Source organism: Chlamydotis macqueenii, chromosome 1 (genome assembly GCF_036417535.1).
Source record: "Chlamydotis macqueenii isolate bChlMac1 chromosome 1, bChlMac1.mat, whole genome shotgun sequence".
In the NCBI taxonomy this organism is placed as follows: domain Eukaryota; kingdom Metazoa; phylum Chordata; class Aves; order Otidiformes; family Otididae; genus Chlamydotis; species Chlamydotis macqueenii.
This window is the reverse complement of record NC_141556.1, coordinates 94,485,945-94,630,123: the sequence shown is the minus strand read 5'-3', so window position 1 is coordinate 94,630,123 and position 144,179 is coordinate 94,485,945. Positions and strand designations below refer to the sequence as shown.

Genomic DNA, 144,179 nt, shown 5'->3' with positions numbered 1-144,179 from the left:
GGGTTGAGGGGGGCGGGAATCCCCCCGGTAGCGAGGTTAACCGGTCCTCTGGGGTCTGGCTGGCAGGAGTGGAGGCTGCAGCCCCAGGGGGAAAAGGTGATGAGCAAGGCACAGTTTAAACCTGATTCGGCTGGGTGGTAGTCTTTAAAAACACCGAGGTTTTCTGGGTTCCTTCCACAAATTTTAGTGTTTCTCCCGTTTGTATCTTATTGCATTCACAGAAGTGCGAATCTCGTTACTACTCATCGCTTTATCAGCTGCAGGGGATTGTGTGTCACAGCACACCTGTGACACTGCCGTTTGCTCCATGTCACTTACTACTTCCTCCCCCCCGCCCCCCCCCTCCAGCGGTTCACTACCAGGCGAAACCCAAGAAAGTTAAAAACAGCGGAGACCCCCCTGTAAGGACGAGGCAAGCGGCCGGGGCCGGTTTATAGCGTGGGCGCTGGGCCAGACGGTACGCGGCCCGGGGTACAGCGGAGAGGCCGAAGGAGCCACAAGCAGCTGCGGGGCGGCCGTTACTGCCGTTACGGGGCGGGGCACGGGCGGAGGCGGTGCCCAGTCCGGAAGTACCGGGGGAAGCTGCGCAGGCGGCCGGGCCCGGATCAACAACTATAGTGGTGGGGGTGAGTGCAGCGGGGTGTTGCCTGATTCATGCCGCTGAAGGAGGGGAGTACAGCGGGGCTAAAGCTGGTTGGCAGCGCGCCGGGGGGTCCTGCACGGTGGGTGTCTCCGTTGGCGGGGGCTGGGCCGCACCGGGAGTCTGTGCCGAGTGAGGCTGGGTGAGCGGCCGGGCACCGGCGGGGAGGTGAGGGGGTGGCGGTGGCGTCGCTGCTCCTTTGTGGAAGGATTCGGGAGAGAGTGTGGAACTGCGGCGTTGCTGACCCCCGGCGCTTGTCCGTTTGCTGGTGAGGAGCCCGTTCCCTTCCCAGCGGGAGGAACCGGCGGCCGAGTTAGGAGCTGGGGGTGCGGGGCGACCGACCGCTGTGGCGGGGGCGGGCTCATGCGGTGACAGCCCGGATGGTGCCACCCCTGGGTGGTGTCTTCGTGCCCCCCCCCCCCCCCCTCCGAGTTGTCAGAAGGCCCCCTTTTGTCTGCTTTTCCCCTTTGCAGGCGTCGGAATAGGCAGCGGTTTGCCTTTTCTGTAGTGGTCTGCAGATGTTGCTGTTCCCCACGCCAGGGGACCGGGGCTGTAAGTTGAAAAGCTGCCCAGCTAAATGGAAGTACACGAACGTAAAGGTTTCCTTGAGAAACTTCAAACTAGCTGTGAGGTTTGAAGATCTGATGCTGGAGTCTTGCAGAGTATTCATAAAGTGAATAAACAGCTATGAATGCTGGAAGTTCTGAAACTGAGAAAGAAGTTTGTCTGTTAACAACAAACCTTGAATTTTATTTATTTTTGGAGCTTCTGTAGTATTACAGATGTCTTCTGTGACTCATTTTCACTTGACAATTGTCGTAGTTCAGCCCCAACGGGGACCAGACTACGCAGTCTCTCTCTCACTCCCCCGCCACTCTCCGAGAGAATAGGAGGAGATTTGACAAACAAAAGAAAACCAGGAGAAAAAAAAAACCAAACACGCGGGTTGAGATTGAACAAAAAGTAAATTTAACAGTAATGACAGAAGAAAACAATAGAGTGATGAAACACAAATACAGTATAATAGCTCACAACAGATCTCCACATCCAGTCTCTTCCAACTAGGAGGGCCTCCCTTCAGCACCCTCCTCACTTATATACTGAGCATGATGTCAGATGGGATGGAATAGCCCTTTGGCTAATTTGGGTAAATTAACCCCAGCTGTTAGCTAATTAGTTAACTATCCCAGCCATAGGGGCTACCAGCTTCAGTTCTCCACCCAGCTCAGGTAAATATTAACTCTATCCTGGCCAGAACCAGGACAACAATCAAAGCCTGAATTGCTAATTAGTTGTGTGTGTGCCAAGAGGTGGAGTTAAGCAGTAAATGCCTTCACTAAGGATACATTGTAGTGAAAAGTTTATTAACAGTTCTGCTCATGCTGACAGTCCAGAGCCTTGCCCAAGCACATGTCTTGTATTGTGGCTGTCAATAACTTTTTCACCAAGGCTTGTAGTGATAGGACAAGTGGCAATGGTTTTAAACTGAAAGAGGGAAGATCTAGGTTGGACATAAGGAAGTCTTTTACTGTGAGAGTGGTGAGACACTGGAAAAGGTTGTTTGGAGAAGTTGTGGCTGCCCCATTCCTGTAAGTGTTCAAAGCCAGATTGGATGGGGCTTTGAGCAACCTGGTCTAGTGAAAGGTGTCCCTGCCCATGGCAGGGGATTTACACTAGATAATCTTTCAAAGGTGCCTTCCAACCTAAACCATTCAGTGAATTGGTTTTCATTGTGCTAGCTTGCTTGAAACCTATTTTTCTTGTTCTCGCTTAGTACCTACTACTGTGGTCCTGCTTCCCTCTGAATAAATAAACCGTGAGTTGCTAAGCTTATTTTGTATCTTTTTTTTTTTCACTAGACACAATCATGGAAGGAAGAACATCATCTTCAAGTCATGTCAATGTAAGTGTTCCTACAGTTTGCAACGATTTACTTTGGGGTTTTGGGTATCCTAGGGTGTTCTGATGTATTTGCGCAACCAAATTCATTCTCCAGTGGTCCAGCTTTTGCTTTGTTGGAGCACTCTTCCCTGAGAAAGTTTATTCTGGTAGCAGTCAATAGTAATGTCAGGTCTTGAACACATATTAATACATAATAGGCTTAACATTTGATTTCATATAAACAGCATGTTTTCAAGGATAAACTAAGACCTAAGCTAACATCTGAAATATTAAGAGTAATGCTCAAGTCAGTAGAGCAACTGTATAACTGCATGACATTTAGTTATCTGCAGAGATGTGTTTGGGAACTGCTTGTGCTAGTGTTTATTTTTTCTAAAATATGCCCATTAGTCGTATTTTTTAGCAATGGAAGCACTGGTGAAAACAAACTGTAGGCACAGCAGCTGGTTTGATTGGGTAAGGTCTGGATTGTCTAGTGTCTTAGAAATAAACTGCTTTCAGCACCTTATCTGTGTACTTCCTCTGGCCCTTACTCCACCAGGTGGGAACCTTCAGAAAAGTATTGCTGGTTTAGATGAGGAGTCTGCTAAGTGCGTATGCACATGCACGTGTTGAGTTAGTCACTTTCTATTAGGGAAAAGTTGAGGCAACTGCGTATGTTGCATTTACCAATTCTGTTGGTTACTTCTCGACTTTGCAGTTGTTCTGTAAATTAGTTGTGGGCACTGCCAACCAACAGCTTAATGAGTGCAAGTATTGGGAAGGTATTGTACGGTGAGGTGGAAATTTTACTGATGAACATATCTTGTGCTTCTTGTCCTTTTCTGTCCATCCATCTGTCTTTTTTTGTTTTCTGAGTCTGACCTTACCTGTTCTGAATGTTATCTGTTAAGTTATTACAGAGGTTATCTGAACCTGTCTGACTTAAAATTCATTTTAAAATTTTAGATAAATGTGTGTTCTTACAAAGCTCATAACAGAAACCACTAGTCGGGCAGCAGGTGGAGTTCTGAAGTAAGAAATTTGTACCTGGCCGTTAAGATGCAGGTCAGAAGAATGTATTCAGACTGATAAAGTGTGTTTATAGGCCACTTCTCAAAAAAACCAAAAAACACTAATCAAAAAAATCTAATTGCATCTGTTATTGAATAAGAAAATGTCTATTTCAATCCTTAAATGTTGATTGAAAGGGAAGGGAGGTACTTGTTTTAGAAGTTGTTGCCTATGCATAACATTTACTTCCTTTGTAATTTGAGGAGTCTTTTGTTGAAGGCATATTTGTTATTACAGTGTTTGACCAGCAAAAGCACTTTGAGGTATTATGTAGAAATTCAGGTCTAATTATTAAAAAAATAAATCTTTGTTTCAAAGAAGCATAGAGGGAGGGATAAGGGCACTCACAATTCAAACTGAAGAATTGAAGGATTATCTCTTTAGGATACAGTATGCTTCAGTTATGGTCTGTCTGAAGGATTACCTACAGAACTAATGAATGTAGTTTCTGTGTTAATTATTAAGTTGTTAGCGTCACTATTCTAGAGTCTTTCCTTGTAATTCCATGTTACAAGGGAGAGCATCTGGTGGCTTGCACATTAAGTTGCTAATACACTTGACAAGAGCCATCCTATAGAGTAGCTTCAGCTTTTTCCTGCACTAGACAGACTCAGCTGTCTGAAAGATGTAAGTGGTGCATTGCCTTTCTGATACATTCTGATCTGCTTGTATCTGCAGTGTAAGGTTTTGCTCCTCAGGATACCTGTAGAATTGGCAAAGCTTGCACTTTTATTCTTTCAGTTGATATTATTTTAATTGGTTTAATTAACTGATAGGACATGTCACCCTCTTTCCTTGTCTTGATGAACTGGTAGGAGTTTAGTTTGGCCGTTTTTGTGTTGAGTTTCAATGAGTGAATATTATTTCCTACATATTTTTTTCTGAATTGCCAGATTTCTAGAAATTACTAACAGCTTTATGCTTCAGTAATTACTTTCAAAACACTGGTTCCATTATGCTGAGGTTGGCAATAACAATAGCTGATGCCATTTTGAGTACATTATAGTGTATTGGTGCTAAATTATCATACCAAAATAGTCATACTATTCTAAGATACAATTGCTCTTCATCCCGATTTTTTTTTTTTTTTTTTTTTCTTTTGAGAGTGCAAACCTGGTATGACATTCATCATGACACTCAGCTATTTTGTTTTCTCTTTATCACTTTCTAAGGTGAGATGATTAAACTAGAGTGTAAACAAATCAGAGGGAATTAAGAAAACTGTAAGTGCCAGTAGATTGCTTCTCACCTTTTGGGCACACGTTTGAAGTTATTGTAAAATTAATGAAATGGGAAGAGCTTTTTCTTGCTTTTTAAGATAGTTCATATGTTAAAACTAGCTCTTTGTGTGGTATGACACGTGACCAAGCATCAGTGCTTGATTCACTAAGCATCAGTGAGGAATGCATTTAAATTAAACTCGCAGGTCAGTGGTTCCCTTGCAACTTTGTTATTTTGTCTGACAGTTAAAAAAACTTTGTGCATAGCAGTTTGTACACAGCTCATAGCACTAGTGGATAACTTAGTTTTATTATGTGAAACATCATCTATTTTCAGTTTCATATACCAAAGAAGAAAACAAACACCAAGTCGGAGGATGTCCAAGTTGAGTCCCCTTTGGCAAGGCTCCCACGCTCTCACCATTGGGACTACCCTTTAAAAGAGGTAAAGAGAAGTTCTTTGAAGTGTTAAGTGCACATGAGAATGTTATATGGGTTTTTTGTTCTGTTTTGGAGGCTGGATTTTTTTCAGTACTGCGTGCTGCCTTGTGACCAATATCTGACCCAGACAGTCTTGGAAAGAGACAAATGTGTAGGTCTGAAATCTGCCTGCAAGCATGCAGTTACAGAAATGGAAGTCTTAGTGCTGTATTGCCAGCTTAGATCATTAAAAAGCAGAGTTTGTCTTCAGGTCTAGTTTGACATTACCTTGAAAAGAATGAATTTAAAGAGAAATATAATATTTTTTTTTTTTTTTTTTTAGTTAATTGTCTTCTGATTCCTGAACTTTTAAGTTATATTCAGGTCACTTGCCAAATCTTTTGTTATGATATGGAAATAACTTTTGCACTGAGTTTTCAATTAGTCGTTATTTGTATCCAAGAGCTTAAACTATAAGAGAATATATTAAGTACTGTATGATTTTAACAGAATTTTAGGTGCTAATACAGAAATAACTGATTTCAGTATTAAGACCAAAAGACTGTAAGAGTACTTATACGGTTTTTATCATAAATGACGATCTCTATCATCTCAGTCACATATAGAAGCTAAGATTTGCTTCTATAAATCCATTCCAAATTCAGTAAGCATTTTTAGAATGCCAAGTTTCAGAAACATGTTTTGCTACTCTTGACACCTTCGGCTCAGCATTGAGAGTTTGTTGCTGGTTTTAGTGCTTTCAGAATAATGTGGCTGGACAAACAGGCTCCCCCACAGAGGATTTTTAAAAACCTAGTGAGGGAAGGTAGGGATTTTTTTGACTTACAGTAGTGGTGATAATGTGACCCAGATCTTAGTAGGCCTTGTTATGTGAGCACACTGCAACACAAACTTGCTGTGTGGTTGTGTTCCATACTGTTAATAATTTAAGTGAGCAGAGCATCCAATTACAGTCAGGTTTTGAAGTTGGAAGTAATGTGGCTTACAAGCAGCAGCCTCTTAGGCAGAGCCAGACAACACTTGCATGGAATTCTTCCTGTCTTTCTCTGTGCCTCTACAAAAACAGTGATTAGACTGGATGAACTGAATTTTTTTCCTTGTTATTTCTTGTATGTTGTCTAATTTTCCATTTCTTATTTTTCTTATGTGTGTCTACATATTTCAGACTTTCTGTGTGTTAGAGGGTTCTCTATGCTTTAGACACTGACTAGTGTTTATATTCTATTTTTAAAAGAAAAGATTGCTTATGAGGTATCATAATCAAAATAAATACTTCTGTTTTAACTGTATAACGGCCTATCCAGGTTTTATTTAGTGTTACCAGAGTTCGCTTCCTGTTGTTTGGGAAATTTTGTGCAGCTTTCAGTGATTTGGACATATAGGTCTCTAACATGCTTGAAGGCTAGTGCTATGAGGTGAACTAGATGATGTTTGAAGTCAGGAGGAGGGGAGAGCACTTTCAGGGCAATTTCTTGCTGCCAGCTGTTTTAATAACAAGGGTATTTCGCATTAGTGAGTTGGCCCCTATGGTAGGGATAAGATTCATTTGGGATGCACCTTTCGAACTTTACTAAAGCATGCAAAATATACTTGGGCGTGAATTTGTCAGATGCACTTTCACCCCACAGTTAAATAGAAATGAAGATAAGTTTATCTGCTCTCATCTTGACTGGCATAATTTTCAGACATCTGTTTGGGTTATTATCTCTTGTATTAAAAAAAGGTGAGGAGAGATTATGAAGAGGTAATGGCAGAGAGAGATAGGGTTCTGGAATTGAAGAAATAACTATATGTTTTGGTGGGGCTTCACTTATTTAATTTGAAAATACAAATACATTGTGGTAAGGTAAGAGAATTTGGAAAAAGTGGAGTCTTGCTGTTACGGGTTTTGCCACCCAAGTACCAAACCTTCAAATTCCTTTTCCTTCTCAGAATTTTATGTCTTTGAGTGGAATATAATTTGGTTAAATCCATGGAGTTGAAGTAGACTTTATCTTGTGTATTTGTGATTATGTAAAACAGGCCTAATATTTAAGTCCCTGTTTGAGATAGTCCTCCTTTAAGTAGAGAATAATTGAATTGCTCTGTATTGTCAAATTTCTTTAGGAGAAAAAAGTTCCATTCAAGATCAAGTGATACATGAGCCCTTTAAATCAAGCAAATTTATTATTTGCAAAATTGTTCTATATACTCTTTGTGTCTTTACTTTATTTGATCAGTTGCATTGTTTCAACATCTGGCATTACTCCCTTTTTCTACTGTAATATCCATTATGATGTATTTATGTCTGTTGGAGCTCGGTAATTTTATTTGTTTTATTTCAGTGGAAATTAAGTGCCAACAACAGAGAGCCTTGCAAAAAAGGAGAGAGACAAAAGGACTGTGACAAACACAGATCTAATGATGAAGAATCAGTTGGGTAAGATGTCATCTCTCAATTAGTTCTTCTGTGTTTGTATATTCAGAGTTTCCTAATGTTTCTTGAAGATGGATATCACTGGGTCTCTAGCTAATTATTTGTGTCATGCAGAGAGAGTTTTCAAGCTGTTAGGTAGCAGACCTTCAGAGAATCATGTTTCAGTGATTTAATGGCATTGTGAATTATGAAGCAACCATAACTTTTTCCTTGTTTTAACACAACACAAGACTGCAACATCAGAATGGGAATGAAATGCTTACTAGAGGAGTTACTGCTGCTTGTCCTGCTTGAAATCCTGAGAGGTGTTCATTACTCTCTAAATATAAAGTATAATTCTAGTTCTAGATGTTCTAGATATTTAAGAAGTTTCCCAGATTATCTGTTGCATGTCACTTTTTGCTCTGTAGTCCACAGTCATTAACCTGGCTTTATCAACTCTTAAAAACACACCCCTGACCCCACCCCCTGAGTAATATGATGATTAGTAGGGGAAGGCGGTAAAAAACTAGAGGTTTTTCACCTCTATGTTAAGTCAGGAGACTTAAGTTAGTAAATGAGACTGCCAATGTGCCACTTCTTTATACTCTGTTGCCAAGAGCAAGTATCTTTGAGATTATGGCAAATTATTTGAAATAGTCTTCTGTGAACCTGTTGGCTAGATAATTGTTCATCCAAGAAAATTTTGAGGCTGTAAGTGCCATAGTTGACAAATGGAAATGAAAATCTAGAATTAGATTCATTGCCGCAGCTAGGAAGCATGATGACTTCATGATAAAATTAATTATATTTATCTTAATGAAGCAACTGTTATTCCACAAATCATTTAAATCTAAACAAATAAGAGGATTCATTGTCTGCCCCACTTTCTGACTGGAATTTAACTGAACCATAAGTGATGTCTTGTCAGGAGGGGCTGTTAAAAACAAAGTGCACAGGTAATGAAAATGCTTAATGACAGCTGGTGGTTCTGACAGTGCTGAATTCTGTGGTTTTGTGACCTATGAGTAGTCATTGTTCAGCCTGGCCTTTGTATTTTGAATGCTTCAAACTGTTGCGGGGAAAAGCTGAACTTTTATAAAAGATCCTGAATTTATTTTTCATATCTGCAAAGAGGCATAGCTGTCAGTTTATGTGTGGTTACATCAAAATGCTTCTCTCAGTAACTTTAACTGAGGGAGTGGCTCACAGGGTCAACCTACCAGAATTTAAAAGCTATGTTAGTTCCAGTTTCCTGACTTTTAATTATGCTGTTAAATGGTTGATATCTGATATCAGTCTCTAAAGTGCTCTCAGTAGATCTTGAACTAACCTGTCAGTGTTGAGGAGCTTTAAAAAAAAAATAAAAGCTACCTTTGGATCTGTTACATATGTTAATTTTCATGTGAGAGACGTTCAAGTAGCATTTGTAGATGTTCCGTCCATTTTACCAAAATTCTCAGCAGCACATAGTGGGAAATGATTTAGACTGTAAAGAGATGGTAAATATTCAGATATTAAAAATATGCATTTTTCGCTTCCTCCAAAAAAGCTGTGTGTCTAGAGACTAGCTGGAGGTTCTCTGTAAAATAAACTTAATCTACTGTCTGCAATAAAGCTAGTCCTGAGTATTCCATTTGGGTATCCAGTGTTTCTCAGGAAGTCAAAATCAACATGCTGACCTCAATGCATAATAAATAGAAAGAGCGCAGGTTTTAAACAGGCAGTGTTTGCTGAGCAAAAGTCTGAGAAGAGTTAAGTGTCAAGTGGCATGCTGAGAATCTTTCTAATGCAAAAGTTTCTCTATTCCTTCTTCCCAATGAAAATTTTTTAATTTGCACTGAAAAGCAGGAAATACGTTGTAATGACAAACTCCTGTTAGCTCCTAATGTTTTAAAAACATTCATCTTTATTGATTGGAGCTAATTTCAAATATTTAGGGAGGCATGTTTAATCTAAAGTGTTGCTTGAGCTTTGTTGTTGCCACTTAGTTTTAGTCAGAAAGGACAAAGTGAATGTATTAGCACAAACCCACCTTCGCTTATGTTTTTAACTGAAGTTCTGGGTTATAAAATTTAGTAGTTGATTGCTTCTGTCAGTCCTGCTGTGACGTGAGACCATGGGAGCTGGAAGCAGCAGCCGCAGCTGCTCTCACTTGAACACCTCTGCTCATGGCCTTGTGAAAGGTCACTGTCAGGTGATTTGTTTATTATCCCAGACACGGTGCTCAGGGCAGGTTAGTTGCCTAGTCCTTCTCATATGCTGAAGGTCTCTTACACATCCCTAGAATTGTGTCAGAAGAGAGATTAGGACTGTCATGAAATATGAATAGTTCAATTTATTAGTGTAATTGCAGAAAGTTAGATACGGTATTTATGTAATCGGTCAATTAATATTCTGTATTCCACTTACAAAACTTTTGTTGTTGAGGAAGAGGATAACCCTTTTTCAAGAGTAGCTATCACCACCTGGAAATAGAGACTTAGAGGATCTGCTTATCTTGACCGTATTACTCCTGCATTTGCCAAGAGGGAAATAGAGGGAAATAAAAATAAACAAACAAAAATTAAGCAAAATAGAAGACTGTTTTGAAATTCAAGTTTCTTGTCCTGGTCCATCACGTTTTCTTTAGGGGGACAGTGGGAAGAGTGCTTAAATAAGATGTGTGTTATTCTTTTCACCTCAGTATTTTAAATGTTACTTGAAATACGTGTCATGGCTGAATCAAGTATTGACCCTGTAGCAGTCAGATTTTTGTGGCAATCACTTACATACTGGTTCCCCTTGCCCTGACAAGCATGTTTTGGCAGTAATAACTTCCTGGTCCAGCAAAGGAACATCCCTATTAACCTCCTTCATGTTTGCTATTAAAACATTGACTTCTAATCAGTTGATCAGATTAGGTTAGAGCCTTGAAGTAGGAGGAGGACCAGCAGAGGCTTTCTTCTCAGTGGGGTGTAGTCAGTGAACGTGGCAATCAGTTTCCTGGTAATGATAGCGCATCACATTATTACTTCAGGCTCTGAAAGGCCAAGGACCTCCTGAGCTGTGCACATGCTGCAGAAGCTCAGAGAGCTGAATACACATCAAATCTATCAGTGGCTTTATTCTGTAAACCCAGGACAGATGTTCAGCTTTTTATGGGACCTAACGGAGTGACTCTCACATGGTATGTGGCATCCCACTGTTGAAACATTTATTTTGCCAGACTTCGGTTTAGTGGTAGAAGAACGTAGACATGAAGATGATGTAGGCAACTAATAATAATTTACTTCAAAAGGAGTCAGTAGCCTCCAGTTCTCATTTTGATCACTTTGTAATACAAATTTGAGCCAGTGATTACAATGCTGGTGTGTACACAAATACGATCATTGAGAAAGGAGCTGGATCTGGCTGGTCTGATTATTGGGTGAAATAGAGGTCAAACCTTTTCCCCAAAGGGGTACAAACAATTAATAGCTTTTGATCCTGCACTTTGTAAGGTAGGATAATAATTTTTTTTTTCCCCATGAGAAGTGAGATGAGACTTGCTAGGAGCAGCTAACAGCATTTTTCATAATACCTATTTTTTTTCTGTTCCATCCTTACATGTGTAAGTATGTTTTCATTACCTTTGCTTATGTATTTCTTTTTGTTTTGTGGAGGTAGATAAGAGGGGGTATAGTAGGTGCTTCCTTTAGAAACAGAAATAATAACCTTTGATTTTCCTTCACCAAGATACCTCCAGTCTTACTGTTGTGCAGATTACTTGCTGCGTCTGCTGGTGGGACTTGCTTTTAGTGGATACTTTGCTTGCTTTTTTTCTGCTTGACACTCTTTTTTTTTTTTTTTTTTTTTATCTTTTGAAATGTCTTTTGCATGGCTCGCTCACTTTATTCTGTGCACAATTTAACAGGTAATTTAGGGATCTGTGTTCCAACCATTGTTAAACATATAGCTATTTTTCCTGAATCTATTTTATGCCCAATCTTAATGACATGATTTTCAAGAAATGTCATCAGATGCTGTTCCTCCTTTAGAAAGGGAAGCTGTTGAAAGCTCTAAAGCTCTGCACAGCTCTGAAGATCAGATCATTACCAGCTGTCCTGTCAAGGTCTTTGGTCAAAAATTGATGCCACGTAAGAGGTGATGCCTTAGTCTGGCACTGACAAATTTAAAAATAGCTGCGTCTTCATACTGCTAGGGCCCACTTCTGCAACTGTTTTGTATTTGGAGGAAAAATGTCATTTAGATACTTTAAAGTTTGATTTGTAATTCCACATCCTGTTAGAGGAAGAGGGAAAGTTTCAGGCTTGGTCTTTCATTGCTTTATCTCTTCTGGCACCTCAAAAGATGAAATATCTTTCCACTACATTTCTTTAGTAACTTGGACCTCTAAAGTAGTTTGGAACTTCCTTATCTTTAAGGAGGGAATTAAAGCATGAGAATAAATGTCTCATTTCGTAAGATGAATTTGCGTGAGTTTCTTGATGACTTTTTACCTTGAAGTTGCCTTTAACTGTTTTAGTAATTGTAGGTTTTCTTAACAGTCTAATAGATTTGTGTAGCTGAACTTATTTTTTTGGTCATATTTCTTAAATGTGTATATTCTTTATCTCTTTAGATATTGCTTATATATTCCTTATTTCTAATATACCTTATAGTTGGACAAACAACAAATGATGCGTAAGTCTGATCACTGTAAGCTCTTTTGATGTATTAAACTATGGTTAATGTATCAATTCTGAACATTTGGGAAACCCAGAAAAAAAGCTAGAACTTCTGACTTGTGGGGATTTTGTAGAATCATAGAATAGTTTTGGGTTGGAAGTGACCTTCAAAGGTCATCTAGTCCAAGCCCCCTGCAAGGAGCACGGACACCTCCAACCAGATCAGGTTGCTCAGAGCCCATCCAACCTGGCCTTGAATGTTTCCAGGGATGGGGCATCCACCACCTCTCTGGGCAACCTGTTCCAGTGTTCTGCCACCCTCATTGTAAAAAATTTCTTCCTTATATGAAGTCGGAATCTGCCTCCCTCTATTTTAAAACCATTACCCCTTGTCCTGTCACAACAGACCCTGCTAAAGAGTTTCTGCCCATGTTTCTTATAAGCCCCCTTTAGGTGCTGGAAGACCACTGTAAGGTTTCCCGGCAGCCTCCTCTTCTCCAGGCTGAACAGCCACAACTCTCTCAGCCTGTTCTCATAGGAGAGGTGCTTCAGCCCTCTGATCTTTTTTATGGCCCTTCTCTGGACCCTCTCCAACTGGTCCCCGTCCTTCTTATGCTGGGGGCTCCAGAGCTGGATGCAGTACTTCAGATGGGGTCTCACGAGACCAGAGTAGAAGGGGAGAATCACCTCCCTCAACCTGCTGGCCATGCTTCTTTTGGTGCAGCTCAGGATGTGGTTGGCTTTCTGGGCCGCAAGTGCATGTTGCCAGCTCATGTTGAGCTTCCATAGGAAATAAGTCTCTTGCTTCCTATGGTGAATTGAGAACACTTTGCAGGCTTGGTATATGCTCACTAGGCTGCTACAGTTGGGCTCTGGCATGTAAGACATTAGTGTTACTAAATTGTCCCTCATGATGTGTATTTACTTTTGAAGCTTTATGGTAGTTAAAGCATATTTTTTAATGAAACTCCAATCTCTTTATCCTTGAAGTGTAGAACAAGCGCTTTTTTTTTTTTTTTTCTCTGTCTATAGTATTCAAAGCACATGCTCAGACTCTGCAATAGGTTCTTCAAAATAACAGTTCTTTGCATTAGTAGTCATAGGCTATATAGAGGTCTAGGTAAAAGAACAAATGTATAGCTGCCTTTTCCTGACTCTACCTAAAACATTCTGGAGCACTTCTGTGGTTTAGGTCAGTCTTCTGATGAGACCACCTTTGTACATATGACTTCTTGCCTTTGTAGAATCAATCTCTTGCTACAGAAACCTTGGAATAGTTTTCCAACAGGTAATTAGGACCCACCTCTTTTTTTTCCCCAGACAAAACTTTACCTCTTTGTCACTTAGTTTTTCTTTGGGAAACTTCTAAGAGAAGCCCAGAAAGTGGAGGAAACTGCCTTCACTTGAGCTCAAGTTCCTTAACTTTGGGAACCATTTGGGTCTATTGTCTAGATAGTGATCTCCAAGGTGTGGTGTGTGCAAGACAATCCATTGGAGTTCAGGAAGGAAATAATTTTTGTACAATTAATAAATAAAATAAAATACATTTTAATTTCATGTTTGTCACATCCTTTTTAAAATGTCTATTTGTGTTTTATAATGTACATAATATTAGTACATCCGTACATCTCTATAAATTATAATTAAATCAGCATGTTGAAGGTGCATGCTCAAAATACTTTTACTGATAGGGGTGCATGATCAAAAAAAGTTTGGAGACAACTGGTCTGGGAAATGCATAGGGGAGCTCTAAGAGAAAGCAGCTCATTGCATACACATGGCATTCAGTGATGCAGAGATCTGATAAGACTGACCAGTATTCATAGCTTATATGCAGGTTCTCCAAGCTGTGCATAGGAACCTTACTGTCTTCAAGTTCAGTGCGGGGTCATGAGTCTTGTTAACAGGGTAAGTAACCAGGGAAAAGAAATTTCAACATGCAGCAACTACTGAAAGAGCAAGTTCAACGTGTTTCACTAGCATGGCAGTTCCAAATCTTTTTTTAGGTTCAAGCATATCTGTTCTTAAGCAGTTTTCTTGGCATACCTGTTTGTTTATCACTTGGTACCATGTAACCATGCTATTGAGTTGAATGCAGCATGTCAGTGGGACAACTATAGTTTCCTAAAAATTGTTTGGACAGTTGTCAATCTACTGAGGAGCAGCAACCATTTGCTTACGAAATGTTGCTGTAGCATGCATGTAAAAGCTATGCGAGTAGTAAAAGGTTTTCTGTAGCTATAGAAGAAGGATTCTTGCTCTACAATGTGAACAATTTAGTTTGTTATGCAAGATATGCAATAGGAAAAGCAATTCTTGCCTCAGTAATCTTTTGAAACTAGCAAATGAGCCTGAGCTTCAGTGTCCTCTTAGGACTGGTCCTGGGAAAAGAAGTCCAATTCTCATTTGTTTCAAAATAAAGTCAATCCTGCCGAATCATCTATAATATATAATGCTTATTGGCTTATAAGGAAGCTGTCTGAATTACTGGCCATGCTGCAGAAATAATTAATTGTGTGAAGACTTCAGTACCAACCTAGCAGAATCAGCAAAGTCTAGATACTTTGTAATTCATAATTGTATGTCATTTATTTAGCAATATTGAGTAGAAATCAGTTGTAGCTTCAAAATTGAGAGATTGTACTAGCTTCTTGATTCCGCCCCCCCCCCCCCCCCCCCCAGCAAGATCATAATCTAATTTGTGATATGGTAACCAATAATATTCATTGTTCTGAAATAAGAGGCCACAATGTGAGTGCTTGTTGTCATATTCTGCAAATGCTCAAGCGTGCACTTTCAGAATATTTTGTAAGGCCATAGTGACTACTGCCAATATTTTGTGATAGAAAGATGTGCCAAAATTTTCATGCTTCTGCACTGAAGTTTACCTCTTCAGAACCACATATGGGTCATTGATCACAAAGAAGAAACTTGAAAGGCTATCCTGATCAAGAGATGTGTTTTGCGATTCCTCTTCTCCAAAGAGAACAGCTTTGTAAATTGTCAGGGAAGTGAACTTAGTTCTACTGAAGATATAAGGTATGATGCAGAGACAGTAAACTCACAGAAAAGCTTTGCTGATGTCATGTGACTTAAGAAGTTCTCAGCACCCTATTATTAATTTATTATTATGTATATGGCAGGCAACCCAAAGTTATCTTGACGAATGTCCTGAGGATGAAAATAGGAAGAAAATACACACAGGCGCAACCTAAAACTGGTGCTAATTTTTCTGATGCTGGCAAGCTGCAGTCAGATCAACCACCCTCATCATCTGCTGCCAGCCTAAAGATATGGCAAATTTTAAACCCCACTCTCCAAAGCCTTTTTCTTTCTAAAAGGTATGTTGTCTTTGCCTTGTATCGCTAAACAAAATTTTCCTTGCAGTTGTTTTTTCACAAAAAAGTATTCTTTGTTGTAGCACAGCTGTCTTGTTCGTGAACTATATTCTCATTCTCATGTAATCTGACTTGATTGAATTAACTTCTATGGGGTTTCTTTTGATAATCATTGAGAGAGATGGCGCCAGGCACACTGTAGTGGGTTTTCTGATCAGATGGCTTCTAGATGATCCTGTACTGTTAAGACCAATTAATTCTGATTCAGCTGTTGGACTCTTAAAATGTTTGAGTTTTTTTATTCTTATGAAAAGAAGAGTACGCTTGCATTTAACTGCCCTCTTTTCTCAGAAGAGGTATCAAGATGTATTTCCACTCTTAACCGTTTCAGGCTACTAATGAAAATATGAGAGCTGGCATAAAGAGTGAGAAGAAAAGCATGTCAAGTCCAGTATCTCCCTCCACCCTCTCCAAGCAGTGGTCAGTTGCAGATACCTAGGGAAAAGTGTGGCTGGAGTAAATGCTTTTTTTCACTGAGTCTTCTCTCTGAGCTGCTGCTGCTAAACAGTTTAGGGGCTTCCTTTATTGGAGGTTACATCCAGACTACAGTGGTGGTCTATTTTAGACTTTTCCTCTCAATGGTATCCTCATTGCTTATCAACTGTGTGCCCCTGCAACATCTTGGAAAGTAGTCTCCTGATTAAAAGCAAACTTACATTTCAGTGCACGAGGTCTGAGAGCTCCCCAGACATCACAGTCTGTGTTGGAGCATGCTTTGCGGATGAATACAGACAACAGGAGAATTACACAGTTGATACCCAAAAGACAGTGGTGTTCACAACATTCAAAAAAGGCCACAACATTACATCCTAATCCAAAATAAATTGCAATGGAAGTGGTAGAATTTAAATCCTAGTTTGAGAAGCTAAGTGGCTAAATCAAGGGCTACACAACAAGCTGGCTGCAGTGGCATTGTATGAATTGAGTTGCTCTTACGCATCTGTGCTCAAGTGGGCAGTTGCATCTTTGTATTTCTGTTTAGCTTATTTTTGATGCTTATCTCTTCAAACACTTGCAGATGTTTTTCTGAGCCTTGCTATTGCTATTTTGACAAATGCTACCTGGAAGTTGAGGAGGGGGACGAAATCTAGTGCTACTTTTTCTTGTTTGTGTGCTACTTTTCTACCTGTTGACTAAGTGCTTGAGAAAATTCAGTCTTATTTTACTGGAGGCTTCTTGTTCACAGGAAAATCAAGATTGTTTGCTCCATAATTCTGAGAAATGTGTACAGATATTGCATGAAAGCTATTTAGAGATAAACACTTGCCAGTTTTCAAATGATACTTAGATGATGTGTTAGAGACAATACAGTGTGAATTGTATCTGGCTAAGATGAAACTATATGGCTAGTATTTCTTACCCTGGTCTCTTGTTGCTTTTTTGTGTTTACCTGCTTACCTTGGATTTTTAAGTTCCTTAGCAGGATTTTGTTTTGTCTCTAAGGGACTGGAAATAATGATGTTTGATGATTTATCAAGCCTCGTAAGATACCTGAATTTAATAAGAAGTTTCTTTCTCTAGTTTTCAGTGCAGTATTTATGATTTACTGTTATATATATGGCAGGCAACCCACAGTTATCTTGACAAACGTCCTGAGGACAAAAATTGGAAGAAAATACATAGACAGCCATGTAATAATTGATGCAAATTTATCTGATGCTGACACATTACAATCGCGTCAACTACCCTCATCATCTGTTGCCAGCCTACAGACGTGTCAAATATTAAGTTCTCCTCATGAAAGTTCTTTTCTGTCTGAAAGGTATGTTACTCACTGCTGATTTTGCCAGTCTTCCTGAAATTACCTAACTTCACAATGGAAAAAAAAATTCCCTGAAACAATTTTTTGTTATACTCTTGTCTTGAAGCAGATCAGTTTAATGAGTGCAAACTAACATGCTGTTCCAACGAGCCGTTTTAACGTTGCAATTTTTCTGATTTGCTGATGTTAAAAGGCTACTTTTATTTCATAGAAGGAATTTCCACTTACAACAGATCAATGTTTTGATTTGTGAAGATGGCCATGTAATTTAAACACATTTAATTTAGATTTGTGTCCAGAACCAAAATCTTGCTTTCCTATTGCTGTTAATATGTTCTAGCATGATTTCAAGTAACTTCTTTTACAGAATTTCTCCAGATTCTTCTCTGTGATAGTTCATTTCTTTTCACATGAATCCACCAGTGGTCTAAGTCCCAACAGTGCCATTGTTTAAGGGCTCTGTGTGTGTCCTCTCATCACTTAACATCTACTTTTCCTCTTTTCTTCTTAGGTTTAGGTTGACTGAGCATCACAGTAATGCTTGACATATAAAAACAGCAGAAATCAGATATTGGAATTATGTAACGTTTGGTTTGGTCTAGGATGGAAGTTGAATTCAGAGTAACCTGTTTCCTCTTGTCTTTTATGGCCGTCAGTTTGCTTAAAAGCAAAGTATCCACCGGAAAAAATAGTAGGAAATTTAGGGGAAGAAAATAAAAAGAGGAAGGAAGAGAAGAATGATTTTTGAGGGCAGGAATAATCAACAGTTCCCAGGCTAAAGAAATCTTAAACATTATTGAGAAAAGTAAGTCATAGTCCTCATTCTGATACATTAACATCTTCAAGAATCTAAATTAGTAAGAATTCCTTTCTCTTTTTCTGTTGGGATCCCCATTGCTGCTTAAATGAGTCTGGTAAAGCTACAATTTAAATGAGGAATTTAGAACAATTTATTACACTGTCTCATTTTAGAAGTATTACATTTGTTACTCATAGTTTTCCACAACTTAAGGCTGACTAAAGTGTGGGGAGTTTATTTGGATTGTTGGGTTTTTTTTGGTTTTTTTTTGGTTTTACTGCAAAATCTTTTAAGATCTATAATTTTTAGTATCCAGTTTTTCCACTTGGTGATGTTTTGCATAATGGAAGGTAGTGGGTTCATAGAGGGGAAAATGTGAACTCTTTTATGTAACTATAAATCTGAGGGTTTCCTTGTGTATTTTTTCAAGCTGAAGGGTGGTTGTTTAGTTTTAAGTTAAGCACAAGAACGGTTCGAACTAGTCAGGATTTTTTAGTAGTTGCTTTAGAGTTGGAGCGGTTCATTGCTTGAAGGATTAATTTTCTGTTCCTGTGATATGCTTTTCTAATGTATTAAATAAAAGGCGTGTTATTAGCAGGAACCAATACCAGGAGGATTTTCCAGCCCTCCCTAGTGACCAGCGTCTTCGTGCAAATTGTAAATAGATACTGCATGCGAAATGAAGAATTTAGGAATTACTTCAGCATGGATGTGGTTTGATCCTGGTCACCTCTCTGTAAGGAAGGTCTATGCTTAAGATGCTCTTGGCCTTGATTCTTTTAGGGTCTGTTCTTTCAGAGGAGAGTAAAAGCTCCCCCCTTATAATGGTTGTCCATATATATGCCCATAGCCGTATAGAGATTCTTTTGTATCATCAGAGTAGCTAGGATGCACGCTGTGTTTTACTGGAAATTGTGCCAGTTCTGTACTATGCAAATTTCAGATTAAGTAAAAGAATTGTGTGTGGTCAGAACAGGGTGGTAGTACGTTAACCTTTCTCTATAGAACTTGCTGCGGGATCCCTGTTTCCTTTCTTGCTTTTGGTATTGCAGAATTGGTGGATTTTGCATTGCTTCTTCACCCTGACCGAGCTTGAAATGCATTTGCTTAAGTCACCACTGACCTATCAGTATAACTAGCGAATTTGGGGTAGGTCTTAAATGTAAAGAAACATAGTGTTTTAAAGTGTGTTTTGTACTTGTTTCTCATGGCTGTTGAGAACACTTCAGTATATACTGCCATAGCTTCTTAGCTTATGCATACGTCTGTTAAGAGGTGCATTTTAAACTGAGTTATCAGCAAAGATTGGAAGTGAAAATAAAATGGGCAGAATTTGTGTATAGAGTCAATATGTTCAGGGAAGTCTGTTAGCTGAAACATTCCTATTGAAATGTTTCGTATTGTTGAAATGCCTGAATTGTCATATTGGTGTAAAAGAAATGCTGAAAAACACCTAATGGTTTTGTATAGTCTTTTAAGGCAGGCAAATTTATATAGAGTTACACATACAAATATTTGAGAGGGAGATGTGTGTTCCAAAATGAAATTTTCTGTAGTGAGGTTATTCCAGGACTAGAGCTGCCTGATCTATGGCGGACTCTGCCTTGTTCAGTATACAGAATGAATAACAGCGCTTACTGAACACTTTTTCTGTATATGGTCCAATTCATGATTCTTTGTGAATGGAAAGGCAGTAAGTTATTTCTTCACAGTCCTTATAAAATGTTTGTCACTGTACTATCAGAGTACTCTGGAAATCTTTATTTGTCTTTACAGTGTTCCCAAAGAGCAATGTTACTCCAGTCTACAGATATGGAACTGAAGAATAGGCGTCTGTTCAGGAAGTGTCCAACGCTTTTGGCTATCTAGTTTCAGATGTCAAGAATGTTCTTTCCCATGGTTGGTGATGCTCTTCATGGGTCCAGGCTCAGCTGTCAGTGATTTCAGTCATTGTGATGGTTGCTTAGCTCTTTGCAAATTGGAGACTACAACATTCTGAGTTAGGCACATTATAAAACAATGAACACAAAATCCATTTGGATTAAGTGAGGTGACAAGAGGAGGAATGGAACAGATTTTCCACAGCAGCATTAAATTTCTTTATCTGTGAAATCTTCTTTATTTTCTTTTTTGTTTTCCAACTCTCACAGAAAATGAAGCAGAGGTCATGAAGGTTAGCTTATTTTATCTTGTAACCCTTACAAATTTTCAGAAGAGAAGTATTGTTTACTGAATGTTATTAAGTTCATGTGAGAAAATATGACATGAGCATATACCTAAATGTTATCCTAATGCATACACTAGAAGCCAAAATGTGGTTATTTAGCCTTTTGTTAGCTGTAACGAGCCTCTAGAGAAGTTGAGATTATGTTTACAAGATCAGATCATAGAATCATGGAATGGTTAGGGTTGGAAGAGAGCTTTAAAGGTCATCTAGTCCAGCCTCCCTGCAAGGAAGCAGGGACATTTTCAACTAGATCAGGTTGCTCAGATGTGAGGATGTCGTACTCTTCAGTCTATCAGTACCTCCTGAATATATTCCCTATTTATAAGAAAGCTAATAAAATTAAGAAAAACCTGATTACTTTCTTGCACGTTCTTCTTTTTAGGATGAAATTACAAAGTCAGATGAACACCTGTAGGTTGCCTAGTTTCTCATAGTGTAATCCTTTTCTGTTTCTTCCTTGTTCATGTCCTGTCCCTGCCACCTTCTCCAAAGTTACTGTTTCAGGCCCTTTTGAGCAGGAATTTCTATTTCAAATCTTTTCTCGTTGCAGGAACTTACTCAGTGGATTCTATTAGCAGTTCTAAATCTAAATTAAAAATATACTAGATTGCCTCATTTCCACCGCATTCATGACAAAGGCAAGGATACCCTCCACTGACTGTTGTTCTCTCTTTTTATTTTTTTTTCTTGTTATGTGTTCTTGTTGCAGTCATGCTTTACAGCAAAATAATAGTTCAGTGTCTGATGTCAAGCATGTCAGATTTTCATTCTTTGCACCTTTTAGAAGCATCTGTTTCATTAATAATGTCAGAACATCTGTGTTTTTCCATAATGGGAACTGAATTAGTTTGTGTTTCATTTGCCAAGTTCCACATGCTTACAAGAGAGGTAGAAGTTTGTGGTCTAACCAACTCTTATTTCTGTTGGGATTTTTGTTCAGTATTCTTTCACAATTAAAGATAAGTCATAGTTAATATACTTCACAGGTCTGCGCATTGCCTGAGAAAGACAGATGATGGTCTGTGTAAATTGACGACGGCTTCTAAGGAACCAGAAAAAAATGTCTTCACTTTTAGAAGACGGGAGCTGCAGAAGAAAGGTTTGTAGTAAGCAATAATCCAGCATTTAAATGTGAATTTTGGAGAATGTTGAGAAATTTTCTTTTTCTAGTCTAGTATTACGAGGAGAGCACAGAAATAAAATAAGTTTTGCATGCAGTGTGTGTGTTTCCTCAAAATGCATTTTTTTACAGATATGGTAAAATACATCAAAGAGCTGGTTTTAAATAGGAGTACATCCATAGTGAATCAGATCTGTGGAAGAAGGAGGAAACTGCAGAAAGCCTTACTGCACCGTTATAATCCTGATTTATAAAAAGTCTTTTATACTCAAGGATGTAATACATTGAGAATGCTCAAGTGGTTTGTGAACCCTGCTAAAATGTTTGTGCTGTATGACAATATTTGTATTTACTGCTGAAAAATTATGAGCTCTGTGCCGAGTCTCCAGCGAGAACGTACTGTCTTTAATACTTGTTAGTAATATTTGCATATTAAAACAAAAAATGGAGACTATTGCGTCCAACAGAAGACAAAAGAAAGAGTATGGAGTGCTAATTCTTACTTGGAAGGGAGCTATGAATTTGGTTATACCCTTATCTTAACTAGTCATGCAATAACAATCTTTCCTTAATTATTTTAGGGAATATATTTTGGCAGCCGCACACAAAAAAAAAAAAAAGAACTATCATGGAAGGTATCTACTTCCATGCATTCTATTTAAGACATAACAGATATGAAGAAATACAAAGATTTTTAAGGGTAGCCTGTTAAATCCCTCTTTTTTTTCCCTTACACAGAAAACAAGAACTATAATGAACTGGAAAAGAGGAGCAGAAACATGAGCAGCACCACTCTTAGTCAGAAGGAATCGGGCTTTTTTGATTCTGAGAAAAGGAAAAGAAGATGTAGTGACCATATTTCTGATGATTGTAATATACACATTCCAGAAAAATCACTTCTACTGTCTGTAAGTTGCACTTAACTTTAATGTATGTGTTTGTGTACACACATGCGCACACGCTTCAGTAGCAGCAATAGCAACACCCAAAATAAAATAATTGTAAGTGGAGTATCTAGGGATACTGTTAAACCTGTTGAGGGAAAGTAGTACTGTGGTGCATCAAGAAGAGTGATTGTATGTACTTCTGCCCACAACATCAGAATATGCTTGCAGTCATGGAAAGGTTAAAAGGTGAAAGATAGTATTCCCTTCAGAGAGGAGCACGCAGTAAAACAATTTTGGAAAAAAGGCACCTAGCTACTTAAGTGAAGCTTCTTCCACAGATGGTATAGAACTAATTAGGGACTTAAATACCAAAATTAGAAAGTATACCTGGGATTATTGAAATCTTGCAGATGTCATCTTTCTCCCTTCTCCTCAGTCTGTCATACCCTTCCTAAAGTTTTATTCTTATCTGTCATTAAGATTTGGGGGGGGGAAAGTAAAGGAAAAAGACTGAGGGAATCGGTCAGTCAAGTACAAACTGTGGTGTATATTCAAGCATTTGAATACAATAAAGGTACCTCTGTAACCTTCTGATTAAAACCCCGCCAAAGGAGGTACTTGCCGAGTCCTGTTCACCCAGTTAACCAAGCCACACATTTGCAGAGTAATAAATGTCAGTGGTTCTTGATGTTTCAGTGTCAGACAGTGAGAGAGCTGTTTAAAAAATCAGAAATAGTTTCTTGTTCAGTTTGAGTGGGGGTTGTAGAAGACTTTTAAAAGATTGCCTCGTACATAAAGTAATAACCTTTGGAATACGAGGATGGAGAAATTGCTTTGACCTGAGCTTTAAATGCAGCTGCATTAAGCTGTAATTATTTGTCTAGCATATAGCTATGTGCCACTGATCCCTGGTCTGAACTGTCATAGAAATATCAAGAAATAAACGTATATCCTGTCTCTGATTCCTCTTTTCTAGAAGGAGCAAAGATTGAGTTCAACTCAGTCTCCTGGCCGTAGAACAGCGTGTGAAGATCAACAGAGTCGCAAATCTAATACAATTCTCGTGCCAGATTGTATTCCACAGCCATTAGAGAGAGACTATAAAGACACTTCCATGCACAACCACTTAAGACCTGCTCACAGCTGCACAGAGGAACATAGCTCAGAGTCTCCTCTCAGAAATTTGTCAGAGAAACAAGTTTTGGCCACCAGTGAGGACGTGATTTCACCAAGAGTTAGTACCATCAGGAAATTGAAGATAGACACATCACAGTACCTGAGCAAGCTGCGGAAGAGAATCTGCAGGGGTAATCGACACCTTGTTTCAGTTGACCCAAGTATGTAATGTATCTGTGCTGCTGACGATTACTATTGGTATGTTTAGGAACTAGGAGAACTCATACATGACTGACTAGTTAAAACATATGGAACAAAAGACTGAAGACAGAGATTGTGTTGTTTGTAATGCATTGTGCAGGTTAGAGAACAGTGCCTAGTGCCCGTATTCTCTATTGGAGTGTAGAGGGTCTTATACTTGAGAAACAAGATCCACCGCAGGATTTTCATAGAATGGTTAGGGTTGGAAGGGACCTTCAAAGGTCATCTAGTCCAACCCCCCTGCAAGGAGCAGGGACATCCCTGACTAGGTCAGGTTGCTCAGAGCCTCATCCAGCCTGGCCTTAAACGCTTCCAGAGATGGGGCCTCCACCACCTTTCTGGGCAACCTGTTCCAGTGTTCTATAACCCGCATCGTAAAACATTTTTTCCTAATTTCTAATCTAAATCTACCCCCCTCTATTTTAAAACCATTACCTCTCGTCCTATTGCAACAGGCCCTACTAAACAGCCTCTCCCCATCTTTCTTGTAGGCCCCCTTGAGGTACTGGAAGACCGCTATCAGGTCTCCCCGGAGCCTCCTCTTCTCCAGGCTGAACAGCCCCAACTCTCTCAGCCTGTCCTCATAAGAGAGGTGCTCCAGCCCTTTTATCATCTTCGTGGCCCTCCTCTGGACCTTCTCCAACTGGTCCATGTCCTTCTTGTGTTGGGGGCTCCAGAAGTGGACACAGTAATCCAGGTGGGGTCTCACCAGGGCAGAGTAGAGGGGAAGAATCACCTCCCTCGACCTGCTGGCCACGCTTCTCTTGATGCGGCCCAGGATGCGGTTGGCCTTCTGGGCCGCAAGGGTGCATTGCCTGCTCATGTTAAGCTTCTCATCCACCAGCACTCCCAAGTCCTTCTCCTCAGGGCTGCTCTCCATCCATTCTTCGCCCAGCCTGTATTTGTGCCTGGGATTGCCATGACCCAGGTGCAGGACCTTGCACTTGGCCTGGTTGAACTTCATGAGGTTGGCACAGGTCCACCTCTCCAGCCTGTCAGGGTCCCTCTGGATGGCATCCCTCCCTTCCAGTGTGTCGACGGCACCACACAACTTGGTGTCGTCGGCAAACTTGCTGAGGGTGCACTCTATCCCACTGTCCATGTCGCCGACAAAGATGTTGAACAGGGCCGGGCCCAGCACGGACCCCTGAGGGACGCCACTCGTGACCGGTCTCCACATGGACATCGAGCCGTTGACCACCACTCTCTGAGTGCGGCCATCCAGCCAACTCCTTATCCACCGAGTGCTCCGTCCATCAAACCCATGTCTCTCTAGTTTAGAGAGAAGGATGTCACGTGGGACAGTGTCAAAAGCTTTGCACAAGTCCAGGTAGATGATGTCTGTTGCTCGTCCCTTGTCCACCGATGCCGTCACCCCGTCATAGAAGGCCACCAAATTGGTCAGGTACGATCTGCCCTTGGTGAAGCCATGTTGGGTGTCACCAACCGCCTCCTTGCTCTCCATGTGCCTTAGCATGGTTTCCAGGAGAATCTGCTCCATGACCTTGCCAGAGGTGAGGCTGACCAGCCTGGGTCTTCCTTATTCCCCTTTTTAAAAATGGGGGTTATGTTCCCCCTCTTCCAGTCATCGGGGACCTCACCAGACCGCCACGACTTCTCAAATACGATAGCCAGTGGCTTGGCAACTTCATCCGCCAGTTCCCTCAGGACCCGCGGATTAATCTCATCAGGACCCATGGACTTGTGCACCTTCAGGTTCCTCAGATGATCCCGAACCTGCTCTTCGAGTACAATGGGCAGTTCTTCATTCTCGCAGTCCCTGCTTGCACCTTCTACAGCTTGGGCGGTGGGACAGGAACTCTTGTTGGCCAAGACTGAGGCAAAAAAGTCATTGAGAACCTCAGCCTTCTCCATGTCCTGGGTAACCAGGACACCAGTTCCCTTCTGGAGGGAATTCAAATTCTAGTGCTTATTTTGCGGCTGATTTTGTGGCTACGGAAAATGAAGCTTGTACTTTTTAATGATGCTTAAACAGAGAAAAAAAGAATTCTCTTTTCTTTGAAGCAGCTATGTTGTGGCCTGTTTCTTTTAATAGTCAAATAATTTTGAGAATCCTGGATAAAAGGTAGAGATATGAATCAGTACTTCTTGCATACACTCTGATGCACGCAGACCTTGACTGGTTTGGGCCATGTACTTTGATATTACATACTGCAAGAGAGAATTCTTTGCTCACCTGAAATCCGCAGTGAATGAAATATTCTCAAGTCTGCATCTTGTAGTGTACATGTACTTCTTTTTTTCTCTTTAGTTGTCCTTTCCAGTGATGATGAGGATGGATCTTCAGAACCAAAATACACAGAGCTGCTGCAGGATAATGTCACTGACAGTAAAGAAACAGACCAACAGTCTGACTTCTGTTTCTCAGCAAAGCGATTGGAAGACAAGGTGGAACGTCAGACATTGCAGGTAGTCCAGTTTTTGGCCTATGTATTATTATGCCAACCCTTTAAATTATTTCTCCAATGTTTATTTTTTCTTGCATGTTAGAACAGAAGTGAAATGCTTCGAGCAGATATGATTAATCCCAGCAACAAGCAGTAGCTCCAGTAATTTATTTCACAGATAGAATTCTGGACAGTCTTCAGAGAAGATCTCTGGCTCTGAAGCTTGAGTGTTTTTGCAACATACAATGTATCTCATATTTTGAAAAGAAACATTGGAAATGCTTAATATTACAAAACAGAAATGATCAAATGGTAGTCTGAGTTAGAGGTGAACGTGATGAAGATATGTCTGTGAAAAGTTTTGGTTGTTTTTTTTTTTGGTTTTTTTTTTTTTTTTTTCCACAATGTTTTACATTGATCATAGTTCAGGTCAGGAGTTTCTTCTTGTTGTCCAGTTCTCTGTTGTAATTCACTGAATGGAGAAGTTGAAGGATCTTTGTTGATAGCAGACAGAGATGAAATTCCTTTTCCTATATGGCTAGCAGTGGAACTTGAATCTAAAACTAGCCATAAAGGGTTTTGCCACATTTTGGACTTGATTACCGTTGTGCTGCTTGCTTTGACCTGGATTTGGGTTATCTCTGTAATTCTGAAACAAGTCATAGAATCATAGAATGGTTTGGGTTGGAAGCGACCTTCAAAGATCATCTAGTCCAGTCCCCTTGCAAGGAGCAGGGGCATTTCCGACTAGATCAGGTTGCTCAGAGCCTCAGAAGAGACATTGCTGCCTCTTCTCACAGGTGCATCATTTTGATTCTGTACCTTTGATATCACAAGAGGGGTATTTTTTGTTCCTCTGTTGTTTGAGGTTTTTACTTGGCTCTAGATTAGTAAAGAGCAGAGGTTACATTTTGGCAATGGGAACTTTAGAGGTGGAGTAAGATGCTGTTAGGCCCTTAAGGACATTGTCAGTAATGATTGTTGTAACTTTTACAGCTTTGTGATATAGAATTCTTGTATGGAAGTTGGCTTTGCGAGTGAATTCTTGCAAACATAAAGAGAAAATTCCTAAGGTTACAGGAGAGAAGTATCTTATTTAAATACCTTTAGTAAATACACTTTTTTCCTCCCAGTTTTTAACAGAATCAATTGAAGATAAATCTCCTATCAGCTTACCTTCTGGAAGCACACCTAGAAAACAGATGAACCCAGCATTGGATGTTGAATTTGATAGTTTATACATTGGGAAATTTAAATGGTTATCAACAGGTCCTGCCAGGGTAAGTTTTTCTCTTATGACGATATTCTGAGAATATTTAAAAATTAAAATTCTGGTTAAGCAAAGCTAGTGGTACTTAGTGTGGAAGCACTGTGTTTTGATTATTATTGCATCAAGTTGCTCTGGCTAAATGATGGAGTATGTAGTCCATGACCTTGTATGTTTGGATTGCTGTTGGTAGAAGAGCTAACTGGGATTTTCTGTGGCTTCAGTTTTCAGTGTCAAAGGTTCTGTATAAATGCTGTACTGGAACAGAAATCATACTGAGGAAGCTTTTAATGAATTCTATCAGAAAATAATGGCCATGTTAGAGTTAATGTCAGCTGAAATAAACACCAGTTACTTTTTTCAGAAATAGTACAGATAATAGAATAAAGTAATCTATATAATGATCAGAGTTCAGATATATTCTATGTGCTAATCTTTCCTTTTAAACAGAAAATTGCTTGTTTTGTAGCTTTAAAGAGCATTAAAATAACACTAAAAGCATTACTGTAAAGGCAACAGGCTACTCACGTGGTGTAGAAATGTAAATGAAGGTGTGTTTCAAATGGAGTGTCAGCTGCGGGAGTTTAAACAGGTCTTTGACCAGGCTCGTTTTATGTATTGCAGTTGAAAAATAAGTGTGTGAACATGTATGTCTTTTTTTTGCTTACAGTAAGACATTTTGAAATCTTGGATTGTAATAATAATAATTTCAGCTTTTCAGAAAACTGTGGTTTTGTGCAGCAGTTCTCATGCAGTAATGAAAACGTTTTGTGGCAATTTCCTAAATTGATATGCCAAAGTCATTTGAGGAATGAATTGAAATATTTTTAGAATCAATGCTTTTAGGTGGAAAGTGAATCTTTTCCTTGGAAAAAGCAGCTTCGTGCTTACTGTAACATAAGAGAAACCTTTTCACTCAATGTATATAACAACCTTCTGTCAAGGTGACAAGAAAGCATTTTCTGTTTATTTGGCTATAAGCAAAGATAGATGCGCAGATAATTGAAAATTCTTACTTTGTTTTAATCCATTTGTAAAAGGGAAACTAATTTATTTTTTTTTTTAAATCTTATTTCAGTTTACAACCAAGTATATTACAATCCCATTACAGGGTAAGAGAATTTTTTTCTTTAGCTTTTTGTCTTTCTATCTAGCTACTATATCTTTAAAGTATTGTATTAAAATACTTAGTATATATTTATATTATGAATAATTTATGATCTTATTTGCTTTCACAGAGACATTAAATAACATAATAGAACATAAATTTTTTTCAATAAATAAAAGTATCGGTATCCATAGTATAAGCATTAATAACTTAGTAGCTTTTTACACTTGTAAGGTGAACTTGTAGTTTTAATGGCCTTGCTTCCTGCATTCCTGCATATATATTTAGTGTTCAACTATAATAAATATGACTGCATGTTTTTGAGGTGAAACATTAATCTTTTGAGATTAGGGTTTTAGACCCTTTGGTTTATTAAATACAAATGTATGAGTTGACTAAAGCTAAGAGGACTATAACTGTAGATTTGCATTCAGTCCATTTTCTGAAGATAATGTGTGGTTCCTCTATCTTGTAGGAGAAAGTTTGTGAGTGGTTCTGAACTGAATTGACTAAAAACAAACAGGAGTTCATGATTTGCAGTATTTTTTCTATATTTGTAGGTATTAACTGTGGTTATTTTGAGCAAAAATACAAATTTTTAATGAAGAATCTTGCATTTAGATGTTAAGCTTTTGGTGTTACAGTGTGATAACTTTGTTTTACATAGTTTGACATAACTGATTTGAGTATTAAATTCTCAACACATTTTATGTAATGTCAGGCATAAAATCTACAAGTGCTGTTTTAATACACTCTGATCATACTTATGTCTTAGTATGCGATTACTATAACATCTATGACTTTATCTTTCACAGCCATGGGTAATTCTAAGGTTATTTTAAATTATATTTTCTACAGTGGCTCTTAATAAGAATATTAAGCTGGCAGTGGATACTCTGGATCTAAGAAGGTTTGGCGTGTGGAGAAGTGATGGTAGCTGTTCTTCAACAACGATAATTTTCCTTTGGTTGTCTGTGGATTATGTAGAAAAGATTGAAACCCAATTAGGAAAGTTAGTTATCAGCAAGCCATGTGAGTGATCTCTTTCCTTAAATGCAATTAAAAGGTCTAATATATAGCATGTCAATAAAGCAGTTATTTAACAGTTGTTTCTGGAGTACGGAGGAAAGCCTATAGCTTTTTAAAGATAATTTGATTAGTTTTGCTTTTCTAAAGTGCCTCACTATACTTGTATTTGGAAGAAAAATCTAAGATAATGTGATGCAAGTCCACTGCTATTTAATAAAAAGACCTTGTAACACAATTGAATTGTTCCATTAGACCTTCTAAAACTAGGCTTGTGTATAAAGTATCTCTCCCTTTTAAAATAAATGGTAAGTTTTAAGTGTCCTTACTCTTGAGTAATGCATATGCTAGACAAAAAGCTTGGCAGAAAAAGATAGATTTGATCTTTGACAAGACTGCGTTGGGCCTTTGCATTGTTACTGGAGAAAATTTCCACTAAAGGCCAAATGGGCTATTTAGTCTTTAGGGTCTTATGGACTGTCTCCTGTTTATTTTTCTAGCATGAAGGTCTGTAAAATTGAATATAGCTTTTGCTTAAATATTCAGAGGCACAATCACACAAGATTTTTACATTAGCAAAATCATTGCAAAATGACATCTAACAGAATGATGATGTCAGAATTGCCTGTGTGAAATTTAACAGTACGTTTACCCTGTACAATTACCATGTGTATGAAAAAAGATTATAACTAATGTTCACTTTACATAAGGAGCACAAATAGTTTGAAATGAGATTCTGAGTGAAATTTTAGCAGTGAATTACCTTTACTTGATTTAAGTTTGTCAAAGTTACCGGTAGCTTCTGTAGATACAACTCCCAGAGATATTAGTGGAATCTGAGTATGAAGTTGAGGCACTTTTTAATCTTAGAATTATTTACCTTGATTAGATTCTTGTGTAGGAGAAGCCTTCAGGAGTTGTTATTAATTAGTTTTCTATGCTTGAATGTTTTATGTCTTTTAAATATGTAGTAATGTAAATATTTTGTAATATATGTTGAGACTTCTTGAAACAGATCGGTGGTTTTACAGATTGTGGAAATGATTGTTATGGTTCTGCTCTGCCTTCTTAGTGGGTTAATATTAGAGGAAAACATATCGTACCAGATCTGACAGCCTCAGAGGGGTGAGGCTGCTGCAGCTCCGTGTTCTCAGGTCCAACCAGTAGCAAGGCTGAAGATGTAGTCCCAATAGGTAAAGCACACGGAGTACACATATACACCACATGTATACATAGCTGGCCACATGGGTAACAGACACACAGCACTTGTACAACACAAACAGCACCAACAGCCTCGTCCTGCTCCCCTCTCTGGCTGAGCAGGATGGAGGCCCGCTAGTGAGAAAATAGATATCTGTAGATCTAGAGATATATATATACACACACATGCGCACACACACACACACAAGGTGAATCCCTCTGTCAGCTAGGCTCAGACACTCAGTCTGCCTAGTTGCTGGCCCTGGATCCCAGTCTCCCCAGTTGCTGGCACCTGGACATACCAGCCATCAAGGCTACTGCCAGGTGCTGGTACAGACCATCATGTGCATGCAGGCACACAGCTGTCCAGGACTCCCCTGGTCCCAATAGCTGACCCTGCTGTGTTCTCGTCCTTAGAGATACACAGGCAGTCTCCCAGCAAGAGCTGTGCCGTAGGGACCTGGTCACTCCCCTGGCTCCCAGGGCACTTCACCTGTTCACCTAGTTTGGCATGGTCTTTGCTAGCAATCACACGCTGACTTGCACATGCGCGCTTGCTCCAGTTGCTGCACTCAGACCCCCATACACACACATCAAATAGAGAGCCCCTCACCCAGGAGGGAGTTAGGGATTTAATAAGACAGGAGAGACTGCGCTAATCAATGCACAGGGCATGGCTAGACAAGCGTACTGACCAGTGAAGTATTTAGACACAACTAATCCTTTTGTATGCCCTTAGCCCTCTATTTTTCTCACACTTGTTCCTCCCCAAATCACCTAAATGCCTCCCTTTTGCCTGCCTTCGGTTTTTCCCTGAAACATCCTATAATTAATCCTTTGTGGTCCCAAAGTGCTTTTCCCCTGCATCCCATCATGTGTGCTGTATACCTCAGTAGTAACCCACTCCCACTCCAAAAGGTGCTCCAGCATTGACTCATCTTCATGGGTTTCAGATCTGGACCCTGAGGCTGAGGCTCCCCTGGGAGAGACCCAGACTGGCTGTCCCTTCCTCGCAGTCCTTTATTTGGGTTCCTACCTGCCTTTGTGCCCCTGTGTTCCTTTGGGCTTGTGGGGGTGGCTCTCTGGTGGGCTTGATGGCCCCTGTGATGGCCCTTCCTCCTGCTGTTGTCTCTCTGTTCTCCTTTTTGGGTATGCAGACAAGTTTTTATCACATAACCTAATAATTAATACTATCCTTTCTCTCATTTTTCCAGCCAAATCTAGTGAATTTGTATTTCTTGAACTGTCCCAACCACTCACAAAATGGGAAGAAGATAGACTGACTAAACTGATTGCAGATGTGAGCAAGAAGAACAGAGCACCAGATCTCCCTGACTTTTTGTCTTTGAAACAAGCGTTACCCTTGTTTAAGGACCTTTCTCCTGAAGAGAGTGCTTTTATGAGTTACAATAAGGATTTACTAAAGCAATATATGCTGAAAGAGAATACCTCGGATGCTCATGAGTCTGCAGTTCAGGTTAGTGAGTAGCTATTGCTTGATTCATCACCACCTGTTGGCATTCACATATTGTAGTAAATTTTAGATTAACCAGTTGCAGAAAATAAATTATTTCTTAATCCGTATCTCACAAAAAAAAATCAGTCATGTTTATTATGTCTCCCTCACAGTGAGACAAGATTTGTGGTAAACTAGATTGTGTCCACAGAGGGACAGCGTGCAGACCTCATCAGTAAGTGGCGAATACTGAAGCTTTAGGTTGACTCATTGTGTATGCCTAGAATCACAGGGATTTCCTGCCCTTGTGGTGTCCTCAGGGCAGCAAGTTGGGAGTTAATCAAGTAATGAGTGATGGAGCAGTTTTTGAGTTGAGCTGGAAATGAAGAGGTGCATCAGAGGAGGAGATGTATATCTTGTTGGTTCCAGACATCTATAGATGTTCTTGTGGGAACATCACAGCTTGAAAACCTAAATGATTTCTAAGGCCGATGGAAGGTGGGGCTGTGCAAGTTAGTGTGTTAATACACGTCCCTCTGAGGAGTAAATGTCTCATCCCAACCCCACATTGTTGTCACTTCAACAATTACATATGTTTGTTCCCATCACTGAAAAGCACAGAGACAACAGATCGATCTGGCTATGAAACTGGTAACTAAAAAAATGAGCCAGCCAGTTCAGATCTGTATAATTTTTAGGCATATTGTTAAGAACTAGATTTTCAAACCTTCCAAGCATACGCAGCTCCTAGTAAGATATTCTGATACTTGCCTTCATCCTTTCAGGTCCTGTTTCTGCTTCAAAACCAGTTCTGCATTGGTTGGCTGAATAATGCTTACCCAGTTTTAGAGACAGGCTATGAACAGGTGAAGACATAAAGGGACATAAATTTTTTATTGTCTGAGTGGTGGCACATTTGCTTAAATACTGATGTTTACACTTCTGCTCTCCAGCAAGATTCTTTTTCAGTGATGGAGGGTACTCCTGTGGGCTTTAGGCTTGAGTTTTGTGTGTTCTGTTTTACCTATCAAGCTGTGTAATGCATTTTACTATTATTATTGTTTGGATTTTTTTCTGGTAGGAATCAAAACCAAAAGTGACCAGGCTCAGTTATGCCCTTGCAAATAAGCAGAATAGTGGTTGCTATTCTATCTCTCTGTCCTCTGCACTGAACGAAGAATGGAAAGAAGTAAGAGAAACTGGAGCAGTTAAGAAGTAAGTCTATTTCGTATAAATGAGAAGGTGAAAATAGAACAAATTGAATAAACAAATGGCTGGAATAGAAGCCTTCTCTAGTTGATTTGAAAGTGTTGTGTGAAACATGCTCTAGAAATCTAAAATATCACCAAGTATGAATGTAGTTATTCCTGTTTCCACCCTAATAGTTAAGAGACAAAAAACATGTGTTACGTGGTGACAGAAAATCTCACAGAAATTAGAGAGTACCTGAATTGTGACTACAAGCTCGTATCATGCATATATCAATGGGAGTTTAGGGACCTCAAGGCCTATGTGAGCGTCCATCTAAGTCCATATCACACCAAAACTATTGCTAGCTTAAGTTCAGCCTTTTTTTTTCTTTTTTATCTAAACAGCGTTTTCGTTCACTGTTATGTCACATTCAATCTATTTATAACTAGTTTGTCATACAGCACAGGAGCTTAACAAAAGCCATTAGAAAGTGAAAACGTGCAAATGTATAATGAAGGGAGATACTATGAGAGTACTGATGTACCTCAGTTCTGTCTGTACTAGCCTGTTAGTCCTCCTACTTCTAGGACAGCAAACGTTAGTGAAGTAAATTGCTCTTAAGAACTCTTGCCTTTTGCTATCCCTGTTTTTACTGACAACATAGCAGTTGGTTTTGTTTTGGCAACAGCAAAAATGCTCAGTTCATGGTTCCAGTTAAGTAATATGGTTGTTAATTTAGAGCATTTAAATACATTTTAAATATGAGCATTAGAAGTAACTTGGGCAGTTTCAAACCACTTACAGTACACATGCTGCATGGTGCGTAAACCTAGCTTTCCTGCTTGGAAATATGATAGTCCTTACTGGAGTCTTAATGAGTAGAAAATCACTGTTCATTCATACCATTTGAGAATATGTCCCCTAGTATTTCTTCCCATTTTTGATAGTCATTTGTCAAGTACTTTTATCAAAAATAGAAAAAACAAATTGGAGGTAAAAAATAAACTTTTCAAAAGTGTTCTCAAAATTTCAGTAGGGTGCGTGTTTCTTTTGTAACACTTAACTATTGGAGGAAGAAATGGTAAAGGACTTTTGAGTTAGTCAACAGTTTCGAGAACCACCACTTTTCACAGGTTTTCTAGAAAATCTTCTGTATATGGAAGAGCCATACTAAGAAGAATGTCATGTAAAACATGGTTTGTCACTGTTATAATGTGATTTGTGTTTTCTAGTTTAATTGTTTATCCACCCCCACCTGCCAAAGGAGGACTAGGAGTTACAAGAGAAGACCTAGAGTGTTTAGAATATGGAGAGTTTCTCAATGATGTCATAATTGATTTCTATCTTAAGTAAGTAATCACAGCCTTAATTGTACCCTTCTTTCTGGGACCTGATGTGCACTTGAATGTTACTGTAAAAGTTAGTCACTAAATATGACATAACGATTTTAAAAGTAACAGTATGATGGATTTGTAAGTTGGGCTTTTTAAAAAGCTTTTATGTATTCTCAGCAGTTTAATCTGTTTCAGTTTCATTCTTCTTGTCCCTCTAAAGGGCTGTGATGTAATCCAGACAGAATAGCTGGGGGGAAAAAAGTCTCTTGGTGACCTCACAGAGCAGAAAGTGCTGAGGCAGCTGAACAAAGTAGAGGATCTATATTAGGTAGTTTATTCACTAAGTCTGCATGAAGTGGAGCATCTTCTGCTATTCTGTTCAAGCATTCAGGATTTCTTCTGGTGCACAGCTCCTGCAGAAAGGAATACAGCTAATACTTCTTGAGGAAGTTGTGCTTGGCTTACCTGCTTCATGCCATCCTGCTAAAGTTGCTTGTGAAAGCAAGTTTTCCATTAGTGCTGTGTGCCGCCATTCCCTAAAGCTGAGGTTTATTTTCCCTGTCCTGACTTAAACCTGAGCAGAATTCTAGCTCTTTTGAAAACTGTCTGCCAAAATTCCATTTTGTCTGACATCCAGCATGGCTGCAGTAACTGTGAGATAGGAAGCTAGTTAAAACTTCTTGTCTAGAGGAGTGGGAAAGAGAATGTGTACGAGAGTGTTTCATAGAATCATATAATAGTTTGATTTTACAGCAAAGCCATCTGTATTTTTCTCTAACCTAGAAATAAATAATGCGGTGTGGTCCTTTCATTAGCTGTAGCTTCATCTCCCCAGAAAAGGAAGATTTGAATAAGGGAAATTATGCAGTCATTGCAGAAACCCCTCCACTTTTTAAATTGATTAGACTTCCCACTTTCTCAGTTTTCATTGTGTTGTGAGTTGTGTCATGTATGTCTGTGCTGCCCAAGTCATTGAGTGAAGCTGGAGACACTTTGTGTAGGGTGACTACAATTTCAGGAGCTTTGGCCCTCTAGGATGACAGAATAAACACTCAAGCTGATGTTTATAGTAAAATGATCAACAGTAAAATCAAAGAATGAGTACCTGTAGAGTATTTGTCCTAACTTTCACATGCATAACCTGTGGAAGTAAAATGACAATTTATAGTACTGACCTGTTTTATGCTTTTTGTATATGCAGGAATATAACACTCCATAGACTTATACTGGGTTGAGTTGGTCAAGCCTGTCTTGGTTGGAAGGGCTAGAAACCTAACTCTAAAAATAAATTCAGCAGCATTAATACTGGAGCACAAATCCGGGTAAAAAATAACTGCATTCTTAGTAGTTGCTGATGATGTCGACCCCTGTGCATATTGAAAATAGCGTAGAGAGAAAAGTTTGGTATGATGAGCAGCTGTGAAGGCAACTGACAGTAAGCATAACCCAAGTATGATAAATCATTAAAATAATTGTCCTTCTTTTTAATCAGTAATGGTACTTTCTAGAAAGGGAATTTAATAATTTCCTTCTTTTTTCTTTGGTAGATACCTCTTGTTGGAGAAGGCAACAAAACATCTCGCTGATCGTACACACATTTTTAGCAGTTTCTTCTACAAGTGCCTGACCAGGACAGAAAAAACCTCAGAGGGTGATCTCAAAGTTTCGTAAGTTAATTTTAGATGCCATTATGACCAGAAATAAGCTATCTGTCAGTGCCACTTGGAAGTTCTGCAGATCATCTGCTAATTAGCACATGAAGTAGTAACCAGTGTTCTCCAAGGTATTAGTATTTAAATGTTGTCATTCATAACTTAAGGGTACTGGTGTTTTTTGTTAAAATTTTCATTCATACTCAGTATGAATCACATGTAAATGTTATAACATTTCTCCAATTCTATATGAATAAGGAACCTGAGGAACCTGAAGGTGCACAAGTCCATGGGACCTGATGAGATCCATCCGCGGGTCCTGAGGGAACTGGTGGATGAAGTTGCCAAGCCACTGGCTATCGTATTTGAGAAGTCGTGGCGGTCTGGTGAGGTCCCCGATGACTGGAAGAGGGGGAACATAACCCCAATTTTTAAAAAGGGGAATAAGGAAGACCCAGGTAACTACAGGCCGGTCAGCCTCACCTCTGTGCCTGGCAAGGTCATGGAGCAGATTCTCCTGGAAACCATGCTAAGGCCCATGGGGAGCAAGGAGGTGGTTGGTGACAGCCAACATGGCTTCACCAAGGGCAGATCGTGCCTGACCAATTTGGTGGCCTTCTATGACGGGGTGACGGCATCAGTGGACAAGGGACGAGCAACGGATATCATCTACCTGGACTTGTGCAAAGCGTTTGACACTGTCCCACGTGACATCCTTCTCTCTAAACTAGAGAGACATGGGCTTGATGGACGGAGCACTCGGTGGATAAGGAGTTGGCTGGATGGCCGCACTCAGAGAGTGGTGGTCAACGGCTCGATGTCCATGTGGAGACCGGTCACGAGTGGCGTCCCTCAGGGGTCCGTGCTGGGCCCGGCCCTGTTCAACATCTTTGTCGGCGACATGGACAGTGGGATAGAGTGCACCCTCAGCAAGTTTGCCGACGACACCAAGTTGTGTGGTGCCGTCGACACGCTGGAAGGGAGGGATGCCATCCAGAGGGACCTTGACAGGCTGGAGAGGTGGGCCCATGCCAACCTCATGAAGTTCAACCAGGCCAAGTGCAAGGTCCTGCACCTAGGTCATGGCAATCCCAGGCGCAAATACAGGCTGGGCGGGGAATGGATGGAGAGCAGCCCTGAGGAGAAGGACTTGGGAGTGCTGGTGGATGAGAAGCTCAACATGAGCAGGCAATGCGCCCTTGCGGCCCAGAAGGCCAACCGCATCCTGGGCTGCATCAAAAGAAGCGTGGCCAGCAGGTCGAGGGAGGTGATTCTTCCCCTTTACTCTGCCCTGGTGAGACCCCACCTGGAGTACTGTGTCCAGTTCTGGAGCCCCCAGCACAAGAAGGACATGGACCAGTTGGAGAAGGTCCAGAGGAGGGCCACGAAGATGATAAAAAAGGGCTGGAGCACCTCTCTTATGAGGACAGGCTGAGAGAGTTGGGGCTGTTCAGCCTGCAGAAGAGGAGGCTCCGGGGAGACCTGATAGTGGTCTTCCAGTACCTCAAGGGGGCCTACAAGAAAGATGGGGAAAGGCTGTTTAGTAGGGCCTGTTGCGATAGGACGAGAGGTAATGGTTTTAAAATAGAGGGGGGTAGATTTAGATTAGAAATTAGGAAAAAATTTTTTATGATGCGGGTTATAGAACACTGGAACAGGTTGCCCAGAAAGGTGGTGGAGGCCCCATCTCTGGAAACTTTCAAGGCCAGGCTGGATGAGGCTCTGAGCAACCTGATCTAGTCAGGGATGTCCCTGCTCCTTGCAGGGGGGTTGGACTAGATGACCTTTGAAGGTCCCTTCCAAACCTAACCATTCTATGATTCTATGAATCTTTACTTCAGACAATTACTTATGTATTTTGATCTTTTTATTATAAACTCAGAGTTTTGCAAGGTATGCATCATTATAAGAAATTGCACTTCTAACAATGTTTTTAGCTTTACTACATGTTTAATTTTACATATTGGTAATATGTTGTTGTCCAAATTTTTAGTAAGAAAATTTTCTTACACACTAAATTTACACAGTTGTTTTTTAACACTTAAGCACACTAGAATTGGAGAGTTTCACAAACAGGTGTCATTAAGAGCTCAAGAACCCTGTATCCCTTTGTGTTTCCAGCTCAGACTGTACAAAGGGTAGGACCATCTCTAGCACACTTTCTCTTCCTTCTCAGCACTGATGTTTGAGAGTGGAACTTACTTACCCTGCTGCTTTGCTTACAATGATGATCTCCCAGCAACTTTAATTCTATTTTCATCATTCAGCTTATCAAAGCTTTTTTTTTTTCTGTTTTTCTGAAGTGATTTTTCCATCTGTTATCCATGTTTTTCTATTATCCTCATGTTTTTCATTCTTCTTGCAAATGAGGCCACCTGCACAAACAAGTGTGCTGTCTTGCTTGTATTTACAGTCTCTGCTGAGTGAAAGCTGTGTTAAAGGGAAAAAGCGCTAATTCTGTAACATTTCCCAAAGATATCTCAAAAATTCAAGGAGCAGTGCTTGAGAGAATGTCTTCAATCATTTTACTGTCTTCTGACCCTGAATGTTCTGAGGTGGAGACAAAATTATCCATGTTAAGAATGCTGTTGTGTCATGGTCTGATTCCTTTACAAGGCTGGACTGTCCATAACCTTGAGGAACAAGAATGGCACTCTTAAATCTCTGTATTTCAATGACTGTAGCTACTCGGGATCAGGAGATCGCTTTGGAATCTCTAGTTTTGTGTTTGGGCTTGGATACTTACCTGGTGATTACAGGTTGTATGGGTTTTGTTTGTTTGCTTTGTTTGCTTGTGGGTTTTTTTTGGATAAATGGATAGTGGAAAATTGGGCTCTGTACTGTTGTGAATGAAATTAATCTCACCTGATGTAGCTACTTAACTTAAAGACCCTTTGCATCTCTTCCTTCACACTGCTTACGCAGTAGATTAAGAAAGCTTCTATAGGTGCTTTCGCAGCTGCAAACATGCCTTCCCCTTTTAAGTTCCCAGTGCTTCTACAGTCATGTAGCAGAGGAAGTTTGCAGCAAGTCTTCACTTAATGCTCGCCCATGCAGAGTCCCACAGCAGCTTGTTTTTCCATTCATCACTCCTTTTCTCCCATTTCTCCTACACTGAAGTTACATTTCTTGATCACAGATCAGCGTGGAATCAGAATGGTAATACAGATGTCTCCTGAGTAGAGTGAATTTTGGTTTTCAGATCCTATTGGAGCAAAGTTCTATGAACTGTGGGTTTCTATTTCAACTTGTGCAAAGGAAGAAAGTTGAAAATCAAAATTTAGATTTCTTCTCCACTTCTTCTTATTCTCCTAGGATTGTGAAGTTTAATTCATGGATGTTTGCAAATTGCTATATTTCTGTTTTTACACTGGCTGGTGTTTAGATAAGATTTTTATATTCAGTGTAGTAAATAATTATTGCTGGATAAATAACTGCAAGAAATCCTTTCAAATCTCTGGATTATTTTTCCCAGAAGAGTTTAAGATGGTTTGGAAATGGCTTGTTAGTCACCTGGGCTTAATGGTGTGCTATTTTTTCCTCTGTTGGGGAAATTTCAAGAGTAAATGAAAAATCCATTGAGGGATTGTGAAGATGTAGGAGTACTAGTCCTTTTACTTTGCTTTAACTGAAAAAAACAAACCCGAACAATTATAATTTGGTTTCTGCAGAGCGGCACAGAGAAGACACAGAAGAGTAAGAACATGGACTCGTCATATAAACATCTTCAGTAAAGATTATATCTTTGTGCCTGTGAACGAGGAGTAAGTCTATGTGTTTTAGACACCTTTTGTGATATTTAAAGATCTAAATATTTGAATGTTGTGGTGATAAAAAGATCTGTGCCTGTAAGCTTGGAGCATTGGAAATGAACACATTAGATTTCGAAAAAGTAACTGGTGTGGAATGAGTAATTTTGAAGTATCTTTGAAAGTTAAACTTTATATTTAGTTATCTTCAGTAACATTTATCTTTGTTTTTTGTTTTACTGAAAATTGCTTTTATATATTTTTCAAAATAATGTGTGTGTCGTCATGATGATTCCTGTGTGCTTAAGTAGTATTTCTAAAGAAATCACAGCAATTCATGTTGCTAGTGGATCAGGAGTAGTGGTTGAATAGCACATGGAAAATCCAGTAAAACTGAATAGTCATTGAGAGTTTAATATGCAAAACAGCTGCAGAAAGAGATAAAGCTAGAGGCATGCCATACCCTCAGCTATTCTGAAAACTAGGATCACTATCACAGATTATTTTATGACTTTTTTTTTTTTTTTTTTTTCTTACAGTGTGGGATGGGTGGTGAGACAGTGATAAATTGTTATGGTGGGTTTGTTGTTTTTTTTTTTTTAAAGGAATTTATACTTATTTTTGCTGTTATGCCACAATGCAAAATAAAAAACAAATGAGAATATTAGTGTCGTAGTTCAGCCCCAACGGGGACCAGACTACGCAGTCTCTCTCTCACTCCCCCCACTCTCCAAGAGAATAGGAGGAGATTTGACAAACAAAAGAAAACCAGGAAAAAAAAACCAAACACGCGGGTTGAGATTGAACAAAAAGTAAATTTAACAGTAATGACAGAAGAAAACAATAGAGTGATGGAACACAAATACAGTATAATAGCTCACAACAGATCTCCACATCCAGTCTCTTCCAACTAGGAGGGCCTCCCTTCAGCACCCTCCTCACTTATATACTGAGCATGATGTCAGATGGGATGGAATAGCCCTTTGGCTAATTTGGGTAAATTAACCCCAGCTGTTAGCTAATTAGTTAACTATCCCAGCCATAGGGGCTACCAGCTTCAGTTCTCCACCCAGCTCAGGTAAATATTAACTCTATCCTGGCCAGAACCAGGACAATTAGTATGAAATGCTGTGAAGGAACATGACAGCAATGCTTGTGTGTCACAGAACTCATGCACAGTTGCCCATGAGCCCTCAGTGTTGTAAAAACTTTTCATATCCTTTTCAGAACGAAATGTTATAAACTTTTGATGTTTTTTCCTCCTCTCTCCCCACTACTGGGCAGGTCTCATTGGTACATTGCAGTTATCTGTTTTCCTTGGTTAGAAGAAGCTATATATGAGGAGTGTCCCCATCAGAATTCATTCTATCATCAGCCTCAACAATCTCCATTTCAGTCAGAGAGTGGGAACACTAGAACTGGTTCAGTGTTGGCCTTTCCTGATAGCTGCAAGGATGAAGAAATGGATGCTAACAGAAGTTTATTCTCAAAAGGTCGGTAATCTAGAAGAAAATTATATCAAGCTATATACCGTTATAATAGTGTCTTAATCCTTGAAGGAGAGACATGATATCTTAAAAAGTATCTTTCATGTCAGGATTGATGTTATATATTGTTGTATTACCATGCATAATAAGGACTGCACTGCATTCTTGTCTGCAACTTGGGAAAATACTGGAACAGTCATGTAAAGTCAGTGGCTCAGATCCCATAGTGAGTGGAAAGTTCTTGGATTTCAGTAAGAATTTTATCAGGAAGGAAGATCCTCAGTAATTCTGCTGTTTGAACATTCAGAAGGGAAGCAGAGTTAGTTTCACTTCACTATCATATTTTGAATACTACTAATAATGAATTTGGTAATTAAAATATTTCAGGAAATATTTTCTCAAGACCTTTAAATTTGTTCTTTTGTACTAGATGGCAATGAAATCGCTGCTTCTGCATCAGTCTTGGGTTCTGGTATTTCTAAGGTAAGTGCCTTTTTGTATTGACAGGAAACATGTATTGCTCTGTTTCTGAAGGCTCAGACTTGACCAAGTGATTTTGCGTCGTCTTTTTTTGCAGCAGCTGTCCATGTTTGCGTGGCCTGCAGCGTATGCAAGGCACTTTGATTTAGCCTAAAGTTCTCATTGGCCTACTGATGTTGCCTATGCTATGCTTTCACATGTTTTAAACAATTATTTGTCAGTTGCTCCCTTTCTGAAATGAGAGCCTCTCTGACTTTACTTTAATGTCTATGAAGACGTTATAGTAATTGTAGTTTTTTTAAGATTTTTTTTTTTTTCTATTCTCCCAGATCTCCCTAAGTAATTCCAAAAGGCAGATTTGTAAAAGGTACGTTTCTGTTTTCATACTAATACTGTGTCATTAGGTTATATTAAGAAATTCTGCAGTCATTCAGTTAATTTGTCATAAAGCTACAGCTGTAGGAATTTTCCATTTTTTTTCCATGTTTGTTCAACTACCTATGCTCTTGTTAAGCTGTATTCAAACAAAATATTTACTTCAGTAGTGTTGGTAATGAAAGACTACAATGATTTGTTTGTTTGTTTTTGTTGTGTTCAGGCCTTGTATACTCATCTTGGATTCTTTGAAAGCTAGTTCCGTACAGAAAACAGTTCAGGTTTTGAGAGAGTAAGTAAATACAGTTTCTTTTTATTAGAAAGAGATGCTGCTGGTCATATTTCTATGTTCAAAATACTTTTAAGGAGTATGTTTCTAATGCTAAAGGAAAATCCATAAAGAGCCACAACAAAGAAAATTGCAATAGTAATACAGAGGCTTGTTTGAAAAGCGTGTTTGTTCTGCAGCCCAGGTATAATGCAGATATTGTAAAGTAGACAGTCTTTTAGGGGAAAAAAAAAAGTATAGAGGGTTTTGTTTGGTGGTTTTATTGTTTTTTTTTGTTGTTGTTGTTTTTTTTTTTTTTAATCCCCTTCAGTTTAGTAACGGCAGGTGTTTTTAAGGGTAGAAAAATGGATTCTTTAAAATTAATACTTTGAAATTTAAAGAACTGATTTTTCAATGGGCTGATCTTCATTTTTTTTTTTTTTTTGATGTAGCTTACAGAATTACAGTGTTAAATCCACTCCTATCTAAGTGCAAAAAAGTAGAAACTAGATTGAAACAGTCTAAAGGCTTGATGTGTCAGTATAATTATATTGGAATGGTAGTATTTATTTTGAAAAGTCAGAGTAAAAATATATTCAGGCTTTTATGTGAGAAGTGTGTAAGTACTTTTACACAGTCCTAATGACTTTAACATCTATCAACAGCTTTTTAAAAGGTTGCTAATATTAAATATTATAAGCTTAACAGAATTGTTCTTTTTGTTCTATGTTGTATCCACTTCATTGAAAGGAAAAAAATTTGTAAACCAAATATTGGTAAAAGTAAATTCTTCAAAAGACTGTGTGAGGGTTAGATGAAAATCAGAAATTTTTGTGAAACCATCTTTTCCCAAGGTAGAGAGGCCTTGCCACCATGTGTGTCCTGGGAGGAAGAATAAAACAGCATTTTTTTGTTGTTCTTGTTTTAGTCTCTCTCAGATGTATTAACTTAGTGCTCTATGCTTTGAGCTACTCCTGGGATTGAAATTCCAGAGAGAGTGGTTTCCTGGAGTTCAGAGAGGTGTCATGAAAAGAGATGATTTATGCAGTTTTGAGATTGGGGAGGTTTGGGAAGCAGACATCTTATTCCTTCAATTTGCAGTTATACCCTGAAAGCAGAAGTATAAGGGAACGGATGCAGGGGTTCCGTGACCTCTTCTTTCCTTGAGTTGATTTTTGTTGTGTTTTGGGCCGTGGTCAGGCTCAAAAAAATTAATTTTAAGGTCTACAGTTGTAGGTTCTTGCAGTTTCTAGGGAATGCACTTCACTGAACTGTCTTCATCTTTGAATTGTTTCATGTTTGCCTTCTTTTCACAGTTGCCATTTCCCCAAAGGTGTTTTGGGTGTTCATATGTATTTTTATTATCAGAATTGCAAGGACTTGAGCCTTTTAGAAATCAAACACAAAGTCTGACTTTATGTGTGTATTGTTTTGTTCTCTAAAGTCAGACCTTAAATTTTATTTTCACAAGTCCTGAGCCTTTGCAACTCTGACTAAAGTCAGCAGAAAAGTATAGGTCACTGTTGCCTTTGAAAATCAGACTCTTACTCTTTCAATACCATCTTTAAGATCAGTAGCCAGCCCAGAATGTGGGGTCAGTGAGTTGCTACTGAAGCACAAGAACAATAGAAAAGCCTGATAACAAATAAGTCATAATCATAAAAGAAGTGATCCCTTAAGGTTTTTAACAAGTCTTTATATACCTTACACACTAGTAGGTTGCAAGGGTTATATTGGTACAATTGGTTTTTTTAATGGTTTTCTTAGGTTAGAAAACCACTGCTCGCTTCTTAGGATGAACGCAGGAGAAATCTGTGTGATAGCCAGGAAAGATTACTTGAATTCTTCCTTTAGTTAAGGTTTAAAAATCTCCTGGTAACCTAATAGTCTGAAGAAACTCAACATAAATAACTGTTTTTAAATAACATCACACATCTTTCTGTTTTGTGTATATTGTGTATTATGTGGTAGAGATGCCTCTGAGTGTGATAGAATATTGGATAGTGGAAATTGTGTTGTTCCTTGTATGAATTTCTTTGACAACTTCTGTGAAATAAATTGGTTAAAGCTATCTTAACTTTTTGGCCAGCTCCAGAACAATATTGAGTAGTATTCCAGAATGCATTGAACTTGTGAGTTATTTCTCAAGTATTTAATCTATTTGCTTTCTTTTGTAGGTACCTTGAAGTGGAATGGGAAGCTAAACAAAAAACACATCGAGAATTCAATAAATCAACTATGATTGACCTATGTCCCAGGGTGCCTAAACAAGATAACAGCAGTGATTGTGGGGTCTATTTGCTGCAATATGTGGAAAGCTTCTTCCAGGTACAGATGGAAACTACCTTCCCCTTTTCCCAAAATCACCTTAAACCCGAAAAACCTGTTTCTGAGGGAAATAGCTAGACACAAAAGCCTGTGATGCTCAGCCTCAAAAATGTCAAAGCCATTTGAGCAAGAGGAGATAAAACCCACTCTTCAAGTAGTGGCAGGGGTCTTTGTATCTGGAGCACAGGCAGTTTCTCATCTGTGTTTGTTGGCAAACATTTCTGACCTTGTAGTTTAATATTACTTTTACATTGACACATTTAATACCCCAAACTGTTTGGGTGTGTTGGGAGTCTAGTTTACACATTTCTGGCCTATGAGTGTTAGAAAGGCATCTTTTCAGTGCATCTCTTCTTGTAGCCTCTAAAACTTCAGTTTTAGCTTCTGCAGAGAGAGGGAGGAAGGAATCCTTAAACGGGAATGCACAGAGCTAAGGGAGCCTCTCATTCCTGTTCAGCACATACCTTTAAACATTTGCAGATGCTGGGCTTCAGGCAGTGTGTTTTGGGGTGTCATCTCTTCCTCCCCCTGATCAGTGCACTGCCCTCTTGCTCTGCGCTTGTTTGATGCTTGTAATGTGCAGTCCACGTTCTCTCTGAGAGTCCTGTGTGTGGAAAACCTTGTGTGGGGCTTTGGGCAGTGGACAGGTAGTTCCCTATAGTTTGATTGTACTTGTGTATTTTATGATGGAAGTGCATCTGTCCCTTGTTAGATATCAAGAGTACGTCTAATTGTATCATAGTACATGGAGTCTGCCTTGAATATGTGCTTATACTGATGTATCTTTAAGAGAAGTGAGGATAACCTGTTTGGTGTTTACCATGAGTAGCTTGTGGTAAGGGTATGTATATATGTGATTACCATGGAGGAATGGGAATTTTACTTTGAAGCCTGTCACTGTCTCACGGAGAGTGATTTGTCTCCTTAGTCCTAGCAGTAGTGGAAGGGTTTGAAATTTTTTTTTGAAGGTTGCTTTAGGAAATTCATGCTGTAAATATTCCTTTTTCTGTTACCAGAATCCCATAGTTAATTTTGAACAGCCACTACATCTGGAGAAGTGGTTTCCTCGTCAGCTGATCAGAAGCAAAAGAGAAGAAATTCGAGACCTGATCTTGCAACTGCACTTTCAGCAGCATAGTGGCAGCAGCAGCTAATAAATCTAATGAGTCAGACCTGGCAAACAACATTGCTGTATAAAGTAACTGGAACTCTGGTTAGCAGCATTTGGGCTCTTTCTGCCTTGCAAGGAAGGAAAGAAAAAAAAAAAAAAAGAACCACAAGAAGTATTTTGTTTGTTCAGTGTGTATTTATTTAAAGTTTGGTTGTTTTTGTTTTGTTTGTTTGGTTTTTTTGTTTGTTTTTTTTTTTCATTTTTGTTGTGTGGTCATAGAATGCAGTTGTGGAGGTGAAAGGAGAAGGTTGTAGCTAAAAGTGCAAATATGTATGTAAGTTAAAGCTAATATGTATGGATTGCTATTTGTTTCTTTACTGGGAATATGAAAGCTGCGTACAGATATGTGCCTCAAGGATGTAAAAATATTTTCATCTTTTGGAGCCTGTTGTTTACAATTCTATATAAACATGGATGATCATGTAGGAATCAGGCCTGAAGACAGGATGTTGACCCTATATTGTGTCTGTTTCAATTTTGCAGCTCATACAGATAGAATGAATACTATGTATTGTTTTAATTTAAGGATCTAATATTGACTCTCTTTAGAGATGTATTTTTTGTTTGTTTCTGATTATATATGGAAGTAGTCTGCATGTGTCAGAAAATTCTGCCAAGACTTGCAGCTGCTGATTTTTTATTTATTTATTTTTTTTTTAAATTTTTATTCCCTCCCCAGCATTTTCATCGTAAAAACTTATTTCCACGAGTGGAAGATACTTGCTTGAGAGTGACCATTGAAATCTTTTAAAGTCAAGCGTGGATTTTTTACAAGTATTTTTTATGTTTGTGTTTTTTGGTTTTTTTTTTTTTTTCTTTCTTATCAGATTTTAGAAGAAATCTTGCTCTCAGAGTACATGCAAATACATGTAGGCAGTAGATTTTTACTCCTGTTTGCCTTACATTTGGGAGCCATACCTACAAACCTTATGGCATCACTTGCATTAGAAAGACAAGCACGTTTTCACTTAACAACCTCAAAAGCTTGAGGTGTTTTACTGAAAAATGAGGCCATTTTAATTCAAAAAGGTCATTATGTTTTATATAATATGTCTTTAAGATATGTAATTTACATATAAGACAAACAGGATTTGTACTTTGCTCAGGAGAATTGAGTAAAGATGCACGAATATTTGAGTGTTTGAACTCGGACTTGATTTGATAAACTAGAACAAATTTATCATTGTCTTAATATGTATTTATGTAGTTTTTCCTCAAACAGTGATTACATAAAAAAACTTCAGTAACATTTTGACATGTGCACACTTTTTTCTGTAGTTACTGCACAATAGAAGGTGACTGTTTTAAGAGGATGACAAGTGTCATCGCACGCTTCAGAAGGACCATGTGTCAAATAATCACCAAAACCATATGTGTCATAAACGTATCTACAAAACCAGAGCTCTTAAAGCTGGAAGTAGACTAGAGAGTTAACATAAAAATTGAGGGCAACCCAAAGATATGAACACGAAATGATGGAGTTCAAGATCCTTAGGGCAGCGAGGAGGGTGCACAGCAAGCGCTTTGCTGTGGACTTTAGGAAAGCAGACTTTAGCCTCCTCAGGGACCTGCTTGGCGGAGTACCATGGGATAAAGCCATGGAGGGAAGACAGGCCCAAGAAAGCTGGTTAATGTTGAAGGATCACCACCTCCAAGTTCAGGAGCAACGCATCCCAGCAAAGAGGAAGTCAGGTAAAAACGCCAGGAGGCCTGTGTGGATGATCAAGGAGCTCCCGGACAAATTCAGACAAAAAGGAAGCCTACAGAGGGTGGAAGCAAGGACACGTAGCCTGGGAGGAATACAGAGAAATTGTCTGAGCAGCCAGGTTAGGAAAGCTGAAGCCCTGATAGAATTAAATCTGGTCAGGGAGGTCAAGGGCAACAAGAAAAGCTTCTATAGGTATGACAGTGATAAAAGGAAGACTAGGGAGAATATGGGCCCATTGCGGAAGGAAACAGAAGATATCATTACCTGGGGTGTGGAGAATGCTGAGGTACTCAGTGACTTTTTTTGCCTCAGTCTTCACTGGCAAGATAAAATTCAAGACCATCTAAGGAACCTGAAGGTGCACAAGATCAAGGGACCTGATGAGATGCATCCACAGATCTTGAGGGAGCTGGTGGATTAAGTTGCTAAGCCACTCTCCATTATACCTGAGAAGCTGTGGCATTCTGGTGAAGTTTTCACTGACTGGAAAAGGGGAAACGTAACCTCCCTTTTTAAAAAGGGAAAAAAGGAAGACCTGGGGAACTACAGGTTAATCGATCTCACCACTGTGCCTGGCAAGATCATGGAGCAGATACTGGAAACTGCGCTAAGTCACATGGACAATAAGGAGGTGACTAGTAACATCCAAATGGCTTCACTAAGGGCAAATCATACCTGAAAATGTGGTGTCCTTCTATGACAGTGTTAGTGGATACGGGAAGAGCAACTGACATATCTACCTGGACTTATGCAAAACATTTGTCACTGTCCGGTACAACATCCTTCTTAGAGACATAGATTTGACAGATGGACTGGTCGATGGATAAGGAATTGGCTGGATGGTCGCACTCAAACAGTTGTGGTAAACGACTCGATGTCCAGGTGGAGACCAGTGGTGTTTCTCAGGGGCTGGTATTGTGACCGGCACTGTTTAACATCTTTGTTGGTGACATGGACAGTGGGATTGAGTGCACTCTCAGCAAGTTTGCTGATGATGCCAAGATGTGTAGTGCATTTGACACGCTGGAGGGAAGGGATGCCATCCAGAGGAACCTTGACAGGCTTGAGAGGTGAGCCTGTGCAGACCTTATAAGGTTCAACAAGTCCAAGTGCAAGGTCCTACACCTGGTTCGGTGCAACCCCTGGTATCAATACAGGATGAATGGATTGAGAGCAGTCCTGAGGAGAAGAACTTGGGAGTGCTGGTAGATGAAAAGTTGGACATGAACCAGCAATGCGCACTCGCAGCCCAGACCAACTGCATTGTGGGCTGCATCAAGAGGAGCATGGCCAGCAGGTCAAAGGAGGTGATTCTCCCTCTCTACTCTGCTTTCGTGAGACCCCATCTGGAGTACTGTGTCCAGTTCTGGAGCCCCCAACATAAGAAGGACGTGGTCCTGTTGGAGAGGGTCCAGAGGAGGGCGACAAAGATGTTCAGAGAGCTGGAGCACCTTTCCTATAAGGACAGACTGAGAGAGTTGGGTCCATTCAGTCTGGAGAAGAGAAGACTGCCAGGAGAACTTATAGCAGCCTTCCAATACCTAAAGGGCGCCTACAGGAAAGACGAGGAGAAACTCTTCAGCAGGGCCTGTTGTGATAAGACAGGGAGTAATGATTTTAAACTAAAAGAGAGTAGATTTAGACTGGATATAAGGAAGAAATTTTTTACAAGGAGAGTGGTGAAACACTGGAACAGGTTGCCCAGAGAGGTGGTTGATGCCCCATCCCTGGAAACCAGGTTCAAGGCCAGGCTGGATGAGGCTCTGAGCAACCTGATCTGGTTAGAGATGTCCCTGCTCCTTGCAGGGGGGTTGGACTAGATGACCTTTAAAGGTCCCCTCCAACCCAAACTGTTCTATGATTCTGAACATTTTAATGATATTGCAGAATTCTCAGGGCCTGTTCCTTCAAGACAACTCTGAAACCTAGCTTTTGGAAAATCCAGTTGTTATTTCAGGTTCTGTACAGTCGTCTAAAAATATCCCCCACCATTGTTTCTCAACCTAGAAAGCATTATTTCTGGAGAAGAGAGGCAATTTTAAACCAAAATAATTTGCTGAGCACAGTTACTTTCTGTATAGCTGTGAGCAGCCTAGTGCAATTGCTATGTGGTTTTTGTCTTTGTTTCAATGTAATTCTGTAGTTTGTCACTACCCCCCCACCAATATCTGTCCTCCTCATCCCAGAAGTTTTGTGGTTTTCACAATCACAGCATCAACATTACTTACAGGTATAGTCTGTGTGTTTATTTTAAGATGGATGAAAGATAAAATGCAGAGATGTGTGCACTTTTCTACATCTTTTTTAAATTTATGCGTATTTTCAATGTTCCCTTACGACAAACAGTTTTGACTTTTTCTTATGGTAAAGTTAGCTTTTGTCATAAAGTAATTTGTTCTTTTTTAGATTGATTGGTTTATAGATATTTAAAAGCAAAATTCATGTATAAACTTTTCTAAATCGGTTTTATAACATTGAAGAATTGCCTTTGTAGACTTGTTAGATACATGCTGTGAGAATTCCAGTACATTTGATATTAAAATTATCTCCAGAAGTTGCTGAATGTGACTGTAACCATTCTTTTCCCAGCTGCCAGGAATAGCTAGTGAGTTAAGCGTAAGATAGGCCATCTTACTGCTTTCAAGGTGTATACACAGCAGATGCATCTTAACCCAATTTGTATCAAAGTGCTTATTTGTTCTCCAGTTCTTAGAGGGGCATGCAGCCGGTTCACAGCTTCTTACGGCAAGCAAGGCTGCTTTTTGACTCAGGAGCATTATGGTTGTTTTCTGTAGTTAGGATAACAGTCCTGACAGCCTGAACGGCTAGCCTGGGAATTGCCTGTGTCCACCAGCCGCAACCCTTTGCATTTAGCAGATAAGCAGTGAATGCTAGGAAGTGTCTGTGGAAAAAGTTGCACTCCAGGTACCTCCGTGCTTTCTTTTTAGTTGCTAGAACTCCCCAAAGGTAACTTTTAGTGTATATATATATAAGGCACTGGACTGAATCTGGGAGCTTTTGCACATCTGCATCTCCATTTCCTGTATTAATGCCTGTTAAACTGAAATAGTGGAGTGGCATGATACTTCAAAGCAAACCGTTTTGAAAGGCACTTTACCATACCCTATGTAATTTTTGTTTTAAGGCAATGAATTGTACTCAAAGTGTTAAGTGTAGCTGTCAGTTTCTTTAAAATAAACTGCTACATTCTGGCTATGTGGGACCAGAACCTGCCTTCCATGAAGAAATCTGAGTCATGGAGAGAAGAAATCTGAGTCTGAGTTTAAGGTAAACTTGGCAAGCATGACACAAGTGGAATAGAAATAATTTGTAGGAAGTAAATCTTGCAGGAAAAACATTAAAAACCCCCTAGTTTTCATCAAGAACTGGAGAAGTGAATAATGAAACTGCAAGTGTGCTTTTTTTAAAAGTATAAAGACTTAAAAGGCACAGTAGTAACATTTTTATCTTGATTATGACAGGGAAGCAGAATATTAATTCTGGCAACAGCCACAATAAAAGACTCTGGTTTCTAGATGGAAAAGCAGGAATTGTAGAATGAGACTTGAAAGGTCTCAGGATTGAAAATATTTCCATTAATAGTCGAATAAAACCAAGATCAACAGCAATAACTCTGTCCAACCAAACGGAAAATGGAAACACCATTCAAAGATGAAGCACAAGCACGGGATCATCTTTGATTATTGAGCAAGGCAGGAGATACCTGATCAACAGTTCAGAAAAGGAGGAATGCTGAGAATAGGCTTACCTTACAAGGACAGAGTAGATCAATGAAGTGTTAGATTTATTTGATTGACCTCACTTCCTGATTTTTCTGCTCCAAATACTTTACAATACTACGAGATGGAAGAGATGGTGGTATGACAGGTTACAGTGGGCTGGATTTGCTCTGCTGGAAGGCTAGAGAGCCTCAGACCTTGCTTATTCTTGGGAGACAGTCCACCAGAGAACTCTCCAGGAGCACAGCAAAAAGTGGTAATGGTCAAATGCTCGGCAACAGCAACCATAGAAACTGAACAAGCGAAAAGCTTTTGTCTAACCTAATTTTCTCAGCTAAACTGGGAATTTTGTTGGTGAATCCTGTCAAATGCCATGAAGTCAGTTACTGTAGTCCAGTCCCAGGAGACAATTTATAATCTTGGTATTAAGCTGTGTGAGCTTGGAGATAGGGAGTGTCTGCCATCATATGGCTCTTCATTAGAGGCATTTTCGTTAAGGTATACCTTTATTTTGCATTATTTAGCTGCAGATGAGTGGATTTAGCCTTTTAAATAAATTGCATTTCAAAAACAATGAAGTTATTTAGAACAGTATGTGCACTGTAGCAGAATTTCAGTGACCATTAGCTTGTAGAGAACTATAATTCAGCTAAACACATCTGCTATATGAAAGTGGATGTCCTTTCTTTATAGAAACACAAATTGTCAGAAAAATGGGGTTTTGGAGGTACTGATGTGACCTTGGTGCGTTACATCACTAGGATTATACTTCCCTTTTTTTTTTCCTTAGCATGAAAATACTTTTCCTGAGTACTGTCAAACAGGTACAATTTGACTGCTGGAAATGAAGATTTATCCATCTTCTGATACAAGGTATTACTGTGAAGGCTTTAGTCAAATTAACGGAGGAGTTAGTTTGCCAAGGTTATTTTGGAAGTCTATTGCAAGAATTGTTTTGCTTGTTTTAAGAACCTTTAAATTACCATTGTGCTTTTAGTTATGCCTTTTGCTATCATAAATGTAGGAGATTATCAGCTGTTGCAAATCTAAATTTTAGTGCTGAAATGAGTGTTAGATTTAAAATTGATGGCTTGAACTAATAGTGATAAAACTGAATTTCAGCGTTTCAAGTATTTTATCATACAGAAGCTAATGTAGTCATGCCATAGAAAACAAATTTTGACAGAGATATAAAACAGGTATTTTTCGTACTATTCACATTCTTTGTGCCTTTGAGTGCTGACCAAAAAAAACCCAGCAATGTCTTATATCTGAAAGGAAAATTTTTATTTTGGCTTCATACTCATGTATTGTGAGAATTTTCTCTAAAAGGGTTAGTTGTCATGCATTCTTGAGATAAGTTAGCCTTTGCCTTTATAAGCATGTATAGTATTTCTAATCTTGATTCAGTTGCATTTCTGCAGGGAAACGCAAGCAAAAGCATTCATGACATTGAAAGCACCAGTCTTTGCAGAGGGTTAAAACAAGGCTGATCTGTGTTGTTGAATCCAGGATTGTAATAAAGGTACCCAAGCTAGCCTCAGAAGTTACTCTATCTACCTGGAAATGCTGAATAGGACTTCAAAGCAAATTTTACGGGCACCAGTGCAAGGTTCCTGTGCCTCATATCATCAGGATGGTTTCACATACAGCTGCAGTGGGGTGGTACTGCTGCTGATACTGTAGTTAGCTTGACAGAGCCAGCCTAGGTGGGCAGCGCCGGTTTGATAAATCTAAAATGTCTGATTCTATGAAAACTGTTTGGGAGTGTTAGAGTAGCTCACTGGTTTAAATTAAAGTGTAATTTAGTAATTTTGTGGGGAAAAAAAAATGAGGAAAATATGTTGTTGTTTTGAAAAATATAAACTAAAGTCTGTTAGATGTCAGAAGACAGCATAAAAACAAAGGTAGTTTTGTTTTATTCCTGTGAGTGTCCTGCGTGTAATATCAGGAATTATCAGTATTATCTGAATTGTTGGAGTTCAGCAGAGCAGCTAGAAGAAAGGAGACAGCTGCGTACCTGAGGAACTGTGTCTAAATGCTCTGCAGACCGTCATCTGGGAAGCCTTGGGAATCCAGCATTGAAATATTTATGCAAAACCACTACCAAAACCAGTCACTTCAGACAAAACAGCACTTTGCTCAGTTTGGTCTGAATGCAGTAACCAACAAGTCCTGAGTTAACGCCACCCGGGGGACAGCCCTGACAGGGTTTTCTAGTGGTCCAAATGCTGTCTGCCATTGTGGGACTGCTTCCATACACGTTTCTGCGATGAGCTGACCCTGGACAGGACGGGAGCTGAGACTGCTGCTGTTTTCCTGCCCTCTCTCCTTTCTGCAGTTCTTCTTAGCTGATCATCTCTTCAGGTATCTGTACTAACTTGCTTCAACTGCTCGTGTCAGATAATACCTGAACAGCGATGAAAGAATGATGAAACACCTTGCCCTGGCTTTATCTTTGGAGGAAGCAGCTGTTCCGGGATGCCAAGGACAGAGCTGAGGCAGCACAAGATTTTCTGCTTTAGCACAGACTTTGGCAGCAGGGCTGTATTAGCTCTGTCACCAGAAGAAACAAGCCTACAAAACAATTGCTTTGGTGTTATCTACATACGTGTAGGTGTTTAAGCGAGTCAGTATGTTTTTAGACACATATATCTGTACAAGCAGAAGACAAAACACACTGAGACCTTCCACTGAAGACTAGTGGGCTCCCTCTGATGCTTTGTGGTCAGCATAATTTTAAAAAACGGCAGAAATTGAAGGGGCCAATGAAAAAACGCGGTTAATTGGATGTGAAAGGTGCTGTCCTTGTTTGGACTGTCTGTTAATGGTATGACAAGCTCTGGTAAAGAGCTTAGCTGGTCAGATTAAAATTAAAAAATTGTCTCAGTCCATCTGCTAGCTCCAAGGAGTTTACTTCCATCACCTTTTCTTGTTTCTTCACTAAAGCGGAATACAGTCTTTGAAAGGAATATTCCCAGGATATCTTGCTTGACTTTTTTTACCTAATGCTTTTTCACAAGATAATTATACGTGACGTCAAGATATTTTCAAGAAGGGCAATGCTCTTGGTTGATTCAAGGATACATTAAAGACAACAGCTCTTTTGCTAAAAGGGATTTTCTTTTTTTTCCTTGCATATTGTTTTGTTTTTTTTTGACATAAATAAGTATGACTGACTTCGTTTGGAAAGTCTTTCTTTGCCTTCTGCTTTTGGGAATGATTAAATGCGATCTTCAAATAATTGCAGGTAATGCAGAAATCTTATTAATATTCTTGTTTTCAAAGTTTACTGATGGTAGTGTGTAGAAATAGAAATACTTCTCTGCTTTAATTATAACAAAGGGGACTAATACAGAGAAATGTTTGGTCAAATCTGTGCTATGGTATCAGTGTAAATGTGTAATACTTGAGTGATTTCCAGGAGGTATTACTGTACATTTGTGTTGTTTTAAGTGTAGAATGTAGCTACAGGAGGCAAGTTTTTCCAACTTTGAGAGAGATTTAATACTGATAAATGTTTTCCTTGGTGCTTTTTTTCTTTAATAATTTTATATTAAATCTTGAAAAGTGAGGTTCTGTCTTCTGCTTATGCACTCTGAAAATGTGTCAGTTTGGGTAAAGATTGGGCTTTTACCTTAGTGACCTTTTTTGATGTTCTCTCTGATGTACCATCTGGTGCTGATCTTCTGCAGTAGAGCTGACTACTGATATACCATCAAAATAACCATGTTCTTCATTTTTCAGTCATCAAAGACAAAGGTGCTATTGACTTTGAAGTTGCAGAATACGCTCGTTATCTGTGGGACGAAAAATAGCATACACTTATTACTGTTCTTTCTCTAATAAATGATTCATTGTGATTCTTCTTCAGTCATGTTTTTTGGGGAAAAAGTGAATAAAGAAACTTAAATTAACTAATTTTGCATCAGCTGACTACTGTCTGTGGAGGGCAGAGAATGAGTGTCAAACTAAAACCAAATAGATGCGTTCTCCCCTCAGCTGTAAAGTTTCCTCTGGAATCATGTGGAACAACTAACATGAGAGAGAATTTTGAAAAAGCAAAAGCTGACAAGCCCTTTTTTTTTCCTTTTTCGCTCCAGTTGGGTGGGGACCTATCTCATGCTGGTGAAAGGTATGCTTGCTAGCTGTCAATTCAAGCAGCTTTCTTGATGCAAGAGATAGAAATGTTTCCTGTGGAAAAAAAAGATGGAATAAGGGGAGTTTTTAATTAATTATTTCATTCCTGGCCCTGAAAGCTTCTAAGTACATGTTTATTCACAAATATAGTCCCATTTACTTAAACAAGCCAAATCACAAATGGAAGTGAAAACACAAAACACGAGCGTTCAAAGGGTTAGGCCTTTGGGTTATGTTGCCATTTGATGGGACGCAGTAAAGAGCTTAAGGTTCTTTATAATAGTACAGGCATGCAGATAGGTTTTGTTAACACACAAAAAAGCACAGTTATGTCCTTCAGAGGTCAGAGCAATGGCATTAAGATACATATGATTGCATCTCTATCTCATCTGAGAAATTTATGTGTGGTTTTAATTTTACAGCAGAAGGTTATTCAGCTACAGAAGGAGGACAGGCTAAAGGTGGTTCACCAACGCCTCATCTCAGTGGCTGGCAGTTGGCAAACCCTTCTCAGTCTCCTGGGTTGAAAAAGCTTAATGGCATCGTGGAGGCTGAACAGGTCAACAAGCATTTGCTGTTACGAAGGAAGCGGTCCATTCTGTTTCCCAGTGGAGTTAAGATCTGCCCTGATGAATCTGTTGAGCAGGCAATTGCCAACCATCTGAAGTATTTCAGGCTCAGAGGTAAGTGATTGTATGTCTCATGGGTAATTGATAATGAAAATTTATTTATTAAAAAATAATAGATGAAGCTTTAAAACATAATAAATACTAGGCCATAGTAAATATATTGTTGCCCAATAAACGTAGTTTTCTGCGATGATCTGCCTTACGAGACCTATTCCGAGCTAAAAAATCACCTTCTAGTTACACTCATGTATCATAAAACTCGCAGTCCCTAAAACCAGAGTTACTGTTTAATAACTACTTGTCCTTTCTCATAGAACAATTTGAGTGCTAAGAAAATTAGGTGTTATGTACATGTTAGCTGAACGTCAGAGCTTGTTAGTTTTATTTACTGTTCTTCACGTGCTAGTAGAATTCACTGAGGGATCTTTCAGAAGAGTCAAGTCTGAGACATTAGCGTCTCAGCCACGTGACTTCTGACTACAGCTGGTTGTGAAAGCGTAGTATATTCTCTTGTCTAGAAAGCCAAGCTCTGTGTATCAGGCTGTAGCATAATAGAGATGAAGCCTTTCTTTCAAGATATAGGAGCTGGTGTGACAGCTTTCTCTGAAAAGCGGAAATGTTCCTGGTAACAGCTTCTTTCATAAGACAAATATTACAGCAATATGACATGTTTTAAACCTTCTGTCTGACAACATTGGAATGGGGCATCAAGGTCACTCAGCACTTTCTGGTGTTTGTGTGTCTCTGCATTATAGCAGTCAAACAATTTGTAGTGTCTTCATGTGTTTGCACATAATAGGTGAAACAAGAAAGAGCTGCTGTCACTTAAAGGAGAAGGAAAGGTCTTCAGAGACACATGTTTAATGAGACACTTTTGAGTGCCTGTAGAAGAAACTCCCACTGGTAACTAATTTATTCACTTAGAGCAGTGAAAAACAACTAATAGTGGGAGTTGCTAAATGTTGGTGTAAAAGTAAACATAAATAACGTATTTGGAGAACAAAGTGGAATTATATGGGATCAGAGCCTCATTCAAATATGAATTGTGCCCAGCTTGTGAGGGATGTTGACACTGATGATCATGCAGACATTTTGACAGGCTTTGCAAGCTTCCTGCTTGTATCTGCCCAGTAACACTGAACCGTTCTTTGTTTTGCTCAAACTGAATCAATACTCTGTGCTTTAAATGCAGTCACCCTGCAATTACCTGTGACAGCAGTATGTAAGGGCAATACCAAGTAAGCAAAAGTGTGAGTGATAATAAACAAGGAAAATCTGTAAATTAGGTTGTAAAAGCTTATTTAGAACTTAATGGTTCTAGGTTGAATCAAAAATCCACCTAGTCCATCTGCTTTCCTACTGGATTTATGGCTTTTACAATCCACAAGGATTTCATGAGCAGAGATGCCATGATCACCCTTAGCACTTTTAACTTAAAACTTTTGAAAAAGATGTCTGCAAGTAGCAGAGGTGACTTTAACTAGCAGCAAGTCGAGCAAGGTCTGGTTCAAGCCATTTGTCATCTTCATTTTGTTAGCAGCAATGCGCTGCGCCACGAGTATTTGGAAATGTCTAGTTAATTGCATCTTGAGTTAAATGCACCTGAGGTAAGCGAGAGTCGATGATGCTGTTACTTTCATTCACAGTAAAGCTGTTCCTTGCGTGTTATTGAATTATATACCAGGTTTTTCTTGAAGCTATGCTTTTACTAGCTAGCTGAATCAGTGCAGTGATAAAATAGTGAGACGGACTTTCTTATGTCTGCACTGTCAACAAAATAGTCCTAGGGAAGAGTGTGGTCACTGTTGAGCACTCAGAGACCAGCTACTATCAGTGATTAGAAAAATAACTGACCCCACAAAGGAATAAATATGAATGTACACAGAATCTGTTGATTTCTCAATCTCAGTCTGCATTTTTAGAATCTTTTTTTTATTCTCTATCTGTTGAAGTAAGGAATGACATTAATATCCCATACTTTCTCTGAAAAGGATGGTTTCAATACAATCTGTTCTTTCATTAGTTTTACTTTACTATCAGCAAAAACAAAACAGTGCCACTACCATGGAAAGAAATGTTTATTGCTGTTTTGACATAACAGCTTTTTTTTAAAAAAAGAAAAGATTTGCATGTGCTGGTTATCCGGGTTACGTTTGTTCTATCTATATCAACCTTAGAAGGAAGCAGGTGGGAATATAATTATCTACCGGTAGCTCCAAGCTCTATTTACTTTTGCTAGCTTGCTAAAGCCTCTATTAGTGTCAGACTCTGACGAACATTTCTGTCATAGGCTTTAAACAAGTGCTTATGTCATATAGCTGTAGGCTTAAAAGTATACAGCTTTTTTTTTTTTTTTTTTTTTTTGTCCAGACTACAACATCTGGATTTTTTTAGCCTTAAAAAGATACAAGATAAAGAGATATGATAAATATATAAAAATCATTAAAAAAAAAACCAAAGGGCAGCAAAATACAGGGATCTGGAGAAAAATCAGTATTTCGTAAACCAGCAGTAGCACCCTTCAGCATATGAAAGTCTAAGTAATGGTATGACTTTTCACTGGTGGTTGTTGTTATTACTGTAGTAGTCAGGAGCACCAGCCAAAAGTATCAGTGGTTTTGCACTTGTTTCTCTACACCTGCAGTCTAGAAGACACATTTCTCAAGTGCTGATTTATTCCTACAGTCAGTCACATTGCAGAACAAATGGAGCTTTGCATTAGCCAAAGATATTATTTTCAATCTCTTTTGAGATGAACCTGGGATTATGATTGTCTCTTGTGCTTTCCAGTATGACAGAGTCTCTGCATCTCTTGTAGCTGTTGCTGCTGTTGGCTGTCTGGCTTTGTACTTAATTTTTTTGAATATGGAGATGGAAATCAGTCATAGATGCTTACAGATTGAGTACTATAGGCCTATGGGTTGGGTCTTACGGAGTGTTTTTAACAAATGTCTTTTTAAATGGAAGTAATGTTATGGCTGCTGCTGGAAGAGTCATGTAAATCTAGTGGTTGTTCGTAGCTAGACCGTTGTGACAAACACAAAGTGTGTCCAGTGGGCAGCTGGATAGGTTTTGCAAAAATCTAGTAGTGGGATTTCAGATAGTGAGTGTGCTGTAGATGGTAAGTTAGTTATGAATAATGATGTTCTTTACTGCTGACAGGGAGGCGGTAGCCCAAGCCCCTGTTAAATAAAAATTATTGTGTGAAAAGTAGCCATACTTGCTCAGACCAAAAGTCTGTTTTGACCAGTTATTTTACATAGACAATTCGGTGAATCTGTCTATTTCCTTTGGTGTAAATTGCCAGTAGATGGCTGAGGATTGTAATAGATTTGGAAGTTGAATTAGCCAGTAGAACAGAAACAAGATAAGGCCTGTAAGGCTGCATGGCTTACACCGTTTCCCTATCCTGTGCCTGTTAACTGGATAAAAAAAAGACTGCCGGATTTTGAAACCGTGGTTCAGGATTGATACTGCCGTTTTTTGCCGCCTCCGAGATGTAATTACTCTGGTGGCTACCTTTCCTAAATTCTGTTTGCGTTTTTTCCTGCTGTGATTCACTGTCTTAAACAACTCAGTGTATGCTCGTGAGTGAGTACATCTTTTCACAAGAGTAGATCAGATAGTCTCTGCTAGAACCATTTTCGTCAGCCAGAGCTTCAGATAAACATTATCTTTAGATTTTCAGTTTTAAAGTTAGTGACCAAAGAAGGAAGTAGACCATATTCTAGAGCATATTCTATTCTGTGTCATAGCTGATGAGAAGCAAGGGCATTCTGGTACTGTGTAAAGAATAAAAGGTATTTCTCAGGAATGAAGTTCTATGCGTGATTATGATCCCTAGAATTGGTATCCTTGGCATAGCACGGACCTTTCTCATTTTCCCCTTTCTTGGGTCACTTCCAATGTATTTACTGAAGCCTTAGAAATAATGATATTATGTTCTGCAGATGGACAGAGCTAAGAGTGAAGTTTCAATTTGATGCTGATATCCTACATGTTACAAATGATTCAAATCTTGCAGAATAATGACGAAAGCAAACAGTCAAAAGTCATTAAAAGTACATGGCTAAACAAGCATACAATAAATAAAGTGCCTGGCTGAGTGAGCCTTTTCTCCATGTTTCCCTGTCATCCCTGGCACATATTGTGCATAGCTCATACTCAGCCAATACATTTCTGAAGTTTATTTGTAGAAGGTCTAGTTCTGTCTCTCTCTGCGTTTTAATTATGAGATGTCAGCATATGCTTCTGAAAAGCTTGACTTTTCCCATGAAAGACACTGCTTTGTAGTTGCTGAAATATTACTGATGAGAATAGTTTATGTGCTGGAGTTTAGTATGTTAGCGTTCAAAGAAAAAAAATTTCATGTGGATTAGCTAATTCACATTCAACTATTTTGATTTAAAATCCTGATTTGTTGTGTATATTGTTTAAGGGTTGCTATGTTATAGGCCATACACAGCAGCATTTCAGCAACAGATCATGTGATTTCTCTGCATGTATTTACATTAATTTGTTTAGCAAGTGCTAACAAAGTGTTTGCAGGAAAAACATCTTAGGAGGTGTCTGTCAGTCTCCCCATCACTGTAGTCCTTATCAAAACCCACTGCAATTAAGCCATTCAGTTGTGCAGAAATTGTCAGAGAGGAGAAGGAGTTGGCCTCATGTTGCCTCAAAATAGAATATTCAGCCTGATTCAGTGCTCCTAGCCACTGTACATGATTCAACTCTTAAGAAGCACTAATGGGATTTAACTGGGATTAAACTCCCAGCACTGCCCACTTAAACAAATGGCCAGAAAGCCACCCTACCCCCTAGTAGGTGCCCAGTGCTGTCATGTGGTGCCCCTTCTGTTACCCTTAGAAATCCCCAGGCATGGACTGAGTGTAATAGGCTAATTGTCTCTCATTTTAGAGATAAATGCACCCTGAATGGTAAAGCTAGAGCCGCAGAGATGCTGTATCCTACCCCGCTGTGTGACAGGCAGCCATATAGGGAAATTTCAGAAAGAGATTGAGATCATCTCGTCACAGATCTTAGCTGCAGGTTTTGAAAACAACGATGAAGTCTTTAGGAAAGGAAGTTTCAAATAAACTTCTTTTGCACCCCTTTCTGCAGATTTATAGGACTGAAAAGAGCTTGTGCCTGCCTATGTGGAATTTTTTTTTGGCTGAAACACAATCTTTCTTAAGCTTTTCAGGATATTCTCTATTATTTGTATTGCTTGTGCACTAACACTGCATTTGAAGCAGATAAGCTCCCAAGGGCTGGACTTTTTGGCTTCCAGAGCAGATACGCTGGGATTCACATGGTCTTACGACATGTCTGACTTTCTGAGGCAGCCTTTGAAACCTGTTACACCTTTAAGAGTCAAGACCTTGCCTACTTTAAGTGCCTATGACATTTTGCTCAAGTGGAAGTTTGCACAAGGGTATGGGCCAAATGTGCTGTTCTTTCCATTTTTACTGCCTTGGTGCTCTCTCACCCCTTGGAGATGATTATCTCAGTGATGAGTTAAGTGACTCAAATTTCAGAGGCATTTCAGGATGGACTACATGCAAAACAAAGTATGTGCATGCAAAATGTATTTTAGAAAAATTGCAGAACAAGCCGTCTGGTTTGCATTCTTAGTTTGAATTCTGATTTATCATGCCAGTCAGTTACACATCTCCTGCATACCTGCTTCCTCTCCTGCAGACAGCTGGATTGATCGCATCTCTGTAGCAGGCAGCCTCTCTCTATCTAGTAAGTCTTCATTTTTAGACATTTTAATTCTTCAGAGGAAAACTGCAAAGTACCTGAGAGATCAGTTAACACTAAAATACAAGTTATTTATTACTGCAGCCATGGGATGAAGGAAGTAATGTTCTAGAGAAGCTTACCTTCCCACCCACATGTAGCTCCAAGGCTCTTAGCTCGCTGCCTTAAGATTGATCTCGATTTTTTGATGCTTTTAATCAGTATTGTTTGCCAGGGATTAGAGGCCTCATGGCAAATCTCGTCTCCTCCAGGGCCTCGTGTTGCTAATACTGTCCCACATATCTGTGCCTTTGGCTACCCCCATAGCAGGCTAGTGAAAGTTTGGTGTGAGATCTGCCATACAGACGGGCCCTTCACACCTGTCCTGAGGGCTGGTCTGCAATTTGGGTGGCATGTGGCAGCACTGCTGGCTCCACTCAGCCATTCCTGTCCCATCCTGGCAGGGTTGCCTGCTTGGGTGGTTGGTTTTTAAGGGTTTTGCAGCTAGTCTTAGGAACCTAACTCCTGGAAAGATCATAACTCAAAGCCTGTACAGATTTATTTTACCTCATATTTGGAGTATGTTAATGCAGCCTATTGTATTAAGCAAGCAGTTCAGTCATAACTCTGAACTGTTGGGCTCCTGTCAATTTATTGTAAGCTCTGATGCTGCAAATTTTTTACATTCCTTATTTACTTCAAATATTTTATATTTAAAATTCAAAGTTACTTTGCTGGTCAAAAAACTTCCTGGTAAATCTATTTGTATTCCTGCCTTCCTGACTCTCATTTTCTTTTATTCTCCATTTTGGATTCAAGGAGTTGCTACTTTAAATATTAACCAAAAGTTGCTTCATTTATTGTTGGCATATGTAGATAGCCAGTGTGGCACAGATACTGGCAAATAGCTGGAAGGTCAGAAAGGAAAGATAGTGAATTATTTTTATACAGTAAAATAGTTATTTACTGAAGCTTCCAGTCAAGTCCTGTTTAATTTTGTTTACATTTTTGTATCTCCAAGTTTTGTCTACAGTCTCACAATGCTTATAATCTAGTTATGAAAAACTTTTTTCTTATATGGAAGGTCTCAAGAATTTGTTGATAAGAAACTTTGAAAAACCTCCCTGGCCAGCAGATAGTCGAAAACCCACCACCTTCAAATTAAAAGAAGATTAATCACATTTATTATGGAACTTGAATGCACTGTGAGGGTGGTGTCCCTTCATTTCCCTGAGTGGCAACGTCAAGGCAGTGATGATAAGAACTGGCTCCCTCTTTGACATCAGTGAAGGAGAGATGGGAGACAGAATCATGCTTGTCTCTTCCTTTACATGAGCGTGATTTCAACCACGCTGAAGAAACCATGCTGTTCTTTTACTGTGCTTGGAGTGGCAACTCTCATCTAACTACAAAGCATTCAAAAAGGTGTATAAGAAAGAAAGACTGAAACAAAATTGTTCCATTTATAGCCAGGCTACAGATTTGCTCTTGAACACCATATAGGTAAGCATGTCTGGGGATGGTTCTTTAGTTGAGCCCTTACAGCCTGGATTTGTTATCCTGCAAAGCAATCATCTCCTTTGCTTTACAAACCAGCTGGAATAAACAGGACAATGACGAGATGGCCCGTGTGTCAACAAGGTTGCGGAGTGACTGTGTGTGGCAAGCAGGTCACTGTTGCTGAGGGTGCAGTTTCCTGGGCAAGGCTGACAGAAATGTGTAAATGGCAGCCATGGTAGATGTTTGCTTGGGGTTTTTAATCCCTCCCTGTGTGTCAGAACTAACAAACTCTCAGACTGCTTGGGAGGAAGGAATGGGCCAGCCTTTTCCTTCTGAATATGGAAGGAATTTGCACCACAGTGTCCAACTTGTTACTGCTCTCCGCAGTGGAAATGGCTTGATAGGACAGAGGCTAGAGAGGACAGAATGTGACTCCTTATACGCATCCACCTTCCTCTTCCCACAGAAAATACAACCCTGTTCTGACAGCTTAGGTCCAATTAACAAGCTTGGAGGCCACAGATGGCAAAAAGCCTTTGGGATTGGAATTCAGTGGGGTGTCTAATTCCCAATGAAAGGACACCGAACAAATCCTTAATCTATTAGGAGCTGATTGGGACAACTGTTCATGCAGCAGCAGCTTGTATTCGGGCAAGACACTCTCATCACATTTATTTTAAAAAAGAGATTAAACTTATTTACGAACATTAAGGAAAACTGCCTTCAATTATTACTGCCAATTATTACTTGCAACTGGAAAGCCTGCCCTTTGCCTGTTGCTGTTTGAAAACTGTAGGATTAAACAGTGCCACCACAATTTATTTGCAAGCTATTGCCATAGCTTCAGCTCTTGCTGATAGCCTGCTGAAGACTTATCCCAGCCGCAGGGAATAATCTCATTGCAGGATTGTTGCTGTACAATATCGCACCTGGCGTGAAAGATCCATTAATGCGAATGCAGGATATGAGTAGCACCAGAGGAGAAGGGAGTGAGCAGTATTCCTGAGTGTAGGCTTCTGGGTTTGAAACTGGATTTTGGTCTTTCCCTGGATGCCCAGCTCTTATGAGTGGGATGGTAGAGAGGATACTACAGATGTCACCGTGCTTCAGGAAGCTTATTAGTGCTCCGGCAGGATCCAGAAATCCCAGAGCAGGATTATGGCTTCGCTGCCTTAGGTCTGTGCAGAGGTCATATGGAAGTGTGGTCCCTGCCTTGAAGAGTTTGCTTCCTCAGCTGCTGAGGAGGCAAGTGTAACTCGAGGGGGAATGTGAGAGGGTGCACAGATGCTCATAAATTTGGTTATTTATTTCTGGTTAATAAAGATGTATAAAGCAAAACTGATTGGAAGCATCTCCGGTACTCCTTAACTGATTACTGTGTGTTATAGATAAAGTTAACTACCTGGAAGCTGGAGGGGTGCAAAAGCAATAACATACCACTGACAATTAATAATGCAGAGCTTGAGGACTGTATTCTTCTCTAGTCATACATACCAAATGAGCTACAAGGCTAGTCTCCACGTAGGAAAGCTGTCAGGAGTGTGGCCTGGAAATGTGTAGCTGTAGAGTTCCACAATGGAGAAATGGTCTCAACTGCTCTGATAAACTGAAATTTGAGGTGGAGAAAAGAGCTTTTTCTGCATGGTGCCATCCAGCGTGCCAGAATTAGCTCAGCTTTAAGGGTGCTACTGCATGTGAAACAGTTCCTAAAGACTGTTGTTTATAAATCCTTTGCATTTAAGAAAAACATCCATCTCTTGGTTGAATGAAAGTATGTTTCCACATGCGATCTATGTGCTAGGTTTTACACAAGTACATTTAATTGATTTTGGAATTCAGAATGCAGAGTATCAAGAAGAAATAGCAGTAATGCACTAGTTTTGGCAACCTGGAGTGTATTTTTAAGCTCATCAAACAAAATGGCTTTCCGAAGATAGATCCACGGTCAGTATCCCATAGGGTCTTGCTTATGATGTCAGGACTTTCCCTGAATGCAAAGCGTTTCTCTGCTGAACTGTGTATATATAAGTAGTGAAATCCGATTAAGACCAAAAAGCAGGTTTGTCTGCTACTACTCCAGGCTGGCATCTGCTGCGAGTGATTTTTTAGAGTTGTTCTCCTTTTAACGTTGCTTTCTTCCAAGACACAAGGAGAATCCTATAAATCTTCCTCTCTTCCAGTTATCCTGGGTCACAGAGACACTTGAGCGTTATGTGACCAACTGCTCTGATTGGCCAAGAGCACATGCGAGACAGGGAAGTTAAAGCAGCTGGCATCGTATAAGATAATTTAACTCTTAGTTTTCAGACTGTCTGTTCAGTCAGAGATGTCCAGTTCTTTTTCAGCACGTACATACAGTAGGGTTAGAAATTGACTTATTTCTTAGCATATTATGTTGTTGTGTCATTATCCTACCTTGTGTTTCAAATTATTAATGCAATTATAATTTCTGAAACTTATTTTCAATTCTGTGTAAAGGTGAGTCTAAAGGAATTGTTACTGATTCAGCCTCTAAAACTTTGCTCAGTACCACTATAATTCTTATGAATTAATCTCCAGCTCTACTTTCTGTGAGGACATTTGCCATACTATTTTGGTTTTCTAAATTTTCTCAAAATTTGACCCATTGATCAAGGGCAGTTTCACTCAGTGAAAACACAGTGGTTCTTGATTGTTTTTAGGACACAAGTGCGCTCTCTCTTGCTCTTGTCTTTTTTTCTTTAACGAAGTAATTAATTACTTCAGTAAAAAAATCAGGGAAGGAAGTAGTATGAGTGTGGAAGATCCACCAGATCTTCACTGTCAGCCCCTTCAACACCTTACACATTTATATGTAGGTGTCTAGTCACTGTATTCTATATATTAATGTACTGAAAAGCATACAACATTTGGACAGTACTACCCTGGCCCTTCCATCCCATGGAAGCATTCCTGTTGTACTAACAGCAGACCTTTCTTTTGCCTTCAGTGTGTCAGGAAACAGTCTGGGAGGTCTTCAAGACATTCTGGGATAGACTGCCGGAGCGTGAAGAATATCACACCTGGATGAGCCTGTGTGAGGAGGGAACCATGAGTATCTTTGAAATGGGCATGAACTTCAGTCAGTCTGAGGAGCACCGGAATCTGATTGTGAAGGTGGGTGCAGCACCTGGCCGGTGTTTTTTTTGTGAGTGAGGGCATAATGTCCCACTGCAATATGCAGGTTGGCATATTGCAGGTGGTAATGTGTGGAGCCCTTGAAATGGAGAGGCATGAGTACCCCAGCTCTTGGATCCATAGTTCTGAGATCAGTTCCAAAGTTGTAGATGATCTAATGCAGGGAAAAGCAGTAATGATGAAGAGAATGTTATCTTCAATAGGTATGTTCCTGACAAGTAGACCCCTTGTCTGAGAAGGCAACATGACATGAGGCAGGCTGTGGTGTGTAGCAGCTCTCCTGCTCTGAACTGCACATGGAGGTGCCTTCAGACCAAATGGCACTTTGAAACAGGAAGTTCTGAGCTGTATTTCTGATGCTACCAAGATGTATGGCAAAATTTGCAGAGGTTTAAATCAGAGTATGAGTGTAAAACAACTTAATAAAAAAAATGCTGAATATATTGGTATATTCTCTGCTATTTCAGTTGAAGCAAGCTTTTTTTTAGCTTAAAGCAAATAAGAGGAGCATTAAACTAAACTAATAAAGGCCATCTCAAATGAAATATGAAGATGTCTTTTCAGGAGTGTTTGAATTGCAGAATTAAGTCCTTAGTACAAAATTAAATGCTTAACTTTGTACACATCTAAGATACAGTAGATATCTTAATTTCTCTGTATAAAAGGCTGTCTTAAAATGTATGGTGCTTTATGGATCTTCTTTAAGATTACAATGTCTTCTATTTTTGCAAGCTAATGGATGAGTGGTTTCATGAAATTTATAAGACTTACATGTATGATTCCACAGAATTAGTAATGTTCTGCTAGTATGGGTGTGCTGACATTTTTCCTTTCTGCTTTATTTTTTTATGGACTCCTGTGCTAGGAGTGTGTACTACGGAATGTCAGTATGAAAGCTGTTGTGGATAGTGGAGAGAGGGTTTTTTTTCTGAGCATGCATGTTAGTCTTCACAGGTGGATGCTAGCCAAAGTTTGCTTCTGTGATGTCTGGTTGTCCTTCAAAGACTTTGCAAAAAGACAGAAACAAATAAATGTAATGTGAACTTTTAATGTGCATAGTGAATGTATCGTTTCTTTATATAAGATATTGGTAGTGTGATGATCTGTGGTGGGAGCTTATTATAAGAAAACAGGACGAATGTTCTTTCCACTTTCACCAGCTAAGCTGACCAAGTTGCCTTGCCTTGTGGGAATTTTTTTTTCTCTCATTACAGCATGTTCATTCATTTGTTCACGCTCAACTGTTGCTATGTATATTTTTTTTTCATTCCTTAGGTTTGATCTATAAAATGCCAAGCACTTCTCACAAAGGGCTGCCATCATTTCACAGCGTGCACAGTACTCTGTAGTGTGCAGGCGTGATACGTGGGAATAGTTCATGCTCTCAACTGCTTGAAAGGAACAGTCACTTCTGCCTGGCACTGTAGAAAAGCTCCGTATATGGTTGGCAGTAGTTCTTTATCTGGCCATTATGTGCCTCATTAAATACCACTTGTTTATAATCTTCCTCTGCTCTCCTGTGTCTGTGAATAATCTGTGGTTAATTTCAAGAGTTTAGTTTAGAGCCTGCAACTGATCAAAGTATTTCTGCTTTTCTTTTGGTATTTATTGGCTATTACTGCCATAGCATTGATCTGCCACCTCTTTTGTATTGTGCATGTTGGCAGTTTCTGGCAGTCATATTCTAGAATGTCTTTCTGTATTATTTTTTGTTAGATGGCAACATGAAATTCAATTTTCAGAAGTGCTGCATACCATGAATTTTCTCTCTCTCTCTCTCTCAAAAGGAGTTCAGCATATCTGAAAATTAGGCAAAATAAATCTGTGGGGTTTGCTCTTAGTAAACAATAATTCAGCAAAATGATTGCTTTCATGTCTTTTTTGTTGTAGTGTGGAGTTTCTGTTTTGATAAGTGTAATGAAATGACACTTTATTAGCCTTCCTTCCTGGTTTTATTTCTTACTCTTTCCTCTAATCCCTGATAATCACCATCACACTCCTACAGATGTTGCAATGTCTGCTCCACCATGGGTTAGTTCATATAAAGAAAAATTCAATTTCTCTTGGATTTGACACACTTTCTTACTGGATATCAGCTGGAGCTTGGACCAGCTCTGGTCCCAGGTCTCATTCTTTTTCCTTCAGGAAAAATGTTGTTCAGTCTCTAATAGTCTGTCAAAAAGACTTGGATAATTTGGTGGAGGTGAAGTTATACATAGCTGGAATATGCTGTTTTGCCATCAGACAGCTTCCCCATCCCTGGAAACATCCAAGGCCAGGTTGAACAGGCTCTGGGCAACCTGATTGAATTGGAGATGTCCCTGCTCCTTGCAGGGGGGTTGGACTAGAAGACCTTTAAAGGTCCCTTCCAACCCTAACTGTTCTATGATTCTACAGGTAAGGGAGGTGTGCCTCAGAAGGCAATGCTTTTGCTGCTCCTTAATAAGCAAGCTATGTGCCCTGTGTTATCTTGGAGAATTGAGGCCTGCTTCTATGTGATTGCCTATACACGTGTGTGTATATATATGCATGTTATACGGTAATATAGAATACATATACTATGTTTTCATCAGATTCTTAAAGGAAATCACCTACTAGATTTTCAGAAGGAGCAGATTAACAGATTTATGCCAACCATAAAAAATATTTTAAATATTCTCCCCCCGCCCAAATTCTTTCATTTTACTTTCTGTTTGATCATGTTAAATAAAGTACTTTACATAGGATGAATACTAGCCTAATTAATTTCTTTGGATATTAGGTAGATTTACAAAGTGTGGGATTATGTTATTCCTCCATCTCTTTTCAAATCTTGGCAGAAATGGAAAAGGAGAAGGTAATTCTAATCCAAAGGGAAGTTTTACTTGCAGTATGTTTCTTCACATAAGCCTTCCTTCGTATAAATTAACTCTGCTTGTGTTCCTTACTCTGTAGCTGTATTTCAGGTGGAGTATAACTCTGTATCATGTAGAATGTCCTCATGCATCTTGTTCACGTGGTCGTTCTACACTTCTGGGCACGTGCATCTAGAATTCAGATATTACCAGAAATTGCCCCCACTCTGCCCTGAACTGTGGATATGTTCACATTTGTGCTAGATAATCTTTGAAAAATCCAAGAGGGAAGAAACACAAGCAAAAGTAACTATTGATTTCCCAGGAGCCTTTTAGTTCTTGCTGTGGGACTGAAGCACTGCTGCCAAACCAGGACAATCTGTACTGCTCTTAGGGGCATTTACAGCTAGCAGATGATATTCTTCATAAGATACTTAAACAGCTGCTGGGCACATTTTTTTATTTTATAAATTACTGAAATAATGCAGCAATTCTGGAGTAGTTGGTTGAACTGTTTTGATACCTGCTTTCCTGCTTGTTCTATCTTTTAGAGAAGAGGTTTTTTTTTTTTTTTTTCCTTTCTATGTGTTCTGAGGATTCTTTAAGGAGGGCTTTTTTAGCTACGAAAAAAATGGCTCCCCTGCATATTTATTTATACAATTTGTCTTTAATTCTGTGCAGCTTGTCATGTAAAATGAAACCAGAGGTTTGAATTTTCATATGCAGCCTATTGTTATAGTAAATAAGATTAAAGGAGAGTTGGTTGACAGTGCTTCCCTTGTTTCTTCTTTTATTTGCTGAGACCTGCTCACCAGACATGCAGTCAGGAGGTGGTTTTGGTGTGTGGTGAGCTTCCAAGTTAGACTACCAGTGCCCTGCTCTCACATCCAAGATGTTCAGCAAAGCAATACAGACTTCTTCTTTCTCTGTGACATGTTACGGCTGAGCAAAGCTGTTGGGGACAAAACTTGAGTTTTGCTTTTCCATTTGTAGTATTTCTAGACAATGGACTTATTGCAGATTGAGAACCAAATACTATAACAGGCAAAGTAACTTTTTTTGGTAGACTAGTTGTCTACTGTATCTCCTTAGCACCCTGAGGGACCTCTTAAGGTTTCTGTCCAGTTTCTGGAGTGTCATACAACTTCCATAGAGGCATCTGCTACTGACAATGATTAGGGAGAAGAAATCAAGCTAGGTAGACTAAAGCCTCAATTCTTGTGACAAGTTGTCTTCCTTTTCCTTTTTTAAATCCATTTAGTTTCAACAACACAAAACTCTACTGCTGTTTCAGCCAGAATGCACCTGGAAAAGGTGCACCACACCAACCAAATGCTCTTCCAAAGTTTGTTTGTTGAAGAGATGTGGGAAGTCCAGAAAATGGGTGCTTTTGTAGTGTCTAAATAGAATTTTGCACACCTTGAGACTCACCAACCTGTACCATGTACAGAGCAATTCACATAAGGGGTTGCAAGCAACATTTTGTACAACTTGCATCAGAAGATGCTGCACTGAATGTTTAAGTGTGAAGGAACAAAGCTAAAAGAACTGAAGGTGTGAAAAATGTGGGGTGGTAGTAAGAACGAATATATTTTCAAGAGGTTTAAAAAAAGGAGATGTAAAGTCAAGCACATACTTATATAGTTTGTGGTTCTTTAAAATAAAAAACAAAACAAAACAAAAAAAACACAATGTGCAGAATATACTGTAAACACTCAGCTTGTGTTGAAAGGTACTGGTGAGTACCTTTTACCACACAGCTACCTTGCAAATACCTTGATTGCTTAAATTTTCATGGAGCCTCAAGTGATTTCACATTGACTAGTACTATATATGTTCATATAACAAGAAACAATGTCAGGTCTTTTTATGAACAACATCCATGAATGTATTGTGATTAGAAGATGAAAAAAAAATACACTTTCTTCCTAGGGAATAAACAAAATTTTTACTAAGTCATGCTTATAAATTTTTTTTACTTTCAATTTTTTTTTTCTTTTGTTAGCCTGACATCATATAACAGAAAACAAGGGAATAGGACACACATGCATGTTGAACATAAGACATTTTGTAATAGAAACTGTATTACAAGATTCAGCTATAGCACATGCTGACATTTTGAAGGCGGCCTTTGGCTGTATTAAAAAAAGAAATGTTAGCGATTTTCTTGGGTGATTACTTTGAGCAATTTTACAGCCTCTTGTTTAACACTTTTTTTGATTCCCAGTGTGCTCTGAAGCTAACCCCCACTGATGTGTCTGTCAAACAGAATGTCTTTTATTCAGCAAAACATGTAGATAGACTGCCATGTGCATAGACCCAGAGGAAAAGAAGTGACAATCAAGATGCAGAATACATTTGGTGTTGCTGTGTAGCTGCCAAGTTCCCGCTGGCACGTGAGGATCTCTGAACTCCATGATTCCCCAGCTTTTGGCCATTTGTTATTTGTGTCAGTCTCACAAGTCGGGACCATACCTGCTGCTTAACCCTGGTTTCTGTCTGTGTAGAGCTTCTTCCCGTGTAGTGACGAAGCACAGCTCAGCAACGTGGGCTACCACGAAGAGCTGCAGGAGACAGTCTGTGTGAATTATTAGTGCAGTGGATATGTTGAAATAAGTCTGATAATATTCCTTGATGGGTGGAGAGGGCCTGAAATACTGATGGTCATACTTACCTGTTTAACTGCCACACATCCAGTTAAGTCACAGGAGGCTGAGGTAATTGTTGTGACCTTTCTGTTCATCAAAGTGCTTAAAGCAAGCAAAGTGGCCCATTGACGTGCAAGAGTTTGTCATTGTTCTGTTGATCAGTTAATTTGGAGCCATATTTTAATTCATCAAAATCCTGAAACTTGGTGTTTTACAGTTCCTGGACAATTCAGGAAATTTAGATTTTACCAAGAGACTCTAACAGAATTTGGAGGTAGGTAGACCCCCATCTCCTCAGGAATCCCCAAAACAGTGACAGGAGGTACTGAACAACCAAAAGAACTTGAAAAGCTCCTCCATTGAGAAATAAAACCTTCAGTTGTGTTGGCTCAGCAGTTTTTTTTTTTTTTTTTTTTTGTATTGACTTCTCAGCCCATCAGCAGCTCTGTCTGTTTCAGCATGTTTGGGGCACAGACTAACTACTCAGTGACAGAGAGTAAACATCTCCTTAGCATGCTGAAATGGGCACTCAGCAATGTAAAATACGTGATTTTGCCTGAATTCTGAGCTGTGTTCAAAGGTGGGATGTAGCACCCCAATGATGTGAGTTGTTTGTAACCACTTACTCCCAGCACTGGAGTTTCTGACCACTTCACAAAGTAGATGATTTTGACTTCCCAAGGTTCCTGAGGCAGAAAGACCTCTTCTGCTGTCTCTCCTCTTCTTGTTCTGTGATCTTCCTTGCTAACCATTGTTTTTCTCTGTTTAAACAAATGTCCTAATCACAGTTACTAGAATCTTTTTGATTGCTGATTTAGATACCTTAACATTTTTTCTTTGTAAAGAACATCTCTAGTTTCTTCTAAATCTGGAAAATAAACCAGATCTCATCTGCTCTTTCACACCCCCCAGGCCCCTTTATGAATGCAAAAAAATCTTCTTCTGTTGCCCTCTGTTAAGCCATTCTGTCAGATTTCTTTTGCCTCTGTTCTTATCCCCATGCTTACTATTCTCCTATTGACTTTGTCTCTTTCTTTTTGCATTGCAAGTTTTACCCTCATCTAACTTAAAAAGCCAAACCAAACTTTCACCACATATTAATCTATTCGAATATTACTTCCAGTTGCTTCTCCAAATCCTGCCTCATCTCTTTCATGTCTTAAGCTCTGTCTGTGTTCTCTCTTTGGTATCTCTTCTCCAGTTCCAGCCTAAATCTTCCTTTTCAGTCTCTCTCTGATACCTGGCACAGCACAGAAACTGTCAGCCATGAAGCCTGTGCTCATCTCTTTCCAGGCAGAACTCAGAACCCATATGTCATCCTCATCATCCTTGTCTGATCAGCTCCTTTACTCTGCAAATCTGTCTTCCTCTTTTCCCTGTTTTTCACCTCGTTTCTAGGTAGCTCTCCCTAACACATGCTGAAGAATGTTGAGAGGTCACCTCTGCTGTGGAGCTGATTTCTCTTAGAGAGACTGGAACCTTAGCTTCTTTCTAACATCTTACCGTGGATCTCCAGCCTTCATTTCTAGCTGAACATGACTAAACCAATTTCTGTTCCACTAAGCTTTCCCTGCTGTCTCTCCTCTTGCTCACTGTAGACCATATTCGCACCTTATCTGTCAGGGCTGTGCCTCAGGGCACTGCTTTCCACCCTGGCCTTTCCCTCCAGCTTCAGTTCTGGACATTGTCATCCATCTCCTTGGATTCCCCCTAGTGCTTTGGCCTCCCCTGCATGGTTCTGCCATGCACAGTGGTGGGGAGTCAGGACAGGCAAAGAAAGAATAATTTCTTGCTATGCCTTTCCTGTTGGAAATGATGTGTATAGGTGGGTTAAATCAAACATGCTTGGTGCAGTCATACACAGATGGGATTAAACTAATATGAGATTATTTCAGATCTCCTTGACTCTTCCTCCATCTTTTTCTCATGCCTGGAATTATCTCTGAGATATTTTGTCTTCTGTGCATAACGATCCTGCGTCAGGATCAGATGAGAGTATCCTATTTAATTGCTTTTCTGCAAGTTCATGAGTTGACATAAGCTCGTCCATCCTGTTGGTACTGTATGGGATCTGTGGTATTGTGGTAGCCTGTATTTAATTCTATGAACTTTTATTAATTCATGGTAATTTTGAATTATATGAAACTAACTGTGGTCTGTTGAGAAAGGCAAGCACTAGCTTAACTGACACAAAGCACAGCTCCAGGCCTTAGAAGAATTGGTATAATAACATTATGAAGGTTTCACTTCAAAAGAACTAATTTTATACAAAGCATCTGTCAGAGGCAGCTTCACTGAGTAAAAGCCGTCCCCTCGAGCTTTGGTGTGGCGGCTGCTGCTATGTAGAACTATTTATAGATCACTTGAAGTATTCAAAGAGTAAAGATGTTAATTAATCCTTGGAGATCCTTGTGTGGTAGGTATGTTTATAACTCCATCCTGTTAATGAAGGAACTGAGCCAGAGAGGTGAGGTGATTTGGCAGACTGTTCTGTACTAAATGAGAAACCAAGCCAGTATCAGAACTCTAGAGCCCTTGGCTTTTAATTAGGAGAAAAAAGATGCCTGTTTGCCATGGAATTCAAATACCTCATTGCTTGCCCCCACCTCAACTGGAATGCAAGTTAGACATTTAAGAGAGAGGAAAGCAATTGCTCTACGAACTGTTGCAGAGCATGGCAACTTAGCAATAGGGGGACGCTTCATTTTCACATCCTCAGTTGAAAAAAGCCCACCATTTAACATAATGAAAAACTGTAGGACTCGTCCAAAATGTGTGAATCTGTTTTTCAGCCCTCTGTAAACTGTAAAGAAACTGAAGACTGTGTATTGAGATCATACTTTCCTTTTGAATTTACTAAATCCTAAGATTTTTCCTGTGGCGTAAAGCTGCAAGATGATAATAATCTCTGTGCAAGCTTTGCATTGGCATATGGATGTTAATGGACAACTGATAATTATTTTATCAACTCATTTGTAACTTACAATTAATTTTTTTTTTTGTGTTTTTGCAATAGCTTCACAGCAGTACATAGCATCCAAAAGTAAGAGTGACAGTTTTTGCCATTATTTCTGAAAGCTGCCATTGAATCCGGGAGAGATTTTGTGTGAGAAAGAACTGTGAAAAGTCAGGTCATTTAAACAGTTATTTAAAGCATATAAAATGTCAGTTTATTTCACAAAAAAAAAAAGTTTTGCAATGAAGAGAGAATATTCTGTCCTGAACTAGGTGAATTAAGGAATAATTCAGCTGCCCCATGCAGAGGCTGTCATTCAAAGCCAATCATACAGTATTAGACTTTGCTAGTTTATGACAAAATTGGATGACAACTTAGTAATTTGATGCCTTTTTAAAAATGTGGATACGGAGATAGTGTGTCATGTTTTGATGGCCTTGGTGTTTAAAATAATAATTTGACATTTCAGGTTCGGTACTTGTAAGTTCTTTTTATAATTTATTGAATGGAAGACTTGGAAACAACAAAGCACATTGCTTAAGTACTGAGACCCAGGCTCAGGAAAGCTGGGTGCCACCAGCTCCTCAGGCTGTCCCACAACAGAGCCTTGGCCAAAGCATCCCTCACTGGGGCATCTGCTTCGCTGCTCTGTGACATGATCAGGGCTATACTGACCTCTGCTATCAATGGCCTTTGTGGACTAATGGGTGAAGCTGCTGGGTACAGACTGCCAGGTGGTATTAAAAATACGTGTGGGGCCCCTAACAACCAGGTTCATTTTTAGTAGCACCTACAAACTGCCTTGTCTGACTGAATATGGAAGAAAGTCTCTTCTAATGAACAAACACCTTTTTCTAAAAGGTCTACTACTTACATATAACTTGCCAAAAGTTTGTAGAGAGGGAATCGGTTTCCCCGTTCCTTGCAGATCCCAGCATGCTAAAGCTGAGTGCAAGCACTGCATAGAGCAGTGTAATGACCCCTTAAAAAAATACTCAAAGTCCAGCACGGTTTTATTGTCCCTGAGTTAGACTTCTCACTGTTAAACTACCTAGTCTTGCTAGTTTCTTGGTTTATCACTTAAAACTCTTGTAACTGTGTCTTAATTTTTCATACTAAAGTACCTCCAAATACTTCATTTAATAGACTTGTACAGTAAAGGTTGGCCAAAGGACATGCTGAAAAGTGAAGCCTGATATCCAGGCTGCCTGCTGTTCTAGCTGCGATCGCATTTACTGTCCACAGATGTCCTGGAAAGAAAAGAAAGGTAGTCACTGAGGTGGCCCTGAATCAGCAAAAACCGAACTTCTAGACTTCCTTGGAAACACAGGTGAAGAGAATGAGCAGGCTAGCCTGTTCAAAAAGTCTCTTTTTGTCTTTTTGCTCCTCCACAAAAAGAATCACCAGGATAGCTTAATGTGTCAGTCCTTAGCTCATTAAATACGTATGGGTGTTTTGCAGATAAGTTTTCAAATTGGAAATACAATGTGTATGTTTATTGTAATTTAACCTCAAAGAAGATATTTGAGTTGATCCTCTTTGGGTTGAGTTTTTACTGAAAAATATAACTGCATTGATTATGTAAAGAAAGCCAGGACAATAAACAAACCACCAAATGATCTCCTTTCCCCTAAACCCAGAGAGAAACAGAAGTTAGAAGTCACTAACACCAGGAGAATTTTGATGAAAAATAGTGAATTGTATAGCCCTGCCTTAGTCTTTATGCACTAAAAAATGAAAAAATGTCATCCCTGTCACTTGTATAACCCTAAATAAAGTCATCAGACTAGTCCTGCTATGTTATTTTTAAGCCGTAACTGTTCTTTGAAAAAGACGGTTTTGAATCTACAGATAAGTTGCAGAAGCATTTGTTTCTGCAGAAGTGTGTTTCTTAAGACTACTTGCTTAAAAGAATCTTCTTGCTGGCCTCCTCTAAGGTGAGAGAACACTGTTCCTGCAGAACAACGCAGGAAAATGCAGAAATGCGGGGTGTATTCTCACAAACCTAGTGCTCTTTACTGTGTCTGTTGTTGAGTTTCAGTTGTATTTTGGAAATGTAGGACTTGTTTTCTTTTCAGCAGGGACTTTGTTAATAAATTTTGAACTTAACAAATGAGCATAGAACAAAGAAATGAGAATTATTTTGGCTCAAGGGAGGAAACAAAGTGGTATAAAATGCATATTCATTCTTTTCACCTTATGATACTCAAATATACTTAGAATTTGTTTGCTTGTTTGTTTTCCAGAAACTGTCCTATACAAAGGAAGCCATGGGCAGGTGAGTACCTCTGCTTGCCTTGCATTCTGTTCTGCCTGGAGGTAACAGCAGGGCTGAATTGTGACCTTTCGTAACCTTTTCTCTCTTTTTCTTGTCAGCTCTTGCACTGATTGGTCGTGTGGGTAAGTCATTTTCCCTTTCTAAAGCCTTGTGATCAGTCCTTTCTCCAGTTCTTGCTGCTGCTGGAGTTGATTTGTACACTGAAGATAAATAAAATTCACCTTTGTACAAAAGGGCATATAGAAAAGTATGGCGGAGAAATCCTGTGGTTCTTGCATGTGAACCTCTGTCCTGGTGTGCTTGGAATGCTCAAAATATCTCAGCCAATCTGGGGCTTGTACTTTTGCTTAAGTATATCATCACCTTGTTGGCCTTCAGACACAGATGCAGGCTATTTACCTGAAGAGGTTTAGTGGGGGAAATCTATTTTGGGAAAGAGATGTGTCCGTAGTTACTTGTGTTAGTGTTCCGGTTATCCTGCGGATCTCTCCCAAAGGCTTTAAGGTAGTCCTCATCATCATTACAAAAAGCAAAAAAAAAAAGTGGAATGTTTTTCAAATGCTTTTTAAAAAAGCTTTCAAGAGATGTGCTCTAAAAACAGTTACAAAGGAATTGGCTGCTTAGGCTCCTCATGCTTTTAACAAGGTGATGAAAATGAAAAGTAGTCTGAATTGTGACTTCTTTTTACCATTGAAAACCTGAGCTTGACCTAGTTTTTTCATGTTTTTTTTTAAACTGAAAGAAAGACTTCAAATTATTATTACTCCATTCATACTCAGAACTTAATCTAAGCTGTTATTTTTTAGAGAAATTCAAACCCAAACAACCTAGTGCTGAACTCATCTTAAAAATTGGCAAGTACAATTCCCTACTTTACTGGCCATGAAAAGCTATGATAAATATGAGTAATTAATTTACTGGGAAGAGTAATCACCTAACAGACTTTAAAAAACCCCAAATTCCCAAATTAGGTATCCTTATATTGATTTCATAACCACAACATTATCTATTAGAATTAATAACTTGATACGATAAGGGCAAAAGTGATTGCTAAGACATTAGTTTCTCTGTGTCCTGTTGAGTGGAACACTCCTCTGACAAGAGCCCTCCCTGAAGCCTCCAGGTCCACTGGGTAGAATACATCTGTTCAGAACTTCCTCTATTGAGAATGCAACACTGGCCAAAATTTTCTATGCTCTTCTTTTCAAAAGAAAATAATAATAAAAAAAAGTCTTATCCTTGTAAACTTTGTGGGTCCAATTCTTTCTCATTAGCATCAGTCATTCTCCAGACTGGCTCTTTACATGAACAGAACCACATCTTATTTATCCGAAGATGTGGACTCAGAGATACAGTTATTTCAGTTTGAATGCTGAAGACTGAAAAAAATTCATCTTTCTGAAGAAGTTTGAATTTGAAAACCTACTGTATCCCTCTATGATTGTTCAGGAAATCTAGTATATGTGGAGATAGATGAGAGGAATTAGAGTCAACAATAATTAATTTGGAGTCCATACACATGCTGGGCTAAACAACCTAACAATTCAAGAAGCCCAACATTTGGCTGAAAGGTATAACACAGTGATTAATATTGTACTTGTACAAAAGCCATCTTCTCAAGTGCTTTGTGACAGGCATTAAAGGGGCTCCAGTAAAAAATTGGCAAGCTTTACCCAACTCAATTAACCGCGGGGCTTTATTGCATCTCTCTCGAAAATCAGACTCCTTTTATCCCAGTATATATCACTTAGGTTTGTTCGTAGCTTTAGGATGGGATCTCTGCTATCACTGTCATTTTAAACTTTGGCTTTTCTATATCTTTTCCTCTAAAAGTTGTTGTTTGTTTTGTGCTTGGATAAGACAGTGTTTTATTGCATAAAGAGAGTGATACAAGACTGAAGTAGTGATGCAGAAACAGGTAGATTTGCTCTGGATAATGGAGCATCAGGAAGAAATCAATATAATTTATTTTGTCAAAAATTTAAAAAACACAACCCTTATGCTAAGAGTGTAGAGCATCTCTGTACCACAAGATTTAAGAAGTGAAGTTTATAAGCCAGGGTTATATAAAAACATTGGCTGCTATGGGTAGAAGATGTCTCATCTAACTTCAGACATCCTTCATCAAAAGGAATGAGTGAGCCATCTTAGTATTGGCAACAGTCAACATTATTATTTCCTGAAAAAAAATATAGTAGACTTCCCAGTACACATAGGAATAAAATTAAGACCTTTTAAAAATGTTCTGGAAGACACTGGAGTAAGGACCTAAACCAACATCACCCCCAGTCCTTAAGGCATAGCATGGGGAAATCCTGTATCAAGTCCCTCCTGCGCAGGAGGAGATGTGAGTGTGCTCCTGACATTTCCTGGGCAGTCCTGCAGTCACCTGCTGACCCCGACATGTGGAGAGAGGCTGGTCTAGTGCAGGACAATGCAATGATTTGAGCGTGTCTGTATTGCCACCCAACTATGTCATCTGTGTCAGAATGGCGAATTGGAATTGACGGTCTCATGTCTCAAGGGATGTCAGGACTATCCTGAAGCACCAGCTGTAGGTATCTAGCGGAGATGTTCAGGGGAGGCTCCCACATTGCCAGGGAAGGCCAGGCTTCTCCAGGGCATGCCTTGAAGCAGGGGTCTGACAGAGGTGCTCTGACTTGTCCTCTGGGTAACTCCAGTTTCTCTGACTGTGCAGGAACAGTCACTTCAGTTTGGGGCCTAGCACTAGGCATATTTCTCAGTCTGTTTTCCCACTTATAAGAACAAAGATTTTTGCAGTAAGTTTGTATTCTAGAGCATAGCTCAGGCGCAAGAAACTAAGAGAGTGTTTTCTTTTTATGAGCTTTGACCGATCTATTTTTTACATGAAACAACTGGCAGTCCATTTCTTTAATTTGAGGCTGATCAGGAACACAAGACGGACCCTGGATATCTGTTGGTCATTTTAACTACACTGGCTTTCTAGATTAAAGCAAAACTGCTGAAAGCTATAAAGAGCTGTAGAACTGAAGCTGTGATTTACATAATTTAATAAATCTCATAATCCTACCTAGATGTCAATACTCTGTCTCTGTCTAGCTGGAAAAGTCTGTTTTCAGCTAGTTAAATGCTAGGATAGTTTTAGTATCGCCTACAGAAAGGTGGCTTGCACTTGTGTAATTTACTTCCCAGAATAACTCACAATCCGGCATTACTGACAATTGCGTAATAGCAGGATGAAAGTTTGTTCCTGTAAGGCCAGTGCGTGCATTCACGTAGGTTAAATGCTCGGCTGGCCTGGCCTTTTAAGGAATGAAGGGATTAAACTAAATACCACCGAGGAGAAAACTTCAAAGGAAAAATAATATATGGGACATAATCCAGATGTGTATAGAGCAGCCCAGAGGACATTCTGGAGTTTTGCCCCAGTGGCAAGTGTGGGAGCACTGTATCAGCTAAAGACTTTGTTTTGCTTTATTCAGTAGGTTATTGTGACTTTGCATGATGAATTTTCTTCTCTATATTTTGGAGTATGTCTCGTGACAATAGGACAGTAGTTTTTTCTCATTCCTGGGGGCTCAAACGCCAGCTCTTGAGAGTCGACTGAAGGCATAGAAGTAGCACAAAATTGCTGCAACAGGGGAAGTATAGCTTTTAGGTCAGAACCTTGCTTGAATGCTGTATGCACAATAACATCCTGAAGAGAAGATAAAGGAGTATGGGACAGTTGAGAAGGATGAATGTAATCCACTACTTTTTCACTTCTTCAGAAGTGGCTGTTAAAGTCAAATGAACACATCATAGAAGCATGTGTCCTTTTTGAATGGTGCTTGCTGATTCTGGACTCACTGAAATTAGTCACAACAAATCATATCTGGACCTCCTTTGCTCTGTCCATGTTCCCTGCTTTGAAATACATTGGCAAATTTAGGATCCATATTTCATCAGTGGTGGCAGCACTTGTTGATGATATATCAACTGAAATTTTGTACCATTTATCTCAATGTGCTTCATGAAAGCACATTGTTTGTCTTCTGTGTTGGGATCACTTCAACACTTAAGCAGCTCTGCCTGCAGTGAAGTAGAGACATACCTGAGCACCTTTACTGTCTGCATGTGGACTTGGCAACAGTACGGCTCGTTTCAGAAATTTCTGAGGATCTGCACAACTTTACCCCACATGAAGCGTTCCACACTGCTCCTCCTCAGTTGTATATTTTCTTATGTGCTCCCTACTGTCAAGTAGCAAGTATGAAAGGCTTTTCCTGCTTTAAATAAAGTCAAAAGAGGTAAAAATTCAAGAACTACCTAAACGAAAATTAAGATAAATGCAAGTACGGTTTAAAAGAATCTGAAAACAAGGCTCAGTCCTGCATTCTGTACTTGGATAAAAATACTTCTGAAATAGCATACTTACTTAGTTCAAGGACATGTGATTAAAATATTTTAAAAGGAGAAAATCAGACCATAAAATTATTTTCCCTTTTTTGTGCAATATGAACATTGAAATAATAATGTTTAAGAAAAATAAATGCTTGATGTAGCAAGTTAACAATTAGGACATTCAAACTGATAAACAAACTGATGGATGTCCAGAACGTGTAGCACAAGTCTGAAGATGTTACTTTCTTCAACAACAGAGGAGTTTATGTTAAAACTTGGTTATACCCTTATGAAATTTCATGAGAAGATGAAATGGTATCACTGCCCTATTTAACAGATCCAGAGTGCTATTTTTCCTTAATAACACAGTATGGTTGCACAAAATGAACTTGTTTATGCTTTACAGTTGCCTATGAGTCAATGGGTCACTCTGTGTTTTGGTGGACTGGAACCTCTCGAGTCTTTTCCTGACATGACTGATGTCCCACAGAAGTACTTGCCATGGGGTTTGAAAAAGGGGAATATAGGCTATATCTGTGAGCTGTGTTTGTGTATTAATAATTATAGGCTGTCTATAAGCACTGTTTGCTTCAGATCAACTTCTGAGGCCCTTATGGGTCTTATCTGGCACCTGCTTGGAACCAGGTGTCTAACAGAGCTGTGTGATCTGAAACTGGTTGTTTCTGCCAAGGAAATACAGTGCAGTGTTGTTTGTTCTGCTGCTTAGACATCTGTTTGTACATATTCCTTCCTACCTTTCCATACATATGTGTATGTTTTTATATTTTGCTTACTGCTCAGCCAAGGTGGTCCAGGGCATCACTCATGCAGGTAGGACAAGAGAAATTACATTTCATATGTATGTGTCTCAAATTCACAATAAGCTTTTGCTGGAATATAGTCCCTCCTCTTGGAGTGGCTTGCTTGTGTAGGTATAGTTAAAAATAAAGCCAGGGAAAAAAAATCCCTGATATAAAAATAGTAAAACTGAAGGGGAATTTGAATCTATGTTTACCTTGAAGAGCAGTGTGTTCAGGCAAATCAGTATATGCGTTGTCATGTGTATTTTGAGTGGCTTCCTTAGAGACAACTAGTACTGCTGCTTCTTTAGATTAATAAAACAGACATTTGAAAAATTAAAAAGTTAAGGGGAAGTAGAAGGCAAAAAGAAATGGATGCAAAAAGAAAGCAAACCTCACCGTTCCAGTAAAGCAATGAAAAAACAATGTTTTTCATAAAGGGAGGTCGGTTATAGCACAGTTTCTTAAAACAGTATTTTTCTCCTACTGAGAAAAAGTGATAAGTGTTAATTTGGCGAAATTTGGTACTTGATTGCTCTTGCTTGGTTAGATTGATTAGGGTTTTACTAGGTGTTATTTAAGCCCTTGGCTTTTAATTTTCAGCCAACTGTGAGCCAGAATTTTGTCAGAAAATTGGTTAGCTCTTGGGGGCTTGCGTTTAAAAGCCCTTCAGTACCAGTAAGAATACATTACCCAGCCTTGACAAGCCTGTTACTGCCTATGGTGATGGGTTTGCTATGCTCTAAACGACAGTGGCCTTATTCTCACCTTTCTTTTCAGCACTCCTGTGGTTGCCCCATGGCCCGGTTTGGCCTGTGGTTGCCACTATGTGGCTAACCCGATGCCTAAGCTGATGTTACTAAATGAAATGCCCTGTCAGTGGCAGTGAGAGTGCTCTGGGACCTTTGGAAAAATCAGAGAATTTTATTTTGAACATCTATAACCAGTAATCCAATGTAGAAGTAGTACTCTACTCTAGAAACTCAATTTTAGGCTTTTCCATTTGCATGCTGCTCCTCTTTTGAAACAGTGATTTATACCATACCATAGCATTGTCCTTGTTTATTTTTCTTGCCTACCTTGAGGATTTTTCCTTTAAAAACTCAAGCAACTTGGTTAAAATTGATCTTGTGGTACTGGGTACGGGTCCCCAGGCACTGGCAGGGGGGCCACAGGGGTGGCCTCTGTGACCCACCGCAGGGCACGGCTGAGCCCTGTGGCTGAGCTGGTGGCACCTCAGGGAAAACATGTTTAAGATGGGCAAAAACACTGCACAGGAAGAAATGGAAGGAACAAAAAGAATGAGAAATGGCAGCATAGGGAACGCCAGGGTCAAAGGCGGAGAAGGAGGAGGCAACACTCCATGGCGGACCAGGTATTCCCTGCCAGCTGTGGAGGACTCATGCTGGAGCAGGTAGACATTTCCTGAAGGAATTGCTGCCCCTGCAGAGCCCACACCAGGTAGAGGAGTCAGGAGTGAAGTTGAGCCTGGGAAAGGGTGGAGGAAGAGTGGTGTTTTAATGTTTGTTTCTCACTACCCAAATCTATTTATATGCAATAAATTAATTTAATTTTCCCCAAGGTGAGTTTGTTTTGCCTGTGGAGGTAATTAGTAAACAATCTTCCTGTCTTTATCTCAGCCCATGAACTTTTTGATCTTATTTTCTCCTCTGTCTTGTTGAGAAGGAGGAGTGAGAGATCAGCTGGGTGGACATTTGGTCCTTAACCAAGGCTAACCCACCACAAAATCGGGTCCACACTTCAGTTGGTTAGATAGCCTTTTAGGTCCTTTCGCAGTGCCCTAAGTTACAACACCCATCTGCAGAAGGCTGGCAGGTATGATGTGGGATCTGTGGGCAACCAGCACCTTCTGGGGCAGCAGCTGGAGGTCAGGAGTGCCTGGAGGCCCCTCAAAGTATATTGGGCGACCTGTGGGTAGCTGGATCGAGACCTGCAAGTCTCAGGTTGAGCTCAGAGCCTAAATTATTCTGCCAAAGCAAATCACGATTCTCACTGACCCCTTCTCAAGAAAAGGGGGCTGACAGAACATTTATATATGGGTTTGAGCACTTCAGCTGAACAGAAGGTTACAAATTCTGTAGCAGGGTTGTTCCACTGCACATCACTTTGCTTTTGTTGAGTTTTTATTCTGACCTTAGTTACACTAAACAGTTTGTAATAAGTAAAATGCCAGATTGTTTCACCTCTCCTCAAAAGCGGAATCATATTTGCTTCTGAACATACCATCATTAAATACGATGCACTAAAATGGTTTTTTTTTTTTTTTTTTATTGATGCTGTAATTTGGTAAGACTCTGGTACAGATGTAGTCTAATGCCTATTGAAATTGGTAAGAGTAATGCATCCTTGGCAACAGGTAAATTTATTTGGAAAATATTTCATCTAGCCAATTAATAGTTAAGCAATAGGGTTTTGTTCACTTCTAAGATGATAAACAAGTAAAGAAATGAAATCTTTCTAAAATATAACCATCATTCTTAAAGACAATCTAAATCCTTTTAATGTCGAATTTCTGGATTTTTTTTTTTAGCAGAAAAAAGTTGATGTTTTTTGAATGAGTTACTTGTGACTCTTCAGGCATGTGATGGCAATGGCAGAGAGGATAAGAGAGGATATCTTGTCTAAATCATACTTGCTAGTAAAATGTGGCTTTCCTGTCTTGGAAATAATTTCAAGATTGCTGAGATTGTCAGAGAATTGATAGAGAGTTATCTTGTGCTGTGCTGACTGAAAACAGGTACCAGTGTCCACGAGATGGAAGCAGACACAAATAACTGTACATTTCAAAGCCTGCACATAGCTCATCTGCTTTACTTGTTCAAGAAAATACATGCAGGCTCTGTTTAAACTCTTAAATAGACACTTTCTGCTTTGTTCATCTGGAGATTATTTTTTGTTAATATTTTATAATTGTTATGTAGATCTCACCCAGTCAGTTTGACATTCCCTGAAATTATTATATCAATATGCACAGAACTAGCCTGTGCCTCCAGGGAAAGGACGGGTGAAAAGCTTCTTGACTTAAATAGAAAATTCATCAGATTTGTCTTCAGGTCTATTTATTGGCAAGTGCTACGTGTCTGTGAGAGGCAGGGGGAGAAACAGACTTTGAGATTTTATCTCAGTGACACAATCACATGTTTGATCATCTGCTTGTGCCCTGGTATCTTTAGTGGGTAACTTTGGATCTGGTTGTCTGACTGATGCTGGAAGCCTTTGATTATTGGAATGATACAGAGACTGATTATACATCCTGAAGGAGGCAAAATACCCATCAACTTTGACTGGAGTTTTGCCTGAGGGCAGACTGCAGGACCAGTAATCTAGTATGTAAATCAAAAATCACACCTGGCAAGGCTAGGAAGCATGGCTCATATAGTGTCAGCGCTTGCATGTTACAGCGAAGACTCCTTGCTGCAATGCTTATTTTATGGTGCAAGTATGACCACCATTAAAAAAAGGAGTTCCTTTAGAAGTGAAAGTAGTATCTCAATGCAATGAAATTCAATGAATTTCTGAAGTTCGAAGTCCAGTTTCTCTCCAGCACTTCACCTTCTAATCTTACAGATTGGGCTGTGTATACTAAAAATATGACAAACCTGAAAAATAATTTTTGCTTCATTCAGGAAATACTTGTTTCTGTCAGAGCATGTCTCCCACTCTTGGTAACTTGACAGTTGCTCAAGGCTTACAGAATTGGCCCCAACGAGCTTGGATTTACTGTAAGAGCCATGTCAAAGCTCTTAGTTTTTCTTCAGGCTGACAGTCTTAATCTAATTGTTATCTGAATTTTTTTTTTTTCCACATTTGGCCTAAAGTTGTTTGTGTGTGTGTGAAAGCAATAATTGGATTTGGAAACTGATATCTTTTGAAGACTTCCAAATAAGCAGAGTAAAAGTCATGATGAAAAGAATCCATCTTCTTGCAGTGATTTCAGTACAATATGATGTTCTAGTGCACTGGAGAGTATTTTAAAAACTGAGCATGTTATAGAATATTACAGGTTATCTTGGTGCTTTATTTCTAGTCTTTGCATTTGGCTCCTTTACAAAACTGCTAGAAGGCAAAATGTTTTTTTTTTTTTTTGAGGGGACTCTAAATCAGCTGGAATATAAGGAGGTTAGCAACCTGGAAAAGCACATGATGCATTGTGTGATGCAAGTGACCCAATATCTTAAGTTGCAAAAGATAACTGAAATATTGAAAAGCCTAGTTTTTATCAAGTTATCAGCAAACTAATACAATTTTTTTTTACTGCAAACTAATACCAATTTTTACTGCAAATATACTTTTTGGTGCAGCAGCAGAATCATAGATAAAATAAAAACTAATAAATCTATCTCACCATGTCCAACTTAAATTTCTTATTTTATTTTTATTCAGCAGTGGTGGGACTCCAACTCCAGCTTCGGATGCTGATGTTACCACACTGAGAGGTCAGTTTTCACCTAACTCCTGTCAAGACTGATTCTTAATTATTAGAAAATTGAGAAATTCAATGGTGTTTGGATTTGAGAAAAATCTGTGAATTTTTGCATCTCAAATAATGCTGTTTGTGATCTGCAGGTCATTTTATATGCTGACATTATTTTGTTATTGTATGAGTCATAAAAATCCTACTTAAGAAATTAGTTCTGTGCACTTTTTACTGCACTTAAGTTAATGTTCCCCAAAATACATCTGCTTAGACACAACATTAACATTTTATTCTGATTCGTGTATTTGATACTTTTCCTCAGGCTCTTCAGGTGTTTCCTGTGTTGTTTCTGTCATGATGATGGGAACAGGAATAAAATTCTACTGTTGGTTTATGCTTGCTGACCTGCTTCTCTTCTAAACATGTACATGGGTGTAAAAAAAAAAAAAAGCCAAACAAAATAATACTGCTGTCTTTCAAACTCAGATGCAGCTGCCAATGTTCCTCCCCCTCATGAGATCTCAGTTGAGAGTCCTGCGGGTGGTACTGTCCATGAGATCGAAGATGCAGACACTACTGTGAGTGGTTTTTTTTTTTTTTTTTCATTTGGTTCCACATTGTGCTGCCTTTCCTAAATAATACTCTTTGTGATCATTTGCAGTTCCTAGTACTTAAAGGTGTTGTTAGCATAGTGTCTTAACAGAAATTAAGATTTCGTAAAAACAGGGCATGAACAGAGCATGAAAGTTTTAAAATAATTTGCTAGGTAGGTATTTTTTCATTTGCAGAAGCTTTGCAATGCCACTTCCCTGACAGTGAGAGAGAACAGACCAGTTGAGCTATGAGGTGAGGATTTTGATAGTGGTGTAGGACTAGACAGGGAATGCCAAGAGGTTCTGAGAGCTCCAAGAAGAATGTGGAGCACTGTTATTCCTATGGAAATACAATACACCTTAAATTGCTGTAACGGTGTTTTGAGGGTCCATGTGGTACAATTGTGTAGGACAGCAGAGAGGTCGCCTGGATAGCCTTGAAGATTCCTTCTGATTCTTCGCTCCTTTTCCTCTGCTGACATAGATTAACTTTTATGTATCATCTTACAGTCACCCTTACATTGATATTTAAACAAAACTCCCAACGCAGGGAAGCCTACATTAAGTATTTAAAAGTGAGCTGGCTTTCAGAAGTGCTGACCACCTCATAGATCCCAGGGGAGTATTTGCTTCCAGGAAAGAGCTCCTCTGGAGTAAAATTTAAGCCCAAACTCTAGAATCCAACTGCAGTATTCAAGTGCCTACATGACTGAAGAAAATTTTGCAAACCAGTAGTATGAATCAGCTGGCTTTTGTTTTCTTATAAACAATAAACTCTTAGTGGATTTACTGAGCAGCTTATGAAGCTGCCCATGCTACATGTAAGTAGAAGGTGATTTATGGCACCGGGTTTAACTGTGCACTGTTCTGTAACCAAGTATGGCCATGAAACAAAGCTGGGCCAAACTGTACTTTCTTCTAGAGCTTCCAGGGCTAACTGTGGAGCTCTGATAGTGTGCTTCCAAGAATAAATACTGAATATGAAAGAGGCAGACATCTTCTGAATCAAGTCCAGGGTCTGACATTATGTTAGGCACCAAGAACACTTGTGGTTTGGTCCCATATACACCACTATTCCTTTTTTAAACACAACTGCCTGAAGTATTTCTGCCTGAACACAGAATAGGACCACTCAGTACATCAGAAAGAAACCAGAATTAGGTTGCTGCTGCTACAGCAGTTACTCTGTACAGTTACATCACACCTCATCATTGCTCTGTGCAGCCCAAATGCATTGCAGATTACAAGACTGAGACTGAGTGAAGCTCATCTCCTGTACTCACATGTGCTTTGGTTTTGGGGGACTGATAAATGATCGAAACTACATGGCATTGCAAACAGCCGAATAGCAACAGCACATATATGGCTGCTATGTATGCATTTCTCAAATGTTAACTAGCTTTAAGTAGTGTACCAGTCATTATGGTCCTTAACAAAGTTGTCTAGTTAAAAAGGGATGAGGGGAGAAAGATAATTTAACTAAAAATTTTTAGAGGGTCCCTAAACGATGTGTAAGTTTCTCACTGGTGGCAGCTAAACTTTCGGGAGAAAGGTTTTTCCATTTCCTACACCATACGTAACACAGGCTGCAGCTTTGCTGAAAAGGTCTGTTTTGTTGGGTCTCTCTTTTTTTTTCTTTTTAATGGGGAAAAAAAGCAACAATTGCATGTAAATAGCCAAAGATATTTGGCTATTTGGCTGAAGTTAACTCAAGCCAGCCTTCCCTTCCCTCTCCCACAAATCTCAATTTTTTTTTTAGAACAAAACCATGAAACACGATCTGGTTTTCCTCATGTCTTTCAGTATGCCATGAGGAATAGTATACTGGTTGTAAAATACTAGGGAACTTAGCAGAAAGTGTTCTTCCTGTGTTCCTCAGTAATTCAAATTAGATTAAAACTTGGCATTCCCTGCTGCCTGTGGCAGCCATGATAGCTACATGCTTCCCTGATGCATTGCACAGCCGCTGCTGCAGAGTTTCTTTGTCAGCTGTAGACCTACCAGTTGAAGCCCACCACTTCAGCTCAGCAGAGGTCCCCCCCAATGCCCATTGTATATCCGGAGGGATCTGTCACTTCCTGAGGCTGAACAACACAGGGTTTTGTTCTGAATGTAGAACTTGGCAAAGGTAACTTGTCTTCCAGGTGGAACAGTAAGTAGGAGCCTTGTGATAAATGAGTAAATTTTTTGGTAAATCAGCCTATTGCTGACTGGACTGAACCAAGTGTGTTTGTGTGTCCATAGTTGCACTTTAAATTGCCTCATGAACCTCCCACATAACTGAATTTCTGTTTGTAGCTGAGGTCAGCTAGATGGCGTTGCACTAGAGTAAAGATCATAGAATAGTTAGGATTGGAAGAGACCTTTAAGGGCCATCTAGTCCAACCCCCCTGCAAGGAGCAGGGACATCTTCAACTAGATTAGGTTGCTCAGACCCCTGTCTAACCTGATCTTGAATGTTTCCAGGGATGGAACGTCTACCACCTCTCTAGGCAACCGGTGCCAGTGTTCCACCACCCTCATTGTAAAAAAACTTCTTCCTTAAATCAAGTGTGACTCTGCCTCCTTCTATTTTAAAACCATTACCCCCTCCCCCCCCCATTATAACAGGCCCTGCTAAAGAGTTTCTCCTCGACTTTCTTATAAACCCCCTTTAGGTACTGGAAGACTGCTATAAGGTCTCCCTGGAGCCTTCTCTTCTCCAGGCTGAACAGCCCCAACTCTCTCAGCCTGTCCTCATAGCAGAGGTGATCCAGCCCTCTGATTATCCTTGTGGCCCTGCTCTGGAGCTGCTCCAACTGGTCCATGTCCTTCTTATGCTGGGGGCTCCAAAGCTGGACGCAGTACTCCAGGTGGGGTCTCACCAGGGCAGAGTAGAGGTGCAGAATCACCTCCCTCGACCTAAAGATGTGCAAATGGAAAATAAAATTATCTGTAATATAAGAATTCTCAAAGAATGTGCTTGCTTAGTAGATTGCCTCATTAGTTGCCACCTTTCTCCCTGAGGCTTCATGAGCACTCCATTATAGTGCAAGGCAAATAGGTATGCTGATGGCTTGAGTGAGCATGCTGTCCTTTGGACTGCAGTTTTAGCATGTCATTAAGTATATCCGTGACCATCAGAGTGGCACACTAATAGTGCCCTGTGTTGGTTTCGTTTAGTGAGGGAGGGCTATGGTGGCAGCTCTGCTGCTGGCCAGGGCTGAGCCAATTGGTAATGGAATGTTCCATGGTAACTCCTCTGCGATAACGTATTTGGGAAGGGGGGGGAAAGATGCAAAGAAGCTGAAGTATGGGCAGAGAGAGGGAGGCGTGAACCTTGTGGGCCTTGTGGCCCTCACTCTCTGGCCTCCTGCCGGGTGGCTGTCTGGGCCCGACAGCCCAGCCCGGCTGCAAGAAGTAGAGAGGAGATGAGATGTGAAGAGAACCTGAGAGGCGTCTGCCTGCCTGTTGTGAAGAATTTGTTGTGAGAGTCATTAAGTATATTTGTGACCATCAGTGTGACACATCAATAGTGCCCTGAGGTATTCCTGTCCATACAGCATTTATGAAGAGGGCTCAGATTTTCTACCCCCATCAAGAGCGAGAGAAACCTCCAGGTTTGCAGCAGCTGGAGAAGTTTCTGGCCCACATAAGAAAGATGTTTGGACCCAAGCTTAGGATTGTAGACTGCTGCTCACAGATGGCAGACCATATGTACGTACCTAGAGATGCTTTTTACATGGAGTAAATCCAGGATAGGTAGGAATCTGGTCTGTGGTGAGTAATGAGGGCTTATTTCTTGGAAAAAAAATGAAGGGTAATACAAAAAAAAAAGACATTAACTCCCCTTTTGTTTTTTCCTTTCTTCCTTCCCTTCCAGATCAATAACGAGATAAAGAAGCAGGATGAGAAGCTAGTGAGACCTGTGACTGAGCAGATGATTGAGTTCAGCATTTTGATTGTTGATGAGAAGTACAGTGAGGAGCTGAGCGACCCAGCCGCTGTGAAGCGTCAACTGCTCTCTGAACAATTCATTTCTCAGGTGATTACCTTCCCTGACTTCCTTTTTGTTTTTGCTGGCTCTGCAAAGCAATAGTAGCACATAGCACCTGTGTTAGGCCGGCCTTTTTCTCATGAGCTTTGCAGAACCAGCTTAGGGCTTTTGTTGCCTGAAAAATAGGCACCCGCTATGAGAATACACCGTTTGGTCTGACACGCTGCCTTTCCGAAGTAGCGGAGGGCCATACATTGGGTGTAGCATACCAGTTGCCAAAGACTAATTACTCTGGTTTTCTTTTTGTGTTTCTCATGAAATAGTCTGCTATCATTTTTGCTGGCAAAAGAGGTAAAAGTATGCTTTTGGGAGGATCAGAAAATTGTGCTGAACCCCTGAATGGGGACATACTCTAAGTGGGACCTTTCTGAGGGATTGATTTCTCTCTCTCTCTCCTGTTTTCTGATTTCCTTAATTTTACTTTTGACAAGATTCTTGTTTGCCTCTTGCAACTTCATTAATTCTCTCAAGTTTTAGGACTTGAAAATCTTAAATTTTAAAGATACGTTTAACATCTCTCTAGCGACCAGTGTGCCTAGAGTTTATTTCAGTGCCTTCTAAACTTTTTGTCCAGTTTGGACTCTTCCATAATGTAGTTGGTTTGAAACTGGGGAGTGAAAAAGATAATTTGAGGGTCTTAGCAAACCAGCCTGCCCGCACTCTCAAATGGCAGGACATGAATCAGCTGCAGCTCAGAGCCATCAACCCGTGCTGAGGCAGTGCTGGAAGGCAATTCGAGTAATTCAGGTATTGCACACCATTAACGTGGAGTGCAGGCAGAAGGCATACAGGTCCATCAGCGTCTGCCGATGTGGGCATGCTCTGGGTCTGCTACAGAAGCTGAGCACTGAAATGGGATATAGGATATTGTAATGATTTCACGGTGTCCAGATTTTGGACTGTAGAAGAAACTCTGGCATCAGTCTAGAGAATCTGTCTATACAGAGTAGTTGATAGATGGGGAAATAGGAAGAAGTGCGCAGAAGAACTCATTCGTTACTTCTGTTTAGGAGTGACATTTCTTTGAATGAATCATTGTGCACTGCAGTGAGATGCTCTCTGAAATCTAGGCTGCCGAGACAGCTCTTGCTTCTGATTTATGCCCAGAATCAGCAGTGCACGTGAGCACATTTTAAAACCCTCCAGCCAGTTCTTAAACACATGCTAAAATCTTATTTGAGCCAGTGGGAATGAACCATGGTTTAGACTGTTAGGCACCTACTTCAAAGAAAAAATATTTATGTGCATATACATATGCACATATATGCCTGATTTATTAAAACTTGATTTCAAGTTAATTTAGTTTTAAATAAAATTTAATGTTTCAATTTGTATGTTAAAATAAAGTTACTGGCCCACTAATATAAAATGTATATTTAAAATGTGATCATACTGCTGTTTCCTAATTTTCTTCTCCTTATTGTTTCCAATATTTTAAAAAAAATTGTCTGTATTGATGGTAATTTTATTACCATCATTTTATTGGGGCAGAGAGTTTGTCTTTCCTTTTTTTTTTTTTTTTTTTTTGGGAGAGGCATCTAGGATGCCCTACAGCAGCACATCACAAGGCTCAACTTTTCTCTAGTGTTGCTTCCTTCTTAGTCCAATTTAGTTGGGGTTCTCTGCTGAATCCCTTTTACTGGGGCTAACCCTGTGCCAGATCCAGGGCCAGATGGGAAAGAGATGTACTCTTCATTGCAGACAAAAATCAGCACCACAACTGTCACAAGTTGCTAGCATAGGCTAGACATCTTAATTTTCCTAGTTGTGTGGCCAAGTAGCAATGCCATAGTGTGTGTGTGTGGAAGAAATGTCAGATGGGACAGAGTCCACCTGGCAGAAGGATGTTCCACTCCTTTGATCCCTTGCCTGTTTTTTCTCTGTGCTTGGATAAAGAAGCTCTTGAAAAAAAGAAAGTCGGCAGCAATCTGATTGTTTAAGTCTTACCAGAGACAGTTTAAAAATAGGGAGACTGGGGAGGGGAAAGAAGAATTTGAGGAGTAAAAAATAATCCTTAACTGGCAAGGGTCTTTTAGGAGGAAAAAAAACCAACAACTGGCATGAACTTTTAATATTCTATTTCTTGTTTTTTCTCGTGTAACATTGACTATTGAATTAGGCCTGGATGTGCTGCCATTTTGCTGCCCCCAGTTGTCTTTTTTGAGTAGCACTGCCAAGCATTCCTGAGCCCTTTGTATGTTTAGGGCAGCAGGGCTGAGCTGTGTTTTGCACCATGTAATGCATTAGTGCCTCTGGAGTCTAAGAGGTCTCTGTTCCTACAGCAGCCACTGCTCCTCTTGTTTAGGTTGCTAAGGTCCAAAGCATTTTCCTGATTTCTTTTTAATCCAAAGAGGTTTGGGAGGTAATGGAAACCTTTTGGGCAGAGAAGGGCTGGTGCTACATAAATAAGAGAAAGCATGTATTCTGCTATGGGCAGTGCAGGGTCTGTTTGAATTTTCCCCCCTTTGAATGTTTCTATGCAGTTCTTGGGGAACATTGGATATTGTTCTTCATACTTTTTCTTTTCCCTTTCTAATAATGAAACAGTGCCACCAAAACTCTTCCATAAACAGAGAGGATATTTAACCGATTTTCTACTATTAGATATAACAGCTCAGATACACTTTTAGAAAATGTTGAAAACACGTCCTGATTTTTCGCTAAATGAGTAGGGTGTATGAAATCTGTGTTAACTTTTTTGTTTTCCTGTCAAAATAGATTGAAAGTGTATTTGAAGGACTACCTGGGTACAAAAGCATCCATGTCCTGGATTACAGGTAAAAAGATACTGATGCATACGTGGTGATTGAAACTGATCATGTATGATGTGATGTGCCACACTTGGAAGGTTGTCGAGCATGTGTGGAGGAGTTCCTAGGATGTATTAACCAAAGGACAAGTGCTTTCATATCTGGTACCTCTATATACAGAGCTTGAAATAGAAATACAGAACTCTTTGTAAATGTCATTATCTCTTTTTTGCTTCTGGCATCTACCAGAGAATCTCACATGATAGCTTGTCTTGATTTTAAGATAAGGCATTCTTATTTAAGATTCTATCCTAAAATGAAAAGATACTTTTTTTCTAATTTAAAATTAGTATCTGATACTTCTTGACATGTCCTAGTATTAAACAAGAAAGAACACACAAACCTTTTTTGGAAAAATGTGGTGTATTTAAATATTTTTCAAGTTCTTAATGTTAATTTGGGATGACTCTAAAGGTTGGTGTTTGAGATACATAAAGGTCTTTCTCTCTTTGAACAAAGCAAAGGTGGGTGAATAGTTTGATAACTGATATGCAATGTTTTAAACTCTCTTTATTCTTATCAATATTTTTTTAAAGACTAGCTTCCTCAAATCAATCTGTGCGTCAGAATGGCATTTTAAGTTAATTTTGGCAAAAAGTAGATCCTGCACATTATGCATCAAGCATCTGATGTCAGAGTTTTGGGGTATACAGTTCACAAATGATGATTTTTCTTGAATGGACTGGATATAACTTTCAGAATCTAATGAGACTATTCATGAGTTAATCTCGGTTGTGTCTTCTTTGAGACTTTGTAACCTGTGTTTCTTAGAATTTATTGGCTGGAATATTCTAGCTAGAATACAAGCAGGTAACAAAGCAGATATAGAAAGATTTTATGATAGGAACCTTAGATTGTGCTCAGTTTCCAGCCTGGAAGGTAGCAAACACTTCCATCTTGGTATCCGCAGTCTTACATGTTTTCAAGCTCTTGGTTCATTTGGGAAGACAAATAAAAGTTTGATATTTCTGGCAAAGCACTAGAGCTCTGTGCTCTGCTGTGCATGACAAAAAAAAAAAGTGTTTGTAAACTAAACCTGTAGGTAGAATTAGTGAGCCTTGATTTTCTTGGTACTGACAGCAATTTAACTGCATCATTTGCAGTAAGTTGAGGTGGCTCTGCTTTGCTGATTCCTTGTGATCAACAGGAAATATCTCAGTTCAGCAAAAGCAGAACAGTTTGTTATGTAGCAGAATAACTATGCAGCTTAACTATTTTGCAGTATGCTTTTTCAAATTTGTGTACCCTGTAGAATACCGAAGCAAGTTCGTTAAAGTTAAAAGACTTAAAGGAAAATATGACATTGATTTAACAGGTTTTGCTATTTTGTTTTGTTTCTATATACAGCTCTCCTGAGGAGGACAGGTAAAGAAAACTTTTTTACAGATATTGTCGTAACACAAATGGAAAAACATGTTTAACTGGAGGACACTGTTTTGGGAATTTGTAGTTTTGGCTCCAGAGCGAGATAGTTATCCAGCATAAATATTATCTGAGGGGGTTCTACCAGAAACTGCAAGTAACTGCTCTGTTTTGGTTACAGATAAACCTAATTTGCTTATTTAATTCCTAACCATAAAAAAAAATATATTTGGGGAAAATCTTCCTAAACTCAAGTCAGTTACTGGGCTAACTTGTGTAAAGGAGTCTCTTTTGTGTAGAAAACAAAATTGCTTAATGATGACTCAACGTCTTCATACTTTGTAGCGAAGTCTTGAATGGATACAAGATTATTATTATTATTATAGAAATTAAAGGAGGTAAGAAAACCATAGTTCTCCAGCAAAGGCAGTTGGCTGAGCTACTTCAAGGCCAGAGGTGCTGCACATCTTAGCAGTAGTTTTATAAACATTCCTTAGCAGAAGATGGGATCAGTCTAGACTTGTTTTTTGTCACACAGATGCAGGTTAAGCATTCAAAATTTTCCTCATTTAGTTTTTTAAGAATTTCACAAGACAGAAAATTAACTGCAGCCTTTAACTTACTAGATGGACTATTTTCTCTTCTGTATTTCCCAGCAAAGATTTAAACTGTTTCCACAAACAGTTTTACAGAGAATGAGCATTTTAATTTTGGAAGAAAGGTTAGAAAACACAAATCTCTCCGCAAACAATAGTGACTTAAAGCCATCCTCTAGTACTCTGCACTTCTGCAGGCTAAGATGAATGCAAGTATTCACACAGGCTATGCTCCAAGCACCAGATGTTTTAGCCCTTTCCAGACAGATGATGGTGTTGTAGTTATTAGTTAGGAATTATTAACTGCAACTGACAGCACAGTTGTATTAAAACTAAATGTTACTTTTGAGGAGCATATTGTATTCCATCTTTGCTGTGCCTTTTCACTACTGCTGTCCTTTTTTATTTCCTCTGCTGGCAGTCAGTGCCCATGGTAAGCCTATGGTGGGATCATTTCCATGATGGAGCCAGCAGCAAAACTCCAACAGGCTCCTGGTTTTAGTCAGGGTGTTTGCTGATGATGTCTCTGTTGTATCTGGCGCTGGAGCTTTAGAGACTTCTCTGAACAGAGCGATTACTTTAGCAATCCAGTCCAGCTCTGTGGAATGAGGAAAAGCTGTCTTTGGAGCACATTTTTCTAACACTTCATAGATTACTTCATTTTCTTGCTGTGCCCTGTGCACAGCCAAAATATGTTATATTTTCTAAAGCTCCCTTGTGCTTATGCCCAGTGTATGGTAAATCTGATTGCTGCCTATGCTGTCATGTGGGAAAGGACATCCAGACGTATTCAGGAAAATAAAATTAAGAAAATGGACAAGAGTTAATATGGAAAAAAGCTAAGCTGTACACAGATGCAAAACCTAGTTAAAGAATAAATGATCAAATGAGTCTAGAAAAGTGTTCCCAATTATAAGCTGTATTAAATACCATTTTATTGCTATTAAAGACATTATTTCAAGCAGCTTGACACTGCACAGCGACAGTGATCAGGGCTCCCTCTTGCTCCTATAGGTTGCTACTACATACAGGCCTTTTTTTCCTGGCTGTTTTTTGTACCTCAGAGCCATTCCCATCGTTGGCATGACCCTAAAATCATCACTCACACCACTGCATGCTGGTGGGTCCATTAATAATGCTGGCAGAAAGCCAGCGTTTTGGCCTGCTTGTGGTCTGTTACCATTCACTAGTAGAAACACAGGGCTGGGACCAGACCAGGTGTGAGATTGTGGTAGCCTTTTCCTTGAGAACTTTGCAGTGGTGGAAAGCACAGGCAGGCAGACACAAGTGTGAAAATAATTGAATTGTTTTTATTTGGAATCCTTTAAAGCAACAGATTTTTATATTGAAAAAGGTTATTGACACAGGTTCTTGGGAAAAAGAAAAAACATAATGTTTGCTATACGTTGGAAAACCTTTCATCTCTCATCTGTGTTCTCTTTCTCTTTGTACTTCTGAAGTGGGGTAGAAGTTCACTATGCTGTTACGTTTGATGGAAAAGCCATCAGCAATGCCACTTGGGACTTGATTAATCTTCATTCCAACAAGGTGGAGGACAACTCCTTTATGGGCATAGAGGATAACCCAACAGTTGTGTACACCATCAGTGATTTCCGAGATTATATTGTTGAAATCCTCCAGAAAAATGCCTTGCTTGAAAACACTTCCTTGTCTTTAGACCCTAACTCTCTCCAGCTTACTAACGGTGAGTATTAATTATGATGCATTGGTGGGCCACCCATCTGAGATTTTATAAAATAAATCTCAGATTGTAGCTTGTTTTGCTCTGATCTTAACCAGGCTGAGTTATTAGCACTAGTATCCCATTAGATTAGCCTCTTTTTTTTTCTTTTCTTTGACACTGAGGTTTGTGGTATGCAATTTCAGCAATACTTCCAAAAATTAACAGGAATAGAAGGGGAAATGTGGCTGAGATGATGCGTAGTAGCTCTGTGTTGGCCTTGAGCAGCACAAAGGAAATACTGGTTTATTGTTGAATATTCAACAATCCTGCTAAAGGTGGCAGAGGAGTGCTGTCGACCCCTTTGTTCTCATCTTTCCTCTGTACTTCTTGTCAGTGATCTGCGGGTATTTCCAGAGACAAATTCTCTCTGGCAAACCTTCTGAAGATTTTACCCACAAGTCTGAGATGAGGGAGGGTTTTTCAGTCAGTCTTCCAAACCAACTTCCTCACACTGCTACTGCAGCCTTTAGATCCCAAGTATTTCTATTTCCACAGTGAAAGAAATACTACGCCCTACACCAGAAGACCCGTCCTGGATTACTGAGCATCCAGTTGTGCTGGAGCGCCCAGAGTTTGATGTGAGTATGGTTCTGAGCGATGGCCTTTGGACACATTTGAACAACTTATCTCAGCAAGGCAGAATTGCAGCCAGCACCCAGAGCTTCTCTGTCCTGTTGTTCATGCAGAATAAGTAGTGATGAAGACATACTGGAGTAAAACCTCTGGTGAAATCTCTCATCTGATTATTTGGTATCTGTTGCACAGCAGTTTTCTGTGATAAGCTTGTATTACATGGTCGTACTCTGTTCCTGACTGTACAGCCAGGCCTGGCTTCTTAGGCTTCCTTTGTTTTTCCATAATGTTTAGACTGTAAATTGCTCTAAAGACATGATTCTTCCCACATGTCGTAGTTCAGCCCCAATCGGGACCAGACTATGCAGTCTCTCTCTCGCTCCCCCCACCCTCCGAGAGAATAGGGGGAGATGATATAAGAAAAATGGCTCAAGGTTTGAGATAAGGACAGGGAGAAATCCTTAAAGTTACTGTCACGGGCAAAACAGACTCGACTTGGGGAAAACTATTCATTTATTTCTAAAATTAGCAGGAGAATGAGACAGGGAACAAGATAACCTGCCCCCACCCCTCCCTCTTCCCGGGCTTAACATTATCTCTACTACCTTCCCCTCCCGAGCGGCACGGGGCGGGAAAAGGGAATGGGGGTCGCGGTCAGTTCATCACGTGTTGTTTTACGCCGCTGTATCATCGTCGGGGGAAGAACTCTTCGCATTCCTCCTCTGCTCCAGCGTGGGGTCCCTCCCACGGGCCACAGTCCTTCATGAAACTGCTCCGGCGTGGGTCATCTCTTCCACGGGGTGCAGTCCCTCTAGAACAGCTGTCCCAGCGGGCCCTCCACGGGCCACAGCCTCCTTCAGGCCTCCGTGCTCTGGCATGGGGTCCTCCACAGGCTGCAGGTGGATCTCTACCCCTCCGTGGACCTCCATGGGCTGCAGGGGGACAATCTGCTCCACCATGGTCTTCACCACGAGTTGCAGAGGAATCTTGGCCAGGAGCCGCGTTACTTCTCCCCCTCCTTCACTGACCTTGGCATCTGCAGTTGTTCCTTACAACAGGCTGGCAGATGCCTCTCAGGATCCTTTTTACATCTTATTCACTTCTCATCTCCTCTCCACTTCTTGCAGCCAGGCTGGGCCGAGTTGGGCCCAGTCGGCTGCCCGGCGAGAGGCCAGAGGATGAGGCCTGCAAGGCCCACGAGGCTCACGCCTCCCCCTCTCTGCCCCCTGCTCAGCTGCTTCACATCTTCTCTCCCCTTTTTTTTTCCTGTTTTCCCTTTCTTAAATACGTTATCGCAGAGGCGTTATCACGGGACATTCTGCTACCAATCGGCTCAGCCTTGGCCAGCAGCAGGTCCGCCCTAGGCCCGGCCGAGTCCACTAAACAAAGGGGAGCAACTTCTAGCAGTTTCCTACAGATGCTACCACCTTAGGCCCCCCCTCACTAACAAAACCAGAACACTACCTTTCTTTGGAAAGTGAGAAATAGATGTAATCACTAAAGCTGGCTGTTAGAAGAGATAAAAGAGTAAGTTTCATATGCTCCTTTTGTTACTGTATTGCTTCCACTGAAAGTTCTCAGTTCAGTGTTAAAATTATGCCCATCCCCTTAATGCCAGCAAAGGAAACACAGAAAAATAATAGGCAGTGCTTTCTTTTTTTTTTCTTTTCTCTTGAAATTGTAATTATCTCCTCTGATTACCCCGGGACATAGACTGAAGTTCCCCATTGCACAGGAGACTTAATATCTCTGACCATGTCTGTACAATATAAAGGGGCTTTAAGCAGAGATACCAAGTTAGGTGGCAGTGACACCGAGATAAAATCAATTAGTTCTGCCGACAGCTAGAATTTCTGAATGGTGGAGCATTGTTTGGCTTGAGGATTTATCCAGTAGGTTTCTGCTCTGCACTCTGGATTGTCAACCAGATGTGCCTTCCAAGAAGAAATGAGCTCAGTTCATGCCACAAAATCTAGATCCACCTATGCCTGATGGTAGATTTTCGCTAAGTTCATTATGAGATAATGTGAACACAGACACATTTAATTTCAGGCCAACTTCTGAAATCTTTATGGAAGCAAAATTTGTACTCACCTCACAAAACCCACATATTCTTGTTAGAACAGCCACAGGTATAATATCTTTAATTTCATGCCAGTTTTCCCTGAGTTTGAAAAACTAATCATTGATGAAGGTTCCTTCCAACCCTAACCATTCTATGATTCTATGTCTAAAATGCAAATTCACGTGGATTTGCCATAAATGGCTTAAACATAGAGTGAATACACATAAATTTAAGGTAACTTTCAGGAAAGAGCTTTCTCTTTAGTAGAGCTATCGAACTAGATTAAAATGTGGCAGATGTTTATTTTAGTAAGACAAAGAATTCTGCCCTCTTTACATTCTATCTGTAGATACTCTGACTGATATGCAGTCAATAAGATTTTAGAGTAGAGGTAGCATTGCAATAATAAATTTTAAACCTGTTTTAGCAAATAATATATACAATAAAAATTTTTGGAAGTTACATTTCTCTAATCATGGACTATGAATAATAATGTCATCTATGTCTTCAACCAAAAACTCTAATTATGTAAAAGATATTGGGTATATCCCAAACCAGCTGTGTACAATCTGCAATTTGGGAGGTAACTTTCAATAAATTTAAGAAAAGCATAAACATTCTTAAACAGTAAACAAGGCTGAAACGATTAGTCAATTACTTCCACAGATGTCAAACCTTTAGGGTTCAAGTAGATAGTGCTGAGTGGAACTGTTACCTATGGAAAAGAATTTTGCTATCATTTTTCTTAGCTGATATGAGAATAAGTTGGATTTGTATGATCATATATACTCATGACATAATATGGGACTATCATGACTTCACCATCTAATTGCTAGCAGATGCTACCAACTAATCATTAATTCTTTTCTTTGAGTTTTATAGATTTTAAAAATTGAAGAAAAAAATAAAGTCTAGTTTTCGAAATCTGTATTTTCTTGTTATTTCTATTGAGTGGTAACAGGTAGAATGCTCTGGCTTGCTGAATACAATGCCTTTTTGGCAGCAGAAAATGGAAAATAAGGGAGGGGGTTCTGTGTTTGCAGTCATCTGTCATATTTGTAAGCCTTTCAAAAGACATAAGTGAAAACCAGAACTTGCCAATATGATATTAAACTTGTTAATATAATATATTGCACTGTAACAAGAATCTTTGAATAATGTTAGTTGTCATAGGAACATCTGTCCACATTCAAATAAATGATGAAGTGAAATCCCTGGCAACTAAGTGCTCACATAAAAAAAAAAAATATTGAGAAGCTATTGCTGGTAGTCCTTATTCATTCTTTATGGAATTTCTATGTGTAATTTGTTTCTAATCTCACACAGTAACTTTTTTTACAGCTTTATTTATACTGGTCAATTTTGCCAAAAAGATAATTGCTGGAGCACATGTTTATATGGTATATATACTTTCCAACTGTTTGTTACCATATAAATTAAAAAATGTGAGGAGACTGTGGTGGTGTAACAACTGGCTATAAAAATGTGATCAATACAGGTAGACAAATAATTTACTAAAAATACCTTAACTGGCTTGTTTCCAAAGAGTCTGAATGCAGTTTGAATGAAGCTGAAAATTTACTTCACCCACATTTCAGCCAGGAGTAAAATTTCAAATGGAGAAGTATTTGGATTCTTCCTGTTATTCATGCTGGTCAAGGAAAAGAAAGAGATTAGACAGGAATGGTGAGCTACAGAACTGGCTGAAATGGTTTTGGACTTTAATACGTTTTACAGAAACCTGTGTCCACTGCCCACTTAACTTTACTAGTCACCATTTCTTGAAATTGTTTGGCAGTTTTTAATACCCCAAGCGTTGGATTTTTTGTTGTTGTTGTTGTTGATATCATACTACTGCACAGCATTGATACGTGGGCAGGTATCCACATGAAGCACTAATTCCTGAGTTTTAGGCATTCAGCTTACTTTTGTAGCCTTGACCAAATAACTTAATCTCTTCATTGATTTTCCTAATATAATTACCTCATGAGACACCGTAGTAATAGATTAATATTCAAAGATGAAATGTGCTAAGTATTCTAGCCGTAAACCTAGTAATGACTGGGGTACGGAGTAGTAAGTAAATGGTGTGCAAACTGGAGATTTAAAAACAAATTATTTTTTCACATTTCAAGCAATTTGCAATGTCATTGTGCATACTCTTTGCGGTTCATCATTACTGCTGATAGATTTTTTTTTTTTTTTTTTTTTTTTTTTTTTTTTTTTCCCCTCTGCACAGGCATCTTGGCTTTGAGATTAAAGTTATTCCTGGTTCTAAACACTCTTGGAGTTCTCACACCCACATACGAAAAGACAGCAACAAATGACCACAGGGCATGCATACATTCAAGTTTCATTTCTAAACCATTTTATGTATCATAGTAGCTATAATATTATAGTTACTGTATTGATTATGTAGCTGATGAATGATAGCTGTTAAGACCTCTTCATGCTTTAGGAATGCAGGCAGTATTGTGTGCATTTACGTTGGATTTAATTAGAAATGGACAGATGTATTTTTTCAGTAAAGAAAAGGAAAAGAGATGGAGTGGGTATAGACAGTAAAAATCTCTTAATACCATAACTGTAGCTGCACTCCAAACAATGTGAATGGCGTCTTCCCCTTTTTAGTGGACATCACTGGATGTGAAATTTATGGCACAAGGACACGCATTTCACATGTACCTTGCACATGATTAGCAAAGGGTATATATTTGCCAGTCCTCCCAGTTTGGCGCCTCCTGCTGCTATGCATTACCTTCACACAGAGGCAGTAATACCAGATTTTGCTGTTGGCTGCTGTTAACATCCTCTGTGTTCAGCCCAACGTGGACAGCCAATGCTTCCCCTGTAATAGTGGAAATACTAATAGTGGGTTTATGTTCCAGGACAGCGCCTTCTTAGCTGAACGGCCTTCAGCAGATGAATCAACTGTCAGCAATACCTTGCCCTTTGACTTCACCAAACCAGATTCCACTTCAGACAGTGAACAGTCCAATGACAATGAAATCCGACCAAGACCAGAAAATCTGGACTCTGAGGCCAGTTTGGCCCCTGAAGCTCCACTCTCCTCAGAGGCTGATGTCACTTCTTTGCCCGATGAGCTGAATTTGGAGGATGGCAATCAGACTCCTCATTTGGTCACAGCACCAGTGTCAGGGCGTGATTCTGCAGACTCTCTGGAATGGCTTTCAGTCCACAACTCTTTAGATGGTAAGTTAATGCCATTACCTGAAGCTTAAATTTGGATGCCAGTGTTTCCTGATATTCACCAAAGGTACAGTTCACCAAAATGGCTTTTCAGAAAGGTCTAAAAAATTTGGTATCTTTCTCTGATAGTTTTTACTGTTCCTGTGTGAATGTATCCAAGGAAAATATACTAAGGTAAAATGTTTGTAACAGCTAATAATGCCTGTTTATCCCTTCAGGAAATGGTATGCATATGATACTTTTTTAATTGCACATAAGTATTTTCATATGTCTTGACTTGGCCCATAGAATATCTGAAATAAAAGTGGGAGAAGTCAACAGGGGTCCTGCTGACTTTGGCATACAAAGGCCAGGATATATCACGGGAAACATGCTGAATACAGATCTAGAGACAATAAAATGAATTTAATGGGAGACTTTGTATCATAAGCAGCAACTAATTGGAAACTTATTTTTAGTGTTTGAAGATACTGGAGTATCTGAAGACCTTTTGCCTTCAAGTCCTCCTCACCTTGTGCCTGAAGAACCTCCATCTACAGATGATTATGCAGTTCCTCTGCTTTCTGCACCAACAGTGGCCTCTTCATCAGTCACAGAAACTGATATTAAAGAAACAGTATCTGCTGAGAAGGAAGAAGGAACTCAGGGTAGTCCTGCAGGCAGTAACAATGCAGACTCTGTGTTGGATGAGTCTATGGAAGAAATTCCTTTTCCCTTAGAAGTACACCCTATGAAAGATGAAACTGATATATATCTTGGATATAGAGTTATATATGATGATGGGTCGGGTTCAGCTTTTGATGGTTCAGGAAAAGAAATGGAATCAAGTATTTGGCCTTGGGAAGAAGCAACACTGGAACCAATTTTCTACCCTGGTCCTGATAGCTGGCTTGAAGATGACAATGAATCGTCATTAATCAAAACTGAGGATATTCCTGAAGGCATGATCTTAGATTATATTCTTAACTCAAGGAATAAACTAGATGATGATCCTTCCAAAGACGAGAATGAAGGTATGGCCAATATAAAAGAAGATTTTCTTGATGAGTCTGAAATATTTGTCTTTCCAGAGACTACAACTCAGCAGGTACCTCTGTTACAGACAGAAGAGCCATCATCTGTGGAACCATCTACACAGACAGAAATATCAAGCATGTATGAGTCTTCTTTCGTTAACCCATCCTTGGTTTTGGAGCCTTCAGTGGACCATTCCTTTGTAGACATGCCAACTGGAGAGGCCCCTGTCTCATCGCACAATACAGGTCTGTCTGTGGAAGATAGTCTTACATCTACAGGGACCATCAGTATGGAGCAACCTGAAGAGTCCAGTGTAGGTCAGAACATCATTTCTGAAGCAGTTGAACACCAATCTGAAGACAGGATAACAGTAGAAGAGCTATTCACAGTGGAGCAGTCAGATGTAACTGAAGCTGCTACAATAGGACTCGTGGACATAAGCTCTTCAGAAACTATTCTGACTGCAGATTCTGCCATGGTAAACATTGATGCTTCCACAGAAGACCAGCAAACCCTAGATTCATCATTGGCAAGCCAAGACACTACTGGATTAGCAGTTAAAAAAACAGTTGATGTTTGGCCTACTGACAGAGCACTAGAAAACTCATTAGATCAGACAGTGCAATCAGCAACACCAATTGCCACCCAGATTCCAACGGCAGTTCCTTCTGTAATAGATCAGACCACTGTTCCAGAGGGCTTCACTGGACAGGGTGGTACAGACCATGACACGCATGTTTCCATGAGCTTCAGCACTGTTATGAACTCTTACGTAACAGTGAGTGTAACAACAAACACTGTTGAGCTTCCGTCCCATCTCCCTCCTGTGGGATCCATGACACCATCATCTGTGGCTACCACAACAAAGCTGGGAGATGAAACAACGAGAGTCCTGGATGTTTCCGTGGACCTGGATCGTGTAAGCACTGTCCACTTTTCTCCTGAGCTTACTGAGGAGGGCAGGAGCATGACTGAAAGTCACGTGGAGCTAACAACTCATGTCCAGTCCACAGAGATGGCCAGTGTGGCTTGGGCCACACATGAAAATCACAGTGGTACTCCTATCCCATCACGAGCTCTAGTTGTGTTTTTCAGTCTTCGAGTTACCAACATGATGTTCTCAGAGGACCTGTTTAATAAAAATTCCCCTGAATACAAAGCATTGGAGCAACGCTTCTTGGAATTGGTAAGAATCACTTCTATGCTGAATGTCCATTACTAGATAGACAAAACTGTTGGTAAATAATAGTTTGTTGGCTCCCTTTTGCAGAGAGCAACTCAAGACTGATGTTTACAGATACTATTTGTGTCCCTCCACGGGAAAATTCTGTCTGGAAATGGGGAAGCGGGGTGTGTTTTTTTGCGTTTTATTCAGTCAGTAGTCTTGCTAAAGCTTAAATTTTTAGGGCTATAGGCCAGACGCTCTGCTGGTGTCAATAAATATAGCAGTGTAGCTGAAGTCCCCTTGCTTGCTTCCAGAGTGCTCTGTATTTAGTCTATGGGGAGAGAGAAGTAAATAAATTTGGGCTGTGGAGAGGTAACTTTTCTGCAACACATTCAACCCGTCCTAAGAGGTAATTTGGGGATCTAAGCTGTTTCTAAACTGACTGATGACTAGCAAAGCCTCACAGGAGTTACATGGCACAATTGCCAAAATGTAACTGGGAAATTCCCCTCTCCTGACTGAAATGAACATTTTGTTGTGGGAAATGAAGGGAGCAAAGGAGAGAGGGGGAAGGGGGACACGCCTGAAGGAAATCTGCTGTGAAACAGCAAGTATGCCTGGTGCTTAGCTCCAGGGAGAACACCATGTACGTCCCGAGAATTGTATTTCTGAATCATAGATTTCTGGAAACGGTCTGCAAATTGGTGTACTTTTATGAACTGTCTGAAGTACTTGGGGTCCTGGCAAGCTGCCAGCATGAGCTTCCATTGGGTAATGTTTTAATACCCTTGCTGTGGGATTTGGATAAAATAATTCAGACTCCGGCTGTCTGGTGCGATAACAGTGCAACTGGCTTGAATAGACATTCAAAGATTCAGCTTTTCTGTCACATCCCCTGTGTTGCAGCTGGTCCCCTACCTTCAGTCAAATCTGACAGGCTTCCAGAATCTAGAAATCCTGAACTTCAGAAATGGCAGCATCGTAGTGAACAGTCGAATGAAATTTGCCAAACCTGTGCCTCGGAATGTCACCAACGCTGTGTACATGATCCTGGAAGACTTCTGCAACACCGCGTATCACACCATGAACCTGGCCATTGATAAATACTCCCTGGATGTGGAATCTGGTAAGGAGGACAGGGTAATGCAGTTTGGAACAAGGTATTTAGAGCAACTTCGGCTTTAAGAATTTAGTAAGGATCCCAGTGGCTCTGAGACTGCCCACTGCTTTTCACAGGCTGGGCTTTAGGAAGACAGCCTTTCAAGGAGTTCAAACAAACAAACAAAAATCTGTTAAGGGACTAAAGAGGTGAAAATCAAAGTGGGACCCAGACTGAGCAAACTATATTGTGCCCACATAGCAATATGGAGACAAAATTGGCTCATGTAATACTCTATATAATGCCAGTGCACTTTCACTGGGGAGTGAGGGGGGAAGGCTGGTCAGTGAGAACAGTGGTGCATATGATCATTCCCACAGGTGGTAGCCAGTTTAGCTGCCAGGTAGTCACCTGCACAGGTAACTGCTGCTTCCTCACTCTTGTGGTAAAGTCTTGGTTGCACTGAAAAGTTACAGGCCCTCTTAGTTCACTCTTTGATACAGGGGAAAAAGTTTTTTCCCTGTCCAAGTTAGCCAGTAGTTTACCACAGGAGCAACTCAGAAATATTTTCTGTTTTAAGGTTAGAGAAAAATAACATTGCCAACCTGTTGGCAAATGGTAGCTGTTCTTCTGAGGTAGCTCTCTTATAAAGATGGTCTAATTAGCATGCCAAATCTTCTGATATTGATCATTTAACTGTATGCTAGCCCTCTTAATCTTGATATACATGAGATATCTCAAATGCTACAAGCTTGTGTTCCTTGCAGACAAAGGCAAATCACCTCACAGTAGGAGTTGAGTGCCCAAAGTCCCCTTGCCCTTCCCTGTATGCTGCGTAGATTTTCCATAACAGAAATACTGGAGATCAGCTGTGTTTTACTCATCTGCAAAATATAGTTCCAGCAGACAGGAGAACATCCGAGGTACTGCGTGTTCCAGTAAGAAAACAAACACTTTATACTTGCTTTTTCAGTTGGCTAGTTGGGTGGTCTTAGCCATACCGCTGACATGCACTGTGCAGACAGAGGAACACTTGCTAGTGCTTGTTCACCTTGGCAGAACATTTTGTTGCTCAGGTAGGACGCATGCAAAGTTTTTGTGGATTATTTTAACCAAGAAACCATTAGAGCAAATGGCAGCAGACAGCCAGTGCTTTGCCCCAGTTAAGGTTCTCCTCTATCGTTAATATTTTCTGCTTTGTGTGTTCTCAGGTGAGCAAGCAGATCCCTGCAAGTTCCAGGCCTGCAATGAGTTCTCCGAATGTTTAGTAAATCGCTGGAGTGGGGAAGCTGAGTGTGTCTGCAACCCTGGCTACCTAAGCATCGATGGGCTGCCATGCAATAGCATTTGTGATCTGCAACCGAACTTTTGCCTGAACGATGGGAAGTGTGACATAAGCCCTGGGCAAGGGGCCATCTGCAGGTAGGTCATCCTGCTGTTTGAAGTATGTGCTTCCTGTATGAAAACCCCTTACTGTCTCCTCTGTTGGAGCATTCAAAAAGACTTGTGCAAAATTCTGTGAGATAATGTGTAACAAGTGAGATTATAATGATTATCATTCATGTTATGCTGCTGAGTGGAGGTCTCAATAGGAACATTTATTTCCCTATGTATATATCGGAAATGAGAGAGTAACAAATTTCTTTAATAGAATAGGAACATCAGGAAATAAAACTAACTGGAAAAATGGAACATGCTCAATTGTTCAAATCACATTCATTGACCTTTGGGCATAGAATTTATCTCCAGAGACTTTCTCAAGTAACAAAGTGTTAGGTAATGTCATAAAGCATATGAGAGTTAATTCCATCAGAAAAAAACATATCTGGAAGGTATATCATATAGCATAAAAATCGTGCTTTTGATTAAGAAAAAGTCATAAAAGTAAATCATTGGCCATTTAGGAAAAATAATGTGTGGTTCATAAAAAGATCAAGGCACAGGCTCTCTGGTTCAAAATTTTGCTTTTAAAAAGATATAGATGTATTTGAACAGGATCTCTGTATTTTATAGATAATGGAAAAGACTTGGTACAAGATATAGACAAATCAATGCTCCCTCTGACATTGCACTTAATTTTTTCCTTTTCAAGTAATGTAATAGTCTATTTTTAAGAACAAAATATACCTATTAACAAAAGGTAGGAGACTTACTGCAAAAAAGAATATGACTACTAGTAGTTATTATTTATGTTACTTCAGGTTATTTTTTTTTTTAAAAAAAAAAGCTTACCTAGAACATCTCTAAAGTCAATCTTAGAATTCTAGCAGTTAACAGGAGAAATAAAAATGGTTTTCAAGCTACAAAAATGGATACTGTCACAGATGTAGTATAAATGTTATCATGCTCTGTCTGGTATTTATTAAAAACTTCTTGAAAAATTTGAAGTATTGTCTGCTACTTTCAGAAACTATTTCAGATATTTATGTTAGAAGACTTAATTTACTCATGTGTCTTATTAACAAGGTTCATTGCTTTGAATGATCAGAATAGCTTATAATTCCTTGAGTTGTTATAGCAAGAACTCCCAAACACACATAATGCATATATATTATTTTTACTGGTATATTTAAAGTCAGTATTAATGTTAAAGTTCTCATGTTCAAAACCACAGCAAAGCAAAAATACTGAATGCTGTTTTGGGCAACTGTTCCAAAGATACAATCTTGGACACACAATTCTTTCTAGTAATTTATTTTATGTATTTAATTAACCATTGTGGAGTTCAGTACAGTATAAACATTCTGCTCATTTAACCACACCTTCACTTGTATTTACATTACAATATGATGAAGACAACTGCTTGCTATGTTTTACAGTGTTTGATATGTCACGTGCAAGGTTCAATCAAGGCACAACTTTTTACTTTGTCTAAACATCTTCCAGTCTTAACACATCATAGGATACTCTAAATTGAAAAAAAACACAGACTTTTTCCATCACAAACGCATTATCGGTTTTTATGTCACCTATCTTCACTCAATTCAGTAATTGGGGGTGTTCAGCCTGGAGAAGAGAAGGCTGCAAGGAGACCTTTCAGTACTTAGAGAGCCTACAAGAAAGATGGAGACAGACTTTTTACCAGGGCCTGTTGCAATAGGACAAGGAGTAATGGTTTTGAAATAAAAAAGAGTAGATTTAGACTAGACATAAAGAAGAAATGTTTTACAATGAGGGTGGTGACACACTGGAACAGGTTGCCCAGAGAGGTGGTAGATGCCCATCCCTGGAAACATTCAAGGCCAGGTTGGGCTCTGAGCAACCTGATCTGATTGGAGATGTCCCTGCTCCTTGCAGGGACATTGGACTAGATGGCCTTTAAAGGTCCCTTCCAACCCAAGCTACTCTAAGATTCTATACCAAAAAGGCTATTTACAATAATAATAATACAGTTGGTGCTTGAATGTGCAAATGTTTATTGAGGTGACTGAACTGAGTGCATATCATAACAGGAAGTTAAATACACTTACATTAACCAAAGTTTTTGCTGGTGTTTAATTTCCCCATGTTTCTTTGTTGCAGGTGTCGTGTGGGAGAGAACTGGTGGTACAGAGGGGAGCACTGTGAAGAATACGTGTCTGAGCCACTGGTTGTGGGTATTGCAATTGCTTCTGTGGCAGGATTCCTTCTTGTGGCATCTGCTGTCATCTTTTTCTTGGCCAGGACCCTTCGAGACCAGTACACAAAGAGTGACACTGAGGACTCACAGGGGTAAGTGACACCATCTAATATATTAAAACACATCTGCTACATTAAGGAGAATTCTGTCATGAGTCTTATATCACACAGTTGAAAAGCGACAGGATGCACAGGTGCTTCCAAATGCCAGGCTTCCTTTATCTGCTGCCAGGCTGCAGAGAAGCTCACAGTTTGTTTATTGCTCCCCCAGGCAGGGTGACAGCCTCTCGTCCATTGAGAATGCAGTTAAATACAACCCCATGTATGAAAGCGATACGACTGGCTACAGCCATTATTACCGGAGATACCCACAGCTAACGTCCTACAGTTCTACCAGTGCAGAGACATCCACAGACTACAGCAGTGAAGAGATCAGGCACATTTATGAAAATAGTGAGCTTACTAAGGAGGTAAATGACCTTGTTTTCATAGGGGCATGGAAAAAAATCCTGTGAACAATAAGCTTATTCCACACTTGTAACCTGAGAGGTGGGCCCAATCTTTCCCCAGTGTCTATGCTCTAGATAAGCAAGTTGCAACTATGGCTGCTGCAACTATTGAAGAGAAGAGGGAAAACATTTCTTTCCCTGCTTGTTGTTAGGTATACAGAAAGGAATGGGTGTGTTCTGACCTGTAATGAATTTCACATGATAAAGGAGCTGATGGCTTCAGTAACTTCAGGGGAGCTGGGGAGGTTTGTTACTGTATTGCTCGACACAGCCTTCAGCTTTTAATGCCAACTACCTTATGTAAGAGTAGTTTATATGGTGAAAACCTGGCACATTCAGGCCTTCTTAGGTTTTTCTTTTATTTCTAAATTTTTAGTCTTTCTATAATCTGCAAGTTAGATCACATCCTTCTCCTTTCTTCCTGTGTATGCAATATCCAGAGTTTATAGTAGGAGGCTAAAGAGAAGGGATTTACATCCAGGAACTAACCACAGATCCTTAAGCAACAGAGAGAGGTGTGAATCCAGCCTGTAGCTGGGCTTCTAGGCAAAGTATCTATGAGAGATAAATGGTTTTGTTAAAGCCTGTTGAAATGCCACGCTCTGTCCAAACCCTGGTTTTCATTTAAAAGTACAGTATTACTGGATTCCAATGAAGTGCTTCACTTAAATAGTGTGAAGAAGAATTTTAGTATCGGAGTGCTCAATTTCAAGCTCTACTCCTTGAAATAGCAAAGCACAGGAGTTTTATTTTCCAAAATCCAGAAATCAGTTATTTTCAGTAGTATTCTAATTTCTATTATGTACTTAACAATTGTGTTTCTTGTATTCTAGGAAATTCAGGACAGAATTCGAATTATAGAGCTCTACGCTAAAGACCGTCAGTTTGCAGAGTTTGTTAGGCAGCATCAAATGTGAGTGAAATGTCTTGTCCGGATAACTCCTTTGATGTTTTCTCAGGTGGCCTTTACTACATTACTGTATTTTTCACATAAAGAGTCTAGAAATGCTGGGACATTACAGGTTAAGATTTCAACATTATTTCTGAAGAGGTTCAACCCTTTAAAAATACTTAAAATAATCAGTGTCAAAAGTCGATAGCCCCAGAAGGTATGTTAAAAGCAGTGAAGAGGAATCCCAAAGTTAATGGGTGTCAGAGAAGTACTGACATCAATTTAGGTCCTTGACAGCACAGATAGAACCTTCTCAACTCTTCTAGAGTAGTTACTATTGCCTAGTGTTCTATTTAAAATATAAATTTTAAAAGCATGTTAGTTTATCTCGAGTTCTCAAGACTTGGCAACGAACCAAAAAAACAACAGATCACCAGTACAATCCTGTCTAGTATGGTGGGCACCTACCATAATAGGAAGCTTACAACTCCGAACAATTAACCAAGCTGAGCTGAGTGCTTTGATAAAAGCTAGCCATTAAAAAGGCCATCAAGGAATTAGTTATTAGCATACAGACTCTTAGGAACTGTACTCCCACTCCAGCAAGCAGCAAATTACAGCTAGCTGTGTTGGTTTGAAAGATACTGTAGTACACTTCCTTGGGATCCTATTAAAAATAGCTACAGTAGCAAAAAAACCTTGTGTTCCAAGATTATCAACTATACTTTTTTAAAAATTGAAAATAACAGCAGTTCACATTTTTCCATGCCAGTTGTTCATTTTTTCGTCTTGAAAAGGATCAGCGTCTAAATTTTCCACAGCTGGAAAGTAGTAAGGGCTGCCTCGTATAAGCCTTGAATCCAATGTTTGAAAGAGACTAACTTAATCATTGCTTCTCTGTTTTTCATTTCAGGAAGCTGCTTTAAGAAAAAAGAAATCAGTAGAATGCATGTGGGAGATAAAGACTACCTTGTTGCCATAGCAATGGGCTCAGATGTAACTGCAAAGTTACTTATAGTCTTAACATTGCATGGATGGATCCAGATGTTTTCTAAATGAATGGCTAAAATGTACAGATGTCTGTTTATCTCAATTACTCCTGGCTTTTCTGTGTAAAGTGACATTTTTAAGAGGGGATCAGAAGTGGCAGAGGTTATGAAAGTTCATTTTTCTGTAACTCTGAAATGGATAGTGAAAGTTTGTATACCACGGCAAAAAATCTCCTCAGGTAAGAGAAGATACATGCACAATCAAAACAAAATGCAAATTTAAAATCCCTGTCTGGCATTTATCCCCTCACTGGAGACTACTGTAGCAATTTCACAGGTATGAAGCACTAGTGGAAAGAAATATTTGGTTTGCACACGAATGATTTGTAGGAGAGAACAATTGAACTAGAATGATGTTAGCATTGTTGTAAAGCATTCCCAATATGAACAAAAACATAACCTCACTCGAAAAAATTCTTTTGTACAGATGCCTGATATATATTTTGGCACCTGGCATTATCAAAACAGAACATAGTACTGAGCCTGCAGCCCTCCTAAAGGCTCTCCTCAGCAATCAGCATGCCCACTGCCTGTCAGTGACCCCACGGGGAGCCTCAGCACGGCAGGGCAGTACTTCAGCAGTACAGTAGCGTTTTTAAAGCCAAGATGGTTGATTCTCCAGCTGTTCCTGACAGGCACACACAAGCTGGGGCACAAAAGGGCTTCTATGATATAAATATTCTGTGAAGTTTAAGTGACTAACATTGACTTTTTTTGTATGTAGACAATTTGTTTGATATTTTATAAGTTAATACGTATTATTTATTTGTTGTGTACTTCCCTAACAGCTTATTTTCATAATGGATGTAACTGTTGAAATAGAAAGATGAATAGTTTAATGATGAAATACTACAGTGGCATTTGTGCCCATCCTTTTTAAAAACATAGTTTAGTGTTTACTCTATGTTGAATTCAGCCAACTAATATCTGAATTTTCTTTACTGAACTGGGCAATAACCTGCCACAAGCTCTGTTTCAAAATCAGGCTGTGGTATTTAAGTGCATGCATATTTGGGATGGCAGCAATTTCCTATGGGGAAGGGAAAAAAATGAGATTATTCTTGGCTTAGCGGAAGCCAGTGCAGAATTCCTTAAACAGCATTAGTCAGCCTGAAGGATTTTTAAATAGCTGAATTGAGATGGGGACCTCCTCAGGTACAGAAAAGGAATTTTATCTTGAAGTTACGAAGAGAGTTGTCACTGCATGTTAGGGTGTGTTGGGGCTCTCTTCGGTCACCCAGTGTCTCTTGTTTAAGGCATTAGCATGGCTGTCAGCGTTAGGGCACTAATAGTCTCATATTAGCTTCTGCTAGCAAACAAGGCCAAGTTATTTGTTATTTTGACAAAGTCTGTAGTTCTCAGCCCACATGTGCCAACAGTCACCTGATACTTTTTAGAATTAAGCGACAGTGAGAATTACTTACTTGTCTATAGGCAGTTTAACTAAACAAGTGAAGATTTCAATACAATTCTTCTTTGTGTTCTGGAGAACCTCGCTAGATCACTTGAGTAGTATCTTCTTGCCTTGAGCGGCAGGGAACGGGTATCAGAGCCACACATCTGTCAAAGAAATGCTTACAGATACCACCGTAGGCCCAAATAACGCAAGACAGCAGGAAGTAATACGGTGCTGCTGAAGATTGTTGTGACCAGATGCTATGAGACAAAGGCCCCATTCTGCTGGGTGACCCAAAGGCTCTCAGAGCAGCTCGTCCAGAGTTTCTGAGGCACAGCTCACTCCCTCCTGCCCTTGCAGCAGCATGGCTGAGCCATCCTGTTACACCAAGGCCTTGTGATCATGGTAACTGTACAATGTAGAGAACTACTGGGCTCAGGGTATACATCAACTTGTGACTTGCTTCTGTGCAGCTGGGCTACCGGCCCTGAGAGCCAGCGTCAGTGCTGTTCCTGCTAAGCGCAGCAGTGGATGGTGGCTGGGATCAGGCATGTTTTAAAGTATTCTAGTATTTGCTGTGCACAAGCTAAGGAGTCTTGGTTACACTGAGTATGAAGTATTTCAGTGTATATACAGTGAATCTTTTCTTTGTGTGTGTGTGTGTGTATACATATGAACATAATGGTATCTTATTTTCACTATAATAAAAAAACTATTTCCAAAATATTTTTTTCTGTAAAATTAATGTAGAGACTATAAGTTTGATATGAAGAGAGAAGGTCTTAGCTGTGATGATTTATGCATATAGGATCAGAAAGTTTGTTGGTTTTTTTTTAAAAACAGAATTGGTTAAGCTGTTAAACTCCTTTGCTAACAGAAGTACCAAATGTAGTCCAGAATCACTTGCAAGGTTATATTCTGAAAATTCATGCTGGAAAGCTCATAATTGAGTGCTTTTCTTTCGATTAACTTCTTTAACCATTTTAAAAAGATGTTTCAGCTCTAATCAAAGAGCTGAAACATGTTGTTACTTAGGTGATCCTGAAGTCTTAAAAAACAAAAACAAACACCCCCCCTTCAAACCTCTTAATCTAAACTGTTTGATGATGCATACAACATGCCAAGAAGGACTTAATGAACTTATTTCCTTTGATACTTTCCCAAACCAAGGCAGAGAATAAGAACTCTATCCTAAACAAAAAAAAAACCAAACCCCCAAAGTGGCTCTGTGTACAAATCTACCAGTACTTGTTACTAATTAACATGCAGTAAAAAGTGTACGTTTTAATCACTTGGCTTAAAGAACATGGAAAAAAGCAGTTACTGTTTACTGAACAATGACAGGTCTATCAGTTTCTGTGCCCCCTTCCTCAAGGCTTGAAACACAGAAGAAAATGATGTCCTGCATTACAGTGTCAGCTGCCCCTTTAACAGAGTATCTCAAACATACAACAACCCATTTCCGACCGCAGCGCCATGTACTGCAAAAACCACTGGGTTTAAGTTCTGCCTATACTATTTCTGGGGTCTCTCAAGGTCTTCCCTTTTACACTTCAAGGTACCAGTCCACAGTCGTAGAATTCATGGCTGGAAACTCAAACAAAGAACAAGCATTCAGAGCTGCAAGACTGATAGCATTTCAGGAACTGTGTGCTTGCCTTTTATTTGTTAGCTTTTTATCGAAGGACAGAGCCTCGCTCAGCAAAAAAAAAACCCAAATACTCAGTTACTCCGTATCTTTTAGCTATTCTGCTAAGGTCCAGTCTGTGGGCTTCAGGTAGCACTGGTTAACAAACACTTTGGTTCCAGAAATCACATTTCTTCAGGTCCTCAGTGATAGCCAAAACTATCATTTTCTCATCTGAAACAAGGAAGCATGGATAAAGTTTAGATTTATAAAAACTTACAGCTTAATTGCTAACATGGAAAAAGCCTTTAACAATCAAGACTTTCACTCATGTTCCTCATCAGACGTACTGGAATTGGTCCTTGTTGTGAAAGGCTGCAAAAGGAGCATGAGAGGACTCTGAGCACCCTTCCACATGGAGTCTGTGGAAAGCAGGCATGCTAAGGTGCTAGAACTCCAAAGAAGGGACCATCATCTCATCCTATTAAAACACAAAGCAAAAATATTCACCAACACAAATTTATCTGTAAGCACTGTAGGACAGACACAGACTGACTTTGAACATCATAGGAAATGTGACAGGGCATTGTTACTATCTAAATATTAGTAGAAAGCACACAGGAATTTCATGGCACTTTGTTTACCTGAAGTGTACCGTAACACCAGCAGCATTTCTCTTATCTGTCTGCTACTTGATCCAGTTTGGGAACAGATACTTTATGTCCCACATTTGCTTTGGCTTCTCAACTGAAAAAAAATCCAAAGCTATTTCTAGGCCAGAAAAGGAATTTTTTTTTTCATTTGTCAGTCCAAGTGGGAAAGTTTTTTTTTTGCCACATTCAACACTAGTTGGCTCCCCTACTCCAGATTATTAATGATGCTCAGGAATTTCAGTTGAGTTCCCGTCCTCTTGGACTCTCTTCCGTGCTGCCTCTCACTCTCTTTGTGGGGTTACCCACTGCACTTAGTAGGGGGAAACACACTCAGGGCAGGCAGCTCTGCTTGGGGGATGACAGCAGGCTGCAGGGCTAAAATGACAGCTTGCCTGAGGTGCTACAGCTGTTCTGAAGGAGCCAGCTGAACACCACCTCAAAACCTGTGCTTTTATTTTTCCTGTGTTTCCAATTCAACACAAAACCAGATTTCAATTCTTATTTGTTTCAGGATGAAAAATACCCTCAGTACTGGAATTCTGTGGGACACATGCCAATTTATTTTTTTTTTTTTTTTTAAAAAAAAGTTCTGCCATCAGCACATCTAAGGACTGTGTTTATGTATTAAATATATAAGTTGGAGTAAAATACACTTAATACCTGACCTTTTTATAAGAGCAACACCCCCCCCCCCCCGCTCTCATTTATACAACCAAACCAACAACAACAAAAAAATTCTTTCTTGAATCATTGGAGGTTGAAATGTTATTCAAAAGCCTCATATTAAAATGTGAGTTAGTGTTAACTGGAGTTGCGACTGCATCTCCTCTGCTGATTACCAGATGGGGAAACTATGCCTTTCTGGAAAGGCTGACGTACCTTGAACAGAAATGAAAGCAGGAGCAATAATGGACACAGCCATACATCAAAACTTTACGCAGTAATGCGAGCATGTGGCTGGATAAAAGAGGACAAGGGAAGAGGCACTCTTGGTAGTGAGCATACAAGCAATCCCAAGAGTGAAAGACCTCATCTACTCACAGGAGACAGCTACAAGGAAATTCACTCAGCTCCACCTAAAGAGGACTACACAGTGATTAAATGCTCTCTGGTCCCATAAAGGGAGGGAGATGTGAAGCACTTCCAGCAGAAGTCTCCTAGAATGACCTACAGGTAACTGCTGGCTGCAGTTCACTGTTCACAGTTCCAGTCATCTGCTCAGTAAGGGAGTGGCTGTTGTTCCCGCCCCCCCTGTATTCAGATAGAGAGATTAGAGAATTTTGATGCACAAAAATGCTTTATATGGTTCTCCAGTAAACCAGAGATCACTACACTTCTTGGGTGGGGTTTTTTTTTATTTTCTTTTGGTTTTGTTTTTGTTTTTGTTTTTTTTTTATTTGAAGTTTTGGTTAACAAACCAAACAAAGGAACACACACACCAAAAAAATTTAAAAGGACTCCTTTCCCACACTTACTTTTAGGGTTTGCTTTCTACCTGCTCCTCTGCAGCATGGATGGAAACTCACTGCCATGGTGGGAAGGCAGTGTGGTTCTACAGAGCGCCTCCATAAGGAGTTCTCACTTTGCCCTTCTCCCCACCACACCAGCATTTAAAATGTCAGCTCACATGTACCTGCTTAAAAAACATCAAACAAACCAACCAAACCCACACTGAAATATCCTCCCAAGGCTTGCAGTGAACGTGAGTGGGAGCCTCACATGTGCACAGACTGACCTTTCAGGAGAGTCAAATCTTCTGCATTATGCATGTAGCTCCTGATGGGACATACGTCTAATGCAACACTGACTACACCAAGCTAACAGACAGCAGAATCAGTGGGTAGATGACTTAGGGCTGATGGTAAGTGTTTTGGGGCCATCTCTCAGCATACCACATGACTTCACTGACATTTTCCAAAGGGCAAAGCGCATAAGAGCTTTAAACTTACCTGCCAAGAAAAGAGGAAGTGGAAGCTGCTCGTAAGATGTTCGAAGCAGAGAACTATTCCATAGTTTGCAGGCAGCATAAGCCAGTCCCCAAAAGGGGATAATTTAGCCTGGAAAGAAGCAAGAAAGTCATGTTAGGAGCAACAAAGCAAATGGCTAGGTTATTATTTTTAGGGTTTTTTTTCTATATAAGAAAGAGGAGAAACATTCTATAATCCCTACAGTTTGATATACGTTCAAGTCAATAATCTGCTCCTGACTAAGCATCCTTAGAATCATAGAATCATAGAATGGTTTGGGTTGGAAGGGACCTTCAAAGGTCATCTAGTCCAACCCCCCTGCAAGGAGCAGGGACATCCCCAACTAGATCAGGTTGCTCAGAGCCTCATCCAGCCTGGCCTTGAACGCTTCCAGAGATGGGGCCTCCACCACCTTTCTGGGCAACCTGTTCCAGTGTTCTATAACCCGCATCGTAAAACATTTTTCCTAATTTCTAATCTAAATCTACCCCCCTCTATTTTAAAACCATTACCTCTCGTCCTATCGCAACAGGCCCTACTAAACAGCCTCTCCCCATCTTTCTTGTAGGCCCCCTTGAGGTACTGGAAGACCGCTATCAGGTCTCCCCGGAGCCTCCTCTTCTCCAGGCTGAACAGCCCCAACTCTCTCAGCCTGTCCTCATAAGAGAGGTGCTCCAGCCCTTTTATCATCTTTGCAGCCCTCCTCTGGACCTTCTCCAACTGGTCCATGTCCTTCTTGTGCTGGGGGCTCCAGAACTGGACACAGTACTCCAGGTGGGGTCTCACCAGGGCAGAGTAGAGGGGGAGAATCACCTCCCTCGACCTGCTGGCCACGCTTCTCTTGATGCAGCCCAGGATGCGGTTGGCCTTCTGGGCCGCAAGGGCGCATTGCCTGCTCATGTTGAGCTTCTCATCCACCAGCACTCCCAACTCCCTTAACACTGCTTGGTGGAGAGGAGAGTAGAACTCTGACCATTATGCCCAGTCAGGCCCTCTGCAACCTGCAGCCGCCACATTCAGACATAAGCAGGGAGGAAGGGTTAACTAACTACAGCGTATGTATCTAGCAAAGGATGTTAACTGGAAAATTTTACTTCTCAAATAGGAGTGTGGGATGTGCATGACCAAGTACAGCTGAGGCTCTGCAGCTTCACTGCTCAGCACCTACTGGAGAACTGTCTTGTAGCAAGTACACCCAGCTGTCTGCGAACAGGCTTGTAAGCCATCAACCGCTCCTCTCCAGATGGAGCATTGCACAGTGTCCAACATCATGCTACAAAAACCTGATTAGCTGTGCTGACCAGTATGTTCCATAAACATATAACAAAACTTCCCACTGTTTAATTATTTGTGTGCAAAAAGCAGATGATTTTATAACATGAAAAACTCGAGCTGGCAGATCATGAGGAAAAAACCACAGGAAAACTCAGCAAAAGCAGGAGAGCTATTCTGCCCTGTAATATAGAAAACCAAAGATGTGAATTCTTCAACCCTTTTGTGAATCTCTCACAAACATTTTTAAAATCAGCTCTAGTTAACTAAGCCTCTTGCAGTACGATGTCAAAATGGTTGTGCACAGTCCCCATTCCACTCTGGGAAATGGGAAACTTCAAATCTAGCAAAGATCAGTCAGCAAATGGAGGATACATTCAGGGACCAAATTTGGAAACCAAGAGTATTCATCCAGTTTTAAACGTCAGACCATGCAAAAACTCACATGAAATTTATTCTGAAAACCGGACCTGGTACAGCAAAATAGAATTACTTACTCTTTGATGGGATTTTCTAAGATCATCAGCTGTCTCACACAGCTGGAGTTACTTGATCATTTCAGGACTTCTGCTGTTCTACACTGTGCTTGCCTCAAAACCCTGCCAATTTGAACTTTCTTCCCTCCCTCCCTCTAGTTAGTGGAAACAATATCAAAAAAGCTTCAGCTTGGAAGGGCCTAATTAGACCTTGGTTCAAATTAAAGAAGTGTTCAACCCAGCCCATTAGCAGTGCAATACTAACTGCTCTACATCTGTGTCAACTGGATCTCACTTCAGGATGCTTTTAGGGGTAGGAAGACAGGGTAAAATAAGGGGAGAAAAAGGGACAAAAGGTAAAGCTTGGCTACAGGTTGGGTTAGCAACAAGTCAGAAACAAAAGTCTAAGTGAAACTGTAGCCTCAGGCACACTGCAACGGAAAGCAAGCAGTCCTGTCCACCTCTGGTTTTAAAGGATCTCACTAAGGGCAGAACAAAGGAGAGATGTATTTTCACAACAGGAGTGAAAGAAGCAGAATTCCTTGAGCTTTGGAGGAAGCCTGGAGGGACATTTGCACTGCAGAACATGTGGTACTCTAGGAAACACTCATTTCAACTTTGTGTCTGTTTGGTATGTGCACTGAAACATCTGCTCTGGTTTTCCACACACAGAACACGGTAAAACCAGAGTTAAAAATCTAACCTCTGAAATGAACTATGAAATGAACTAGAGCCAAGGCAAAGAACACCTTCAAACTGAGGGAGGAAGGGCCAAGGGGAAGAGCACTCGAGTTTCTTGCTAGTGCCAAAACTCACAATTTGAAATCTCTCTACCTTTCCACATTTTTTTCCACCAACATAGAAAGAGAAAGCAAACACTGTTTCACTTATTTTCAAAACGTGGACTGTCCTTCCTTAACTTCCCAAATGAACTTTTCTATTTTTATTATCCTTCATCCATAATTACCGCATATTCCGACTCCTACCCCAAAACTCTAAACATGCACGCCACTACGGCAAAACGTTTCTCACTAGGAGCTTCCACATACTACTCCAACTCTACTCTAAACTTCCTTTATTCAGAGGCTGAGAACAAAATGTCCTCCTATCAATCCAATCATACCTTCATTTTCAATCTTTCTATAATAAAATATTATAAGAGCTTTTTCCAAAGCAGATGTAGTGGGATTTGTTTTGTTTTGTTTTTAAAATCAAAATGCAGCACAGGATCTCACTACGACACGGGATTTTTTTTATTGATAACTCTTTAAGATGCCAAATGTGTAAAGCCCTTCTTATATTCACTCCAAATTGAAGGCATGGCTGGCAGTCTGCACCTCTGTACTTGTTGACATGGGGCAGATACTATGCTTTCTCGACTTTTTATGGTACCAAAAGGTCCCAGACCAAATAGCCATGTCTGGAGTCTCATTTCTCCATCCCAGGAAGCAAAAAGAGATCTATCAGCCTACTCTAGTTACAAGGTTTTTGGTTGACTCCAACTGACTAAATCTCATTTGCAGCTGCCTTCAAAATACCATATGGACATATATGGTTCTCCTGAGCATCAGCAAGAGAGCCAAAAGCAATCATAGCCTGCCAAGCAACTGTCAGCTCAGTAAAGTTGCCACATAATATGCAGACCACAAACAGTCAACATCATACCAAAAGGGAAAACTATTAGCTTAGCTTGGATTCAGGCCAATGGTCTACAGGTAAAAATCCTGCACAGGGTAGCACAGACTGAAGTTCAGTGTAGGTTAATTTGCCTTCTTGGGTAAGCTAGTCTTCATGGACTATGAGGCCACTCAGGCTGCTTTCGGTCTGTGCACGGCAAAGCTGACTCCAGGCCTGTAGCAGTGGAGCACGCAGGACAACACAAGTAATGGCTTGATCAGTGCTGATCCACTGCCTTGATCAGCAACAGAGCTCTGGAAAACCAGGCTGGTGGCAGCACTGCTGGAGTGGCTGGCAATTGCTGGCCTGGAAAGGATCGCTCTACAGGGGCAGGAGCATCCCCCTCTTCATTGCACTGACAGTGAGTGTCCTCTCAGTGAGACCCCTATCCATGCCTTCTCGTGAGTGGGGAGGCCAAGTTTGCTCCCCCAGTGATTATAGGGCAGTTCTGTTTGTCCAAAAAGTGGCATACCAGCTTTGGTGGGTGCTACATATTTGTGGGTACTCGCTCCTGGCATATTCACCAGGTATGCTGTGCTGGTTCTCCGAACAGGGCAGTCTGGAAGAGTGCTGGGCACTGCTCACTGCCAAGAATGGTAACACTGAAACAGCAGCTGCAAAACTGACATTTCACAGTGCCTCCCGAGCAGACAGAACCATAAAGACAAAAGGGTTCTCTGGTTTCAGGGGTCTGAAGACAGCTCTTCTCATAGGCTACTACAGAAACTGATTCCATGAGTGACTGCTTTGCAGAAGACATTAACTAGTGGTACAGTCTTTGCTTCTTAAAGGAAGACTGAATAAATGCAGTCCTATTTGAAGTGTCAAGCACAAGCTTGGACATTTTTCTTGCTTTTAGTTCTTATATATATATCTTATATATATATTTATTATATAATCATGCTGAAATGCTTAAACCTATCACTTATAATAAGCAACTTACCAACTCAGTGACACATTTCTGAAAAGTCTGCTGTTAGATGTTTCTGAAGATTAAAAGCTTCTGATTCTGTTTCTTTACACAAAAATGGTATTTACTGACATGCTTTTATAATATAAAATATTCAACAGAAGATAGAGCTGTTCTGCCAAAGAGCGTTAATTCAAGCACTAGTATTTTACACCTACCAGTGCAATATCTGTACTGAAGCAGAAACTATTTCAGTGGTGATGTAGCGAAGTTAAACACATTTCTTCACAACAGTCAAATTAAACATGCTTCAGTCCCGTTCTAGAGGCAGCATGTTGCAATTAGGGTGCTTTCTGCGGAAAGCTGGCTGAACATGCCCCTCTGAACATCCAGCCATTGAACTCCTAAGTGTGTTCTACGGCTCCAGAGTTCTTCATGGGCCAGTCTCAAAATCATATGGTCTAGGTAAACTCGTTCAACACTGATCTTCTTCTTAGCATCTCCCTCCAAAACTACCACCCACCCACCCAGTCACCAAGGTCCAGTCTTTAATATTGCCCCTGTATCATAAGTAAGCCCTGCTCCCAGAACCTCAGAACAATCTCATCCCAGTCTGGTAGATTCTTGTCAGCAGTGACAATAAGCACTGGCCATTTTTCACAACAAAACATATTTTGGAGTAATAAATACATATTATCCACCAGAATACATATCTCTTCCTAAGTTACCACACTTACTTGCAGTCTGCCTCTCTGCTGAGGCTGCCAGTGACAGTTCATATCCACTGGAGACTGCAATGGGACGACCAATTCATTTCACGTAAACCCCAAACTCACTACCTGAGGGCAATTAATTTTCTAGTTGGCACTGAATCTCAGGAACACTCACATAAAAAGAACACAACCCCAAATACTCTAAGTTACACTTCATCTGAACATTGTCCACATAAATAAGCACAGACATTAATGAAAGAGAGATGTCAACACTAAAGGGTGTTGAAAATTATTTTAGGAATAACAAATGCTTCAGGGATTAACAGTACCATATGGTACCTTTCACCTCCAACTTACTGGTACAAATCCAGCTAAAGCAACACGGATAAAAACCTTTACCATCTGCTGACATTACTTTATGGAAAATAAACAGGTATTTGTATCTCACACATATACAAAATCCACCATCATAACTGGAAGTCTTGCTGACTTTCTCAGTACAGAGATCAAAGCAGGCCAGAATAGTCTTCTCTCCCCCAGTACGACTAGACTATCTATGTGAGGAGCAAGGACAGCTGAATGTCAAATACTACTACCACCCACTATCAGAAATTAAAATATGACCCAGCGACAGTCTTTTTCAGGGAACAGAAGGATTTATGGCTTTCAAACAGAAATCGCATCTGCAGCAAGTGTAACCATATTCTCCCTCCCTACAAGCTTTATCTTGCTTGTATTCTTAGACCATCAGTGCTACGACAGCACTACTATAAAATATTTCACATTTAGCAGCCCTTGTATCAGCCTGAACAAGGAAGTCTGAAGTAATCAGCATCCATACCCCAGTGAGTTCACTTGAACATTATCCTTTTTTATTCATGGGTACTGTCAGAGTTTGACTTACCCAGTTTGTTTATAAATTTGCTCCAATTTCTCCCTATGAGTCAGAAAGGAGATTTTAAATTATTACTATTATTACTATATGAAACACGCAAACAGTTACTATCGGTTTTAAACTTAATAGCAACAGGTATATAAATATCCTCTGAGTTTCCTCTTCTCAATTTATGTGGAAATCACTTTTTTTTTTTATAGCAGAATTTACTGGCTGTTTACTACATCTTATCTTTGCTAGTGGCATATGGGACCTTCTCTAAATAACTCAAGACTGGAATGAGAAGATGATTTGTTTGCCTTTTTTAAAGCTCTATTTTTATCCTGGAGCAAGTAGAGTTTTTTTGGCTAAGGTTGAATGCAGCTATTCTCACGTCATGTAATGACCGGGCGCACAAATCACATCAGAGAAATCTCTTAAGTTTCCTTGGCAAATCTGCACCTGCTGTTTTGTAACCTCTTAAACAAAAAAAAATCCCAGTAAATATTCTTATTTCATTACCCCACGTACACTTCGAACACTACAAATCAAAGCCATGGTAATGCAGACCAGAGACTTTCTATTATTTCTTCTTTGACTGTTTTATCAGTATGAGTAACACACATCAAGTAAGACAAAGCTAGAAATAACTGAGGGATTTGTTAAATCAAAGATCTGCCAGAAACATCAACCTACAAATAATATTTTGTATCTTTCCACACCAGTCATGCTAACTCCCTGGTCTGACCACCTGTGTCTGGATGCACTGTCTGGCAGGGCTCCGCAGGGAAAATTTTCATGTATCTGCTAGACTTTTCCAGGTATCTTTGAGCTTCTATCCTTACTTTATCAAAAACACACATACCAAAATAAAGCATCAGTGACTACTAAGTCGCTAAATATTCAGGGCCAAAAGAGGCCCTGTACAACAGAGAACAGCTTGCATTATTTCAAAATGACCAAGCTCCAGGCCCTGGTTTAAACATAGTGTGCATCTCGGTCTCTGGAACAACTTCTCCGTTCACTTCCAGTTCTCGTACGCTATTGATTATACAGCTGCTGAACCACAGTGGAAGCCGTGGGTGAATTAATGTTTAAGGTTTCAAGGGGTGCTGTGTCCAAAACTAAGTGCAATGCATAAACCTTCAAAAGGACCAGAAAGTGCACGGGCCCAGATGCTGTCATGTCAGCCATTGCCTGCTAGAAAGGCTTAACTCATTTTAGGATTTGCTTGGCACTTATCCATTTAAGATTCTAATCTACAGCCTTTGTCCTTCAGATTCTTGTATGTATTTGTGGCATAGACAGAAAGTAAGACTGCTTAATTTGAGCCTTGCTTTCAGACACCTTGCTTGTCAGTCCTGACAAGGTTCTTGTCTTGTCAAAAAGAATGACTTCTCTTTGTCAGCTGCTGTACTTCTCTAGCATGCCTTCCCAGGAGAACAAACAAACAAACAAAAAAACCAGCCATTTGACGCATGTTTAAATGCAATTACAAGCTGGCTGAAACAAGTTTAACTCCTGAAAAAGAGATAAAGGCACAAAGTTTGCTTTGGAATGGACTGCAAAACATCACCACAAGCTTGCACTGCTCTAACAAAAGGTAAACCAGGAGCTACATGAGGTACCAGGGACTCTGTGTCATTCCCGCAAAACCAGCTCAAACCAGAGTGCAGTGGTATTTGCAAGGCAGACCTGGTGGCTTACTGGAGGCTGCATAAAACCAGAGCAAGGCTCCCAAGAGGCTTGGGAACCTGTTCATTTCATAAAAAGGGCACAGCCTAAGCTACCAGTGCCTTCCCACAATTTCTAGCTCCTCTGAGACCACACTTCCCAAAAGGCAGAGAAATGCTTTTAGAATCCCTTGGGAACTCATCATTAGTTCATCTGCACATTGCAAAGATGACTGACAGTAAACTCTGAGAAGCCTTGTGGCCCATGTAGAAGCATACATCATCACAACCATTGATGTAGTAACACTCTTCTGGGCAAGCTTAAACTCAGATTTCAGACTTAGGTGCTCATCACTTGATTTACCTTTGCAGTAATACATAAGGAAAACTGTCTCTAACTTTGTAATGAGGGAGGCCCAGATGCTACCTTTTTGGACCTTCACTTTCAGAGGAAGACTCAGCCTGTGGAGCTGCCCATGTAACAAGAGCCCTCAGCGAAGCTAGAGTGGAGCCTACAGGCAAACCAGATCACTCAAATGTTCAGTATCAGCCACCCTGGAAACGCAGGTGCAACTGCAGAGGCTGCTAAACCTACCTAAAATCGCTACTTTGCACTTTCTTCCTGTACCCACCTGGGCACTTCTGATGCCAGTGTGTCACAGCTAGAGGTTACACAGCTATGTGCTCAGCTGAAGCAAGGAGCCCAAGCCAGCAAAAAACCCAAGCCCTAACAAGCATTTTAGCTATATCGTACCAACTGGCTGCCCATCTGGCTTCATTGGTGCCAATGCTGGTAAGGGGGTAAGGAATGTTTTCTAAGGACAAGGGACGGTGGGACTTCTCTTTTTGGCAGCGACCTACATGTTTAAGGTACAGTTTCATAGTCAGCATAAATCACAGTGGGTTGCTTGGTACCTGACGGGCAAGACCACACAGCCAACTTTCTGTATGAACACTACTACTATTTCTGCATTTGCTTCTTTGGTATTTTAGAATATTCCCTTCCAGTCCTTTAAGTGGAATTCCTACCAATACCTCGAACTATCGGTATATCTTGAGGAAAACAATCATACTTCCAAATCCAGCATTTTTCCTTTTCTGCAGAGAGAAGAGAAAGTGCAAGGGAGAAAAATGCTTTCACACACACATGTTTGCATACAGTCTGAAGCTGGGATGTCCTCCTTCTTAGTTACTGAAGTCAGTCTGAAGGACTGCAAAATCTTTTCATTAATTAATGACTCAAAAATATGAATACAAGTGTGCCTAGACTTTACATGTCCAGTTAACCCTTATAGCTTAGTCTCCAAGTGGAGAAGGGGGAATAAATAAATATAATAAAACCTGAAACAGATTTTTTTTTAATGACACACAACTACCGACCAACCAACTACAGACCGCGGTGCTGTTAGATGTACCAGAAAACTGTCACAGAAAAATGGTGTGTTTGGGCTAAGAGTATATTCTCTATTTCTTGTTTGGCATTTTTGCTGCTCCAGTTTCTCTTTTAGTTTCTGATTTTTTTGCTCTCTCCTTTAATTTTCTCAACTTAGCCCACCCCTTAGCTGCATTTCTTAACAGTATGGGTATAATCTTTTTATTTTCTCCCTTCAAAAAGTGGTACTTGAATGAGTTCCACACCGAATGGCACCTGATGTGGTTTTCTCATGTCCCACCTCAGGTGTCTCAATTTTAAACACTACTTTGGGTCCCCTTACATCCAGTTGTCTTTCCTTGATCACATTGTTACACCCTAAGTTCAACAGCATGAGTCAGTTATTGAAAGGAAGGACTAAAAGGTTGTCAGCTCGCTATTTACCTGTATATAAGAGAAGCTGCCTGAAACTGGAGGCTTCTTCATTTTGCGTACAAAGGCATTTAACAAGATCCAGTGACTTGATGATGAGCTTAGAAAAAATGGACAACAAACGAGAATCAGTTTTCCTACGTCTAATCACGCAGTGGTTCTGGAGGGGTTGCTCAGATCCTAGACTCACTCCCATTTGGAGTCCTCAAACCCAGATGATCTCCCCGACAGCTTTCTAAAAAGGGACACCTGAATTTAACTTCCAAGAGAAAAATGTTATGCTACTCTTGAAGGCATTTGACAGCAGCGTCTTTTGGCGTGAGCACTTGTACTTCATCGTTGCCCTCATTTGCACCTCGAATGCAGCTGACCACACAAAACTAACATACTGCTTTAGCCTTCACCATTTGTCCTCACTCGCTTTTGGCAATTCTGGCTTACATTCTTTACATGACTACCATACAGATGAGCCTCAGGGTACAGAAATACTTACATAGAACTGGGTTTACTAGGCATAAAAATCAGGATATCTGTCTAACATGTGTACAAAAGCACAAATCTGTACACACACAAGAGCTATTCTAGCCAACAAGTTGGCACCATCATGGTCCCTGAAACAGAGATAAAAACAAGAACCAAGGGGACAAAGCTACTGCAAGTTAATGCATGCACACACACACACATTATGCTGGAAGTTTCCCCAGTGACTCAGATTCTTATTTCTGTTAGGTCCAAATGGGACTTCTTCCTTCAAAAATTCTATCTACTCACATGGCTCAAATACAAATTACACAAACTATTCACAAAGGACTTAATTGCGTTTTGATTAATCTTTTATCAAGCCCTGTATCTTTACCTGAGTTTCACTTTTTTTTTTTTTTTTTTTTTTTCAGACATTCTGTAATGGTTTTAAATACAGCATGGTCAAAAATAATCTCAGGTTATTCTTCTATAGAGACACCACAGTTGTGACACTGACCACAGCATCGCTTTCTCTCCTCTCCCACCTGTGCCTGCTATTTCTTTCCCCAAGGTACCTATAAAATCTGATCTCTCTCATCAGTCTGATCATTTTTTCTTCCATCCCCATAACACTCTTGACTGTGACAGCCGCCAAGGTCACCACTGGCCTTTCTATACTCACTTGATTTCCTCAGAGCTATTCAGTGTAGTACTACTTAAGTAGTTACCCTAGCTAGTAGCTTCAGTTACACTTCCTTCACTGATTTGCCACCCTCAAAAGCTTTGCAGCTGTATTAAGGCTCATCCTCTGTCTCCAGCTACATACTTACCTGCTCTTCCCTTTTACTACTTCACTGTAACTCCATCCCATCCCTTGTTGTTCCACCACCCTTTGCTGTCCCACTGTCTGCGCTACCTTCCATAGAAAACTCTTGCCCACAACTGTCTGCAGAGATTTCCTTGTCCTCCTTCTAATCAGCTCTTTGAACTACTTTTAATCATGATTCCCTATCCCAGCCCCATAAACAGACATGTTTCCCCAGCAGGAAACCTACCCAGTTAGTGCTGCTAACTTAAAAAAACCCCACCAATCCAAACTTACCAAAAACTAAGAAAACCACTGAAAATGTAAAAAAAGGAAATTTAACTTCTTTGTAGTAACACAGAGAACTATACTGTATCCCTAGTTATATATACATATATATATACAGACCCACAAACACACCATTCTCATATTCCGAATTACGTCTGGCCTTGTACATTTAGTTTTCAGAATCCTGTTAAATTTTCTCTGCTCTAAGCCACAGTCCTAGCTCTGTCACAGGCTTTCTACGTTATCTTAGGCAAGTTGCTAAGTTACTAAATGCCTGGAAGTCTGGAGCACCTGGTTCTAGCTCTCTGCTAGAATCAACACAAGTACCCAGCTCCCTCAGATTCATGATAGGGCAAACAATTCTGATCTGTACACCTATTTCCCAATCTATTAGTTTTGCTCTTCTAATAATTGGCCAGGGATAATGTTAGCGCCTCATCTGGGTGCTGAAGAGGGCAGTTAGGCACTTGAGGAAGGTTCACACAAAAGTTGCACATGCGAATTTTACTGAAAGAGCAAAACTAAATCCCAACAAATCTGACCAAAAATAAATATAAAACAAAGCAGAAAAACACCTCAAACTCTAATTGTGGAGGACAAATAAAGATTTATGAAAGATCCCGTCAACTACTAGACATTTATTACCTCTCCTCCATGCTATATCTAGGAAATTCTCTCTTTATATCGTTCACCTTCTTAGGCACTTCACCTTGTGTCTCATTAACCACAATGTCAGCATCTAGCAAGCTGCCAAGTGGCATCACTAATAATTATTGTCTTAAAAACTGCATGCTGAACTACCAGCAAAAGAGCTCATTAGAAAGAATAAAGGATAAAACCTGACCAAACTTCTCTTTAATTTTCATTTATCCTTTAAGGACAATCAGGAGAGCAGATGGCTTGTCATTCGTGCACAGCTTCTGAGTAAAGAGAGCTGATCCATTCATTTAAGAGTCTTATCTCCTGTCAGCCCTGTGTTTGGGAAGTGGCATATTGCAAGGTTTCCCCTTACTACAAGAATGCTTTCCTGACAGGTCTGGAAAAATTTAAGCTTTCCTGTCAGTCAGATGAGCCCCTTTATCCCATTTGGTGACAAACCTTGGATAAAAATAAGACTGCCATCTGACTAAGCAACTGTGAGACTGAAAGACACATGCTGGAATGCAACTGGTCTGAGCATTAGTTAATCTGCTGATGTCTTTCCAGCAAAATGTTATGGCTGCTGGGAAATTATATGATAGTTCTTTCAATAGTGCACTTAAAAAAGAAACTAAATTAAAAGTGAGAATTTGGCTTTGTTTTATTTTCCCTTTTTTTTTTTTTTTTTTTTCCTGGAGTGGCTATACTACAGCTTCCCTATTTTAAAGAAGACTTGTTAACTTGAGCCTCTTCCATGTGTTCCGTATATAAAGTCTCATGCTATTTTCTTCTATTTGTGGTTCTCTCTCCTCTTTCACTTTTTGGGACAGAAGGGAAAGATAACAGACGCAGAAGCAAATGTAGTTCAGAAGGCCTAAAATACTTCTACGTAAAGACTATTTGATGTAACACATATCAGTCTGCCAGTTTGGCATACAGGAATGACTGTTGTTGCCTATTATGAAGGTAACAGGACAAATACAGATCAGACTTTTTGATAGTAAAATATATCATGGTACCCTAACAGTATTAAGAGTATTTTGGTTTTATTGACAGAAACTCCTTCTGTCTAAAATTTTAAAAGTATTCAAATCAATCACTAATACAAGCTTAAAAAAGTCAATAAAGTAACTGAAGTGAAAGAGACTCTTCCTTTCTCGTCGACACATACTTCATCAGTTTAGTCGCTTGAATTGGGTAACCTTGAGGAAAGAAGTGAGAGCAACTCTGCTGACATGAAGTTTGAGTCTGTTCGGTTAGTTCAGGCCAAGTAAAAATTTGTGATAGCTCAGAATAATGTGACTTTACAACTATCAAATTGTAAAGCATAATTTCTGACAAATTTTTGATGTATGTATACAGAGCATAACTCATGAAGGTTATGCTTCACTATCTGAACCCCACATTTTGGACCACAGAGAAACCCTCACCTGCCTTCCAACACTGCTTCTACTCCTTCACTGTCAAGCAGATAACCTACAGCACACAGTTCTCTCTGCTGGAATTTCTGGGCTGGTACTTAACTGAGAAATTGTAATATTCTTTCGTTCATGCTTCTCCAAGTAATTTACTTTTATACTTCCAAAACTAAAAATCATAATAAAATGTCTTATATTTTTGAGTGGAAGAGTGAAAAGAGGAAAGTTCCTAACTTTTACTATCACCCACCCTGTAATTACTAGATTGTCTTGAAAACACGTCATGGTCCTCAACAAGAATAGGTGAGTAATTAACTCAATATATCTCCAGAAAACTACCATGTATTTATGGTATATCAGAGCAATATGAATTGTAGAGGAAAACATATCTCTTTCAGTCTTATACTGAAGTCTTTGGCGAGAGAGAGATCTCCAAGATATAAGTACAATTAGTTTAAGGAAAGCTGCCACTTCCTACTCAAACTCCAAAACAGAAAAATTCTGACTGGAAACTGCGCATCACTGACTGGTCCTTTGAATGCTGCTAGAAGGCAAAGCAAGTTGTTTACCATTTTGCAACAGAGAAGAGCTAAATGACTTTGCACAGCTCATTTGCCACCATGCAGGAATTTTTGTTTGTTTGCCTGCTTTTTAAAAGCCAACAATAACTTCCTTTTGCAAACAAGATGGTAGTGACCAGTTTGGTACAAACATTAAACTTAAATTCTCCCAATTCTGCCTACTCTCCATGTCATTTTATTCAGTGACAAATGTTTCAGATCTTGCAGAGGACATGTCCGTAGATCCTAGATCAGCAAGCAAAGTTTGAACTTACTTCTTTTTAAATATGGCGATTAGTTCTTGGTCCACTTATGCATATTTAATTTGGATGCCAAAAAAGGAGTGCTGTTCTGGTTTTGTTTGGGGGGGGGGCGCCTAACGTGGTAGCTTCTGTAGGAAACTGCTAGAAGTCGCTCCCCTTTGTTCAGTGAACTCGGCTGGGCCTAGGCTGAGCCAATTGGTAGCAGAATGTTCCATGATAACGCCTCTGCGATAACGTATTTAAGAAGGGGAAAACAGAAAAAAAAAAGGGGAGAAGATGTGAAGCAGCTGAGCCGGGGCAGAGAGGGGGAGGCGCGAGCCTTGTGGGCCTTGCAGGCCTCACCCTCTGGCCTCTTGCCAACAGCTGACTGGGCCCAACTCGGCCCAGCCCGGCTGCAAGAAGTGGAGAGGAGATGAGAAGTGAATAAGATGTAAAAAGATCCTGAGAAGCGTCTGCCAGCCTGTTGCGAATAATTTTTCTTGTGAGAGGAACGGCTGCAGACACCAAGGTCAGTGAAGAAGGAGTGAGAGAGAGACTGAGTAGTCTGGTCCTGATCGGGGCTAAGCTATGACAAGTGCCTTAATAATTTTCTTCCAAGAATTCTATTTTTATACCTAGAAGAGGAAAGTCTGTAAAGAGCAAATGCATATATTAAAAAAGGAAGAGATGCTCAGATCACTGCAAAAATGCGAGCTTCTCATTTCTCCAAATGATACTCTAATCTGTTAGAAGGAAGGTCATTTTAGGATTATTGTAGTATATACTTTCCATTAGCTGGCAGCCTCCTGCTCACCCATATGCTGCTTCTCCTTTTAAGTGCAGCAAAGACTATTCATCCTAGTTGTGGGGCTGCATGCGGTCAAACTAAATTATTGCATTTGTGCTAATGAGGATCAAATGAACATGTAGGGTCAAAAAACCTGTAGTAGCTGAGTTAATTATAGCAGTGGTGGTGGCGGTGAGGGAGATGAGATCTGGCATGCTGGACTTTAACAAGTGATGTGAGTAAACTTGCACAACTATAAATTGCAAGGATTTATCGCAACGCAAATGCAGGAATAAGGAACTTGAATCATAACAGTCTCCTAGCCCAAGAAGACAGGATATGTGAGCTGTTGATTGTAAAATGTTCTCAGCTTTCAGCATCATGAGTGAAAAGAGCATGTCCTATTGCTGATTTTTCTTCTTTTTTCTTTTAACACCTTTTTTTTTGGGGGTGGGGAGGGAGAGGTGTTCTTTCCAGCACCTGTTTTTTGGAGTGTGTGCTTTCCATCATCTCCCAAAGCTGCACTTATCAGTTTGCTTTGAGAGGCAGCTGAGAGGAGAGGGAAAAGTGTGTGTCCAATGACCATACAGGTAATAACAATTCAGAGTTTTATTCTATTCAAGCAAAGCCGGGCTCCTAGTCCAGACTGGCCACGAACCTTTTTCCTCTCAGTCTGAGTGACCATCATGTAGTGGCTGGACAAAAAGGTCTATTACAAGAACACCTCCTGCAGTCAGCCTGGGTCATTTTGAGATGTGCTACAGATTTCATGCAAGAAAATGAAGTTCAGTAACTTCCACTAAAGAACTGCTTAGGAGGACTAAGTGCTGTCCTAGCAATGTATAAAACCCTGGCTAAATAACACACAGCTTAAAAAATTATATCAATTGGTAAACTTGCCATTATTTCCAAAGGATGTGTTTGAAGCAAGCAGTACTTGAGATAATGCCTTGCTGACCCGTAGATGTGCTTCTCATGATAGCTGGAAGGCTTACTTTACTTTCCAAGAAGTTCTACTTGTCTCTTGGTCGTGCAGGGCTAACACCACCACAGAAGTTGCATTTAGTTCCTACATCATTACATAGCAGTGCAATCACTGCTCCACAACCTCATTCTGGTTAAATTTTTGATGATTTTCTAGAAGATTCTGTCAGCCAAATTGTTCCTGTAACTGCCACACACAAATAATTAAAAAACCCCACAAACCTCCCTAACATTGAAAAGACCCCCAAGAAATCTTGCTGTCACATCCCAGTTAAAAGAACAAGAAATCACCAGTATGACAAAGGATTCCATAATGCCTTCTTTTTCGCCACTTAAAAATGACTCCTATCTGTAAGCTTAACCTATTTTTAAGGTTCCAAGAGATTTTTATGAGTATCACATTGTGTTTTTATGTATTCAAGGGTAATAAAAGGATTTTTATTCACTGGACTTTTTACTATGCCTGTACTGCACAACAAAGCCCAATGCAGAAACACATGGGCTGGCCCTTCTGGACAAAGTGGGATTGTACCATGGCCAGACTGCAGCTCCCACCAAAAATCAAAGACAGTACAGAGCTGCACACCAACAAGCTGTAACACCTAGGGCTTAGACACCCTGACACAGTGACAGGGCATCCAGCTCCAAAACGGGTACAGTCCTCACCTGGGCAGGTACACTGTGCCCTCATGGCATGATACACTCTTGCTTACTGGGGTGCCAGGCAAATGAAGTGCCTTAGCACTCAAAACCTCTGTCCCAGCTCATCAAGTTATCTGTCATACCCACCGCTAAAAGCCTGCAGCAACAAAGCACTGGAAAGAACAGAAGCCTCATTCTTCAGGTCTTAATCCAATCCCAGGATTAGAGATTAAAAGCACAGGTTTTCAGGGCAAAGTCAAACAATCTGTTTTGGTGAGTTAAAACTTCACGTGAAGAACAGAAAAACCAATACTGGTTCTTGCCAACTGAAGATGTTGGAGTACAGGGAAATTTCTTCAGATGGTATCCAGTTGCACACAGGGACTAAGATTTCAGAAATATCTATGCCAAAGAGCACACAGTGAGAAAGGGAGGAAGGCCCACTCCTGCCATCTCTCAAAAACTCTCATCTCTTTTTGCTTCCTGCAGTTCCATCCTTCAGCTAACTCCCCTCCCTACAGTGTAGGGATGCTGTTGTAATTCTCAAAACCATCACTATTCTTGCTACCTTCTCTCCACTTCCAAGACTGCTAAGTAGGTTAAAAGCCTTTGCTTCAAACTCTGTTCCAGGCTTTACTGACCCAGCTTCTGCCTTCTGCAGACTCAAAGCTCTAACTTCTCCCACAATAAGATGAAGAGCCTTTCCTTCATACTCAGTGAGCTTAATTTTGCCATAGTAGTTTAAAAAAAAAAGTGTTCAGCACATGCTTCAGCAAGTAGTATCTTGTTCTCCCTACAACTTTTTGAAGTGCACTGAGCTCAACCAGATGTAGCATTTTTGACAGCCCATAAAACATGTTAACACAAACATGTTCTCCCCATAAAATAAAGTGTCTGCCTTTGCCATGTCCTTTTTTTCGTCACTTAAAATGAGCTGAATTAACCATCACTCTCTTACTTTGCCTGTATTCATGAAAATATTTTCTGTGTGTTGGTACAGGCAATGTGTGGATCAAGTTTCATTTCTTGTAGTCAAAACCAACACAAAATCCAAACCCAACAAACAGAACTTCAGGGAATTCCTGTTTTGATTTCACTGAGGTTTTTCAGTGAGTAAGGCTCACCTTAATTGCAGGATAGTTAAGGACATCATGTTTGACAACTTGCAAGCACAAAACCAAGAAACACTCTCCACACTGTTTTATGAAAGTCAGCTATGCATCCTATATGTTTTGAAAGAGAGATTCAGTCCACATGTAAACGGTACAGGAGCGCAAACCACTGCAACTTTCACATAAGTCAAAAGAAGGACAGCATTGTTTTTCCACAGTATTGTCAGACAGATGTAGCACCAGTGCAACATGCTTAGCAGTTTTGACCTACCAAGTCCTAAACGAATTGTGACTACTCAGGACACTCCCTCACCCAGCAGTGACATTCCTGTGAGCGACATCACTAGAAAACCTTGGGCAGGAAACTCCTGCGTTCCTCTTTCTAGCCTGACAGCTTAAACCAAGGTCTTTTAAACTTGGTTTTCCTCTTGTAATTTAAGATTAAAAATAAGAAAGGCTGGAGTGACAAGCAGTTGGGGATTCTGATATTAATATACGTGTGTGTTGTTGGCCTCTTACTGTATCATTGGCTACTGGTTTGCTTCTGGCACAATTTCTGTTCTAATTACTGCTTGCCTTCTCATCATGTTCTATATGGAGCAGTGTCACACATGCACAAAGCTATCAGGTAAAAACTTCTTTGTTAGGACAACTGCACACCTGGCAGGCATGCGAAAACCATCTGCCTTCTAGTTTATCTGGACCTCTCTATTAATTTGTGGTTACACCAGTCACATCCAACACTGGAACCTTCTGTAAGTTACCTCTGCTACATTTGTGATTGTGCTCTTTCCAATTCTGCTGTAAGAGGGGAGAAACACCTTTGATTTGAACTCAGAAGAGAACTGTAGAATATCTCAAGTTGGAAGGGGCCCATTAGGATCATCAAGTTCAATTCCTTCCTCCTCACAGGACTACCTAAAACTAAGCCATATGACTAAGAGCGTCGTCCAGACACTCCTTGAACTCTGACAGGCTTCGTGCCGTCACCACTTCCCTGAGGAGCCTCTTCCAGTGACCGACCATGACTGACCACCCTCTCAGCGAGGAACCTTTATGTCCAGTCCAGACTGTCTGCTGGAGACGCTCAAGTACATATCTCTATGCTGCCTCTTCATTTCTCTGTGAGACCAAAACATTATGCACACAAAGCTGGGGCAACAGCCTGGTGTTGTCAGAACCAGAGGCACAGACACAGGTGTGCCTGGAAACGGCCAAGCCTGAACCAAAGCTGTGGTCTCCTGTAGCCTCAACCTGCCGGCTGCAACACCGCCCGGCAGCAACAGGCCCCACCGAGGACAGGCGGCAGGGGCCAAGCAGCTGCCACCTCCCACAGCCAAGACACGGAGAAGGTTGCCCACGGGGAAAACCCCACCCCGGAGGGCTCAGACCGCGCTGGGCCGAGCCCCGAGCCGCCTGGCCTGCCCTCGGGCCCAGCCCGCCGGAACCGCCCTGTGGTGCCGCGCTCCGGCCGCCAGGGGGCGCCAGAGGCTCAGGCGCGGCGGGCCCGGCTGGGCGCGGCCTCGACCGGAGGCGCCCGCGGGGCTGCTCCGCCGCCCGGCCCGGCCCGGTCCCTGCCGGCCCTCGGCCCGCTCCCCTGCGCCCCCTGGCCCGCTCCCCGCCGCCCCGGAGCCACGACCCGCCCGCTCGGCGGTTCCGGTCTCGCAGCACAGGACAGGGAAGATCCGCAACGCTAGGGCCAAACAGTCCTTTCCAATGAAAAGTACCATACCTACTGCATTACGTAAATAAGGTAATACTAGCAGTACTTACACAGTAACTGCAAATTAAAATACTTTTAAATAAATCTCTGCGCATAAATATATAAAACTAGTATGTATTTAATAATTTCCTAAGAAATTGTACTTTCATAGGAGTCAAACCCATTGAACCCTCTGTCCCACTGGCAACATCATCTGCTCCAGAGCAAAGTTTTTCTCTAGGAAACTTCTGTCACCAAGAGTTTTATGGCACTGAACTCCAGAGATTATCTGAATTTGGTAAAACATAAATCGACGTGAAGTCTGCTACTTGTGTTTGACTAGAAGTCTTTGCAACATAAAGACATGCAAATCCATCACCTGTTTTCTTTCAACAGTCACGGATTGCATACGCTCCTGTATGTTGCCCAACTCTGGAAACTTTGTGTTCCCGTTTCTTTGCAATATTTTCATTCTTCCAAGCCTCATGACATTTCTGTCACCACTCTTTAATTACCTTTGTTTCTCAGAATTCTACTTCATTTGTTCTACCTGTGCAAAAGGCACATAAAGCACTGCTGCTCAGTGGACACTGATGAGCACATGGGCTACAGGTACTTTTTTATAATACGGAAAATATTTAATTTAAAGAAATGAGTTGCTTATGAAACTTCAAGCAACTCACTACGTTCACCTGTGACAGCAGAACCGAAAGAAATGCTGTCAAGTAAGTACACACTTAACGTCACTTCAAATGACATTTCACAAGGAACTATCCTCTGTATATAGTCCTTTGTAAAGATAAAGCTCATTAGTAGCACTAGAACAGCTAAAAAAAAAGAATACTAAGTTCATTTCACTTGCAAGGTAGGAAACGTTCTTTGCAGACCCCACAATTTTCAGTTCCTCATGCTCGACCTGTGCTTTTGGACAAATGGCAGCAAAATCTCAGCCCTCACTTCACTGCTCCTTGAAAAGGAGAGGATAACTGCTCCCCACAGTGAATACCTTATATGCCTAAACTCTTTCAGTTAAACTAGAACTGAAGTTTATAAAACATCTCATGCTCAATCCTAAATCACGTTGACATTCTCATAACACAAGAAGTTAAAGGTTCATCTCGATACACTCAGTTTTATAGATCTTTTCTACATTCCCTCTCAGTTGTATCTTTTGAAGATGTCATCCAAGCTGTCACAGGAAAGAGAAGCAGTGACACCAGATAAATGAAAGTTATATCTTAGTTGTGTCAGTCAACCTGATACAGCTTAAACTGCATATTTAAGATACTATTGTTCAGTCAGGTTTTAAGAACTTTTCTTGCAAGCAGGTGAAGATGAAGTAATAGCTGACATAAGCTGGAAAAAACAAAGGATGACTCAAAACCACACACACTTCAGAAAAACATCAGGCACTTCTGATACCACCAGAAAGAGGCTTTTGTCACTTTACTTGAAGAAACAGCTGCATTAGGATGGCTGGGCAGAACTCAACACAATGCAATGGAGCTAGACTTTCTAATAGTTCTTTGCACTACCTTTCTTTTGGAAACCTGGTCACTTAGAGGGTATGTCATCCAAGGGCTAAATGCATTCTGTATGTTAAACCTTGGATAAGAACCCTAATCATATCAGTTCAAATCAGCAACAGCATCACTTAACTGTGAAAGAATTTCTAATAGGGAGGGGAGGATGCTTTAAGATTAACAGTGTGCAGTTGAAATTGAATGAGGCAGAGCAGAAATTTGCCTTGCATATTAGCCTTGGCCCAACGCTAGAAAAAGGAGTTATTTAAACTCAGACCTTGGATTTTATGCACAGCACATCATACATTCCCAGGTCCATATTGTAAGCCAGCATCATCCTAATGTGCCTGTATGGCCTGAGATACTATCACCTGCTTCTCAGAGGAGTGTGTAGCTGAGGTTCGTCTCTGCATTGCATGGCCTCTGCTCAGAGCTGGCCAGCATCCACCTGGCGCAAGGCACAGGCAGAGCAAACTTGTGTCTGCCTGCTAAATACCATGCAAATGACCCCTTACTTTACAGTTCTGGTATGAAAGGGACTACACTGTCCAAGAACACACAATGAACAGAATATACTTACACAGTGAAAATAAAAAGAATATAGGTAGAGGTTTCAAGAGAGCCAATATATAGCAGCTGAACTGCATTCATGCTAGTGGACTGAAGGGAATACAGATCTGAGTACATTTTGTCCTACTGTTAGGTTGCACAACATTAGGGCAGACTCTTGTTGAATTTTTATTAAATGGCTATTAGAACGAGACCTAACCTGTATATAAACTGCAGCTAATTGCGTATGGCACCCGTGATTGACCAGAATTTATAGGCTTAGACACTTAAACTGTGAGCGATGATGTTTGAAAGCTAACTAAAGCTGTGCACTTGCCTAGCGTGGTGGCAGGTTGCTAGAATTTGACCGACATTTTGTACTCCATGGAAAATATCAGCTCCATTAGCACGCATATAGCTCAATTTCAGATGTAAACACACTTTCGTTTCATTAGCTTCTCACTGGCTAAGAGTAAGAAGAAAGACAAATTGCTGTGGATTGTGTTTAACATTCTGTTTCATTAATCTGTATTACTAACCTTTCATACTTCCCACAGGTATGGAGAGCTTTAACTCAAATGGTAACTGTGTTGAAAACTGTGCAGACTCAACTGACACCTTTCAACAATTAGTAAGAGTATCTCACTGTGAACATACAAGCAGTTTAGTCTTTAGGTCCTCACCTTTTCAGTTTTACACAGCAAGACTGCTTCAGTTCTTGAGAACCTTGAAAACCTCCAACTTTCTCCTCACCCCCTCCCCACCTCGCAACCTCCCAAAACCAACCCAACCAAAAAAAAACATAAATGAGAGCTGCTTTCCTGGACAGAAGGCTGATAGTATTTTCCAGATTTTACAAGATTTATTTTTTTTTCAGACTGGTCAGGGACAGAGCAGAAAGCCAAGTGAGCAGTAAGGAGCTGACAACAAAGCTGCAGTTTATCAGTGTTTTCTTTTCTGTAGTGGCTGAGGAACTTATATGAGAGATATACTTCTCTCCCTCCATGACAAAAGTTACCAACACATTTTTTCTCAAATACAAATATTTTCGCTCTAACTGACATCCTGAATTACTAGCCAGAGATTACTTCACACATTTGGCCAATGAGGACATCTTACTACGTTGCCACTCCTCTCTCCAACAAAGTTATTCCTTTGCCCAGTTCAGGCTATAGTCTTGAGAGTCCTATTTCTTATTCCCTCCTCACTCTGCAGAGTCTGTGCTGGCTCCTTTCCTAAGAAACACACCTGGTGCCAGTCAAGGTTGCCATCCTTACTGAAATTACTACTGAAGTTACTGCAGGGACTGTTCCCCTTTCCCAGCTGAAGCTGCCAGTCATCACAGGACAAGTGCCATATTGCAACATTGCTTGTTTCTCTTCCTCTGCAAAGACAAGCTGTAGGACGTACACCATTGCTGTGTAACTACACCAGTGCTGGGGTGAGGGAGGTCTATCCCACTTAAAATTAGAATACAAAAGAGGAACAAACTTTATGTGTTTTGACAAGGGCCAAGTCAGACATAAAAACACACAATACCAAGAACTAGTTGTCCTCTCTGCAAAAGGAAATAATCCCCTATGCAGAATAAACCGCTGATTCCTGAACGAATCATTCACTTTCATATAAACTGCTGTTGAGGTAGGTGGCCAGAAGGCTAATTTACACTCCCAAATGTAACACAAGTTGTCTCAGAGTTTGAGTTTGCCATGTTTATCAAAGAGTTAGAAGACTGAGGAATCGGGCTCTTTGAATAATACGATATTTCTCTTCATCTCATGTCTAGCTATTTTATATCAGCCATGACAACGGTTCTGTACGATTATATTCACCAGCTTTCACAATATTGTAAGATTTATGGACAAAGTCTATTCTATCAATTTCAAAACTGGAAAAAACAAGAACAGTAAAGTAACTCAGGCAAGGTCAAGCAGCAACTATTTTTTGCTAATCTGAAGACACTAGTTTGTTAAAATGGCACAGCTAAGTTTATTCAACATGTGCTTGAGTATACTATGGCAACATCAATCCAAGTCCAGCTGCTGTGGATAAAGTGTTCCTGTATTAACCATTATAAACCTTTTCCAGTGCAACACATTTAGCCTGGCAAGATCCAGGGCATCAGTATAAGTATGAACTGGAAATTCTCCATCTATTTTATAGAAGCAGCCAGGCTCTTCCTCTGTGTTTATCTATGTGATTTGTTCAGGAGGAATGGGCCTTACTAAACACAAAACTCCCCTTTTCATTAAAAATCAATAAAGTAATCAACTTTCCAAGTCTTTGTCGTTAATTTGGTCTTTTATGCTTCTGTATAATAATAGCATTTGGACAAACTTGGAAAGGGTAAGTGAGGACACAGTCTATTTTGACTAAAATGGCAAAAAGGTATTACATTATTTATAATGCACCTATCACAGTGGTATCTGAATGCTAAGAAGTTTAGCAGACAGGCTTTAAAGGCAAATAAACAGAAAGGATAATTTACATTCCTTTCTTAGGCATGCCATTTGGATGTACTACTTTCTTTCCCCTCTCCTACAGATGTTAAGAAAGCACTGCAGAGAAATCTGAAGTCCAGTTACTGCAGCACTCCAGGACAATAAGCTTTCTTCAAGGTTTATTCTGTTCAAATGCAATTCTCACTGATTATGGTGCTTTACATGCAATGAACTCCAGATTGTTTGCTCTACAGTGGGAAGCAGGAAAATAAAGCTATTTCTGATCTCAGTATTTAAATAATTCTCTTCTTTGTAGATAGAAAATAAAATGTGAACTATAAATTTTGAATTTCATTTCCATTAAAGTTCTTGAGGTGGTGGCTTTGAGAGAGAGGTGCTGTGGCTTAATGAGTGATGCAGCCAACCAAAACAAAAAGCTATATATAAATCTTGGTTGGTGTTTTAAAAAGAAAATAGATCCTGTCTGCCCTGAGCAGGATCAGTTTCTTTTCAAAGCTAGAATAGTATTTTGGAAGCCAAACTACTTTCTGATTGACATACCACACCAAATGCAGTCAGATAAATATAGAAACGGACTATTTAATCTGGAATCTTGGCCAGCATCAGAAAACTAGCAGAAGACAAAAGAAACCTCTTATTTCAGAGATCAAATCTGGGCAATATTTCAGTAAAATTTGGATCTAGCAGTAAAGAACAGCAAAACCCCCACAAATACAGACACTGATCCCTGGTTACTCTGTGTCCTAATAGATGATCACTATGTCAGAAAAAAAGAAAAATCTACCTTCAGAAGTACATTCACAGCTGTACACATGTAAGGTAGCTGCTAGGCAGAATAAGAATATTTATTTATGCCTGATAAACAAGAATGACTACTGAGAACAGTTTTCTATTATGTCATTCCGTAAGTCCGACCACCAACATGATTACTGTCCCCAAAGATTTACTTCTGTAATAACTTTCTATCAGTTTCTATGAGGGTACTTAAAGAAAACTCCTCTCCCTCTACCTAGCTGTGTAACACTCAATTTTGAGATGACTAATATCTTAGCATGACTGGTTTTGTTTTTATTATTTAAAAGTGTCAACCAGTGTGGCTGTATTTGGAAATGACACAAGGGATAACATCTGTTAGTACTGCTGTTCCAGTAAGAGTCGTGGCCAATCCAGCTCAGATGTATAAAAAAGTAACTCAGGACCAAGTTCATGCTTTGCATTAAAGCTTACTGGAATCCTTAAGCCAATTCTCAATACTGTGAAAATGAAAGTTCTAGCTAGGAAACTTTTCTGTTGGAAATGTATCAACCACCTATGCAACAA

At 40.0% G+C, this 144,179-nt stretch overlaps 2 protein-coding genes across 11 annotated transcripts; both read left to right on the top strand.

Annotated features, from left to right (window-relative positions):
• The first annotated feature begins 562 nt into the window (after window positions 1-562).
• Window positions 563-50,641, top strand: SENP7 (SUMO specific peptidase 7). 10 transcript variants are annotated; one of them, XM_086761917.1, is made up of 24 exons: window positions 563-626; window positions 2,500-2,543; window positions 5,153-5,260; window positions 7,581-7,675; window positions 15,444-15,641; window positions 17,263-17,460; window positions 21,473-21,585; window positions 22,345-22,514; window positions 23,470-23,800; window positions 26,143-26,300; window positions 27,412-27,558; window positions 28,624-28,657; window positions 29,512-29,685; window positions 32,094-32,356; window positions 33,417-33,550; window positions 34,759-34,875; window positions 36,408-36,527; window positions 40,184-40,276; window positions 41,546-41,754; window positions 42,179-42,231; window positions 42,558-42,595; window positions 42,827-42,895; window positions 45,049-45,199; window positions 46,216-50,641. In XM_086761917.1, the coding sequence occupies exons 2-24, from the start codon at window positions 2,508-2,510 to the stop codon at window positions 46,351-46,353; spliced, it is 3,147 nt and encodes a 1,048-aa protein (XP_086618043.1). In that variant the 5' UTR covers window positions 563-626; window positions 2,500-2,507; the 3' UTR covers window positions 46,354-50,641. The 10 variants fall into 10 exon arrangements, with proteins under 10 accessions (XP_086618043.1, XP_086618035.1, XP_086618051.1 ...); XM_086761909.1 differs by having other exon boundaries at window positions 23,470-23,830; XM_086761977.1 differs by lacking the exon at window positions 563-626 and adding an exon at window positions 806-908 and having other exon boundaries at window positions 23,470-23,830.
• A 1,923-nt stretch (window positions 50,642-52,564) lies between these two features.
• Window positions 52,565-113,586, top strand: IMPG2 (interphotoreceptor matrix proteoglycan 2). Its single transcript, XM_086761898.1, has 20 exons — window positions 52,565-55,068; window positions 56,381-56,641; window positions 66,798-66,964; window positions 77,670-77,701; window positions 77,800-77,823; window positions 87,271-87,323; window positions 87,791-87,882; window positions 91,760-91,921; window positions 94,652-94,710; window positions 96,091-96,108; window positions 98,162-98,406; window positions 98,941-99,023; window positions 103,972-104,296; window positions 104,752-106,496; window positions 107,382-107,601; window positions 108,786-108,996; window positions 111,097-111,285; window positions 111,464-111,662; window positions 112,535-112,614; window positions 113,507-113,586. Exons 1-20 carry the CDS (start codon window positions 54,990-54,992, stop codon window positions 113,517-113,519), a joined length of 4,257 nt encoding a protein of 1,418 aa, XP_086618024.1. The 5' UTR covers window positions 52,565-54,989; the 3' UTR covers window positions 113,520-113,586.
• The last annotated feature ends 30,593 nt before the right edge of the window (window positions 113,587-144,179 follow it).

Bases quoted from the DNA above. Each gene is read 5' to 3' on its own strand.
- SENP7 (XM_086761909.1), top strand. From the start codon at position 2,508: ATGGAAGGAAGAACATCATCTTCAAGTCATGTCAAT. The intron at 15,642-17,262 runs GTATGTTGTCTT...TATATATGGCAG, and splicing joins AGCCTTTTTCTTTCTAAAAG to GCAACCCACAGTTATCTTGA. The intron at 42,232-42,557 runs GTAAGTGCCTTT...CTATTCTCCCAG, and splicing joins TGGGTTCTGGTATTTCTAAG to ATCTCCCTAAGTAATTCCAA.
- IMPG2 (XM_086761898.1), top strand. From the start codon at position 54,990: ATGACTGACTTCGTTTGGAAAGTCTTTCTTTGCCTTCTGCTTTTGGGA. The intron at 111,286-111,463 runs GTAAGTGACACC...TTGCTCCCCCAG, and splicing joins GACACTGAGGACTCACAGGG to GCAGGGTGACAGCCTCTCGT. The intron at 111,663-112,534 runs GTAAATGACCTT...CTTGTATTCTAG, and splicing joins ATAGTGAGCTTACTAAGGAG to GAAATTCAGGACAGAATTCG.